This window comes from Parasteatoda tepidariorum, chromosome 11 (assembly GCF_982258835.1).
Source record: "Parasteatoda tepidariorum strain Cologne lab strain chromosome 11, Ptep-v5.0, whole genome shotgun sequence".
In the NCBI taxonomy this organism is placed as follows: domain Eukaryota; kingdom Metazoa; phylum Arthropoda; class Arachnida; order Araneae; family Theridiidae; genus Parasteatoda; species Parasteatoda tepidariorum.
In genome coordinates, this window is record NC_141765.1 from 31,483,134 (window position 1) to 31,627,312 (window position 144,179).

At 27.7% G+C, this 144,179-nt stretch overlaps 2 protein-coding genes across 3 annotated transcripts; one reads left to right on the forward strand and one right to left on the reverse strand.

Annotated features, from left to right (window-relative positions):
• Positions 1-16,143: 16,143 nt before the first annotated feature.
• LOC107448938 (uncharacterized) lies at positions 16,144-27,331 on the reverse strand (the record flags this gene model as incomplete). The annotated part of the gene is made up of 1 exon (XM_016064311.4): positions 16,144-27,331. A coding segment is annotated over one exon (1,239 nt), but the record flags the coding sequence as incomplete, so codon positions are not given.
• A 26,692-nt stretch (positions 27,332-54,023) lies between these two features.
• Positions 54,024-114,657, forward strand: LOC107448937 (U-scoloptoxin(19)-Tl1a). Of its 2 annotated transcripts, none has more exons than XM_016064309.5 (4): positions 54,024-54,170; positions 93,949-94,085; positions 107,057-107,200; positions 114,428-114,657. In XM_016064309.5, the coding sequence occupies exons 1-4, from the start codon at positions 54,151-54,153 to the stop codon at positions 114,556-114,558; spliced, it is 432 nt and encodes a 143-aa protein (XP_015919795.1). In that variant the 5' UTR covers positions 54,024-54,150; the 3' UTR covers positions 114,559-114,657. The 2 variants fall into 2 exon arrangements, with proteins under 2 accessions (XP_015919795.1, XP_015919796.1); XM_016064310.5 differs by lacking the exon at positions 54,024-54,170 and adding an exon at positions 75,765-76,004.
• The last annotated feature ends 29,522 nt before the right edge of the window (positions 114,658-144,179 follow it).

Below are 144,179 nucleotides of genomic sequence, written 5' to 3' on the forward strand. Positions count from 1 at the left end.
TAATAATGAAAAACTTTTATACATTTATAAACTCGAAACTGTTTCAGAATTATCAATATTTTCACGCATAAAAAATCTGATAGTTTGTTATTTTCACTGATAATTAATAAAGTTTTTATTTTAAATTGAGTATTTACTAGGTTAGAAAATCATGCATGTTTTTATATTCTGTATAATGAGTCTGTAGAATTAGATTTTATTTCAGATTTATATTAGCTTGCAGTCCCTATCCTAATATTTTTCACTTCTTTTTTCTAAAAGGTTTGAAAAATCTATCTTATATTTATGAAAAATTATCCTTCAAAGAAAAAAAAAAGTGAATAATCACGCTGTTAAAGTATCTGTTAATGAACTTTTTTTTTTGAAGAAAAATCTTCTTAAACAAACTTAAAAAGTGGAGGCTATGCAATATTTTTATTTTTATTATTTTGTGTTTACATTTTTAATTTTCTGTGTTGCCAACTCACATGAATAGCTTCAACAGCCTTTCCATTGCACTTAATTAATTTTGGTTCCTTAGCAAAAAAAATTGCGACAATAATAAATTTGACGAAAAGCTAGTTAAGAGTCAAAGTTCGTAAGTTGACGAAAAATGCCATGAGAATCGTAAAAATATTTCTGTGCCAAGCTCATAATAAAGCGAAATATTTTATTATATTTTATTTTTTTCCAATTTAGAGAGCTTTAAACAATAAATTAATGATGCTATTATTTCAAACCGTTTATTTTCTATCCAAACTAGACCCTTATGTGTTTAAATAAACTATTTTGTTATTAAACTTCAACTACAAACATGCGTTACTTCAGTTACATCAAGAAACGCCTAGTTAAACTTTGCTTCCATCTTACTATTGGAACGCTTTTGGAGCAATTGCTGTTGACGTCGTGCAGTGACGTAGGACAAGCCCTTGTGTATTAAAAAATTAACGGAGATAAACAAATAAATTTTACTATTAAATCTGGCAAAGAATTTTATCGGTGTCAGACAAATAAGAAGTGCCTAGAAATAAAGCTCTATACAGAATTGTTGCAAAATCATTCACATTATCAATCAAGTATTTTAAAATAGGTTATTTAAAACAATTAATGTCACTTGTTTTGAAAAAAAACTTAGAATTCCAATGTTTTGTTAATAGTGTATTTTAAAACAGTAAAATGAGTTAAATTTAATTACTTTTTGCTTCAATTTTTACTTCTAGATTACTTTTGTCTCCTAACAGTCATTAATATCTTTTAATTAAAGAGGTGTAAATAAGATTAGTCTTTTGAAAATTGAACCTCTCTTTAGGACCTTTCATGTTTTATTTTAAATGCTGGATCTTTCAAAGATAGTCCATAAAATGTTACTCCGAAGAACGTCCTGGTGTCGGTTTCCTTAATAAGTATTTCCGAAAAAAAAAATGGTATTTCTGTTTTTTTGTGTAGTTATATGAATTATATACTCAGTAGTATATAGTACCATAGTAGTATATAGTATATAGTACAACTCATATATGGTAGTATATATGGGTGATTCTCACGAAATATGACAATTCACAGTCCCTTGCTCCAAGATCTAATACTATAATACTAAAAGAACTTTTTTTTTTAAAAAAAATAATAAATTCCATTACTGTTAGCATTTTAAAATGACTCTGCACTAACATTGACTGTTTTGTATTGTCAAAAATTTAATTGAACTTCAAAATGTCATTTTCCTGGCATGTCTCAAACAATGTTTCCAATAATTCCCTTCAAAACTTCCCATAAATTTTTCAATACCTAATTTTTTTCATCTCAACCGGTGTAAGCATTTCTAGAATATACGCAGAGGGTATTATTTACAAAAACTTCGCTTAAAATAATTTTTTCTGTCAATAATTTGTTTGTCCCAAGAAAACCTGTAATTTTCCTGGCTACTTTTATTTAGTGATTTATAACCAAAATAGGTAAAGCCAGCAATCAATATCTTATGTTAATAGATTGATTAGATACCCTCCTATATGAACATGTCTTGTTGCATGAATAAAGAACCAATTTTCTGGTTCACAATCTATTTCAAACAATTTTTCGAAATGAGTAGGTTTTTGTGTTGTCATTTTCCTGGCTTCTTGAAATCGTTAATTACATAAGCTACATAGATTTATCTGAGTTATTTTAAGATATCCTGTTGTTTTTTGCAGAATGTAAACGTCTTAGGCCGAGGTATTAAATTGAAGTCAAGTTATATGCTATAAAATGGAGAATTTGTCATTATCCTGGCTGTCATTTTCCCGACTTATGAATTCCAGGACATTGAAGTGCTACCAGAAATTCTTTTTAACTGCTGATACTGAAAGGAGGAAAAGCAAATATTGACCTAATACCATGGTTATGTATGATAGTTATATAGTCGGATGTAATCAAGGTTATTTATTTATTTAATGATTGATCATTATATACAATTTTATTCTGTACATATCAGCAACAAAAAGAATTGATTCTTTCCACAGTGGATAAAAAGAATTAATTTAAGCAATTTATAGTCCATCTAACATTAAGGCTTAACTTGAGTTATTTACTATTAACTTGAAATGACTGTTTATTAAACTTCTAAGCTAATATGTCATTTTCCTGGCATTCAAGATTTGGTGAATTTCTATTTTATTTTTTTTCTCGAGCAAATGTCAACAAACTACACTGCTGTCTGTAATATATAAATAAATGTAACTAAAGAAGTATACAAAAAACATTTCAGATTATTTTGAATACTTTGAATATCAAACGTTTACATAACTACAACTCATATATGGGTGATTCTTTTTAAACATGACATTTCGGATCAAAAAACTTCTTCAAATTCAGTCTTCTTATTCTTTATCCGTCTTTCTTTTATTTTACACAAATTGACCTGTGCAACCACCATGTTAATACATTTCCCCTTTTTTATGCGTTTCTATACACCAACAGCAAGAAAAATTCTGTATTAATTAGATGAAATTTTGTACCCTAATTTTCACAGTAATATTTTTTAATGACAGCGGTTCTGTAAATATTACTGTAAAAATTATGGGCAAAAGATTTTTTTGTTTCTTAAATGGAAATTAAGGTAAAATGGATTTTACGGTAAAAAGTATTGATACTAGGAGTGTCAGTGCTATATACTGTAATGTTTTATAGTGCAGATGAAAATGTCACCCTCTTACCCAAAAAGAAGGATATGGTATATTTTTTGCTGTACAGTTTAAAACAAAAAAACTACGTGAATAAATCGCGATACAAGTTTAGAATTGGACATACTATTTTTCGTATCTTTTGTGGCTTATTAACATTGTTCTTTACTTTAAACATTGGAAAACATTGATTAATCATTTCCTTCAATTCTTTTAAACTGTTGTGTTAGATCAAAAATATAAACGCTAAAAAGCTACGTTTTTATTATTCTTCTCTATTGAACAATGAAAAATCTTTTGTGTAGCACAACTATGAATCCAATTTAACATATTTCCTCTTATTCTTACACTGTTAGAATTTTCACTTTAAAATTACGGAAAAATAACCGGCAGCAGTTTGTCCTTCCAATTAACCGTAAAGTTCACGGAAAAAAAACATTTCTTACCTTTACTGTTTTGAAACCGTTTACAACTAGTATGGTTGAGAATCCATGAGCACAAAACTATACTGGTTTTTTAACCATTTTCATCTAGCATGGTTTCAAAATCGTAATCTGGATATTGAAGCTAGATTTTTCATTTGGTAATGGGCATTGGGGTTAGGTTCTGGTTGAGTTGTGTTTAATCAAATGAACAGGGGAGTGTGGTTTGATTAGTTTATCTGGTTGTTCCATCTTATCGTAAGAGATAGGAAATATTAGATTTCTTTCTGTTAAGCAGCTTTTTGGTGCTGCCATCTATGCGTGAATGAGAGTATTGTATTCTAATACGAAGTAATTCTAATAATAATAATATTCCAGGGTCACAAATTGGGAGTTCAGGACACTGGAAGCGTTTCATGTGTTGAAGGGAAAATACCCCGTTCAGTCGGTCACGAGAGTGACTAATTAGCCCTCTACGCTATAATATTTACCCAGCTGCAAGGAACTAAGTAGCTTTATTATGTAAGCATAGTTGTTGCTATAAAATTCTCGTGGTTTAGCCGTATTGATTAGAAACACTTAATAAACGGTTTCTCTCCTAGTTAACAGTTTTAATATAATCTTATTTATGGTTATTTAACTATTTTATTTGAATATAGCAAAAAAAAACGCAATTAAGTAAATTGACATTTAACCATTTTTTTCCAAGAGATTTCTAACAGTGTACGTTATGGAGCTTAATGTGTAATATGGTTTTTATATAGTCATACGCTGCTCTTAAGTCAATAAAATTCGCAACAAATATTTCACTGTGATCCATGGTATCATTAATTTTCTTTCTAATTAGCAGCATAGTGTCTTCTGAAGCCAGCCGGTTCTTCGTAAAAATTATTCAGTTTAAAATTTTTTTCATTCAAAATTTTTTAATGGTCTTAAAGTGACTTAATTTTTTAATTTACGTTAGATTAAAATATTTGTGATATAATTTTAAATCCTTATATATAGGTTATATTCGATTCAAAAGTTAAATTCCAGTCCAGGTAAATAATTTCTATGCGATAATTGGGATTAAAGTTTAAGAAAAATAAATTATTTAATGCTTCAAATTTTTCCTATTTCATTACCGCACGTCCAAATCAGTGCCATAACGCAAAGCAAAAATACTAATCTAAGCATAATAAAGATAAAAAGAGTAGTTTTTCTTAAATTCGCATTTTTTTCCGTTTGACTAAACAATGAAAGGAAAACTTAATAAAGGATTTTTGAAGGAATGAAGAAATCTTCGTCTGTAAATGTCAGCTCTTAAAATGGATTACAGAAAATCCTTTGTTTTATAAGCAAACACTTCATAAACTGGAGAAGAACTTTTTTGATTTCCTGTGAATCGACAAATATAATCTCTTTTATGACGAAAATGAAGTTATAATTCACACATATTTAAGTGTTTTTTGTTTTATTTATTTATTTTTTTTTGTCTGGGAAAATTACTAACGATTATTTCTGGCATGGAATATAAATCACATTTCTTGCTTTTTTTTATTGATATTTAAAGGTAAAAAGTTATAATTAGAAAATTTAGAGTTTTTTCTAATCCAATACGAAAGATTTTGTTTGAAGAATATTTTAAATTGCAGTGTGAGTTTTAATAAAATAATGCGTTTTTTTTAAATTTTTAAATGGGGTACTTGAAACTTTAAACGAAATGTTTTTATTAAAATAATAGGATTAAAAGTTTAGAAATATGATCTTTATCTTCTCTAAATATTACATAATTTTTATGGAATAAGTGCATTCAAACCATGTTTTAATTGCAGGACGTACCTTAGCTCCAGACCCTGCACAGAGTTTGAGTAAAAGCAGAGATTCCTTCCTCGCTAATTTAATTAAAATCTAATTGCATGAGTGCCGTGATAATGTGTAAGTTTACGTTTTAACGAGAAAAATTCACTATTAGAGAAAAAAATCTCAGTGTTCGGTTTAAGGTTTATGCTAGTTTAATATATTCGAATTACAAACATTAAACTGTTATATTAAGTTTTCAACGGTGAAACTTAAGCTCATTTTCTTTCATAAAAAAACTTAATTTTTCATATTGTGAAGATAACTTCAAATTATATTTATTAATTTATTTTAGATACATTAAAAAACTAATTACATCGACTGTATTATGTAATCATATCACGTAAAAAATTTTATGAACAATCAACAGAATATTTATTATAAAATTTAAAAACTAGTATTATGATAAAATTTAATGAATCAATATTATTGATATAGAATGTCACTTCAATTCATAAATAAAAGATCCTAAACGACAACATTTGATGACTGTTTTTAGCCAAAGTTATCCGAATAAAAAGAAAAGTAATTTGTTTTATCAAAATTTTAATGATTTTCATGCTATGTCGGTTCCATTATTTATTTAATTTTTAAGAATTGAATTTATAAAAACTTGCACATAAATTTGTAAAATATTTTTTGGTTTTGTTTCGTTTTTCCTTCTTTGTTTTAATTTTTTTCCCTTTGGATAAAAATGAACGTACACTTCCAAAGAATTTTGTAGCGAGAATAAACAACATTAGGATACTATTTTTTTATTACTTAGAATAAATTCTTGTTTAATAGGCCAAAATAAATTAAAACTAGTATTTTTACATGAATAAATAAATAGATGTTCAAAAGAACAGTCATTTGAATGGACAGGTCCTTTCAAAAGAGAACAAATAACGTCAAAGTAATTGCTTCAAAGCTGAAATCTAATCTTACAAAACAAAAATTTGAGTTATGAGGAAAGAAAAACATCTTTAAATATGACTGTTTAACGACCGAAGTGTCATAAATCATTGTTGTTTCCCATACAGTTATGTTTTATGGTAAACAAATTGATGCAGTAAAAGGTTTTCCTTTTTAAGAGATTTTATTAACCTACGACTGAGGAACTATGAAACGGCATAATTTTCCTTGCCCTCAATTCTAACCCCTAAGGCAGGTGAAATTTACGTGTTTAAACATTTATTGATTCGAGTACTAAGTCAAATAAATGTCACAATCATTGCAAATAAATTTTTATTACTCGAATTCAGCGCAAACGATGTCGAAATGCAATATATTCCTTAAGTTAATAAAAAGAGAAAGTAAGTTCTTAGCAATGCTTTCTAGTTTCTGCCATTAGCGCAATAAACCAATAGTTAGTAGCCTGTATCCAATGAAAGTTGCGGTCGAAAGAAATTGGTCTTCTTGTCAATTCTTTTTTTCTCTTCTTTCAAACGCTAAGAGTAGCTGTTTTTCTACATTTAAACGACAAGTTATGATTGTGCATGTATTATTAAAGCCTTAAATCTCTTTGTATTTTTGTAAAGCTATTTTACTTTCAAAAGCTATTATTATTATTATTGTTTAATTTTTTGTTGATGAGTCAGATTTTGAAGTATATCTACAGTTGAAAATCTAAAAAAAAAAGAGAAAAAAATCTTAAAATTAGTTTACCGCAAGATCTAGCAGCAATTTGTTAACGTTGGCTATTGAAATTTTCATTGATTGGATTAAAAAAGGACTTTCCTTTTCCAAATAAGGTTAGGCTATACTTTGTGCCCCGCATGAAAAAAGCAAAATCAAAGTGAATAAAGCACAAAAAGAGTACAGAAAATGTCCATTTCTATTATGTTCTATTTTATTCACGTTTACGCTGTCGTTAAGTTATGATAAAGCTTGTGTTATTAGAGCCTTAGATCTTTTTGCGTTTTCGTAGAACTATTCAAGTTTTAAGATCTATTAATATTTTTTTCAAGTTTGTGTCAATGATTTGTTAATGGTTGCCGTTGAAATTTTTATTGATTGGATTAAAAAAGGACTTTCCCGTTCCAAATAAAGAAGGGTATACATATGAATAAAGCTAAAACAAAGTTGAATAAGGAACAAATAGTACAGAAAATTTGCCTTGCTCATGTTATGTCCTATTTTATTCACGTTCAAGTTGTTGTTATCGTTGTTCAATTTTATTCACGTTTAACTTCCGTACTTTTGGGGGAGGGGAAGGGAGTTATAAATAATATGGACAAATTTTAAAATTCGTTTTGAATATCTATTATATCGTTTCTCCGATAATATTCCACTTTTTAGTATATAAAAAAAGAGAACTTTTGCTTTTAATTGGAGAAATGTAAATTTTCCCTATAAGCAATTAAGAAAAGCCCCAACGTTTAATATTATTAATCATAATGGTAATAAGCAAATGTAATTTCCTTTTATGTCATTAACAAACCTTAAACTGGTTTCGCAAAAAAATATTTGTTTGTAAGCTAATGGGTGGATAAATAGCTTTGAAAATTATACTTCATAGAAAAGCGGCGTTTCTATGTTAATAATAAAGGACAGTTGGTCCAATTAAGTAAAAAGGGAGTTTAATTGAATTTTCTATTGTTATGTTAATTAAAAGCAATATCACGAGTGAAAGGCTCAACAAGAATCGAACTAATGGAATGAACAAAGATTTGAAAAGTAAATAAGCAGTTCGGTTTTAAATCTAGTTCAGTTAATTTTCAAAAAATTTTGCAAGAGAAAAAAAACATATTTCATACACATGCTTATAAGAAATGAGTTCTTGCATTATCTAAAATTGTTTTTTTTCCAAAAAATATGTTTTTTCTTATTTTTTTTAGTAAATTAGAAAAATATTTTTAGTTTTAACTCCTCTTTCTTTATTTTCTATAGTTTCTTCCTCTTTTTGTTTTTGTTAAATTTTAGTAACTGAAGTTTCTTCCTTATTTTTAGGGTTGAGCTGTGAAATTGTCTTTATTATAGTTTGAAATTTGATATTAATATTCAGTTTTTTAAATAATATTTTATTTGTTCATCGGTTATGGAAATAATATAAAAATATAGAAAAGTAGGAAGAAGAAAATAAATGCAAAAATTATTTTTTAAACATAAATCGCACAAACAGGTTTAATATATAAGTAATACACTCTCAGGAATAAAATTCTCATTTGTGACTATTCAGCAATCCTAGAGTAATATTTAGTTAATTTTGAGAATAATTACGTCATGAAATCACGTGATTTGGGACAAAACGGGAACTCTCAAATATATGACGAGATTGTTTCTTCAACTCGAGACCCCATCGTAGTGCATTGTGGGAGATTGTTAACTAGAATGACGAAACTAGGATGAAGACAAGACGATCGAAAACAATGATCGAAGGTAACGAAATGAGCCGACCGTTCTGTATGGTGGAAAAGGAGTAAGCTTTGTACCAGGAAGTCCCAGGTTCAAATCCCGTTTCTTGCATAGGTGTAATTTATCTCTCTGTTTTATTGGTCTTTCGTGCGCTATTAAGGTGAAATTGATCCAGCTCTATGATGCCCCATGATAAAGTGATTATTAAAAAAGTTAGATACATTAAATAATATGAGTTTTTTTTGGTTGAAAAAATAGAATGGTGAAATATTTTTTCAGTATTGACGAAATTCGTTGCCTCAAAGAAAATACGTCTCGTTGACGAAATATTCAATCGGAGCATATATCAGGAAACTGTTTCGTCAAAGACAAAGAAACTTTCGTGAAATTTGAAAATCCATTTTGCAGTGCACTTGTAAAAAACTAAAACAAATGCATCAATCGAACTGTATCTTAAATCAAAAAGTCTTAATTTATATTCTGGAAATTTGAATCTATATTCCAAACTCATTTTACTGAGTTTTCAATCCTAAATTTAATCCGTTTTTCCATATAAAATGCTCAAATGATAAAATATATTTTTTATTACTAAGCTTAATTTAAACTAGTATATATTTAAGTTTCTTATAAAATTCAATTATATATCATTTAGCAGTTTTTAGTATTTAATTTAGCATATTTTTGATGGTTTTTAAGGGTTGACAGAAATTTTTTTAAGAAAAAGTTTGAAGAGTCTTCAATAATGAAAGAATTTAATAATAAGTTACGATCACTTTTAAGAAAAACATTTCAAGATTTTGCCTCTTAATTCAGAGAGAGATTTATTTTATTTTCCTAAAACAGGAATTTATGGATACATATTAGGCAACAATCATTATTAAATTCTGAATCTTTTTCGATAGTTGAAGGATTATGTTTTACTGTTGAAGGTACGCAATCATTTCAAGTGTAACACATATGACGGTATGAGACAAATTAGTTTAAACCATAAAAGAGTGGAAATTTGCTACAATCTTTAACACAGTTTAAGTTACCATGCTTCTTATTGAACTCTAGTATAATGTAATCAAGATTAAAATGCTCGATAATCTGGTATAATTAGCATTACATTGAGGTTTTTACTTTATTTTATTTTTTAACCAGCGTTGAACAGCTGGCTGATTTTTAGTTTAATTGTTATATATATGTTCCACTCCGTAGCCTTGTATTTTGAACATAATCCTGGAGACAAGGGAATTTTTTTATCAAGCATTAGGACAAACTAGGACGTTATGGAGAACTTCCTGATAGAACTGACTCGCATTTGAGTTACATAAAAAAACCTCGAAAACTATCAACTGTTAGCCTGACGGCAAAGTCGTTCAATACTATGATCCGTCAACCACTGAGTATAATTTAAATCAGAGGCTGTAGCCTGTGCGAGTCGGGAGCAGAATTCGAATCGATCTACCATTGCTAAAATTTGTAACTGACTCACCTTATTGGGAGGCAAGCACTCTATCACCTGAGCCCCCACAGCTCATTATATTGAGGTTGTAACAAAATTTAACAATATAAAGGTTTATATGTTTGCAAAAGTGAAGAGATAGGGCTCCCTTTTTGGAACTCGAGATTCATAAGCATATTTTGAGCTCGAGATCATTTATGTTACGCAATGGCTAAAATGTGGTCAAAAAATGACCCAGTTTTTAGGGAGATGAATCCCATTTTTTTATCACCCTAAGGAAGAGCGTGAGAAATCAAGTTTTAAATGGAAAAAAGAGCTCAATTTGTTCCCGAAACAACTTTTAGGTATTAAATTCTGTGTCTGAATTCCGTATCTGAATCTGTAACTGCTGGGCTCAGATGATTTTATTCTACTCCTGCTTTCTGTGATTCGGAATAATAATGAGCTATATTTTTAATATTTGACATTAAATAAAAACTTTTCATTCACAAAGATGTCTCCCTATGAAAATTCTTTTTTTTAAAATTTCATAATGTAATTGTGTTAGTAAGAATGCAAACTTGTTCTTCTGACATTGAAAAAAATAGCAGTTTTTGTTAACTTTCAATAAAAATATAAGAGCTAAAGCCTATTCGATTAAAAACTTCCTTTTGCTTAAAAAATATGAAGATGATAAAGAAAATTGACATTGTCTTAAAGCCCTCAAAGATAGACGCTCATTCTCAAGACTTGCCAGACATGAACGAGGAAAATAAAAGCGATTTGGAACATAAGACGCTAATTTATCTAAAACCTATTTATCAAAGTTTATTTAACTGAATTTTTGTTATTAATTATGATATAAAATTAAATTTTATTTGTTTTTATAAAATAAACATTATGTGATCTAGAACATTGAATGTACTGAATGGAAACCTGAACTTTTATTCTAATCTTCAAGCCCAAATTCCTTTCTTTTTATTATAATATTTAATTATCTGTGACACATAAATAATTTTAAATTGCTTGTTTAAAAATTTTAAAAAAATATATACTTTTTACACGAAACCGTTGTAATTTTGCCAAAAAATTGTTTTACTTAAGTAAAATTATTTAGCTAGAGCAGTGTTTATGACTTTTGTGTCTAAATTTTTCGTAACGCTGTGTACCACTAATAAGAAAATGAATGCATTTTTTACTATAAAAATTGCAATAAAGTTACAAATCACAACTGGCTGTTGATATCACTCATTATTAACTGTTAACTCTGCAAAAAAATGGCCAATAGAAAACGCGTAATCATAAATTTTCATGGCTAGCTTTATTTTTAAATAAAAGTATTTTGAAATTTTCATTTGCTGCAAGATATTTCGAATAAGAACGCGTACCCCAGCTGAACAGTTCCCGTACCCCGTGAGGTACACGTACCACACTTTGGGAAACACTGAACTAGTGTATTAATTTAAACCAATCGAAAAGAAAACAATTATGTCTTTTGAATTATTCGTATAGCTCTTTGTTGCCGATGGGACACCTGTTCCTCTTTTACATATTTTGTTTCTGACACTAAAGTAACAAGCAAAAATATATTTTGTTATTTTAATTATAAAAAAAAAACAGTCTGCATCATAGCTACTGAAAAATATGTTAGGTTATTGGAATTATAGGGTAAACTAACCAGTGAAGGAACACTTAAGCCTCGCTTACCTTTTAAAAAATTATATTAATTTCGCAATTCGTAATTTTAGTTAAATGACAGTGTCAACATATTTGTTACTAATTGCAAATTATGTAAAAAAATTGCAGAGAACTTACATAATATTGTTTTAAAGTTTTGGAGGTTCAAATAACAAGTAGTAAGAAGACCAAGTGAAGGAACAGCTCTTACCAGTGAATGAACACCCAGTAAAGGAACACTTAATTTTGGTTATTTTTTAATGCTCTTTATGAATTTATAAGCCCTTCAAACATTTAAAAATAAGCTTATTCTTGAAATTATAACATATAAATACTTAGAAAATGTAAACTTTTTTTTGTAATCATGAATTGAAAATTAAAGTGTCAACATATTAACACATACTGTTCATTCACTGGGAAATTTATGCCCAGTAAAGGAACATGCCTGTTCCCTCACTGGTTAGAAGTCGTTTCTCGTATTTTTAACGTACTTTTGATGCGGAACATCACTAAAGGTACAAGAAAATTAAAGTTTATCTTTTATTTTCATTAACTTAGAAAAAAACCCAGTAAAGGAACACTTGTTCCTTCACTGGTTTTTCATCGTTTGGTGATCCAGTGAATAAACACCCCCTTATCTCAGTAGTTTATTATGCTATGATGCTTAAAAAAATAAACGTAACTTCAATAACTATATTTTGAATTCTCTTTTTCTCAGTGAGAAAAATAAAACTATTACATGCAATTAATTCCACTTCAAACATATAAATACAAACACTAACCTTATAATTTTTTCAAAGAAACAAGGTGTTGCAGAGATAATAACAAATTCAGAAACTTTTCCAGAGAAGTCAATTTGACCAGGTAATCCAAAACATTGCTAGATGACTTCCTATTGTTTGGCAGTAAGCTATTGTTACCAATCAATCTAAAGAAAAACTTTCAAATTCTTATTTTTAATAAATATAAATGAAATGTTCCTTCACTGGGTAGTGTTCCTTCACTGGTTGGTTTACTCTATTTGTACTAAAATATAAACTTCGAAAAAATTAGTTTGAAATTTTTTTTCCATTCATTTTCAAAAATATATCAATAATTTATTTCGTAAATTAAAGAAATTTCAATGATGAATAACTGTTTCTTTTAGATTTAAATAACTGCAAATAAATGCAAATTTGAATATTTTTCACTCATTCTGATCTAAATTAATTCAAAATAATGAAAAATGCATATTTTTTCATATAAAAAATAGAATTCATATAAAAAAATATTTTTTATATAAATTCCTCGTCAAAGGGATAATGCATTTTTTTTTATATATTCAAGTCAGACATAAGCCTCAATTTTTATCAGCATTATATGAGGATCATTAAGAAAAGAAATGAAATATCTTCAAAGTTTTCTATCTTTATTCAGCAGAAAACTAACTCTATCAAGAGAAACCATATCGAATCAAGGATTTAAAGGGAATTTTCAAAAACTGACTTTGTAAACATAATTTAAAATCTTGACACGTGTTCTATATAAGACAACTTTTCTTCGATGGTTATGTTTTTCAAGGAATTCAAGCGTGCATTTTTTTACTTAGAGGGCATTAATAAGATTTTAATTTTGTATTTATGACTTTATTTTTATTTCTATTATCCGTATTTTTTAAAGCCCTTAATTAATTTCACAAGAAATTTAATTAAATTAAAAGAAAAATTAATTCATTAAGAATTAATTTCTCAAATTGTATTCAAAATATTAGAACTGTGTTATTTTAATTCAAGACAGACACTAAAAAGGTTGTTAGAATAAAACTGATTCATTTAAATAAATTCATTACTAATATGTTAAATAAAAAGTGTATACATATGTATATGAATATTTCGTTCTCATTATTTTACATTTTTTGAGCTATAATTAAAAATTGGTATTAAATTATAAAGGCATTTACTAAGAAGGGGCTCTAAATTTTTCATTAAAAAAAACTCCTTTGCGTACTTTTTTTTATTGAAATTGTTTTTCCTATTCCTTTTTTAAAAATCTATTTGTTTTTTTTTCAAATTGAGTTTTTAAGTATTTATTTAGTGTTATATTGAAAAAATACAGCTTTAGCACACAGTGAGAAGCTGATTCTTTTTTTTCTATTTTAATAAATCTAATAGTAGTTTCTTTCATTTCTACGAAAATAATGAAATCCCATAGGTTTGCATCAGTCCAACTCCATTCAGTCCAACTACCAACTCCATTTAAGGTACATTATTTGAATCAGAGTTGAAAAATAAATTGCTTTTGACGCTAAGAACTATTTTAAAACAGCCATAGACCTTAAGTTGAAAAATTCCAGGCATTGTAGTTGCCAGTGCAGATGCCTTATGTCTTCTTAAATTTTGAAAATGCTTTGAGATTTCTTAATAGCTAAATGTCTTAATAAATGCACTTTCACATGAAGCTGTTTAATGAAGAGAATATGTTGTTTAATGAGAATATGCTTTCATATGTTGCTTAATGAAGAGAAAATTAAGAATAATAAATAAGAGATTTTTCTAAAAAAGTTTTTTTTCAAAGATATTTTAAAAAATTCATAAGCATCAAAAATGAGATAAAAATGAGATCACTAATGGTAAATATTGTTTTTGGAGAGTTCCACATACAATAATTTAGTAGTATTCTTTTAACAAAGCATAATGTTGAAAAATAAATTATTTTTAGATAACACAACCTTTTAAAAAATAAATGAAACAAATTTTTTTTATAATTCATTTATTACAAACTGGAATAAAGACAGCATATTGTAAACAAAATCTTTCTATAAAGAAGAGCAACATTCATGCACTGACTTTACAAAACAGCAGCGGCATATCAAAAACACAAAATACAGTAAAAATTCATGATTCACAATTCATGATTTCAGAATGTTCAAAATTATTCCATTATAATTATATATTTTTATATTATGTTATGTTGTATTATACTACTTGCAATAAATAGGATAAGCACGTGTTTAAAATAAATATAACCATATTTAAGAATTATACTGAAAAAAAAGTGCATTCTATATAATTTCAAAGCAATGTCAGTTTTGCTATTAGATTCTTTCAAATGCTGATTCTCCTTTCCTTCTTATTATTATGCTGTAGGACTTATTTTTAAAATTATTTTACATCTGTACGAATAAAGAGATTTTGAATGTGTGGATCTGAAGTTTGTTGGGTAAAGCGATTCTTTTTCCGACACAAAATTCAACACAAAGTTTCATATGGAACTGTCACTGCGCACCTCAAAACACACTTTTCGAATTTTGGAAAAGAATTTTTTTATATCGAATTCTGTCCCGCAGTGAACTGATCGTAAAAGCACGGTTACCAGTAGAACAACGAAGTCAAGCATCACTGGCTGCTGTCAGTGAGAGGGTGGATGACCACTTTGATCAGCCTACGTAGGGACCGAAGGTGGGCGGTATAGGTCCTTGTTAAACTGTGCCACAGTAAAGTATTCAACTACGCAAGCAGGCTGTCGGGCTACCAAAGAAGGCGATCCATCCCCTCCGCAGAGGATCAAAATTGCGAGGGCATGTCTTCGGATCCTCCTCAGGGATGTTTCCCAAACCGTCGCCAATTGTCCATTGTGCAGTTCTAGTGCGACGTTAATAAAGTATCTACCTACCTTATATCGAATTTAAAAAAATTATTCCCATACGTTTACCATTACCAAAAAATTTTTTGGGTATAAACACTATTTTCATTTTCTTAGTGATTTCTTAGTATTTTAATCAGTCGTATGATTTAACTAAAATTATCCCTTAAACCAAGATATGGCTAAAACCTAAGCTTTGTATGAATAGATGAGAAAAGTATGAATAGTAAATAATGATTGGTATAGGAAAACTTAAATGATACAACTCCTTCTGGAATAAGAGAAGGCTTTCACACACATCACTTTAGTAGTCTGAAATAACGAACATAAACTGCGAAGTGAGGATTAAAGATATCCCAACCTTGGGTCTACTAAATAGCGCAGTTGAGAAAAAATAACGCTCAGATCACTAAGGGATCGGATTTCTTGTTTATGGTTATCCGCGTAAAGTAACGAGTAAACTAATGAGATGACCTGAAAACATAAAAGAGAAGTACACATCAGGATATTAGTAAACGTTTCATAATATGATTGCGTTTTTATCGAATCAAAATGTTGTATTAAAATTACGTGATTCTTTTTATTTTATATATTTTTTTAAAGTTTGATTTTTCTGTCTCGTTTGGTCGTACCTTTAATTCTAACTACCATATTTTTTCATTCTTCTTCTTTTCTTTTTTTGTCTAGCGGCGAATCTGATATTAACTTTGTCCAATTTGCTCTTAGAATGCTTAAAGCTATATTCATTTCAATCAGTTCTAAGAAATAATTCAAAAGCGAGCCACCAGGCGTCGAGTGACAACGTGGAGTCGTGGTGCGCCGAGTTCAGGCACCATTCATCCCGCCTATTTTCTTTTTAAATTGGTAACTCCATATATTTGATTCACTGTATGAAATTACTGAATGAGGAGCTTTTATTTGTTGCGTATGACGAAACTATTTCACCCACAATGCTTTTACATGAAGATAAATAGTAATATTATCTATGAAATATTTTGAGTAATATAATCTGATACAGTTTTTCATATAAAATTTTTTTATAGCCAAACCTAGTAAGCTAAAATTTATAATTTTATATTCTATTGCATAAGTTTCAATAAACTTAATAGTCCTCATTGAATTGATACCAAATTTTCGGGAATATAAACGCATTCTGCATTAAAAAAGCTTGATTCGTTTTAATATCAAAGTCATCATCATCATCAGTAGCTCGACAGTCCTGGGTGGACCCTGGCTTTCTCAAGAAGACTGCACCAGTCCTTTCTTCTGAGTGCCAAGGCTTTCCAGTCTCTGACCTTGATTGTGGTAAAGTCCCTTTGGAGGCAATTCGCCCATCTCAGTCGGGGTCTCCCTCTCTTTCTAACTCCAGTTGCCCTTGCCAAAAAGATTCTTTTAGTTGTTCTGTCATCGTTCATTCTTACAATGTGTTCGGCCCATTTCATGCGCTGGATCTTATGGTACTTCAGAATGTCCGTTTCTCTGAATATCCTGTAGAGTTCAGAGTTAGTTCTCCTTCTCCACACTCCCTTGTCACACACACCACCAAAAATGGATCGGAGTATCTTCCTCTCGAAAGCAGCGATGGTCCTCTCATCAGCTTGGGACAAGGTCCAGGTTTCAGATGCGTAAGTGAGAACTGATCTTATTAGGCTTTTATATATTAGCAACTTGGTGTCTCTTTTAATGTTGTCAGATTTAAGGAATTTTCTTATGCCATAAAATTTCTTATGCCATAGGCCATAATTTGAACAGATTTTGAGAAAATAGTTCCTCTAGTGTTAATTCCTGAATCTCTTACTACTTTCTCAAGAGCAAGATTGAAAAGAAGGCATGCTAATGTGTCGCCCTGTCTTATGCCATTTTTTATTTCAACAGGTTCAGATAAGCTTCCCTGTATTTTGACTCTCAATTTGGTGTCATTTAATGTAAGGGATATTAGTTTCACAAGTTTTTCAGGAATGTTAAACTGTCTTAATATCAAAGTACTGTTTTAAATTTTGACAAAACATGTATAATTATGTCAGTCAATGAAATAACGATTGGAACATCTTCAGAAAATAAGTTTAACGAAAACCTTAATTTACTTTCGTACAAGAGATGTTTTTAATAGTCCTCTTATAGCCTAAAATAATAACATGTCTCTTTAGCAACAAAAATTCCTATTTAAAGCAAATAGCAAGTAACATTTAAGTAAAAATATAGTGCTTCCAGAAAATAATTTTTCACAGCGGCAATGAAATATTTCATTGCTTTTTAAGATGTATTAAAAGTGGAAAGAGATTTATAATTTATAGCAAAGCATGCTTGCGCAATATGTAGTTTACAAGAGATTAAACATTAAACAACTATTATCAAACCTTAACATTTTAAATAAGCAATTCTCATGTAAGAGAATAGTGCTATGTTTAACAATTGCTAGTTTAATTTTGAACCAATTATACATAGTGTGTTCAAAAAGTTTTTAGCTAGAAAAATATTTCAATAAATATAGAAATTATTGCCATCCCAGAAAAAATTAAATGTTTTAAATTACAAAACAGATGGTGGAACATTATATCATCATATCACCATTCACAAAATATATTTTCAAGTTTTTTAATAGTTGAACTTTACGAAAATTGTTAATTAGAGTAAATAAAATAGAAAATCGAAATTTTGCATACTTCATAAAATTCTTTTGAAACCCTACTTAATAAAAATGTTCTTTTACTGTCCTCAAATTTTTTTTGGGGGGAGAGGGTAAATACTGAGTCACTTTTTGTTTTCTTTTTGCCATGCAAAATTTACTTAGTTTTAAATAGTTGATATTTTAAAAACGTTTATGAAAAATACAAATAAATCGTCGTATAAATATACAAATTATAATAAATCTCAACATAACAAAAATGCTCTCTTACCATTGTCATTGTTTTTGGGGTTAAATATTGAGTCAGTTTCTTTTTCCACCACGCATACTTCTGTTGTCTCAAAGCCGTTGATATTTTGAAAATATTTATAGAAACACAAATAAATCGTTGTATTAAACATCCAAATTATAAAAAACCTTTGCGTAATGAAAATGCTATGTAACTGTTTTTACTGTTTTTTGGGGGTTAAGAACTCAGTCCCTATTTTAGAAACACAGAATTTATTTTTCGCTAAATAGCTAACATTTCTAAAATAATTATAAAAACTGATAAATAAATTCGATGACTCTAAGTTATAATAAAAATTCAGAGCGTTATAATCACGTTTTTCTTTTTATATTTTACAAGAGTTAATCGATTTAGATTTCTTATTTAGGTCCATTTTATAAACATTATAATGTTGAACCAAATGTTAAAAGATTTAAAATACTTTAATTTGATATGATGGTAATAATTTGTACATTTTCATACAAACTCTTTGCTAGCAAAAATCGTTTTTGATTATCCTATGTATCTTGAATTTTAATTTAGTTATTTATTTACACTTTGATATATTCATTTATAGCTCATTACACCAACTATTAGGAAACAATAGTTTACCATTTTATTGTTAAAAGCAGTTCACACCTACATATGATGGTGTAGAAAGCTACTTTTTCACTGGATTTTAATATTTCCATGTGGTACAATATGACAGTAATAGATTATGAACAATTAAATCACATTTAGGCAAAAGAAATTACCATCGATTACAACTCATAATTGTCTATATATTAAAGCATTTCAAATGAAAAAACACTCTTGTATACATTTTCCGATATCATAAAATATGAATTCGCCACTCTAAGCAAAATGATACATTGCATATGAAAAACATACATAACATTTAGTACTTCTTATACTAGTACTTCTTATACTATATTTTCTATAAATCCATTATATGTAGCAATTGGTAATTATTGGTATTAAGCTTAAAATAATGTAGTGAAATTTGGGGAAATGTAAAAATTTTTTTCTTTTAAAAAACTTGATTAAAAATTTTAAATTTTTTAATGTTATGTCTGTTTGTAAATAGATTCTTTTAAATTAAGATTATTGCACTTGTTGTCGTTTTGAAGTTAACAAAAATGGAGTTACTCCATTGTTCTTATTAGTGATAAATTATTAGTTTGTCAGTTGACTAGTTTGACAGACAAATTATTAATAATAGCAGTTAAAATGATATAATAAGAAATATGATTCATCATGGTTGTCCTTCCATTTTTTATTTCGCTGGATTGCAGCAATTAGACACTTTTCATAAAAAAAAGTCTTTATTCAGTCTTTATTAATTATAAATGCATTTATGCAAGTTTTCAAGCAATTATTATAATCAAAATTTTCTTATTGATACATTAAATAAGCCTTTTTACATTAAAAAAGTAAGAAATATTTTTTCCCTATTAGAAGAAAAATATCCTCAAAATAAAATAATTATTTCTTAAAAGTAATTAAAAATTATTAATTCTTTAATTATTTAAACATGTTTATTGAACTAAACTATTTTCTTGAACAATGTCATTGAATTTTAAAAATGAATATTTTAAATCCATATTATTAAGGAGATAATCTTGACATCTATTAAATTTATTTTACTTTTAATAAATTGTCTTAAAATATTTCTAATTAACTGCTTGCGATTGCTGAAGCTTTTTTAATTAGAAAAACTGCTTATGTAAATTCCTTATAATTTTTCTGATTGCATTTGAAAAAACAATTTGAGCTCTGAATTTTTTCAAAATTCTTTGGTATTGAACCAATAAGAAATACATAAGTTGAATACGATATTTCTTAATTAGTTAATTTTAGAGACTCAGTTTATCTCTTATATAATTCTCAAAGAATTCTAAACATATGACAACACTGAATTTCGTTCTTTCCAGAGCTATAATTAGCAACTGCTTTGTGGTATTAGAACTAATTTATTATTATCATTGAAAAAAATTAAGAGCTGAAATTTAATTAATTATCTAATTTAATTATTTATTAAATTTATTACTTAGTGTGTTGATTATTGAAACCCTTTAAAATGCTTTGTTCAATAATCAGAAAGATGTAGTTTATTATTATAGTATCTAAGATATTCGTCTTTTATTTTAACCAAGAGCAAATACTTTATATTTTTTATGTATAATATTTTTTATTCAGACTTTATGGAAGTATTATCCTTTGAAACTAAATTTCTGAAAATGTACCTGAACCACCCACTTATAAGAGAACAAAATAAACATCTTATTCTATTTATTCCTATGTATGCGTTTAACAGATTAAATAAAAAATAAAAAGAAGAATTTCTATTTATTTAAGAAAAAAAATGACATTTAACTGTTTTTCTTTCTAAACCTAGTCTAACAACTAAAAAGATTTATATTTTTATCTGTATTGATATTTGTATTGATACATAGTTTTATTATTTTTAAAAAGAAGAAAGCAGTAATTGGATGATATGATTTTTAATGTGTTTGAACATTATTCTTAAAATGGATTATTCGTGATGCAATTTATCTTGTATTTTGAAGCACCCTAATATAATAGTTTTTGAATACTTTCTGTTCGCAAGAATATGGATAAATTTACTTTGAAAATCCTCCAGGAAGGCACAATTTGTTCAATATTTGGTCCAACATTTCTTGGCTAGTTTTCTAAGTTATAAAACTTCAAGGCTACATATGAAGCAACTTGTACGTTACACACCGTTTGATATACATATTTTCTGGAAAGTGAAGGAATCTTTAAAACATTTTCTGTTTCACATATGATGTTAATTCACTTTTTAAAATTGAGTTGTTTGACTTGTATTCATGATATTTCATGTTTTTATCACAGATGAAATTTTTTGACATTTTCTGAATGAAGCTATCTAATTGCTTCTCGATTTATTGATAATTTATAACAAGAAAAAAGTACTTGATGACAAGAAAAAAGGTAGAAATACAAATTTCTCTAAAACTAAATTGAAAACATGTATTGTTGTCTTTTGAGACATTGAATAATATTGCCTGTTGTTAGATAATAAACAATGTATATAGAATCATACAATTCTCTATAGAAGAAATTTGCAATAGCTACAGATACTTAAAGCATGAAATACTTATACTTCTTTAGCTTTTAAAAAAATTTCGTACGTTTGTTTATAATAAAAAAATAATTTTTTTTTAAAATTTCTAATAAAAGGTTATTTTTAAAAGTTTTTACAATTGCAGTTAATAAATTTTATATGCTGACATTTATAAAGGATTTCTTAACATTATAAATCAATGTATCAGAAACTAAATTAGCAATGTATTTCCCATCGAAGAATATATTTGCAACATTTGCCATACATATACACACAGAAGTGCTCATAAAAGGAAAGATATACTCTGTACATTTTTTATTATAACGTAAATGATTCGTATGCGGATAACGAAGGGACTTTTCCACTTATACTAGATTATGAATTAAGGGAAAATCAATAAAATGAACTATTCTTTCTAATGTTTAAGAAATAGTTTAGGAAAACATTATCTTATAAACTTTTGTTTGTTTTATATATTTATGATTTTTTAAAATTTTGCATTTTTTCGAACATTATTAATGTTATGGTCTTCTGAGATTTATGTTACTTTTTTGTTAAAATATTATTTAGAATGAGTTTTAAGACATTTTTTTGGTGTTATATTTGTTTAAATAATTTGGACAAATTTCTACATTTCTTTTTAAATATATGTTTGCTTCATCTGATAAAAAAAGAAAATGTTTAATAAAAAGTTAAAATGCGCTCAATTTTTTAGGGTTAAAATACATTATAAAAATTTCGTCATACTATCAGTTAAATTCGTGCATTAAACAAAAGCATTTAGAATGCTAAAATATGTGTTTAAATGTTTCAAAACTTTTGAATGTAATCAAACATTGTTTAACTCAGTTTAGAATATAGATTTAAAATAATTTCATTCACGTTCTAGAAGTAAGTTGAATGTTTGTGTTATAGACATGTTTCTAGCATTATCATCTTTTACTCTGAATTAGCCAACTAAAAAATATGGAATTGAGGAGGGTCCGTTCAGTATGGCAGTTACTTATTCGTTATTCTAAGATAAATAAGCCAATTGCCTGATTTTATTTTTCGTCTAGCATATTCTTTTTACTGATAAGTCTATTTCTTTTACTGATAAATCTTTTTGTTTTATAAATGTTTGTTTAAACATATCTGACAGAAAAAAAATCCTCATTATTAAATTTCTATGAATGTTATCAATAGTTTTTGATCAAATTAATTTTTCATATAAATTTTTTTTTTATCTCGTTCAACTGTTACAAAAAATTTATTTAAAAACATTTTCTTTCCTTTTTCTTTTTACATTTTTTAAAATTATTACCTTTTTTTTAAATTTTTTTTTTGCTTAAGAATGTAACTTGCTATTTTAAAGGGAGCTTAATGAAGAACCCTGATTTGAATCCACTTTCGAATAATAAACATTTTATATTTGTGCATATTTATTTCACATCAAAGTTATTAAAATTTATCATGATTATTATTATGCAGAATAAAAGAGTTCTTATTTGATTGATTATTAACAAACGATAAGTAAGCTTTTGGAATTTTTATTTTATTTTGAATTGAATTTTTTGCATGTAGAATTAACGCGCTTTATAAGAAATCTAATCAGTCTCAGGATCATTTAAATTTTTTTTTAATAAATTATGCGGACAATCAGCTTAAAACTTTTTAAACCATAGATTAGCCAGAAACATATATTAATTTTCAGATATTTATTTTGGCATAAGAATACGGATAGAATTTTGTATTAAGCTTGAAGCAGACTGTATATTTAATTTCTTTAAATAGTCTAAGATATTACTGAGAATTTTGAAAAGTCTTCCATTTGCATTACTTGTTACAGTATTTACAATTATATTGTTTTTGATTATTTATAAAATATCTGGGGAAAGATTAGGAAATGTATGTTATTTAGAAATTTTCATATATGAAACAAAAATAATGAGCAATTTCCCATTATTTAAAGCAGGATAATAAGCATTTTTTAAAGTATTAGAACATAACAATTAGATTTATATGTTATTATTATTTGTCCACCTCAGCTTTACAGTGAACTGAGATTTTGGTTATGTCATTAATGCTTACAAACTTCACTTGTAAGCATTATACATTTAGCATTAGCATTTCACATATTAGCTGATATGAATAAATACTGGATTATTTGTTTGAAACAGTTTCATGAATTTTAAAATTTTAATTTTTTCCGCATTTTTTTAAAAATATTTTTCAAAGACTTCTCAAAGGCTAGCAATTTTCGAAATGTATTTTGGTTTCATTGTGACTTAGTTGGTTGCTAACAATTTAAAAGTTTTAATTTTTCCTCTTTTTTTTATTTCTTTCAAAGACTTTTTAAAAGCAATTAGTTTCTTAAATGCATTATAGTTGCATTATAATTTAATTACTGATTAAAAAATTTAAAATTTTAAATAAATGAACAAAAAAATGGCAACCTGTTTTAAGTATTAGTTTAAAATAATATACTACTTATTAAAACAGCTTATGATGCATGTGAAATATAATTGTCACGTCTAATATTTAGAATTTTTCATAAAATATTAATTTACTTTTCTCTTTTTTGAAATAAATATTATGTAATACCGTACTGTTTAATTGCAAGTAAACGATTTATAAGACAAGCCACAATGCAATGATTAGTTGTAAAATGTTTTTACTTTTTATTACAAACACAAAAAGCTGGAATGTTGGTATTAATTTAAAGAGATGTGAGTACATTTAATCTTAAAAATATCTGTTTTCAAATTTAATATCTGTTACTAATTTTTCGTCACCTGTAAGTAAAAGCTCTTTTGTTACTTATCTGGGTTGAATTGGTGGCTATTTAGGATTTGTCAAAAACGATCCTCATATAATTGCAATATTTATACATAAATAAAACTCTTTTTTGCGAAAATATTGCTCATTCAAACAAATCATTATATTTCTTTGGAAAACGTATGAACCATCTAGAATTCTAAGAAGACATATTCATGTTTTAGTTTCAACCAATTAAGTTTTGTTTTTCACAGTAAATTATTGATATTTACAACAATATTCAGCATTTCTAAAATTCACTTATTTTCTAAAAAAAGACTGAAAGTCATGTTACGTTGCGTTCTTAACAAAGCACTAATATCACAAAACATTCAAAGGTTTGACTGTAATGGTATTATGATATGAAGCTGATTTACATCGCAAATGATCGTAGATACAACTATTGATTTAGGACATAACGTTGTTATGTAAGATCAATGTATTTTTCAATGACTTGTTTAATTAACGTAATTGGTTTAGGAAATTCTAAAATGTTCAGCAAAGCTTTTTCAAACTAGAATTGCACTATAAGTTTAAATATTTGCAAGTCATAAATCAAATTTTGAAAACAAAATCACGAAGTGACAATTTTGAAATAAATCAGGTAAATCTGTGATGTTTTCAATTAAAAAATCCAGAAAATTTTAAATTTTAAATCATCATAAAAAAACTATTGTATTTTTAAAATGCACTTTAGCAAAGCTATTAAATAAATGCATTGAATTGAAATATTATCAGTTAGTGGGGAACTGTTAAAGTTTTAAAAAAAGCTACACACCAACCACAAAATACAGGAGTATTTTTTGTTGAAATGGAGCACAATACACACGATTCATTATGATCATTAAATGTTATAAACGAAGTTTCAGTAATAAAGATTAATTTAAACAACTAAAAAAAATTAAAATTTTAATTTTAAAGAATTTTATTTTAAATGTTTTGAAAAATTTTAAGCAAGTTTCATTTATTTAAAATTATTCATTTATATATGAGCACTCATACAATTAATTAGTATGTTATTTATACATTGAGAAACTGAAATTTTTTTTTTTAGATATAAGAGAATTCTCAGGTGTTTCTAACAAGATTTAGTGTAAGTAGAATATGGCCAACTACCTATTAAGGTAGGGAATCTCGTCTTCTGATATTACACGCTTGATTCCTTGATAACAGTAAAGTATAACTGACCAGATTCTATTTACATAGAGTCTATTTTAACTAACTACTACCACGTAAAAAGGAAGAGGATAAGCAGTTGTTCGTGAAAGATTGAACATAATCTTTCTTTTAACATGATATGTAAATATAATAACATACTATAAATAATTATCACACATTCACACTTAATACATATCAGTAAGAAAGTCTTTAGTGTTTCTGGTAAGTATGATAACTTGAATAATAATTCGGGCATGAACATACTTTCTTTAAACTTCCACCCTCACACCTAACAGTCTGGCAGCTTCTGGTGATGAAAATTCTTAAGTGCACTTTTCAAAAAAAGAAGGAGCATACTTAAGTAGTTTTTAAAAACTCCTCAGCTTACCAATCGTTGTATAAAATCTCTATCTGAAATAACTATTCTCTCAAACCTGTCTAGCGTCACTATACCTATGAAATGAACTAGCTCTATACCCTTTGAAATTCTTATAATGCCTTGTGCGAAGAGCTCTTGTAATAGTAGTTTTAACTTTTCAAAAATATATCTTTTTTTATCACCACTAATTATGCTGTTGTATATGAATAGTGCTGATGGATATATATAGGTAATAGATAGCTGTCTTCATGGCTAGTGGTATGTGAAGTAATAAATGTATACTTAGAGAAACTTATGGGTACTTTTAGAGATAGTGTATACTTCGAGGACTATCATGCATTACCACTGCCATCAACTTATTTGCTCTAGCACTTCTTTCACCTACCCGAGTTTCCATGCCTATATGGACCCTGACTGTACCTCTGGGCTTTTCTTGGAAGGTACTCTTGGTGAACTCTGGATGAGACTTACAGCAGAAGTACCTTGTCAAGTAAATAAATGCTTGCCCAAAAGAGCTGTTTGTGAATGCATACACTAACCCGCAAAAACAGCTGTAAGCTTGAGCTATCCCAAGTAACGTTTCTACCGTGTTTGCTGGATTTGAAAAATAATAGTATTTAGCATGCGAAACAGTTGATGGGCTTAAAGTGGACAATGTAGCATAGCGCGAGGTTTCTGAAACTGATGTTGAAACGGATATAGTAAATGGCATCCAAAAACACAGGAATAATAAATAAGCTAAGGCATTGCTTTTAAACAGTTGTCTATGCAAATTTTCTTCTCGACTTTCAAGACATTGGCGAGACTCCAATTCTTTCAATTGCCTCTTGTAGCGATGAACTGTCAAAGCAAAAGTAATAATAGTCAAAGAAATTGGTGCCAGAAAAATTAAAAATGTTAGGTTATATCCATATTGACGATTACAAATATCGTAATTATTGTCGTAAAATACAATGACCAAAATCCACATGGCAGAAGCAATCCATGAGAAAAATACTGCGGAAACAACAAATGTCACTCTGCAACAGCACGAGTATGTGTCGTTGTTCGAACTACGGTTACGTTTACGGTAAGCACGTAGTAAATTTTCTAACGCCATAAAAAAGTAATTGATAGTTGATGTAAAAAATGATAAAAGAGCACTGTACCATTGCCAATAACAGACAAACGGGTAGTGATGTGTGTTTGATAAGATGGCAATGCAAGAAGCGGGGAAACCCAAAGTTGTTATTAAAAGATTCGCTAGGGCTTGATTTGCTAGGAAAACGTTTCCATGGTGCCGTAACGTATCTTGTATAATTAAAGAACTTATTTGAAAAATGTTTACTGTAGTGCCGAGTACTGAAAGAACAGTGTAAAGGACTAAAGCCACAACATCATTGTTACTTTCATTTGAAGATGAGGGATACGATTGATATGAATTGTTGTAAGGAATACCTAGGACATGTCTACTACTATATATAACTGGAAATGAAGATGACGGAAGATGGGAAAACCAATCGTTGTTTTGGTCAGTGGAAGACTGTCCCTGGACGGCCTGAAAAATAAAATAAAGAATACATATTCACATAAAAATTAAGCTTTTGAAGCATCATTCTAGATGATGAGGAAATCAATAAAGTATATTATAATTTTCTCACTCATTTAACGTTTAAATTTATATAATTATAATCATTGTTTTAATTATCGTTCAAAAAGCAATCTTGATTATCAGATTAAAACATTCGACTTCCTTTCTCATTTCTGAAATTACATAGTAAAAGTAGTTTTTGCGATAAATTTAGTAAAATAAAAAAAAAGTTCATCCACTCTCGAAAAAATCAGTTCCTCCTTGAACAGTAATGTCGGTACTTTGAACCATATTATTATGTACATAATCTCAATATTACAAATTTAATATGTTTTAATTTGCTACACGATAATTTGGTTTAATTTGACGCTATATTACGGTGCCGAAGTTTTTCGGTATTTTGGTTTAAAACGGTTCAAGATTTCTAAAACATATGTTTTTTTGTATACCATTATTATAAATTTTACTCAATTTGTGTGATGGCATGCGTTTTTAAACTTTTTAAAAGATATTTTCATCAAATTAGATGAAGGTCGTTGCTTCTGAGAAAAAGTAAGCAATTTTTTTTTGCCTTAATGTTAATACTTGATATTTTATTCAACAAGTTCTCTGCAATGTCATATATAACGTAACTCAAGAACCTCTTTTTTTATTGATCGACTTCAAATATTTAATATGATAAAAATGAAAATTGAAATGCAGTATATCCAATTCATGAATTCATAGTTTTTCGCCGCCTGTGAAACATACTAAAATGCATTAGCATGATGTGATATGTCTTTTACGTGAAAGGAAAGTCATTTTATTTTAAAAAACAAATATTCAATTAACATGTAATTGTGATTTAGATTGTTTCCTTATTGAAACTCGTTTTAAGATAAGTTTTACAGTAACTCGTTTTAATTTTACTGTGATTATTAATTTCGGTGGATTTTAGATTCTACTTAAATAATTGCTTACGGTTTTCTCTTAAGTCTTTAACTAATTCCTTTTTTTTTCTTAAAAAAAAGTAATTTTTGATAGTTGTTATTATTCATTAAACAGAAAATAGAGTAATCAATGAAAAAATAGCTATTCAATTTTGTATATTTAAACATTTAAATCTCAGCTCCACAAATGGATCTGACAAGCTTGACTTATCTTGAAACTTATATATTTTTTTAAAAATAAGTAGAGAAAATTGTTTTATTCAACACATTTTTATAGCTGCTATTTTAAACACAACATAAACAAATGTAGTACAGTGAGTGAAATAAAAACATACCATCCTTAATAAGTTTTGATCTAATGATCGAATCTTAACCTTCTATGACTCAATCTTAATGGTTTGAGGGAGTGATTTCAAAATTGTTAACTAATTCGTGTCTGATGCTATTTTAAGTTACAAAATAAAACACAAAAATGCACTTTCTTTGAATGAACATGACTTTTTTTCGGAGGATTCGGATTTTTGGCTCCCAAAATATTGAGGGTAACCGCAATCTGGGAAATATTGGACCAATAATTTGATCAGAAAAATTTGGATCTTCCAATGTTAATTTTGCTTTTTGAGTATTTCGCCATATCTCGAGAACCTTTTAAGCGACGTGAAAAGTCTTGGTACGCAATTATAAAATTCGCTAATCTAAATATATTTTAAGCATAAAATAGCATTTAGTAAATATTTATTGTTTTTTATTATTGTATCTAATAGCAATCTAAGAAAATTTGAAATTAAATGGTAATTTTTTTTGCATCATTTTAAAGAATGTAATTTTACATGGCAAAATACAAGGTTTAAATGAAATAGGCGGAATAATTCCGGAGAAATCAAATTTTAAAAATAGGACTTTAAACCATAATATCGTTCACATTTGCAGAAACCTTAATACGGTGCCAGTTTAAAACATATTTTCAGAGCATTCGATCATTCTTATATTTGAAACAAATGATGCAAATTTGCATGATATAGCAAATTCGTATGGTTTTATTGTTCAAGGTGCCAATATTATGGTTCACTCTTGAGCTTATTTTTCTGAAAATGCTGTAAAAAGTAAGTATTTATGAGAGAAAAGCATCTCAAGGATTGCATTTTTTTTTGTGTTGAAACTAAAAGCTTTAGTTTCATTTCGCAATAGAGCTAACACATTCGTTATTTTTATCGATGTCTGAAAATTTTAATTACTTAAAAAAAGATTTAATGACTAAGTTCTTCCAAAACCACAGCAGTTCATGCGAAAAAATAAGTGCGAAATGTTATTTAAAGAATTCGAAAGCTTATCTCAGACTTCTAATTGGAAGACTTTTTTAGCATCGATTCCATTTGAAGTTTTTTCTTTCTTATTTCTATGAAATTCCAATGAACAAATCAGATAATGAATCGCATTTTTCTAGCTTAAATTCTAAGTTGTTGGAGATTTCATCGATCTTGCACTTATTAGGATGTTCTTTACACAGCTAAGATATGGGAAGAATAAAAACAACACAATTTTTGCAAAAGGCATAAAAAGTTTTATGTTTGTGTGATAAATTTATGTTAATAAGGAAAAAAAAATGTTTTTACTTCAGGTGGAATTAAATTTACAGGATCAATACTTGACATAAAATTCCTCGCAATTTTTTTTAAAAATTATTTTCCAGAAGATTTTTTTTATTTTAGATATTAAAAAGCTGGTAAACATATTAAGCACACATGCATAAGTTTATTAAACGTGATAATTGACGTGAATGTCTTCTTTTAGTTTTTTCTAAGGAAAATAAAAGTTTGATAATTCTAAATTTAGTGCAACATCGGTTTATTTTTTAATTATTAAGGTTTTCCATTTAAAGATTTTCTTGTTTCATATTTCTATGAAATTTTAGGGGAAAATTCCATTAACGTATTGCATTTTTCTAGATTAAACTCTAAGTTGTTGGCGATTTCATCAATCTTGCCCTATTTAAAATATTTCTAACTCTGCTAAAGGTATGAAAAGAATAAAAACCACACAAGTCTAATAAAAGGTATAAAAATTTTATGTTTGTGTGATAAATTTATTTCCATAAGGAAATATTGTTTTTATTTTAAGTGGAATTACTTTTATAGGTTCAGTACTTGACGCAAAATCTATCGCAATTTTTGTATATCTGAATATTTTTTTCAGAATGCATATGTTTTTTTAAATTTTGAATTAATGAGGATCTGATAAATTAATTAAGCAAGCATACATACGTTTGCTGAGCGTGATAATTGTATAGCAAATTCACAAACTATTTTACTCTTTATTTCTGATTTTGTTTATAAAACATTTTGATGGTTCCAAATTTATTTTATGCTCTATTTTAACTTTATTTTTAAATTATAATGGTCATTTAAAAATTTTATCTATGAAATTCTTATGAAAATTCCAGTAATGAATTGCATTTGTCTTGCTTAAACTCTAAGTTGTTGGAGATTTAATCGTTGATGTACTTATTTGGATATCTTTTACGAGTACCATATTAAAATATGGGAAAAATTAAATAAGACACATTTACTAAAATAGAAAATTTATAGATGTGTGACAAATTCATGCATGTAGTGAAAAGAAAGTTGCTTTTCTTTTTAATGGAATGAAATTTAAAAGATAAATGTTTAACGTAAATTTGTCAAAACTTGTTTTCTGAATTTTTTTTTAATTATTTTTTTGTTGTTGTAAATTTAGATGTTGAAGTATCAGATAAATGTATTTTACACGTATCCTTATGTTTACTGTGCCCATTAACTGTACAATCAATTCGCACATTCGCTTCTTTATTTCAAATTTTGCTTATCAGAAGAGTTTCATGTTTATATTTAATAAGAAGTTAGATAGATCTGAATTTATTTTATCTTCAGTACTGTTTGAGTTATAAAATCTGATATGAAGATCATTTTACCCAGATAATACCAATATTCCCTTTTTCTTAAAGAGTTCCCTTAATTTGTAACATAAATTACAGATTATAATTGCGCTAATAAAACATGCTTTATTTTTCTCTTGGATTGAAATAATATCAAATTGAATTTAAAAAGATAATTATTCAAGTTTCTGTCATCCTTAATATGATACAAAAATAATTAGAAGTAAACATTTTCTAGTTAAATGATAATTTGAATGAGGTACCTGAATATCTTATTTCAGACAATTTTGAATTGATCTTCAAATTTCGGAATTTTTAAAATAAAAGAACACTTTTTACATAATTTCAAAATCACTTGAATTTTTTTCTGTCTCCAATTGAGCCAATGGTTTTAATAGTTAAAAAAACTTCATTTATCACTAGGTTGACATTGCGTGACTTTTTTATTTCATTTTATAACGCAAAATAAAGTTTATCGTTCTTTTCTGCATCTTTAAAAGCAATATTTTAAATCCAGTCCGTCCCATCCACGTGATATTTTTTAACTTTTCAGCTCGTGTTAGTCTATTGAATAAACTACACATTAATTGATTTTAGTGTCAATTTAAGAAAAGAACAATTATTATATTTTGACCATTTATGCCAAATGCGTTGCATAGCTGCAAATAACTCAATAATTAATATTATAATTATTGTATATTTTATTCATTAAGTTAATTGCTTACAAGCATGATAGAGGGAACGAAATAAAAAACTTTGTTAAGTTATCTTTACCTTTAAAATATAACTTTAAAAAAGGAAGTTTTTTTACGAGTTTTGACCACTTCCTATATTCTGCACAGTTTGATTTTTTTTAAATCCTTTAATGTATCAATGACATTCATGCATTAATTCAAACTGAAAACCTCATAAAGTGGCTTCCGAGGGGCACACTAGTTGCTTAAAGTTAATAATTAACGTTGTGTAACAGAAATTAATAAAATAAACTGAATAGTAAGATTCTAAATAATGCTAGTTTTAGGTATAGCAAAAGAAAAAAAACAGTTTTACTCCAGTAAAAAGTTTTTCAAAAAAGATGGGGCCAAGCACTTTTTTTTAAGTATTGCCAAACATTAACGCCAATGGAATGACTTTTATTTAAATTTGTGGAGCATTCAAAACGAGTCGGAAGAGAGTATATATTAAAGTGAGAGTTAGAATGCGAACTACGCAAATTCCTTTGAAGCTATCTACCGAATGTCTTATCACCCAACGATGTCTAAACAAAGGATTCCACTTTCTCCGTCTTAAGTGAGGAAATGCTTTTAATTCTTTTCCCGAAATAAGTACGGATTGATGAGAAAGACATTCAGCTAAGATTGACAAGCTGACTCTTATTTTACAAAATGGCAATAAATAAAATATGCAATTATATTAGCATGTTGAGCGCAAAACTAAATTTTGAAAATTTGTCTCGTGGGTCATGTAATGATTTGACTTCTTGTACAATTACTTGTTTAAAAAAATATGCAAATGTTAAAGTAGTTAATGACATTACACAGCCTTGCAAAAATTAAATTATGAAAACAAAATAGTGAATGGGCACAGATGTCAACTTTTTTGAAGCAGTCATAAGTGTCTTCCATGGCAATCAACGAGTTAAACCATAACATTTACAAGATAATAATTTGGGAGATTCGCTCAGAAAATTCTTTGTAGTCTTATCACACAATGAAGATAGCCAGATTACGTCAACTAGATTACAACTATCTTCCCAGATTGCAACATCACACAGGATTTTAAAAACAAAGATATGGAAGAAAAATGGTGAATGAAAACAGACGTCTGCTTTCTCAAAGCAGTCATAAGTGTTTTCCATGGCAATCACCGAGTTAAACCATAGTATTTGCAAGATAATAATTCGGGAGATTCGCTCAGAAAATTCTTTGTAGTCTTATCACACAATGAAGATTGCCAGATTGCGTTAACTAGATTGCAACTATCATCCCAGATTGCAATATCATACAGAATTTTAAAAACTAAGATATGGAAGCAAAATGGTGAATGAAAACAGACGTCTGCTTTCTCAAAGCAGTCATAAGTGTCTTCCATGGTAATCAACGAGTTAAACCATAGCATTTACAAGATAATAATTAGGGAGATTCACTCAGAAAATTCTTTGTAGTCTTATCACACAATGAAGATTGCCAGATTGTGTCAACTAGATTACAACTATCTTCCCAGATTGCAACATCACACAGGATTTTAAAAACTAAGATATGGAAGCAAAATGTTGAATGAAAACAGACGTCTGCTTTCTCAAAGCAGTCATAAGTGTCTTCCAAGGAAATCAACGAGTTAAACCATAGCATTTACAAGAGAGTAATTTAACAGATTCGACCAGAAAATTCTTTGTATATCAGAAACAATTTGACATGATATAAAATGAAAGTAAGTTTTGAAAAATAATAATAAAATTTAGCTGATCGGGAAAAAAATAGTAAGTTTTACAGTGAAGGTTTAAACTTTAAGGTAATATCTTACAGCTTTAGTTTCTCGGAATTATTTTTTTAATGCTCATATTTGCTTTTTTAATTTAAGTACAAATTCGACAGTCTAAAGTTTTGTTATTTACGGACTTGAAATCTTTCTTTCTTAATTATTGAACTATAACAAATATTTCTATCCTTAGGATCGAAGCAAATGTGACATTTTATACTTGTCACGAAATGTATTACACTTGTCTCCTTTGGGAAAAGGGTTTATTTATTTTCCCTCAAAAGTTGAAGGTTACAAAGATAAATCAATGTTTATGAAAAATAAGAAGAAATGTACAGGAAAAAGACATATAGAAACATAATCATTTTATTGTGCTAAACCTTTTAATTCAAAATACTGCACTGAGAAAGAAAGTATGGTCAAAGCTACCAGAATATAGCTAACTTTACCATCTCCAATACCATAAAGCTCGGTATTTTCACCTAATTATTTTGGTAATTATTTTTGTAAAAGCAACATTAAAAAATAATTTTATAATATGTAATAAAATTTGGTAATTTCAGAATAATACCTAAGAGCATGGCACAAAAACCATTTATACCTTTAAGTTACTTTTCAGTCTTATTTCTTTTTATTAAATGTGTGGTAATAGGAACTATAATGTTGAAAACCAGAATTTCCCGTAAACCATATGAAAGGAAAAATTTCCCCATGAATGGTTTAAATACCATATATTTCGGTTCTTATTACACCAAACTTATGTGTTTTTTTTAAAACAAAACATGTCTTTGCTATACAGTATGGCAATTTTACTAGACTTTTTTTTTCTTTCTGCGTGATGATTTATTAAGATCGATTAGTTCTTAAGAACGACTATTTTTAATAACTAAGTTAATCTGATTTCTAATGTTTCTGATGTCTATTTTTAAATAATGGATTGTTATATCATTTCAATATATTTTTTTAAAAAAAACAATTGACGAATAATTTGCTATAGCTTATTAGATTTGGATGACGTTTAAATAATCTCAGTCTTAGAAAAGTGAAATTTAAAAACTATAAATAACTTAGTATTTTAAGATAATGATAAGATAATGATAGTTCATTCTAAGAGATTAGTTGTAATTAATGATATGAGGTTCATTATATTATTCCCTTATTGATTTTAATTTATGATTATATTAATATTATTTATAAAAGCCAATTATAAAATTTACCAATTAAATTAAAGCAAAAATATTTTGACATTTGCATTTGAATTAGCTATTAAATTGCCTTTAATTAAATCGGACAAATGAAACAAATAAATAATTATCCTTTATAATTTTCCTGAAAAATACATAATGTGATTTATGCTTAATACATTTTATTCAAAAAAATTAGATTTTTAATTTCTGTCCCTTATTATGCTAATTTGCATAGAATTTCTGATTTTAATCTCTTGTTCAATATTTTGATTTTAAAAAATGTTTTTTCGTGATTATGAATAAAATATTTTCGTGCTAGTTGTATGAAAATAAATGAAACTGCACTTTCGTGTAGACTAGTCCAACCTTCTCGCATAAATTATAGCAACCAAATTTAAATTTTCTTAATTTGACATAATTTTTAAAATTCTTTTTGCCTCCCAATATGCCTTGACTTTAATAACCTTGACTTTTTGAGTAAAAAACATGTTAATAACCTAGTTCAGTTTTGTAACACGTTCAAGTATTGCATGCGTGCACTCTGTTTAAGTACAAGCATATTCACTTACTGAATAGAAAATGGATATAAAATGATTTGAGATGCTGAAATCCTGTGAGTTTGGCGTATATTGCATGTCATTGAGAGGAGATCATTTAATACACGCAAATATCTAACAGGAAGGAACGATAATTTCCTATTCGTGGAATGAACTCCACATATTTCCTAAACTGAAATGATGCCAGATTAGAAACTTTCAACTTATGAAGCATGCATGTTTTCTTTTTTTCTTTTTTGCAAAATGAGAAATACTTGCATGAACTTTGATAAAGGTGATAAATTTACGGACGCCTTTTAAATCACGAACGAGCTTTAAGAGAAAGAATATGGAATTCTTTACGTTTGAAGGCGGATTAAAAGAAAATTATATTTTCTTAAATATTCTGTTTGTTTCCGTGTTTGTATTTGAAATATTTCAATTCCTGCTTCGCAGATTTTGTTAACAGTACCTAAATAAAATACTTTAAATTTTAATTCATGGAGGGATTCTAAGGGTTATTGTAGCAAGAATCAGAACATGTTGCATTAGGGAGATTTGCCCTTGCTTTATAAAATTGACAAATCTATTTATTTTTGTGATTTGTATTTTTTTTGTAAATATATTTTTAGTTCGCAAACGTTAGACGATTCAGACTGGGGACTTTATTTGACTTTATTAAAATTATGTGAAACTAGTGAATCAATATTTTGCTACAATGTTTTGCTGCAATGCAGGGTAATTGTAACAAGAATCAGATTATGTTGGATAAGCGGGATTTGCCTCTCTTTTACAAAATTGGAAAATAATTTTTTTTGCGATTTATATTTTTTTAGTAAATAGATTTTCCAGTCTCAAACATATAATCATTAGAAGATTCAGGCTGGGGACTTCCTTTGACTTTTAATAGAAACTAGGAAATAAATGATTTTGCTCAGTTAAAAAAAATTGACTATCTAAATATTTTTTGGTCAGAAAATGCATTCTCATGTGTATTATATTCTTCAGTATATGAAAAACTAATATAATATGCTGTATAGTGCGCAAAATAAGAAATATATAATTTTTAATCGTCGGATTTTCATGATCTAGGTCTCAATTTTAATGATTCGAGAGGTTAACCTGAAACATTCTAATTAATTAAGTTCAGACTATATTTTAAGTTACGAAATCAGGAGGAAAAACTTACTTTCCCCGAATAATCATAACACCTCAAAATATGGAGGGGCAAGAAATAAGACTTTTTTAAAATTCGATTTTCTAGGAATTATTCGATCGATTTCTTTCAAAGTCTGCATTTTGCCATGGAAAATTATATTCTTTAAAATGATGTAAGAAATTGTGTACCTAACAATTCAAAGTTTTTTCGACTAATATTAAATAAGATAATAAGAAAATAATAAATATTTTTTTAAAGTTATTTTTTTGCATGAAAGTATCTTTGGATGAATGGATTTTATAATTTTATGCAAAAATTTTTCAAATAATTTAAAAAATTAGATATGGTGAAATCCGCTAAAAGTAAAATTGTCATTAAAGGGTCCAAACTTTGGATCACTCTCCTGACTAAACTATTGGAGCCTTATTTCCCAGATTGCGACTACCCTCCATGTTTTAGGGGTCAGATATCCGAAATCCATTGAAGAGAAAGGTATGTTCATCCAGGGAAAGTACGTTTGTGTGTCCGTTTTCGTAATTTAAAATATCTTCTACCTTAAGAATTTAGCTTATTTGAGGTCACCCCCTTGAACCATTAAGATTGAGTCCAAGAAAGTGAAGATCCGATGATTAGATCGAAAGTTATTCAGGGTGGTCCATTCGTTTTATTTTGAGCATAATACATTTTCAGAAAAATTCAATCAACGGTGAACCATAATAACAGTTTCTGAAACAATAATACGGTTTTAAACGAAATAATATTTCTGTGCTACTTGAACCATATTATCTTTTATTCAAGTTTAAAAATGTTTAATTTTTACGATAATTTTCGTCAAAATGGCAGTTTTAGAAAGGTTGCTGATGAAAATTTGCAAAATGATTTAGCGTGTCCCATAAGTTCATAATGAACAGTGCTCAATGGAAAAAATCGGAAAAATTACAGTTAAATTTTATCTAGTGACGTGCTAGAACTCAGTTTTAATGTTTTAAAAGCGTTACTTCAAATATGCTAATTAATTAGTGTAGACAATATTCTAAGCTACGAAATAAGAAACAAAACTTATTTTCTCTGAATAAACAAACCCTTTTTACGACGTATTTCGATTTTTGACCCTCTGGTCAGAAGAGCGGTCGAAAGTTTGAATCCCTTAATGTTAATTTTACTTTTTGCATATTTTGCCTTATCTCGAAAGCTTTTTAAGAGAATGGTATAAATTTTGCACTCATTTATAAAATTCGTTTTTCAAAGATAATCCCTTGCAAAAAATTATTTAATTCTCATTTATAATTTTATTTACTGTTAGTCGAAGAAATTTTGAATTCTAAGGTATACCAATTATTACGTCATTTTAAAGAATGCAATTTTACTTGGTGAAATACAAAATTTGAACGAAATTGGTCGCATATTTCCTGAGAAATCAAATTGAAATATGAGATTTTTTTACAAGCATATATGTGTGAAATGGACTAGAAGTATTTTAGTAGTACTTTACTAAGTTTTATATATTAGACTAAGCAATAAAAATTACAGAAGCTGAAACTAAGACGTAATAAAAATATCCATAGTGCCATGTAATCAAGTTTCAGAAATACGATAATGTGATTCGAATTTGAACGAGAGTATAGTTAAACAAGGTCCAAACTTTTGTGAACAGGGATTTTATTGGTGAAACTACACGTAGGACTAAAAGTGAATTATGCAATTCAAGGCTGCATGACAGCACAGTAAATGATGTTGATTATATAGGCATAACAGTGGAACGTAAATACATTATATAACTCTGTCATTTACATTGACTTGAGAATGGAATATGAAAATTCAATAGGTATTAGTATTATGGGAGGAAGGCTGCTTTCTTTATATGGATTTGAATTAAGTATCCGCAGAGTTAAAAAAAGCTTATAAGTAAATAAAACAAATCTGACCAAATAAAACATTGTTCAAACTGTATTAATTATGTTATTTTTTTAAGACAATAATACAAAGTGCATTAAAGAAATTCTTTCAGCAATTGTTACTTTTAATACACGTAATACTTCTTTAAAATTTTATTGATTATTCTGCCTTTGCACTGAAAATTAAAAAATGGAATAGAAATTTCGGCAGTTGCGCAAAAAGTCTGATAAAAAACACGCGCAATTAATTAACAATTTTGTTAATGAAGTCTGCTCATTATTTGATAGAAAAATTGATTCGTTTCAAAAATATGAAAATTGGAAGTAGCAGTTGGCATGTTTCAGGCGCTCAAAAAAAAAGGATCCCATTTTCAAGACTTGCAAGACGTGAATGAGAAGATGCAAAAGATATTTGAAATATAAAACGTAAAGCTTGCCAACGAAAAATGGCAAAATAAGGATGAGAATCAAAACTAGAAAAACTACAGTAGCCGATAGAGATAAAAATAGATCAAAAACAGAACTACTTCAGCAACTTTATGTTTTAAATGTAAATTTTTTTTTGCTTCTTCTCATTCAAGTCTGGCAAGTCTTGAAAATGTGTGCCTGTTTGTGAATGCTTGAAACACGTTGATTGTTATTTCAAATTTGTATATTCTTTTACCGTATGAAGTTTATCATCAAGTACTATAATACCGCTTTAATTTCTTCGGATTATTCATTTAATGAATTCAGCGCATGTTCCAACTGAAAGGACTAAACTTTTGTGCCCTCCTGTTTGAAGTAAAAATGCCTTCGAGAATGCTATAAAAAAAGAATATTTATACATTTAGATTCTGTTTTTACAGAACAATATTACTCTACAACCTTTAATAAATTTTACCACCCTTTATTGCCTTTAATTTTATATAAATGCATATATTTTTATATTATGCATTGAACGAAAATAATTATGCACCGCAGTTAATGTGTATTTTTGTATAAAATTCTAAATTAAATTTCGATTCCTTTATAGTATCATTCCTTAAAAAACATCATGTAAACTTTATGTATAAATTAAAACTATTAAATATTTTTGAACATGAACCTATATATGATGTATCTACAATAAAAACTTCCAGCTAATTGGATTTGGATCAGAGCATTGTTCCGCGTACTGTTTTTGTATGAGAAGACTCTAAGTATTTGAAGCAATCGATGCTCAACTTCATATGCTTGTGATTTTGACAAGGGATCTCTTTTATCAAATATTGGGGAAAATTTACTTTCATGGAGGACTTTATTGATAAAACTTGAATAAATAAGAAAAAAAACACTTCTACATTTTGCTTGATGATAAGGGTACTTTACCACGAGCGATAATTTACGTCAGCCTTGTAATCGATGCGAGGCGGGAGAATTATATGAATTGACCAGACATCAGCGGATATCGAAACTTGGTTCGTCATATTGGGAGGCCATCTCGACTTTAGTAACAATAAATATTTGCTGAAAACATTTTTTGAACTGTTTAAGGCAGGATGTATTTTCTCAATGAAAAATGTTTATCAATATTGCTTTACGCAATGCAATGTTCGATGAGCAATGTTTGCTAATTCAGTGTGCGCTATTTTTCAATAAATAATACTTGACATATTTTCAAGTTAGGAAATATACGCTAAATAGCACTTTTAATTGAATAGAATAAATTAAACTTTAAAAAATCAAAAATCTTTTGTGAAGGAAATTGCAACGAAATTTATTTTATTTAAAGGCTTCACACAATATAATAACGTTTATACTTACAGACGGCAATCTCAGAAATTTTGATAAAATAGTAGCTTTGATTGGCCACAAAATTGATCATTTACACTCTCAGAAATAAAACTCTCACTTTTGATGATTCTGTGACGAGTAATTTCGTCACAAAATAACATGATCTGTGACGAAATGCGAACTCTCTAATCACTGGCAAAAATGCTTCTTCAACTCGAAACCTCATCCTAGCACATTGTGGAAGATAGTTAACCAGATTGATGAAACTAGTGCGAAATAGAGGATCAAAAATAAAGTGAAGAAAGTAGACTGAGCTGTATGGCGGTCAAGGAATTGGTCTCGTATAAGGAAGATCCCGGGATTGAAACCAGCTTCAGACCTGGATGCAATTTATTTCTCTGTTTTCTCTCTCCTTGTTGGTTGTTAGGGAGACATTGATGCACCTATATGGTGCCCATAATAAAGTGATTATTAGAAAAGTTAGATACTTTAGGTACTAAAATGCTTTTTTTTTTGGTAAAAATTAGAAAGATAAAAAATTTCTTTAAATTTGACGAAATTCGTTTCCTTGAAGAAGTGACGATTAGTCATCACATCAATTTGACGAAAAGTTCACTTAGAGATAAGGATAAAATATGATTCATGGAAAGAGTTGTTTAAAGTAGATGCAACTGAAAATTCAAATTATTTTGTTAGTGAATGATAAGTTTCATTATAAAACTGCCAATCTACTAATGGTTATGCTAAAGTAAGCTAAAAGAGTGTAAGTTAATTGTAAGAAACAAATTTAGATAAATATTTGATTATATCTAGTATTTATTTTTACAAAAAACACTGAAAAAAAAGTTATTTTTGTGTTAAAAATTTAAATGATTTCATTATTAGGTTAAAATTATTTGTTAGTGTATTGTCTGAGTCGAAAATGGACGTAATTTGATTAATATCAAATAAAACTTTGAATGTTGCAATATTAATTCTAAATCTGCCCTGCTATATAGATCTGAGACATGACACTACAGTAAAAATAACATGAAAAAACTTCAAGTGCTTACTAACAACTATTTAATAATAATCTTGTGTATTAAATGGCTCGGTTCCATAAAATCTGTAAATCAGAAATCCTCAGAAAAGCGTAACAGAAACGGATTGATCTGGAAATTAAAAAAAAAAAGACGTAAGTGGAAAGAGATTGGTCAAGTTCTACATAAACCTGAAAAATTTAAAGTAAAACAAGTTTTTGAATGGAGCCCTCAGGGCAATAGAAAAAGAGGAAGACCTGAAAATACTCGGCGCAGGATGATTGTAAACGAATAGGAGAGAGGCAAAATATTCTGGCAGCAACTAGAGTGAGACGGAAAGCTATGATAGAAGCTCTATGCTTCAATTCGGAGTGAAGAGGAATATGCATGTATGTGTGTATGTTTGAATGTTGTTATTGATAATTAAACAACTCAATTTACATTTTTCAGATTTTTTGAAGATTTTCAAATAATAGAAAATAAATTTTCCCTTTGAATTCCAACAATAAAAAAATTAATATCGTAAGTGTCATATTTTTGAGAATAAATGAGTTTTGTTTTATTTGTATTTGTAGAATGTAACTATTTTAATCGTAGAATTGTCATTTATTATAGCTTTTTCTGACTTTGATCTCAGAGATTGTTTTTGGTTTTTACTTTCTCTCTCTCATTTCTTTTTCACCTTCTAAAAGCTCTTAGCAAAGCTTTTGAGTCAACACTTTTATCCTTTACACAGAGTTTGGGATTACAGAAATTGATGTTACGGATTTTATAAGCAAAACCCAGAAGAAATGGATAAAAGTAAGAAAAAAGTAGCTGACAATGAACAAAATATAAGATTAAATCTGAGATATTGCTCTTAGTTTATACAAAATGCTTGACAAAAGAGTTCAAATTGACAATAAAAGGAAAGAGAGTAATGATTCCATTAAAAAAAAATCTGTAAGCAGAGGACCTTCTTCACCTTGAAATAACTATTTTTTCAAGTCACCAGTTCTTTAGGCATAAATGATAATTTTGTATTTTTTGATACCTGCAAAGATGTAAAAAATGTAATTGTTAAGAAAATGACGTATAAGACTTCTGCATTGTCCATAGTGTTAGAAATTTTCTAGCATAACGAACCTTGAAATTGCTGAAATTTTCTGGAACCTTAATATGGTACTAAACAAGCTTCATGGTTCTCTAACATGGACCGTATTACACTATTAGAAATTTCTCAGTAAAAATGATTAAATAGCAATTTATTTAATTGGTATTTTACTATTTTTCAATCGACACAATCAAATTACCATAAAATTAACCATGATTTTCAAACTGTTAAGCTGGAGATAAAAAGTTTATAGATTGTCTTTACCAAATATGATTTAACAAAAAGAGTTCTATCCGTGCCAACTAGGCTCGCCTTATAAAGCAATTTAGTTCTATGCAGCTTAGTACATACTGTAGCCAAGAGGATTATTCTGTCAATCTCATGACCGGCTGAACTGGGGTTTGAATACCAGCTTTCATACCACCATATTTCTTCCAACCCTTAAAATCCATGAAGAGTTTTTAATGATCTTCAGTAGGTGACCCAATACTATTAGGATACGAAGCTATCATTCACTCTTAAATGGTACAACACCCACAAAGGTCCAATGTCCGTTTGAGTTTAATTTTTTATATTTTAGAAATTATGCTAGTTGTAAATGATTGCAAAACCGAGTAGTTTCGTATTCACGGTTTCTTTACCCTACCAGTTGTAAGCGGTTTAAAAATCATCAATGTAAAAAAATAGTCCTGACCATAAACTTTATGTTAATTCTGAGGAAGAAACTGCTGCTGGTTATTTCCCCATAATTTCAGAACGAAAATTGTAACTGTGTATCATACATTAAATTTGATTCATACTTTTTAATTCATACTTCTAGTCATTTACAGCCACTTAATTATTTCTGTACATTATTTTTATATCTATAACTACCACCTTCCGAAATCTCAGATGGTGGATAAAGACTTTAGTGAGCTCTTCGTATAATATGTCTTTAATAAGAAAACGGTCTACCATCCAGTGATTATAAGAAAAATTAAAAGCATATATCCAGAAACATATAGTGAGTTCCAATACATATATTTCCTCGAATAAATAAATAAATAAAAAAGATGTTTTATTTTGGACCTTTTCCCATTTGTAGAAGTGTTATTTACATTTTGATTTGGAGTTTCTCTGCTTCAAGACAACAAGCTCTCTAATACGTATTTCTAGACACTATTTTTATAACTATAGCTACCGCCTCTCGAAATCTCAGAGAGTAGATACGGACTTTAGAAAACACTTTGCATGATATGCTAGGTCTTTTACCGAAATATAAAATCATCGAATGATAGGGAAAATTAAAAGCTTAGTTTCAATTATATATAGTGTAGTCCACTTCATATATTTTCTGCAATAAATAAATAAATAAACTAAATAACTAAAACGAAAAAACAACGATTACTTTAGATTTCAGCCTTTTTTTTCCATTTGTAGAAGAAAAGTTATTTACATTTTGAGGTGTAATTTCTTAGCTTCAAGACAACACGTTCACTAATTTTTAGAGATATGAAGAGATGTATAGTTATTAGATATGTCAGAGAAATGCTATATGTTAGAGAAAAAAAAACCTTTTGGAGGCACAAGCTTAAAAAATACATAATTTCAAAGAAAAAGTTCGATAACATTGTGTTGATCACTCATATATTTGAGCCAAGAGTTATATTTTTGAAAATTATCATTTGAACGCATTCTAATCATTACTACAAAAGGATTTAATATGCATCTGGAAAGGCACCCTAAATAAAAATGAAAGGTCCTCTTTTGACAAAAAGGAGATTTTGCTTCTCTATGTTAACCTACAGAGAGTAACGTGAAAGCAATTTTATTTTTATTAAGCAACTAAACAAACAAAAGGATTTAATATGCCTCTGGAAAGGCACCCTAAATAAAAAGGAAAAATAAAAGGTCCTCTTCTGACAAAAAAGAGATTTTGCTTCTCTATGTTAACCTACAAAGAGTAACGTGAAAGTAATTTTATTTTTATTAAGCAACTAAATAAGTTTTATGAATACTTTCTGTTTTATTTTATTTATAAAATGTGCTTTATTGAATCTAGTTCACAGATTTTAAATTTTAGGGTTGTACGAATTTTTAATCATAGGTTTGAATTTGGAAGCTTTTGTGATAACTTTGAAAAGTTTTGAAAATACTTACATTTTTAAAATTTAAAACTTCATAAATGGTTTGATATTACATATTTGAATGAAATGTCGAACTCAAAGAATACATAAAATTCTCCTAAAGTAGAATTATATGAACTATATTTATTATATGAACGAAACTTAGTAAATGATCTCAATTATTTTATAAGCGCAATTATTGCACGAACTTATGGAAGTAGAATCCCCTTTTTCTGTTTAAACAAAACCCTTAGTCTGTATAAAAAGTGTTTAAGTTGTTTAACTAATAATTATTGTTATTACTAATAGTTATTACTAATAATTATTGTTAAATATCTATTACTTCTAGGAGTGGTATTTAGCACTGCGAAGTTAGTATAAACCATTAATATGATTTTTTTATTTTAGAATACTTTTGAAATTTATATTTTGATATATATATGAAATATGTAGTTGAGAAAAATACAAGTTTTAAGATAAAAAAATAAAGTTTATATTAAAAAAAGAAAGTACTTAATTGCGAAATATTCCAGCATTGTCACCCGCTTTGAATAATTAATTTTGAATGCGAAACAACTATTTGATCTTATTATGGAAATCTGTTTTAATAAAGCATCGCAAAAATGTCAAAAGTATTTTAATAATGAAGTTCTAAACAATCTCTTTATTAATAAATAAGTGGAATAAAATAGTGATACCCAACAAAAATTGTAAAAGTAGAAATAATATATTTGAGCAAATAAAAGTTTTCGTTTAATATTGCAGACACAAACGATCTGCGTTCCCTATAAAATATACTACAAAATGAAAACATGTAGAGCGTGACGAAGGAAAATTTTATCTACATTTCATTCAATTTCAATTGGTTGCAATGCTTGCTTTTTGAATTTTTTGCCCGAAGGTCTAAAAGGGTGTTGATTTGATATTGTTCATCTTAAGCAGACTACTGTTGCTTTTGCCGAATCTTTATTTTTTTTAGAAAACCTGTAACGGTAGTTGTTATGATAACCTTGTCGTCATAGTAACTCTTTCAATCGACTTTCGATTTCCGCTTTTTTCTCAGAAATATATAGTACTATAGATAAAGAATAGCAAAAATAAAAAAAGGAATCAGTTGAAACCGGAACCCCCTGCAATATTTACAGCCTAAAATAAAGAATAATTTAATGACATGAATAATACAAATCTAACCAGCTCTTTCCAGACGAACATTTGCATTTATAATGTAACTAAGGACAACCGAGATAAACTTTAGTTTAGTTTTTAAAATTTTGACTAAACTATAGCACAAATTATCATTTTATTGAGCCCCATGCAAGAGTAACATGTACCCATCAATAAGTAAATAGTGGCAAAAGATTTATTTAAAATAAATTAACTATTTAGATTCAGAATTACTTTATTTGATTTTTCATAATAATTTTCCATGGAAGTAAACAAGCTTTTAGAGCTTTAGACGTAACTTTGATTAAACTATTAAAACAATTGAAAAGAAATCTACATGGCAATAATGAGAAGGATACAACAGTTTAATAAAGTCAAAATATTATCAGACGTAAAATTTTAAAAATTCTAAATGAACTGCGCAAAATTTCATAAATGTTTAATATAATCAGAACTATTCGAAATATTTATAAAATTTTCTAGTATAATCAAAATTAAAGAAAAGTTCATATATTGAATAATAATTCAGAAATATTATGATGAAATGACATGAATAAATATTCTTCTTACATTTATTAGATAAATACTTAATGTGGTTAAGACTACAAGGATATGGTAATATTTACTGTGTTTCTGACTCTATGGGAACACCAAAAAGCACGGTAAATTTTACCGAAGCACTTTGGAAATGACTTGACAATACAATTAGGTTTTATTACTATGTTGTTTAGTAGTAAATGTGGTAAGATTTGGTAATTTTACTGTGATATCTTAGAGTTTGGCATAATAATCATTTAGTCGGTAAAATTTATTTTCAGTTTTATATCTTTTCTAAACGTGTGGTAATAAAACTATAATTTGGTAATTTCCGAGAACCCGTTACCATACAAAATGAAAAATTACCAAATGAATGGTTTAAGTACCATATATTCTTGTAACATTATCAGAATTAAGTTTTTTTAAACAGGAAATGTCATTACCATTCAAATAAGAAGGCGTACTAGCCATTTAGTCGATTAAATTTATTTTCAGTTCTGTATTTTTGCTAAATGTGCAGTAATAAAAACTATAATTTTATAAACCAGAATTTCCGTGAAACCGTTATCATACGAACTGAAAAATTACCAAATGAATGGTTTAAATGCCATATATTTTGGTTATATTATCAGAATTGAGTTTTTTTTTTGCCAGAAATATCCTTACCATACAAGTACTGTAACTTTACCAGAATTATTCCTCTCGCCAGGTAAAACAAGTTTCAAAACTTCTAACAGTGTACATGTAGAAAAATTATTAACTAATAATTCATTATTATTATCTACCCTTACATTATTGAGGATTCTTATAGCATTAACTATTTGCTATTATATTTTATTTAATAATAATTTTACCATAGTTTGTGTCATAAGTGTTATCGTCTCCTAATCTTGTATTTTACATGCTGTTAGTAATAAAGATCTAAATCAGGTTCTTTTTCTTTTCTATAAAAATTCTATGGGAGAAAACGGTGTAATATTAAAGAGAGTACTATTAATAACTGTGCTGTTAACTACAATACTGCAGTTAACTCTTGTATTAAAATTATCGGTGACAAAAATACTTGAAAGTTTTCATAATTTAAAAAAAAACAATATTATTAGAGTGATGAAGACATTGTACTGATATCTATATTAGAACACGAAATACAATTTAGTTTCGTTTCCTACTTTCATTGAATTTTGAGTATTTTCTTAAAAAGTTTAAAATATGTGTCGGGTACCCCTTCATATCATTTCTTGGCTGAACAGTTTTTTGACTGTTCAGCCAAAAACAGTCGAAAAACTGTTCAGGTGATAAAACTATGCAAATTTTGAATTATAGCTCTTTGCTATGTAAAATTTGTTTTTGATCTTAAAAATTGAATCAGATATCATTTTCAAAAGAAATTCACACCTTTTATGTGTAAATTACACGTTTTGATGCTTTGGTTTTAGTAAACAGTAGTCTTCCTACAACAAAATCTATAGCGAAGTTTTTAATCGGATTGTTTGATAACATCTAAAATATTCCCCATATAACAAAGTGATCTCAGACAGTTTTTCAGACATTATTTTTAGATTTTAATTTTTTTAGGAATATTTCATATATTATTTTCGAAAAAAATTGTAATTTTCGTGCAACCAATTTTTTCTTACACGTATCAGTTTCTGAAGTCACTTGCATTCTTCATTCCAGTGTTACATAATACTTTATTTTTAATTAAATATCATAATGACACATTTTTAAGCTTATCAAACCACTAAAAATTTTGTAACATTTATTTAAATATAGAATACCTCTAACTTTCTTATAACGATGAACTGTCTAAAGCGAATTTTCAAACTGGATTTCAACCTGGTCAATTTCGTTATAGAGAGACTCCACTGTCTAAAGTCTCAAGCACACCATAATATTGAATTTTCAATTATTGAAAACTTATTATCAATATTTAATGAAATAATATCGAATAAGTATTCTTACTCACGTGATAAATGGCAGGTCTTCCAAGATAGCGATCAATCAATAATTTATGTGACGTATTTGAAAATATGATCTAGAGCCGAACCAAGTTAGCGAAGAGTTTGAGAAATATCTCTTTAACATATTTAAATAATATTTGAGACATTTATCGAAGGAAGAATTTTTTACATTTTACATTCAAAAATATCTTTACCCCTACCGAAGAAAGAAGCATGTGTTGGTGATTCTTTAAAAATGATTAAATTGAAGACTTTTTTGATGTTTATAAACTTGCTTATTTTGGAGATTTTTGCAAGGAAATGATTGAAATAAATACATTGAAAGGACATAATAAATCTGCATTTGGTTTACATTAAATAAGAGTTACATAATAAAATAACAGATATAATTTTCTCCGAAAAATTTCTTCGATCTCTTAAATATAAAAAATTTAAAAACTAAATTTCAATTCTGTTTTGTTTCCAGTCATAAATTCAAAAATAAATAAATGAAGTAGGTTAGTAAAAGTAGCAGACTATCAAAACTACAATTCAAAAAAATTCCGGATCAAATTACAGTAAAATGTACCGGCATCCTGGCTACCAGTGATTTTATAGTAAAATTCATTTCTACCACAAAATTCATTTTGAAAGCAAAATTCAATTTTACCATAAAATTTTTCGGAACAAAGCATCTAACATAAAGGAATTCTTACAGTAAGATATTTTCTAAAATCCCTGTAGTTAAATAATTATTAATGTAAAATATATTGGATAAAATTTTACAGCAAAAATGGATTTAGCTGTAAAATTAATTTAATGGAGGAAAGATGTACCAGTACTTTTTACTGTAAATTGGGTCTTGAATTTTTTTTCTGTGTATAGTAAATTAGGCACCAATAATGCACAATTTCCAAATCAAAGTTTTACTTTGAAAGCATTCGGTCAACCACTATTATATAATTTTAACAACATCGCCTTTCATTCTAAAATATGGAATGATTAGCAGAAGTGAGAAATCAAAAAGCAAGCAGAATGAAATTTTAAAGATAAGCATGTCAGCAAAAACAGCACTTCATCAGGGGACACACTGTCTGCTAACACACTGGAGCTTTTCTGCAGTCAGTGGTTAAACCAAAACCTAGTTGTGCCCCGAGGCCGCAAAATGGAAAAACTAAATAAGAAAATGCAATACCTCAAAAAATCAGATATTGAGATAAAGATGAAAATCCAATAATACACAAAAACACAAGTTAAAAGTACACGGAGAAAACATTCATAAGAACACGTCTACATGTAAGAAATATATAAAGAAAGTTAGAATTAGAATAAACAAATAAAATATAAATTGCCAGATCTTTAAAAATTTAAGTGAAATTAAAAAATATATATTGCTGACTCCTTTCGAAAAAGAACAAAGCATTCAATGATTAAAAGAATTATTCAATAAAGTGCTGCCATCTATATTCCTCAGGAACAAAAAATCCTTACTTTCGCAGTACAGGCCTACTTATGTGTACTTCAATATCAGCCGAATTTATTGAACTTTTTTAATTCACATTGAATAAAAAAATTGAAATCTGAATTAAAATTTAAACAAATCTGATTTGATTATTTTTGATTGTAATGATTTTGATTTAATTAAAGATATTTATTCTAAAGAACTCAATTTAATAAAGACTAATTCAGATGTTAAGGGCTCCAATTTTCCTGATCTTGAAATTAAACTTCATAACGATAAAATTTTGATTGGATTATACGATAAAAGAAGATAATTTAAGTTTAATGTTGTTAGTTTAACAAATTTCAATTTTCTACAAATACTTTAAAATTCTTAAAAATATTTTGATTGGTCAAATTCTTTGGTTTAAATTTATTTGAAATAATATAACAGATTTTCTTTCAGCTATTAAGAATTTCAAAATTACTTTAGATAATAATAATTTTCCTTTTAATAATTGTAATTATTTCTTTAATTCAATGCTTTTTAAAGAATTTCAATTAATTCAGCCGTTATTGAATCCCGTAATGTAAGTAGGCCTATGAGTTGAAATTAGGAATTTTCGTTTTTGAGCAATATATATGGCAGCACCTTATTGGATGTCTGATTTTGCTTTAAAGGGTGCAAAAACGCGAAATTTGTAATAAAATTTGCATTTTATCTATATAAAAGGATCCTACATTAATGCAGTTTTATTTTCGGTTGTCATCACTTTAACTACATAAAATGTTGTTAAGTTACGCATATCCTAATGATACTCGAATCATAATGACACAATTTGAAAACTTTCCAGCATTAAAAGATGCAAAAACTAATGAGTTCTTAGAAAAAAAAAGCGAAATCTACATTATAAATATATATAAACGATCCTATTTTAACGCAGTTTTATTTTCATTTGTCACTACCATCACTGCAAATAATGTTGTTAAGTTTTTCTGTGAAACGAATAAGGGGAATTCGATCGTGGCATCGCGTTGGAAATTCTTTTGAATCAGGCATTGATTCTGCGCTGAACACCTCAACCATAATGCAACAGAAAGCTCTTTCACCTTTGTTGAAGAGGCAACAAGTTTTTGATCAATAAGTTTGAATGTGTGAATAGGACTCCTTTTTTCCACACCACTCTCACAGCAAATTCATCATCTCTACATTCTTGGAGGCTATTCCAAATTCGATAAGAAATTTTCGCCTTAGTAATTGCTATTTTCATTGAGAAAACATATCGGTAGATATTATTTCTTGTTAAAATTTAACAGTAATATGTAATTTCTTTGAAATATATGAATTTTAAATAAAGTAACTTTTAGAAAGAATTAAGGTACAATATAGAAAAAAATGTATGATTTATATTATTTTTTTCACTTGAAGAAAAATATATATCGTTCTAATTAGGCTTAATATAAGTCTTTTTTTCCAAAGTTGATTGTTAGTTAATTAACTTTGCTTTTTTTTATATTTTTTGTATCTATTTTGTTTTTATAAATTTTAATATTTGCATCAATCTACTTAAATCAGCCTTATAATATATGGAAAATGCTTTCGAAACAACTTTTTTTCGTTTAAACCTTTTCAAAAAACATTAAGATATCAGATAAAAAAAAAATCTGATTTTTATTATTTCTTTTTACGCTTGAGAAAATAAATATTTTCGATTCAATTAGATTCATTGTGAGTTTTTTTTTAAAATTTTTTTTTTGCTTTCTCGAAAATGGAATGCTCATTATTTGACTTAACCCTTTCCCAGATTGTTTTATATTTGCTTTTTTAAAATTTTATAATTTGCATAAATCTATTTAAGTCAGCTCTATAATGTGCACGAATCATTGAAAAATGTTTACTAAAGAAAGATTTTTTCTTTTTTCTTTAGGCATTTTTAATATATATATATATTTATATATATATATATATATATATATATATATATATATATATATATATATATATATATATATATATATATATATATATATATATATATATATATATATATATATATATATATATATATATATTGCTATTTAAGGTTTTTTTGAACAATTTAAAATTGATGTTATGGATGTTACTTAAAAAAAAGGGAAATTAATAATTTATATTTGAAAAGTATTAAAAGTACAAAAATAACAAAATCAAATTTAAACAATGTTATCAGTTTTTTTTCTGGAAGTAAATAAAATATCTTTATAAATACATTATTTATTGTAAGAGAAATTACAAATGCTATTTCTAAATTCATTCTCCAAATATGAAAGCAAAACTACTCAATGTACACATTTGTTACTTCTCCATAAGTCAAAAATGTTTATTTTTAGTAACTACAGCGAGCAAAATTACTCCTGAAAAGAATACTTTCCCAAACAAACAATACATTTTATTTTCTTAAAAAACATGCTAGTATTGCCATTCAAATGATGGATAATAAGGATAAAAATATATAATGGTCTTTCTGTCCTGTTTTATGTACCTTAGAAAGAGAAATAAACATTGAGGCAATAAAGAAAATGGAAGACAACTGGATGTAAACGGACACTAAAATATTCTTCTCAAATCCTCTCTTCTTCACAGAACTTTTTGTCTATTTTGGGTAAGTTGAGCACTAAAAACGCTACTAGTAAGGAGAAGGCTGAATTATTTTTACAGAGTTTTTGAAGTACTTTAAAAATCATTTAGGTATAAAGGGCAAAATTAAAAGGAAGAAAATACCGTTTGAAGGAAATAAGGTTTAGTTTTATAGCACATACAAATTATTCTTAGACATGTCGTGAAATGATGGGCTTTGTTTTTTTGTAGTGGACTGTAGGGAAAATGCCAGGAACTGGTATTTGAAAATAGTGAATTGGCACTTTTGATTTTTCGCTAAAACCGGATATTACACCAAATTACCTAAAATAAAAATTAAAAAAAACTGAACGTCTCAATAATTTTTGACTTAATGATAAGCGCAATAAAACGCAATATTAACGGTTTGTAATGCTAAAATTTAGTATGTTTACGAAATTGTGCAAGCGAAAATTAAAGTTACTGTATCAAGCACAAAAATATACTTTTTCTTAATTGTGCTTTATATCGCACCCTTCTATTGACAAACTTCAGTTTTCTCAAAAAATGGATCGGGGTAGCAACAATCTGAGAAATAATGTCATAATAGTCTAGACAGATGAGAAGTTGAAAGCTTGATCTTCATAATGTTAATTTTACTTTTCGCACATAACAATTTCCCTATGTGCGAAATCACAATACACTGGGAAAAAAAGTATGATCAAAATTACCTGAATATGCCAATAATTAACGTATTTCTGACTTGATGGAAATACCAAAAAGCATGGTGGTTTTTACTGAAATGCTTTGGTAATAACTTTTGTTAAAATTAACAATCAAATATGATTTTTATTGCCATGCTCTTTGGTAGTAAACGTGATAAAATTTGGTAATTTTAACCAAATGTCGGTAATTTTAATAGTACAAGTAGATAACTCAAAAATGTTCAGTTTGATAACTTCTATTTTATTTAGTAAAAATTAACTTTGTATCTCGCTGGTTAATTGTTTTTTTTCCTACATAGACTATAATTTAACAAATACCAATAACTAAAACTATAGGAAATGTGCATTTTAATTGTAATGCTTTTGGAAAATAAGCCTGCAAAATACTTGTAGAGAAGGCTAGGGCCCACCTAGGGCTATAATACCACTGAAGAAGAATATATAAAAATAGGCAATATAGAGAATGTATTATTTCTATATACATAAATGATATAAGATACAAATGAAAATAATTAACATTTGAAAATATATAAGTTTTACATATTTTAATAAATTAGTTAATATACTATCGTCGATTTTATGAAATGTTTTTTTTCTTCTGTCTCTCGAATTTCACATAACTTTAAAGTTCACTCTTTGAAAAAATATTTGTGTAGCTGTAAGAATTACACTTTTGCATGATCGTTGAGTCCTGAATCATTGTAAAGCATTAAAAATCAATTTATTTAGATATTTCTCTTGGATAAAAGTATGAAGCTAAACAATTGAAGTAAGCAAATTTTAGGAGGTATTGTACAATGTTCTGCAAACCATAGCGTTCCAATAACCCCTAACATGACTAATTAGCATGCAGTAGTTTTCCGACGTTTTTTTAAATTTTTATTATCAGTTCGAAAATATTTTAAAGCTTTCTTTTTATTAAAATTTACATAAATTTAAAGAAAATGTAACGGAGATATAATTTTTTTTGTTGAAAATTCATTTAAAATGTAGGAATACATCATTAAACTAGCTGGAATATAACAAAGAAAACACATTACATTTTTTTTATTTATTTCCATAACAAACTAGTTTCAAATATAACAAAGAAAACAGGCATTTAGCATTCTTTGATGGATTCTCATGTCATTGTTTATTGTTTGCAGGTCATGGTCTTTAAAAAAAACATAAACGTTCACACATTTATGTTTTATCATTGTTCTGCTTCCTTTTTAAAAAATACATCCTCATGAAATAGTATTAGAGCAAAGTGTTTCAACCAAGCATGTTTGTATTTTTATTCTGAATACGCATCCTTATACATTTTTATTAAAACGGAGTCAAATGGGGTTGGAAGTTATTAAGTAAGTGAGCATCTAGATGTCTTTATTTTACTATTTTATTATTATATATGTATTTCTTTTCAAATTATAGAGCATTAAACAAAAATGTAACATTCATTAACAAATTAGCTCAAAAAATATTACCAAGCTTGCTATTATCGTTTTTTTTTATTGCAAAAATAAATAATGTCGAAAAATAATAACATTTAATTAAAAATTAAACTTTTTGCTAGTAAAAAATTTGTTAAAATGCAAAAGTTAGCTTAGTTTTTAAATTTGAATATTGTTTTTTTTTATTATAGCCAATCAGAGTTGAAAATTTCTCTATCATTTGAAGAAATATTGCAAAATCTTAAATTGTATTTGAAATACATTAATACAAAAAAAACAAGAAATGATAAATTCGTATAATTTTTCCAAAATTTAAAATGGTAATTACATAAAACTGCTGATTTTCTAGAAGTTAGTGAAATAAGCAAAATATACTGGGGAAAAGTATCAAAACTTATTTATTCTAAAGCTAAACTCAAATTTTAAACTAGGTTTCTGACGATAATGTCAAAAGAACTAATTTGAGCCAAAGCCCAGATAATTATTATTATAAATTTAAAATCACGAAAGTTTTTGAATTATTGGAATTTGAAATATTTTTTAAAAATTAATTATTTGTACAAAAATGACATTTCGTATAAACATAAACAATTACGAAAAGACTTATTGGTGGGAAAAATTGATAGAGCTTCCAGAATTTCAGTACCCTATTAAGCACGAAATCATTCGTTCTTGCATTAATCTATGAATGCGGAATTATAATAGTTTTATTTAAATTTTGTTATTGAGACTAGTAGAGATTTAGGTGATTTAATAAAAACGAAATATCTTCATTAATTTCCTTGATTAAAATAATTTTTTATAAATAGCAATGAGACTAGTCAAATCTACTAAACTAGCATTTGTTACTGCTGATCGACAAGTTATTTGGTATTTTTTGGAAGTTTTAAAAAATTTACAACATAGTGACAATTTATATAGGTTTGGGGGTAGTTGTCACTCTTTACGGGAGTGTTGACATTTACATAAGTCGTGAATTTTAAACTTGGAACTGGACTAAAGAGAGTGTGAAATTATGATAGCATAAATACATAATTTGTCAATATTAGTATTATGTAATAATTGGAAATTCAGTAACATTGTAAAATTTTTATAATTAACAATTAATAAATTAATATTTATTATTATTTTAATTCTTAATAATGAAAACAATATATGAGGAATGCTGACGTTTACATAGGTCTTTAACTTAAAATTTGGAATGGGACTGAACAGAATATAAAATTATGATTGCATAAATATATATTTTTAATACTATTTAAAAACTATAAACAGTACGTAATTCAGTAATATTATATTATTTTTATTATTCATAATCAATAAATTAATAATATTTATTAATATATAAATTTTTAATAATAAAAACAATGTATAGGGAATTCTGACTTTTACATAGGCGTTTGATTTTAAATTTCGAAAAGTACTAAACAGAGTATAAAATTATGATAGTATAAATGTATAATTTTTTAATATTAAAGTATTGAAACAATTATTAAATTAATAATATTTAATTTTTAATCATTAACAATACATGAATTAAATAATATTTATTAATTTATTAATATTGTTATACTAATAATAGCTATTTTTTAGAAAAATTTTAATGCTCAAAAAATTAAAAAATATCATCTTTTGAAAAATTGCATTGGTTGTGGTGATATCCTCGCGTACGGGATTGACCTGGTGCAATGTTTTAAAGGGTGCTATTGCTTGTAAAAAACGTTAAATAGTATTTATGGTTATTAATAAGCATGGCAAATTAATATATTCAATATATTCAATATGTTGTTCTAGTGATCGCGATACTTATATATTTTAGATCAATGAGATTTATTTTCGTGCATTTTTTAAAGACTATACTGAAAAAGAGAAGCTAATATTGTTCAATTTATATTATTTAATCAATATTTAGAAGGAAAGGAAATTAATTAAACACAAAACAATTTACCAGAGAAACAAGTATTTTTGGGGAAAAGTTTTATATTGCATTCAAAATTTAAAACAAACCACAATGGCTGAATGTAAACAAGAGCCCGATAGAGTTTTATTTTTATAACCTTGTGCTAAAATGTTTACTGTAATCAATTCAAGGTAACAACAGAACTATGAAACAGAAACTATGAACTAAACAAACTATAAAAGCAAACTGAAACTAGAAACTATGTCTGACAATTTAAAAGGACGAATAATATTGCCGAAATAAACAAAATTAGAAAAGATTAATAAAACAGCTCCAATCACGGAATCTGTAAAAAAAACTTGAAAACCGAAAAAAAAAAACTGAATCCTTTTCTTATTATCTGCGAATTTAACTTTATTTCATTATGTCGCTTATGTGGTTCCTATAAATATTACACCGACTTCTTTCAACAGACATGCAGTTAACGTTTTATAGTTAAACCAAGGCTGTGACAATCCTGATATCGGTTTAATTATAAGAAGGTAAATAAATTTGTGTGAAATACCAATTTATAAGCTTTTTCTCTATAATATTTTTTCATGAATCGATTTCACAGTTTTCCTTATTGAGCCAGAGAAAACAAATGGTAATGGGAGTTTAACCAGGAAATATTAAGGAAAATTGAAGCTAAATTTAAACACCTGAGCTAGACAAACATTTGCTTTTTATTATTCGGTTATATTTGCAACTCAATTTTGTTAAAAGAAAGTACTAGAGGAGGAAAATAACCAGATATCTTTTCGAAATTTGACTGTGATGAATAATTAGTAGTTCGGTGTTAAAGTTAGGGAATTATAGGCAACGGAAATAAATATTATAATTTATCCATGTTTTTTTTTTTTTTTTTTTTTGAAAAGAAGAGCAAACTTGCAAATGTAATTAGATTTATTATGATTACTTAGTCAAAAATAATGAAAAATGATAAAATTATTTTATTTTATAACTGGAATTAAACAACTGCGCCAATTTTTGGTTTACGGCAATCATTGCTCAAATCCATAACCTAATCATTTCAAACCCAACCCATAAGACACGGGAACTCATGGATCAAGCATTAGGACAGATTTCGTGGATGTCTTTTCGATGAAAATAACTTACATTTTCGCAACATGGAAAGGAAAAACGAAGGAAATCTCTCATGGGTATCCCGTAGAAAAGGGAATTTTAACCCATGATTAGTCTACTTTTGAGGATGTTATACGTCAACACTGTGACTGGTACGAACTGGGATCAGAATTCGTAACAAGCATCGCTGGAATTCGAACTTGGTTCACCTCATTGAGAGGTGAGCGCTGCTTCTTCTGAGCCAATGCGACTTTGTCGCAGGTTGAATCCAGCATCATTCTGTAATGTTTCAGATTATTTAGAAATAAAGTTGTACTTACTAATTTACCTAAGAATTTATAAGCACATTGTATTGTGCCTACTTCCCTTTAGGCTAATTAATAAACATACAATTCATTGTTCAATTTGCCTAATTTATTTAAAGTCATTTGCTCCTAAACCAAGATGCCAGAACTTCAGTGAACCTAGAATGTTAATGAAAGCTTATTACAAAGAGCCACGTGAATAATAAGCTTATTCAAAAGAAATCGAGTGAAAAGAATAAGTTAACCTAAAAACTAGTTCTAGGAAAATAGGATTTGAATTATTTCTGTCTTTGAAATAAAGATTTAAATTATTTGCTGTCTTTCATCTCCATAAAATGTATTATTGGAAAACAATAATATCTATAAAAATAGAAAGGATTTTAGCATTAATGATCAAATTATTGTTATAAAATAACAGTTATGAGAATTTCATATTCCCAAGATTTATACCCAGCAAAAAATAAAGAAGCCTGCATTTAAAATAACTTTTAGTCTTCTAATTATGCTTTCCCACACTAAGTTATATTCAGGTTTTCCCCTATGAATGATAATTTTAGCGTTAAGTTATACTCAAGTGCTGTCACTAATACAACCTTAAAATTAATCCAGTTACGAGAATTTCCAGTCATTTACCTGAAAATAATTGCTCTCATCTAAATCTATTTAACGCAATTTAAAAAATGAGTTTGTCCTATACCAATAAATTTAAGTTAAAACAAATAGCATAAATGATACTTTTTTTGTAATTTAAAATCCGCTAATCATCTTATTTAAAATCTACACTGAAAAAAAGTATAATCAAAACTTCCAGAATAAGGTAAAATTTATCGTATTTCTGGCTCTATGAGAAAGCAAAAATGCTCGAGAATTTTTACCGAACCGAAATGGTAATTATTTTGGTAAAATTAACAATTAAATATTGTTTTATAATATGTGTTAAAATTTGGTAAATGTGGTAAACTTGATAATTTTATCATGACACCTTAGAGCACGGCATAAAAATATTTGTCCTGTATAATTTACTTTTCCCTTTGTATTTTTTACTAAATACTCGTATGTGGTAATATGAACTATAATTTTGAAAATCAGAATTTCTGATAAGCCGTTGCCATGTGGACAGAAAAATTACCTAATGAATAGAATACCGTATACTATGGTTTTATTACTAGAATTATTTTTTCCCCAGATATATAATTCCTGTACAATACGATAGTTTTGCTAGAACTGTTTTCTCCGTGTATAATAATTCACATTTATTAAACCTTTTTTACCATAAAATCTAAAACCTGAACATAAATCTTCAAAACTTCTGGAATATACAGTTTGTAATGAGGACTTGTTTTTTTACAACGCAATAAGTTTTTAAAAATTATAATTTTTTCAATTAGTTTTTGAGTTTTAGGATAAAATTGCATTAAAAGTGATTTAATAATTCAACTTGATTTTCAAGTGAAGGGACTCAATCCATCCTGATTAAAATTGGAAGTGATTGATAGTGTAGCAATATTGAACTGAAAAAAATTTGCCACGAGCCAAAATTTTCCAATCAGGCTAAAGCTTAAATCTTTTGCACTAGCAAATTAATCGAATTTTTTGCAGAACATTTTTCACACAAAGTATACACTTTTTTTCACACATACGTTTTTTTTAAAAAAGGAAATAAGAGTTTTGTTTTAATTTCTTAGAATGAATTGATTAAAAATTTTATGCTAAACAGAAGTAGTGTTTGATATTTATTTTTCAAAAAAAAATTAGGATAGTTTCACCATGATATGAAAATTCTATCGAGCAGATTTTTTTCTTTATTTATTGACTGCAAAAAGGTTTATTCAAATCGAGTAAGAACTTGAACTCTTTTAATAATTTCAATATAGCTACGTTTTATGCTATGTATTGCGAATAAAAAAGATTATAATTTTCCGTGGAAATGCTTTTATTGATTTAAAAAACAAATGAAAACCTAAAAAAAAGGGCTCTGTTTTCGAATTTTATTTTTAATATTTCTCCTTCTATGTCATTTTAAACTATTTAAATATTAATAGGGTAGTATATCAAAACAACAAAAAAATATCACTCTGACTTACTAGTTCTGATGACTCAATTTCCACGAACAGAATGATAATCTTAATGATTTAAAAAGTCGATTTTAAATATTGCTATTTACTTAACACTTACTATTAAGTTACGGAATCAGCAGCAAAAACATACTTTAACTGAAAAAACATGCCCCTTTTCTGACTAATGTGAAGTAAAATGATAAATATTTGCAAAAAACAAAATCGTTTTTACATGGGTTTATTTATGGATCAACGAATTTTATGATTGAACCCTCCCCCCCCCCTCATAAAAAAAGAAACTAAGTACGTCAAATCGAAAATAACATGAAAAGACTCAAACTTATTATAACTTTTCTAAAAATTATTTGAAGCACATTTTTCAGATTGCAGTTACCCGCCATATTTTAATCGTTAAAAAACTAAATCTGTCAAAAAAAAAGTATGTTTTTGTTTTCAGAAAGGTACGCTTAAGTGATTTATTCTGTAACTTTAATAATTTTTTGCACTAATTGATTTGCAAATTTCAAGTCAACCTATTTAGCTATTAACTAGTGAAAATCAGATTATTAAAGCAAAGGTAATTTAGGGTTATCTTTCTTTTTTACTGTATACAAAAGTTAAATTGATAGCCCAAATAAGGTGAATTTTATTTTTACTTAATAAATTCTCCCAATCCCAACATTTCGTGATAAAAACAAAACAATCCACATCATTAAAACCCTTTGTATTGTAAACATTATTAGTTAATGCGCAATATTTGTAAATACTAGAGAATTAATTAATCATTAATGTTTGTAATCTATTTTTAAGTCTGGCTTATTTTTCTTTTATGGAAAATAATTGACAGAATTACTTTTAAGAACGTAATAAGTTGTTTGCTAGATAAAAGCTGCAGGACACCCACTTCTTTAAGAATAATCTTTCTGTGATGGGATATCATTCTTTATTTTCATACCAATTTTATTGCTCTGGAGAATGGTTTAATGTCTCGTAACTTTTATGCTTTGAAATAAAATTGACTTAAGCGAAATATTGAGACACATGTAGAATGCACTTTATGATTAGTTAATTCTCTTTGTGTCATTATTTTACTGAAATATTGAATGTTTTTACCGAAATTTTTTTTAAAATAAGAAGTTGTAAAATGTACCTTATTTGACATTTCATTATTATTTAAGTTTCTTAAATACATATTTTGATTTGTGTTGCAAAGAAATTTTACATCAGTATCTACTGGGAATTATTTATCAGGAGACTTATGTAAGAGAGTTAAGAAAAAGGTTTTGCTGAAAAAGAGAAAAATATTCACAGGTGACTTTACAAAAGTAAAACGCTTTAAATTACATCCCGGCTCTTGGACATTGACCTTTTTCCAACTGTGAGAGCACTGAGGATATTATATTAAAGCAGAATTCTACTCATAAGGACAAGGTCACAGAAGGTACAAACCACTAGAGTACCCACCTTTTAGCACAGGGAATTTAGCCACGGCCAAAGCCGAGGTAGACGAAGCCTCTAACCACCATTGCCATTGGCAAGCTACAAGCCTATGAGCATGATTTAATCATTTGATTTTACATCAAACTGTTTCTTAGTATTATCTACAGGTAGGTGCTAAAACATCTACACATAACAATATCAAATGGAAATCGTAGTACTTTTCCCAAAAAACGATAGGAGGAATTTGAAAATATGAACTGCTAGAAGTTTCTGGGAAAAAATAGTTAAATAAATATTTATTTAGTTATTTTACAATATTCAGACAAAACAGTGAAATTACCACAAATAAGATGGTATACAAACAGTTAACTGTGAGAAAACCCTTTTATTAACTGCTTTCACTTAATACGATTAAACAACTAGAATTTCATCGCATCAATTAGGCCCTCCAAATGTAACCACTTAGTTCCTTGCAATCGCGCACATATTATTGTCGAGAGGGCTAATCTGTCAGTCTCATGACTGACAGAACAGGGGTTCGAGTCCCTGTGCTGACACTACAATATATTTTCCATTTCCATCAACGCATGAAAAGTTTCCAGTGCCATACACTCTCCAATTTGTGTTCTGCAAGCCCCAGTCGCACGCTCAATCGTTTCGGTTTTGAAACCATGCTAGTTGTAAATGGTTAATATACAGAATAGTTTTGTATTCATGGTCTTTTAGCCATTCTAGTTGTACGTGGTTTCAAAACAGTAAAGGTAAAGAATGTTCTTTGCCGTAAACTTTACTGTTAATCGGATAGACAGATTGCTGCCTGTTATTTTACCATATTTTTGGAATGAAAATTCTACCTGTGTGCCTTTTTGTTACATTGCTCTTCACTTCATATATTTTTTGCTTGCCAAAAGTATATTTTTTTTCAAAAGTATTTACTATAAAATTTACTTTTTTCATATTAAACTTTTCTGAGCATAGAAAAAAATATAGTTTTGTATTTTTTATCGTTTTATTGAATCAAAATTAGATTTTTAATGAAATGCTTATCTCTCCTCATGTGATACTCAGTGACAAAAATATGAATTTTTTTAAAATTATATTTTTTGCCGCATGATTGATCTATCTTTAATACCATTTAAACGAATCAACTGATTTTCACGCATCAACTTTCAATCTTTGTTGCGGAAAAGCTTATTTTAAATATAATAATAAATTAGTGATAACTATTAATTTAACAGCCTGGTGTGAATAATAGAAAGTAATAATATGACATTACGTGAATTGGCTTATCATGTGATGTGCCATTTTGAAAACTAGTTTTACACGAGCATGCTACTGTCACCTCTAAGAGTTGAACATTTCTCGGAATCTTCTTGAAAAGAAGTTCAGTAAGCACACTGAGAAAATAAGTATGGTCAAATATACGAGAATATTGTAAAATTAACCGCGTTTTTGGCTCCATGAGAACGCTAAAAACCCAGAAATTTTTACCAAAGAGCTTTGCTAATGATTTTGGTAAAATTGAAAGTGATTGGAAAGTGATTGGAAAGTAAATTTGGAAAAATTGTTCAATAATGTGTGATAAAATTTGGTAAATGTGGTAAAATTTGGTAATTTTATCATAACCTTTATTCGGTTAAAATAGCTTATCAGTTTTATTTAAGTTTTTCTTGTGGTAGAAAGAATTATAATTTTGAAAACCAGAATTTTCGCTAATACATTACCATATGATCGGAAAAATTACCAAGTGAATGGTTTAAATATGGTATACATTGATTTTTATTAGATTAATTATGGTTTTTTTCACCAGAAACACTACTTTGCATTACCGTAAATTTGCCAGAATTTTTTCAACCGAGCAACATCGTAATGCAGAATATTTTTACGAACTCAATAAAATTTAATTTTACATACTACGAAACTATCAATAATTAATTGAGACAATACATAATTCGTCTTTCCTTTTTTTATCATGATCGCGCTTTGTTTTCTATTCTGATTTTATTTTTACCAAACTTTGTGTTTTACTTTTTTTATTTTAAAATTATTTCTGGAGTTTTAATGTATACATTTTTCTTCTAAAAAAATGGAGAGCTATTTGAAAATAAGTCAGAAAATATAAATTGCTAGTCATCGAAATAATGATCAAAATGTAACCCTTTGATAGGTTTTTTTTTATTTCGCTGTTTTTAGAAACATCCCCTAAATTTAAAATGCAAACCTAAAAATTTCAAATATACCATGATAAATATTTCTTATTTTACAATAACTTCATGATTTAAGCTTTCAGTAGTTTTTTTGTTATCATTCGCTTAAGTTGAAATTATTGAAAAATATTTGAAATGTTAAGTTTAAAATTTTTAAATCGCTTTAACGTATTATACCATAATCCATAATTTTTAAAAGAACAGTAAGAAGTTTACGAAAAATAAAATTACTTATGCAAACTTTGCACATGAAAACAGAAGAAAATTAATCACATTTTCTGTAATAAGAGTTAAGCTTCTAACGTTTCTTATAACTGTTTTACGTCACGGAAGTTGTTGAAAGATTACTTTTGAAACGAGCTTTGCCACATGAGTTCGGAAGTTACTTTGGAAACTGATTTATTCTACCGACAATCACTTCTTTGACAGATTACTTTTCCTGCGTCGTGTTGACAAAAAATATCTGAAAAATCTGTAAAATTAATTTATTTTGCTTAAAAGTAAATTTGTAGGTAAAAATATTTTTTTTTAAATGGAAGACGAGTCTCTTTTCTTAGAAAAATAAACTCTTGTTCTTTCTTAAAAAAAAATAGCAAAAATAGTTTGTTTTTTTAATATTCTCTAGTTTTGAGAAAACTGTTTGTTTGTAAATAAAACGAAAGTTATGTTTAAAACATTAAATGAACCACTTAAAGAAACATAAAGTGCTTAAAATATAAAAAGTATATTTTTTTCTTAAAAAAAAAAGATAATTTTCTTTTCTCCTGAAATAAACTCCTATTCTTTCTTGAAAAGTAGCAAAACAATTTTTTTTTTAGTATTCATTGGTTTTGTGAAAGCAGTATATTTGTAAATAAAGAAAAGTTTTGTTTAAAACTTAAAATGAACTTATCAAAGAAACATAATGTTTTTAATTCATAGTACATTCAAAATACTGGCATTAAATTTTTGTGATTTATTGAAAAAAAGTTTCCTAAGTATTCAGTTAAATCATCATAGAATTGAAGTATAAAATACTGATTGAGTTTCAACCTTTATTCACTTATCATCACTGGTCAAACTATCACAAGTCATTGCAATACAATTTTCAAATTAAATTGTTAAGTTTCATTACGAATTTTAAATAACAAAATTTTACAACAATAGCTAATTAATGGAAAGAAATATTTATTCTTTTTCACCCATATTAAATGAATATATACAATTCTTATTATTAATTTGGGGATTGAAAATATTATACTTCAATTTAAAATATATATATAAGTTAGAAGAGGGAAAAAAAGTTAGAAGTATGAGTAATATTAAGATAGAAATATAAGTAATAAAACGAATGCTTAAGGCGACCGACAAGAAAAATGTGCTTAATTAAGTTCTATAGAAATCATTATTCAATTTGAAAGTATAATTAAAATTGTTAAAAAAGAAAATTTTTAAACAAATTTTTAAAATCTGGAATACGCAGCACTGAATTTGCAAATAAGGATAAAACAAGAAATTATAACGAGTACAAGGGAATTCTATTTCACAAACATGATTTAAAAAATTATTTATATCGTATATAATCTTAATTATTTACTACTAACTTACTACTACTTTGAAAAAAAAGGGTTTTACTAAAAATTGAACAAAAATGTGTCAAAATTAATAACTCAGAAACAAATATAAATCGAATTTGTAAACCTCATGTATTTAAAATTATAAAACACCATATACTCATTTTAGAGCAAAATGCCTAGTCTAAAAGCAAATTTCGATAAAGAAATCTTTGTTGGCTACCGACAGAATTCAAACCAAGGAGCTCCGGGTTTGTAGTAGGATGTTCAAACCACATAACTATAAAACCCAATCTAGGGAGAGTTAAGAAGCTTTATATATTCCATTCGCTCAAAATTTTTTAAGTTGTAAGGTAATAAGCAAAATATAATTAAGCTATTGGGACCATATTTTCAAATTTACAACCCTTTGTAACATTAAAATACGAAATTAGTATGTCATGGTGTGCAATTTTGGTAATTATATAAAGCTTCCTGACTCTCTGGGCTGTGTAACTATGGTGCTTAGAGCATCCGACTATGAACCCGGAAGTTCATGATTTGAATCTTGTCGGCAGGCAACGTACATAAATCTCTCCCCCTCTCTGTCTCCTTCCTCGTCACTTTTCAAACTTTGTTTTTTGCTCAAAATTGAGTATATACTGTTTCAATTTTGAAAACATGGGGTTTTAAAATTCGACAATTATTTATTCTGGAGATATTTCGACACATTTTTACTCAATTTCAAGAAACCCTTTTTTTACAGTGTATTAACAGTTCTAGTTATTATTAAGTATTGTTAATTCATTCTTGACTACAGTGTTCCTCACTGTCCGAACTTCCATTTTAAAATTACTGTAAAATTACCGGCAGTAGTCTGTCTATCCAATTAACTGCATAGTTTAGGATTTGGAAATTTCTTTTTTACCTTTAAGGTTGCAAAATCATTTACAATTAGTATGGTTAAGAACTGTGAATGCAAAACTATACGTTTTGTAACTATTTATGGATTAAACAAGGACTAAGTGGTTTTATAAAGAAGGATAGTTGACGCGGATAAAATTCTGGTTTCGTAACTATATCAAGTAAAAGCAGTCAATATAAATGATTCTTCTCACTGCTGAATAACATGGTCATTTTATTGCTTTGGTTGAATATGAGAAAATAACAATGAAATAAATTAAATAAATATCATGATTTGTTTAGTGCTAACCATTTTTTCCCAGAAATTACTAATAGTGTGAAATGTATAGAATTCTTCAAACTATTAAATAACATAAATTGGGCATTTTATTATGTTTCAAATAAAATCCTTATTGAAAAACATTTTGGAAACAGAGAGAGTACCATATTTTATTCGTGCTTACAAAGATATTTCATTAAATAAACTTAGTAACACATTGAACAGTTTACTTGCCAATATTTTTAAAACATTAAGTAGTTTTTTAATCTAAGTCCCTGCTTCAAAGAAAAAAAATCACGCCTATTTATGTGATATAAGAGGCAATTTTTTCATTAAAAAAGAGACAATAATGCGGAAATAAGTGAATGAACCTATTCTGAAACATATTTCTACGATACAGCTACGTAACCTAAATTCCTTAAAACAGAAACCTTAATTTGGGAATAATAAAATAAATTCTCTTTTATTATCCTTATATATTTAGTTTTAAACCTCAGATAGAAATTATTTTATTTATTGATGTAATACATAATAATGACTGAAAAAGAGCATCTAAACAAGTTTGGCAGTTGAAAAAAAAACATCGAAAGAAATTCGCCAGCAGATAATTAAGTATTTATACTTCAATTATATTCAAGATCACTTCATTATAACCATTATTATTATCATTATTATTAGTTCATCATTTATGATAAAATTATAACTATTTTAAATTTATTTTAGTGACAGTCGGCAACGGCTGAAAATAACATTGCTCTAGAAAAGTTTGCCATCTGAAAATAAATCCACGTGTTACTACTTAGAAATATTTTTGTGCTGATTATTTTTATTTATAGTGATTTTTATGTAAATATCAGATGAAGAAAATTTATTTTTCAGGAGTTAATTTGATGTAATACCATAAATCAAACATATAATTTGATTTATGTCATAAGGAATTGTTGGAAGAAAAATTATTTTTACTGAAAGAAAACTAATAAGCCAAGGGAAAAAACCGTTTTTATTACATGCATACTTAAAAAATATCCTTCTAATTCTTTTTTTCTTTCTTCAAAACACTAATTGTTGGCGATTTTTTTTCTAGCACACATAAAAATATGTGTTTATGGACACAGCTCGAGCAGCGGGTTTAAGAGAAATGACAGAGCTCAAAATGCATGTTTAAGAAAATTGACGCAACTCAAAATACGTGTTTAAGAAAATGGACCCAGCTCAAAATGCGTATTTAATAAAATAGATTCAGCTCAACATGCGTGTTTAAAAAAATAGAAATAGCTCAAACAGCCAGTTTAAGAAAATTTAAGGAGCTCAAACAGCATGTTTAACTGTATGTTTAAGAAAATGAGCACTGCTCAGAATACGTGTTTAAGAAAATGAACACTGCTTCAAAAGCGTGCTTAAGAATATTTCAAAAAATACACCCTTTCAATATTCTACCCAAATTTAACAACCAAATGAAGAATCTCTACCTTACTTTTCCGTACGTTTGAAAAAATAAATTATAATGATTACGGAAGAAAGCCCCGGACTTGAAGGTCGGAGTGGTAGGGAATATTACAGATGCAACTTTTCAGGAGAGCTTTTCGCCTTTAGATCAATGAACAATATAGTGGTTTTTAAAAATTCAAATTCTTACCACCTACTGTAATAACTTGATATCACTATTATAAAGTTATGGGACCTGTTACAATCTTCCGGTAATAACTATTGACTTTAAAAATCTCTGATTTAAGCAAAAAGCGAAATCACTTAATGCAGTGGTTCTCAACCTTTCAGTATTCGTGGCCCAGTTTTCAATCATAATTTTCATCGCGCCCCCCACTTACAGTAAAATATATACAACAATAATGTATATTGAGTATTTTGAATTCTGTCTTTAAAATATTTTTAACTAACTGCCAAAACAAAAGTAAAGTAAAAGCCAGCAGCAATTGAGATTGTAGAAACTATGTTTGGGGTTAATTTTTCAAAAGAATTACAGTCCTCTTTCAAATGATACTGTTGCTCGTCGAATTGGTGATACAGTTGGAAATGTAGTGTCAGCTTTTCTCGATGTTGCGTGACAAAATGTTTTCAATACAGTTTGATGAAGCATAATAAAGATGCTCATTTAATTGCCTATGTTTGATCTTGTGATAATATGTCAGTAGTAAAACTACTTTTCTGCAAATCAACAGAACTTAGAACAACAGCGCTAGCATTATGCTATTTCAAATGAAGTTATGAATGAGACACACATAGAATGCAAAAATTGCATCGGAATATGCACCGATGGTGCTCGTTCAATATCCGGAAGGTTCGAAAGTAACAAGCACTTGTAAAAAATCTCTCAATGCGTCTGGGCACATTGCATGATCCACAGAGAAGCTTTGGCTTCGAAAGAAATGCGCCCTGGTTTAAATATTGTGTTAACTACGGTTGTAACGATTGCAAATTATATAAAAATGAGAACCCTGAGATAAAGAAACTTTTCCGCTCTTTGGGCCCAAGGAAGTCACTAAAAATTATTAATTTCTTTTTTAAATTTAGTATGTTTTGATCAAGTAAGGTGGTTAAGCCAAACGTGGTCAGTGCTCCTAACGTAGCCCTACCCCCAAAGTAAAATTAAATTTATAATTTATTTTGAATCATAAGACGTCCCTGCTGCATTGTAAATCTTGAATCTGAGGTGCACGAGGCTGAATTGGAAGATATTTCCTTGAATGGCCTCCATTGTATGAGGTGATTTAATTTTTTGCAGTTGTCGTTCTAATTTCCGGGGAAGATATTGTAATTTATATGTGTTTAAATTCTTAGAACTTTGAAAGCTTATTTCTTTATCTTTAACCACATTACTTTAATTCTAATTAATCTATCAGATTAATAGTTTTAAGTCGTGCAAATGGTGATCATATGCATGTTCCCAAGGTGGCGCGACCCCGGTGCCACCTTGGGGACACATGGGCCACCTTCGGAAATAAACGTGAAATCTATAAAAGAGATCATTATAAATCATTACGTAGCATGTTATTTCTCAAAGAGGAAGGATTGAATTGAATGCCAATTGATTTATTTCATTTTAAGCAAATGTGGAACTTTGGTATTTTTTAAACTTTTATAATATTTTGACGTTCTTTGCACTTTAGTAGAGTTTGCGATATTTTGTTACAAGTTTTTTGTATTGTTTGCATTTTAAAGTAATTTTTCCGGTATTTTTTTTCCTGGTAGTTATGAGTGTTTTTGTGATCGATTCTGGTATTTTCTTGTAATTTTGGGTATTTTATACTAGTTATGGGTTAGGTTAGTTAACTCTAGTATGGTTATTTAACTCTTGATAGTTAATCCTTTTGGAAAAATTAACTCAGTAACAAAAATTAAAAGAATCGCTAGTGACTTCACACAAGAATTATCAATGTAAAATCAATAGACAAATTATACACTTTGAGAACAAATATCTTTTTTAAAATCGGGAAGCTTTAGTTCCTACTAGTAAGACACTTAAAGTGCCTTTTTAAAAGACGTTTTCCAGTCCAAATGTTTTTTCTAAGGATAATTTGAGTAAGTGAACAAGTGATTTCAATATATGGCTCACCTTTGGAACCTGTGGGAAACCTTAGGCGCAGAAGCTACAATTTTGAAATTGTACTATAAAATAAAGGAAATTTTATTTTACAATTAAAAGTATACGTGATATATATTAGAGATAGGTGTAAGATGTTACAAAAAAATTTTCAGCCACACAGACTTAACCAGAAAATTAGGAAAAATCCTCAAAGCAAAACCATTTTTGGCTCCCTACCTTAAGTTTTGATTCAATAGGTTGCTTCACTTTAATAAGTTATTATATATGTCGAAATGTATTTTGTTTTCTATGTGTATGTGCGTTTTCCTTTCATGTAGTTAATCAATTTTTTTAAATAATATTTTCTCTTGAATATTCTCGCGCCACCCCTCTAGTGTGCTCGCGCCCCCCTAGGGGGGCGCGCCCCACAGGTTGAGAATCACTGACTTAATGAATTTTTTTTCCCAATCCCATTATGAAAAATCCAATTAGGAATTTATTTGGAATTCTTAATTATTTCTTTAAGTCTTAATTATTTCTTTAATTCAAACCTGCTTTTACAAAGTTATATATTTGTATATCGCAATTCAACTCCGAAAAGAAAGTTAGGTTAGAACTACCCGAATGTGGTAAAATTTGCTGTGTTCGTGGCGCTATGGGAACACCAAAACGCTCTGTTTTTTTTTCTTATCAAAGCACTTTGATGATGATTTTGATAGTTCACAATAAAATATTGTTTTATTATATGTGTAAAAATTTGGTAAATGTGGTAAAATTAGGCAAATTGGATGAAATAATCATAATACGTTAGATCATAGTATAGAAATGATTTATTCGGTTAAATTTACTTTTCAATTTTGTATTTTTCACTAAATGTGTGGTAATAAGAGCTATAATTTTGAAAACCAGAATATTCGATAAACCGTTACCATATAAACAGAAAGATTTCCAAATGAATGGTTTGAATACTGCATATTTTAGCTTATTTATCAGAACCATGGGATTCTTTTTACCAGAAATGTTATTACCAGAGAGTACGATAATTTCGCCAGATTTGTTTTTCTCCGAGAAAGAACAACTACTTATTGAGCTACTTTATGATCTAAAATACTGTTTATTTAAATGAAATATGTGCTTACCACTGTTTTAAAATAAAAATTTATAATTTTTTTTTGAGATTCTCGATGCACAATTTAGTCGAAATTTATGATGCACCATACAATTTTATTTTTATACCACTTTTACAGACGAATAAATGAAAATCAATTGCTTATTGATATCCGTCATAGGTTCAAAAAATTTAGAAAAATCATTTAACGGATTGAAAAAAAAAATACGTGCATTAAATAAACTTGACATTCATTTAATTTTGAAGTTAAAGAATAACTAACAGTGTAATTCCTTTAAGTGACCCAGAATTGAGTGGGTCCTATGAACCAAAGTTATCTAAATATAATTTTGTTTTATAAATCTTATTCCTCTTAGTAATGTATTAAAGTAAAGGTAAATATTTACAAATATTATTTTGAAGCTTTATTCAGGAACAAATAGCGTTTTTAATGTAAATGTCACCCAAATGACCCAGTGATTATTTTTTTTATTTATTTTGCTTGTTTTCCGGTTTCTCTTTTCATTTTGCCTTTAATTTATCTTCCTTAAAAATATGTATTATTGCCTTTTTTTTTCATTTCAAGTTTTACGCACTATGTTCGCATTTGGCTACAGGGTATTATACCGAAAGAGTTTGATTTTGCGTTAAATGTTATAAAACGCGAAAAAATACGCTGTAACATAGCTTATCTTTCTAAGATTGATTATATATAATAGAATTCAAACTGCATATTTTATTAAAAAATACTTTTGAATAATGAGAAATGAATATGAAAATGTGTTTATTAATGATTTTATTAATGATTTGCAAATGAGTTTATTATAAACATATTTTAGAAAATTGCACCATTACATCATAAAATTACTTTAATGAGGTAAGCTATGCGTGCTCATTTTGGAATAAAAACCAGTTTAAAAAACTAAAGATAAAATAATGCCGTCCAACTAAAATAACACAATATGAAATTTAGCTGGAAAAAATGAATATTAACATGAAAGATATTTTGCTTAGTATTAAGTAGTTAAACAATAGGATTAAAGTTAGTCAAATAAAATCATAAATACTCTCTCTTTGAAACTTATAAAAGTCATTTTTCATGGCGAATATCTCCTTTTCGCCTCTACTTCAGAAAAAAATTCTCAGAAAGCTTGGAAAATAAAATAAAAATAGTGATTATACATAAAAGTGGGTATCAATACCTAAGAAACCTTTCATTTGCTTATCTATATTTAGTAACCTTTTATTTTCAAAACTAATAGGATTCTCAAACGTATAGAAAAAAAAATTCTATGACGAGAGTTTTATTTATATCATCTAGAAAATCACAATATTTAAAGGATAACCTATTCATTTTTTCATGTCTATTATTAATTCTTTAGAAACCTTTGATTACTATGAATATATCCAGCTGATATGTAAATGAAATACTGATGTTTTTTAAGAGGTTCGACCTAGTTTTTTTGAATCTTGACACACAAGTACCAAAAAGTTCATTAAAAATAATAGATAAAAAAATAATGCAAATTTTTATGGGTTGTAAAATCGTGACTTATTTCATTGCGATATTTTCACTGATGAATATTAATGATATAACATTTATCTTCATATATCCATTGTTGTAGTTATTGCACTTTCACCTTAAATATATTCAAATGATTCGATCTTCCTAAATATTTTCAGATTATCAATTATTTAGTCTAAATTAAAAAATATTTAAGAGGTTTATGATATATATTAAAAATAAAATTAATATTTCAGAAAAATATTAGACTTTGAATTTTTTTAATTCAGATTCCTTAATGTTGAAGAATAATAAAATATTTTAAATAAAAAACATTGCAAATGAACTTTAACATTTCGTACATTTTACTTATTTAGAATTGTTTGAAGCCCAAATATCTTAATATTCTTATTTTATTTAAGAATAAACTCATAAAAAAAATGAGTAAAACAACAATTTCTCTTTTATTAGAGGATCCTTTTTCAAGATTAGTTTCCTCATTTTAAATAGGCCAAAATAAGATATATTAAGTCGTCTTCCATTTTGCAAAATTTCCTCAAAATTTTTGATAGTCTTGCAAAGGTTGAAATTCATTTAAAAATATATTTTTTTTATAAAAGCAGTTTATAAAAGCAGTGATTTTTTATACTTTAAATATATAAGTAAAGGTTGTCACAACCTTAATAGTGCAATTTCGAAATCAAGTTCTTATTATCAGTGCCAAATTTTTCTGTCAAAAAAGGATTCTAAGGATTTTTTAATTTCTTACTTTGATGAAAATATTGCACAATATTTTAAAAAAAAGTTACCCTACTCTTAATCCTAAACGCACTACATGTGTATGTAAATATTAATGTATTTCATGGATATTAATTTATTCTATAATTAGTAATAACATCTAGAAAAGCTTTTAACTAAAAATAATTATACACTGTTAAAAATTTCTCAGAAGAAATGGTTAAATAATAATTTATTTAATTGTTATTTTACCATATTCAAACAGAGCAATCAAAGAACCATAAATGAAATGGTATTCAAACTGTTAACTGCGAAAAACACCGTTTATTAGCTACTTTCACCTAATACAGTTTAGACTTACCTAATGAAGCCATTTAGCCCCTTGCATATGAGAACATATTGTAGGCGAAAGGGCGAATCTGATAATCACATGATCAACCGAATGAGGGTTCGGGTCCCAACGTTGACATGTCAATATTTCCTCCATCTCCTTCGACACATGAAGAGTTTCCAGTGTCCTGCACTCCCCAATTTGAGACCCTGGGCTCTTAGATTACGGTACTCTCGTCCACGCATAGATGGCAGCACTATAAAGCTGCTAAACTATCTCCAATGTGCAGTTGAATTTCTTTTTTACCGCTTTGAAGTAATGCTAGTTGTAACTGGTTAAAAAGCCATATAGTTTTGTATTCATGTTTTCTGTAACCATACTAGTTGTTAACGGTTTCAAAACCGTAAAGGTAAAAAGTGATCCTTACCGTGAACTTCATAGTTAATTGGATGGATGGACTGATGCCGGCTATTTTAACATAATTTGAGAATGAAAATCCTAACAGTGTCGAATAAATTAATATCTATGCATCTATAGATATCTATTATCTAGTTATTCTTAATTTAAAGTTTTTTTTATATCTAGTAATAAGCATTTTTATGTTTTAATCAACGATTACATCGAAATATTCATCGGTTTGACGTTTTGTTCTGACATTGCTTCATTTGATTACCTCTTTTTATACAGCATTGATTACTGATATAAACTCAACGACAAGTTTATAGGTCATTTGTGGAACTTAAATAAGATTTTTTAACAGTATGAGACTAGATGGTTCAGCATATACAATTGGGAGCGCTTTTTCAACTGCATCCCACAAATTTAAAAGAATCGGGTTAAAATGTGGAGATTGTGGGGGCCAGCATCGAAAAGAAAAACATCTAGTGAAATTTTAACAATCTTAGAAATACGGAGGAAATCATTATTGTGTTAAAATGGCCCCTCAATATTTGGATAGATCATCAGTGCTAGTAAATTTACTCATTCAACAACGATGTTTAAGTGTGATTTCTTACTCAGAGTACTGAAAATTCAAAATGTGTCAACAATGCGTCAACGAGTGTCAACAATGTGACGCAATATCTTATTTCCGTGCTACTGTAAGGTAATCATAATAAATTGGCTACTTGATGTATTTTCACATAATTTAAAACTGCTTAATTTTCCTTGACAAAGTACCAAACTTAAGCAAAATCAGTTTGGCAAAAAAAAACTAATATTTTTAAATTTTCATTACTCAAGAACTGATTATCTTAAGTTCTGATTCTGTTACTATCTCGGATTTTTTCATTTGAAATTGAATAATTTACAATATTAAATAATTGTACATAATGTTTTTGCTCATATTTGCATAAATATTCTTAAGAATTATATTTTACTTGAAATTATTTTGAATAAACGGTTTTTATACTTGATTGCAAAATTTGTTTATTTAATATAGCAGCTTCATAGTTCTAGTAAAATCCCCAGATAATTGCTTTAAAAACTTTAAATTAATTAATAATATTGCAGAAAATTTTTACATTTCACTTCAAATGAAATCTAAAATAATAATTCAAATCACAAGTGGTCAGAAAATATCCATATTACTTATGCTGATATAAATATGCAATTATATAATTCCTTCTACTTCATATTAAAGGAAATGATGGATTAAATTAATAAACAATGACTCATTTTAACGCATGAATAAATTTAATAATTATGCAGAAAATATAAAATTTTCTTTTTAAAAAAAATCTAGAATAATAATTCGCATCAAAAATAACCAGGAATAATTTATATCGATAATTCATGAGAATGCAAATTTGCAATCAAATAATTATATTACATCTACATAATAAACAATGACGTATTTTAATGAACGAATAATTTGAATAGTTTTGCAGAAAATATACAATTCTCGTTCAAAAAGAAATCTAGAATAATAATTCTCAACAAAAAATGACCAGAAATAATTCATATTGATAATTCATGCACAAAAATATGCAATCAAACACTTCTTTCTCGTTGTAACTAAAACAACGATTTGCATTTATAGGAAATGACGCATTTTAACACACGCACCTGCATAAGTTAAAAAATTTCACAGAAAATATAAATATCTCCCTTTAACGGAAATCTAGAACAATAATTCAAGTCATTTAAAAATAATCTATAGTAATAAATTATGCTTATACAAATATCCAATCAAATGATTCTCTTTCCCTCGCAGAAACGGAGCGGTTTAATTTAATGAACAAAGACATATTTTAACGCATTAAAAATTAGAAAAATTTTAAAGAAATAAAAATTCACTTTCTAAATGATATCTAGTATAATAACCGAAACCAGTCAAAAAAAATTTATTGTGATAACTTACAGAAAAATATTCAATCAAATAATTCTCGTTCACTCGCAGTTACTGAAATTACGATTCAAATTAATAAACAAAAGGCATTTTAACGCATGAATAAATTAGATATACATTTATCTTTGAAGGTGGCACATGATTGTTTCTGATTTCTCTCTTTAAGTCAAAGGTCATCTCTTCAAAGTGGAACACAGTCGAGTTAAGGTCCGGTTTCCTGTAGTTTCACAATTCGAAGCCATCACGAATTACTCTCATTCAAGCAAGAGACTTGTTTTAAACAAATTACGAGATTTGGCGAAATCAAAATCGGTTCAGCCAAATGTCATTTAATTTGTGAAATAACGCTTTTCGCCTTTTACTAGATTGTTAAATTCTTTAAAGACCTAAGAGAGAGAAAGTAATTCCTTTCAAATATCAAAGGTAAGAGTTTATTTCAATTGTTTTAAATGCAAATGATTTTCTTGGATAGGAGACATTATTGAAGGCATTTTAATAGCTACTGAGTAATTAAACACTTTCAATTTAGGCGATTTGGTAATTTTTTTAGATTAATTTTTATAGATTCTATAGTTTTGCATCAAAAAATAATTCAATTTTAATTATTTTCAGTTTCATTATACATTAGTTTTAGTCTGCATTCAAGGATTTTGAGAAAACATTAATTATTATTTTTGATATTCAACGTTAATTCCTTCTAAATATAGTTATTAAAAATTAGTTAATAATAGTAAATTTAAAGCGTTACTAATGAATGTAAGTTGAGATATTTCAAAATTTATAACAAGAGACAATTTCATTAGTTATAAGTATAAGCATAATTGTTTAACTTACGAATATTTTATTACTCCTTTGGGAATTTAATTACAGGTCTATTTTTCTAGCTGGAAAGTATATGTAAATTAATTACGAATGTAAATAATCGAATATTTTGACTCACAATACTGAATTTTTTTAAAAGTTAAATCTTAAAATAATTATATATAGTTATGTTATATCGTATATTTCATAAAGATATGCGTGAACAAAGAAATCTAACTTTTGAAACAATATGTGATCGTATATATGTTATGTGAGGATATAAATTTTTGATTCATTGTCTAATATTGAGTAAGGAAATACTAAATATGGAGCAAATTATTACCAAATATGGAGCAAAGAATTTTAATTTTTATTTATAAGCTTTTTTCCAATGAAAATTAATTTTGATAGGAAATATTGTAAAGGGTAATTAGGTATACTGTTCAAACAAACCATATTTACTTTCTAAATTCGTTAAGATGATAAATCTTCTTAATTTTTTTATTCTCTTATAATATTTGAGATTGTAAGCTTTAGGAATTTGATGTCGCGACCTAGGCACATACGCCATACGAAGCTTAAAATTTATAAAGGCGTTTTTAGCTTTTGTTAATAAGTAGCTCTTTCTTTAATACTACACAGTGGAAAAAAATTTGGTGAAGTTACCGTACTGTATGGAAAAGGTACTTCTGTTAAGAAAAAATATACTTCTGATATTTAAAAGCAAAATATATGATATTTAACCCAATCGATTAATCAGTTTTTCGATGATATGAAGCAGTGTACCGGAAATTCTAGTTTTTAAAATTACAGTTCTTACTACGACACATTTAGTTAAAAATATACAACTAAAAAGTAAATTTAATGGAATAAATCCTTTTTATGGCATGCTATTAGGTATCAAGATAAAATTACCAAATTAAGCATCGTTATTATTCAATTATTTTCTTCGTTGTTATAAAAATGAGTTTTGGAGAAATAAATAAATGATTGCGCTAAATATATTGGTATATAATTGCTCAAACTAAAGCACTGACAAATGATATCGGGAACAATATCTTTCTTCCGTTGTTATAACAATGAATTTTAGAGAAATAAATGCAAGTTTATAATAATGAATACATAAAGCGAATATTTTGTTGTCCTTAATAAATATAAGTGTTCTTGGGATACTTTGTAAAAGCATTTTGTAGAAAACTAAAAGTTAAGAAAATATTTCTAAATTATAACTTACTTTAAATACGCTGGTATTTGTTTTGGTAGCTATCTTTCCTTATTCTTTTTAATAGAATTTACCTTGTTACATAAAATTAAGGAATGAACTGCTTTCGTAGTTTTTAAGAATTTATGACATGACTCTTACATCTGTTTTCGACGGATAACTTATTTTCTTTTTCAGCTGTAGCATCACTAAATTCCAATTTATTGTTACATATTTCTTTCTAAAAATTCGTATTTAATGAGTACAAGTAACGTAACCATTTAATCGTAAAATTCAAGTCGACAATTTACAAAATTAAAAATTTTTGTTCATGTTTAAACAGGTTTATTTTAATAAAAGGAAATTAATTCAGTGATGTAGTCGTTGCCTTGCTTACCTAAAATAAATGACTAGTTTAAATGATAGACATTGATTTGTTTTATTTGATAAGATTTATTTACAATCTAAGTTTAAAATTTAGACTAAAAATTTGTCGGCCCATTTCTAAAATTAAATAAAGCAAAATTCTAAATCAACAAAAATATATGCACGCTTTCATAGCATATAACTGAATTTTCCCTATTTTTTAAATATTTAAATTTTGATTGTTCTTTAATTAAGATTATTAAGATTACTAACTAGTTTTTAATAATTTGACTAATAACTGAATACTTAGTTTATATTTTGAATCAAGAATTTCCGACATAAGCAAAAGTCTATGCACGCTATTACAACTGATTACTAAACTTTTAATAATAGTTTTCAGTACGTTATGAATTTTTAAAAATGAATTCCCACAATTAACAGTTTTATTACGATCTTATTTATGGTTGTTTGACTGTTTTGTTTCAATATGGTAAAATAACAATAAAAACATTTATTTAACCATTTTTTCCAAGAAATATCCAACAGTGTATAATTGACAATTATACTAGGTATTTCCCACAATTAACAGTTTTATTACGATCTTATTTGTGGTTGTTGGACTGTTTTGTTTCAATATGGTAAAATAGCAATAAAAACATTTATTTAACCATTTTTCCAAGAAATATCCAACAGTGTATAACTGACAATTATACTAGGTATTTCCCACAATTAACAGTTTTATTACGATCTTATTTATGGTTGTTTGACTGTTTTGTTTCAATATGGTAAAATAACAATAAAAACATTTATTTAACCATTTTTTCCAAGAAATATCCAACAGTGTATAACTGACAATTATACTAGGTTAACTATTAAGTAATTACGAATTAAGTAATAACGAAAATATATTGCATTAATGATTTATATGCGGGGTTAAATTTAAATCTTCAATTTCATGATAAAAACTAATGACGATATGAAATGTGACTTTAGAACTAAAAGCAGATAGTTTAATACTATGTAACTCTGTAATCATTTGCGTTGGCTATTCTACAAATTTCCTCATATTAAATAAATACTGCTTTTAAAAGCTAAAATTCTGTAACACTTCACCAAGAAGAAAAATAAAAATGAATTTTAAATTATTGAATAATCTCTAATAAATAGTTTAGCGCAACAACTTGATATAGACTATATTGCTATAATATATACAACAGTATATACTTTAAACTTTAATGAAATCGAACACAACTTGAAAATCAAAATTTGACACTATAAAAACATTTTCATCAAAACACTAAATCAGATTGGAATTCTTGTCTTATTAAAACTATTTGATGTAGACGCGACCCACTATGTTCTCTATTTATAGCAAAGTTTGTAAGATAAAGTATTTTGCTTTTGCTTTCTTTGAAAAAAAATAAGTTTAAGTTTGATAAAAATATTCCGTACAAAGAAAATTAGTTCATAGTAATTACAAGACTTGTCAGATAGCAAGGTTAATTTGCGTAAAAATAGAATATTTTTATAAATTGGTTAGCCTCTCCATTATTCGAAATACTTTTTTGTTATGCTTTTTTACACTCTTTTTAATCATCTTAAATTTTAAAGAAAACGATACTTGCAGTTTATGGTTCCAGCGTTTGCTATATTATATATTTTAAATTTTTTTTAATTTCATTGCGTTTACAGATTTTAAAATTATGATTTACAGCAAAGATATAATTATATATATATATATATATCCAAACAGAAGATCGGGTTGCAAGTAGGATTGTGGTAGAAACCACTCTCTGAACTGCAATAAAAAATGATATGGCCAAAACAACATAAAAAATTGGACAAAGCACAATAGCCTCTGGTCCGACCAACAAAAGTTTGAAATTTTTGGTTTCAATCGGAACTCTTGGGGAATGAACTGGACAATGATGCCCATAAGCAGATGCCACGAAACTCAGAAGACCTATAGAAGGCTCTTCAAAGTTGCTTCAAAATTGACCAAATGGAGTTTTTACAAAGGATAAGGGATGGCTCCTTGATGAAATTAAACTTTCTCGATAATTCTGTATTGCTGCTGAATTGTTGTTGATCTTGCATTTTATAGAAAATATTAATTTTTTTTCCGCATAAATTAACAATGTTGTTTATTTTGAAACTAAAATTAATAAGTCTAATTTTGGATTGTAAAACCATCACGACCATATTCGTTTTCGTGCCGGATCATCAAGAACACATGTTGCCTACTTGCATTCAACATCGTCATACAGGTCCATCATCCATCATCGTATTGTTTTTATAAGTCAATCAACTCTTGTTTGCATTCATGCCATTTTGAGTTCCAACGATTAAATTACAGACGTGTTTAGACTTATGGCTTTGCCCTAGTTTTGAAGTCTTTTTAATTCTATTTTTAGCATGATGGTGCAGACTCCATGCTGCGCATACAGTCTAAACCTTCTTTGATGCAAAACATCTTTAACAGTCTCTATGGCCACTATGTTCTCATGACTTTTGAGCTATTGAAAAAGTGTAGTTAATGGTTTTTGAGTGTCTGGCACGCCTCCACTCACCAAATATTACTATCAACGAACTACAGAATAGTTTTGAAGCTGTATTGACTGAAATCCCGGCAAATGTAATGCAATCTCGGTTTGATCCTTTGTCCATGCAGATTAATGTAGTTATTTTGCCCAGGGGTGGCAAATTTTGTTACTGATTTATTTTTCTGCAAATTTAATCATTTGCGCTTTCCAATAAAAGGTACTTGTCCAATTAGTACCCATATTCTTTTGAAATATGAAACAGTTTTCTTTTAAAATGGGAAACAATTCCAAGCCACTTATTCTATCCATATTCTTTTAAAATATGAAACAGTTTTCTTTTAAAACAGGAAACAATTCCAAGCCACTTATTGCATTATTTTGCTCAGTTCCAGAATAAAAGATACCAAGCCCATAGGTCAAACATTCCCATATAGCCTTATACGCAGTATTAAATTACTTATCTTTATCCAAATCCTTAATAAAAAACTTTTTTTCTTGAAAATAGTGATACAATTTTCATAATACAAAGTCTTTAGTAAACCTGATTAAGAATTCCGGATTTGATCTAGTCATGACTTCTATTGAATAAATTGGTAAAAATTAACTAAAATGGAGGGGTTTTTAAGATATTATTATCCTAGATATACTTTATGATCCTTTTTTCTAAAATATCTTATTATTTTACACTCTTAAAAATTGAAGCTGGAACTATTCTTAATTGTTTGTGAAGAGAGAAATTTAATTGATTTATTTTAAGAAATAAGTATAGGAAAATTCAGGATCTGAAAAACTAAATTCTATCCATCTCTGCCATTAATTTCAATAAAAGAATAATTCCCTCAAGTACTTCGGAAAAGATTTTCCGCTTTGAAGAGAAAGTATAATAACGAGATCAGAGTGTGAAGATGATCCATTCAAGCAAAATTTTCAGAATCACACTTTCCACTATACGCAATGCAACTATTTCGGAAATTTGCTTCCATCTTTCGGCGAAGAAATGATTCTAAAAATAAAAACGTTTTATTTTCTTCATGGTAAGTAGCAAATCTCTTTTTATCGTCTTTCACGTTCCATCCAACCTTTGATAAATCCAGAATAAAGTAAAATAAAAAGATTATTTTTCCTTTTGTTACGAAACAATTCTCTTTTCGATCTCACTAAAGACAGCTGAAAATAACTTTCCGAATCCATTAATGATTTCCTACCTTTCTATAGAAAAGGAAAGTCTGAATGACAGCTTTCAAGTTTGCACATTGGGGTATTGATCAAAAATGCATATTTTCCTCTCCTGTTTCTAATTGGAATATTGTCCCAACCATATTATAAAACAGTTATTTCTCTTATTCCTTTTACTGCTTCCTATTCTTTTTACTGATATCAAAAAAAGAAGGTAAAATAATCGAAATATTTCAGTTTTTCAGTTGGTTTTCCATAGGACCATTTTTTCGAGTAATGTTAGGTTAAAGCATTTCTAGGATTGAGATTCATTAATAAAGAAATTTATATAATGTATCACCTAAAATTAATTTGATTTTAGCTCCACTTTTTAGTAGGAAGGTGAGATGGGATTTTTCAAAATTTTACCTATAGCAGAAAAATTTGATAAACTTGAATTTATGTGCTTGTAAATCACCGAATATATAAATTCTGTGTTTATAAATACAAATAAGTTATAAATGATGAAATGAACGAAAGCATAAGAGAAAATAGCTCCCCTTCATCAGCCTCCCTTCTTCGCCACACGTAACCTTTAATGTTATCCACATTAATTTTAAAAAAATGCTCTCTTTATTGCTTTTTTTAAAATTTATATGTTGAAGCTAGCAACAGTTGGCCACCCAAATCATAGGTGGAAAAATAGCCTCTTATCGACTTTTAAAAATTGATGAATTTGATGGGAAATATACTTCCCTTTCCATTATAAATGGCTAAAGAAGACTTTAAGATTCTTCTTCAGGAATTCTTTTCTTATATGGTGTAGTGATTTTCTGTAAATATGCTTTTTTTGGTTTCAAATTAAAGAAAAGATATTTTTTCATATTGGAATAAGGCTAAACAACGTCAACAAGGCACAAATAAAATTAAAAAACTAGCCACCTACTATAGTTTTGGTTCTATAACTAAGAACTTTCCTCAGTGTCAAAACCCAGAATGAGAGAAGAACAATTACAATCAAGTTGGATAGAGGAGAAGAAAGTAGTATAATCAATAATTAAACAAACAAAGAAAGAAAGCCCTCCAATTCTTCTTCATCAAAACTTAAACGAATATCCAATGAAGATAAGGTACATTATGTGCTATCAATGAATTTAACAAAACAGCGTGAATAAAGCGCAAATATGAGTACAAAAAAAAGCATACTATAGTTTCGGTTCTGCGAACAAATATTTTCCTTCGTTTCGAAACACAGATCGGCCCAAAGAAAGCACGTTGTAATAAAGAAAAAAGGAGTTTGACCAGTGGGGAAAGAGGAACAAGCTTGAGCAAGGAAGAAAACAAAAAGTATGAAGATAAGAAACAGGTGTGATGGCGTAAGGAGAGAAACCAGATAATCAGGATCAAAAATAAAACAAATTTCCTAAGACTGGAAAGGAATGATGTAGTAGAAAAATCATCAAATTATGAAATTTTCGAAATATGAAATGATTCTCAGAAATAAAGGTCAGTGACTGAAGTGCAATGGTGAATGATTCGTAACAGTTTATTCACAACTGTTGAGTTTCTCCCATCTCTTGTCAGCGATTATAAAAATGAGGCAAAATGTCACAAATGTATGAAGAAAAACAGCAGAGTTTTGAAAATAAAACGTGATTAAAATTGCATAATTAATTAGTAATAATAAAAAGTATATTTTGGAGATTTCTTACTTTTTTTAAATTCTTACATGTTAATCTGCTTCTTGTAAATACTAAAAAGTCATAATTTTAAATTTCAGAAATTTTAGTGTTGATTCCTTTGAATTTTAATAATTTGCAAAGTTCACTCACACTTCTTCAAAATTCTTAACTACAAGCTAAAGTGTGAGTAATGTTAAATTTTTTCGCTCTTTGTGTTTAATATATTCGAAGTAATTTGCTTGAAATTAAAAATTTATTAATAATCGGTATTATTGGTAGATTATTAGTTTTTCCGCTTAAATTACATCAACAAAATCGATTGCAACATCGAATATATAAATTAAAAATATGCTTATGAAATAAATATTATAATAAATTTGGTCTAGCAATACTAAATAAGTATAATTATTTGTTTTTACTACTATTTTGCATTATTTTATTACGTGTCTTATTGTGAGAATTAAAAAACAAAATTTCCCAGTTTTACCCGGGGAAAAAAATTCTGTTAAAATTATTCTGCTATATGGAAATGAAATTTGAGGTAAAAAAGAAAATAAACCTAATTCTGATATTAAAAACCAAAATATACGGTATTTAAACCATTTATTTGGTAATTTTCAGCTCATAAAGTAGCAGTCAATTGGAAATTATGGTTTTCAAATTATACGTCATATTGCCACACATTTAGTAAAAAATACTAGACTGAAAAGTAAATTTAACCAAATGAATGGTTTCTATGCCATGATCAAGTCATCACAATGAAATCACCAAATTTTACTTTCACCAAATTTTATCAGATATTATTAAATCATATTTTATTGCTAATTTTACAAAAATCATTACCGAAGTGCTTCGGTAAAGTACTTCTTTGTGTCCCCATAGAGCCAGAAACATTGTAAGCTCTACCACATTCTGGTAATTTTGACCAGACTTTTTTCTCATTACAAATTAAGTCTTACAACTTGATGAATTTTCAACAAAATTTAAAACAAATATAAGTAAGAGCTCTACTGAGATTTTTCATGTAAAGTAAAAACTTACAAGTTTTGGTTTTAAAAATTTGACATAAATTTATTAAAAATAAGGAATAATAAAAAATATGTTTTTTTTTAAAAAAAATTAAGTAATGCAAAGCAAATAATTTTCAAATATTTTTGTGAAAGGGTTTCAGAGCTTGTAAGAAAAATGCTTAGATTATAATTTTCTCTATATGAAAAGGTTTTTTGGTCCATCAAATAAACAATCTTCTTTATGAATGTGAATGTTGTTTGAAAAGCAAGTACATGAAATTTTAACTGGTATTGTATATTTATTTACAAATAATTGTAAGAACCTTAATTTAAAAATATTTTTATGCTAATATATCAATCAATATGTGTGCATATTACTTAAGGATAATAATAAATTATTTTTCAGAAAGCTATAAACTTTTTTTTTGTTGAAAAAATACAAAAATATAATATCTAAGTATATTAAGACTCTCAACAAAAGAATAAATTAAAATGCTTTAAATGATCATCAATCTATCATCTCGCTTCGCATCTATTGTCTAATCACGTGTAGTTTCAAGGCGCGTGACTTCAATTTATTTTTTACAAGTATTTTATATTTTTCTCATTTAAATTTTAAAGGGATGCTATTTGTATTCAGTAATTGAGTTTAGTCATTATTATCGATTTTACTTCGGAATCCTTGCATTTTATAATTGGTATTTTTCAAATAAATGAAAAATGGTAGCAACTTTCATTTATGATAGTCCAAGCCTATTTTATCTTTAAGCACTTATAGTCGATTTTCCCATTGATTAACAGAAAATAAAAAAGCAGAATATTTCAAAAAGATGTCATTTTCATTTGCCTAAAATATGCAAACATAGAAATATATCAAATATAAATATTGGAAACCTAACAAAATATTCATTATCTTAACAGATATACAGTTTTAAATATTGATTGTTGATTGTAATTTTTTTTCTTTTGTTAAGAGTTGGCGAAGCTTAATTTTTTACTAAAAGTAAACATAAAAATAGGTGTAAATATTCATATACTGCTGTCATTTTCAATTAATAGATATTTGATAGTATGATAATCTATCGAGATTAAAATAAAATCATTGATACAATATTATTTTTTTCGAAAGTATATAATTTAATTATACTTTTAAAAATTAAATAAATCCCATGGTAGTAACTTCTTTCAAACCTTTTAGTTCTAATAGTCAGAAAATCAATTGATTAATAAATAAAGCTAGAGGAAAAATGTCCGGGCAAAATTATTATTTTCGATAATTAAGTTTATATTTGGTCGCTTTAGTATTTTAATCATCTTACCGTTAACCTCGGATCTTTACTATTTTAAATTGTTGGTTTTCTTGTAATAAAAACCGGTTTCCAATATTATTAATTGAAAAAAGTTTCATAATTAAGGAAATTCTGTAATGTTACCCAAGGTCCTACAACTTGAAATAAAGAGCGATAAACAATAAAAAGTTTTTGCGATTAACTATTTTTAATGCAATCCGATATGGTAAATTTCTTCTTCATTGGAAATATAAATTATAATGAAGGAAAATTGACTTTACTTGTTAAGGTTTGTTTGAACTAAAGTTCTTTTAGTTTTTTCTATAGAAATTAATGTTTTCTCACAAAGATTTTAATGCTGAATTTATTATTGTTTCTCTCGCAAGTATGGAAGATTATTTTTAAATAATAATAATATCTAATTTTTGTCCACTTATTGACAAACTGAAATTTCTCACGTTTGGATATTATTTTTTGTTTAAAAAAAACTTTAACTTGTATATCTTGGATTTTTGTGGAATCCTGGAGATTTTAATTATTTTTAATATTTTTAAATATTTTTTTACAATAAATTACGTAAAGTAAATGGAAAAAAAGGGAAGAAATCCTGAATTATAGATTTCATCGGATTTTCACGTACTAGGACTCAAAGTTAATGGTTTACAAGATAACCTCCAATATGCTAATTAATTAGTGCAGACAATTGGTGCATTGCTAATTATTAGTGCATTGCTTTTTTTAACTTATGAAATAAGACACAAAAACGAATTTTTTCTGTGCTGCATACGATTTAATGGCAGATTTTGATATCCTACCCTCAAAATATAGAGGGTCACAGTTCCATGAAAAAAAAGAGAGCTATCCTTAGTTTGGACCCTTTAATGTTGCGCTTACTTTTTGTGCATTTCACCATGTCTCGAGATTCTTATTTTATGCAAATCAAAGAAGTTTTGCTCACAATTATAAACTTCGCTTATAAATTTAGTTTATTATTAAATTCCTTCATTAAGAGGGAATAAGGAATCCAAATCCATAAAAAAATGTGTGCTCAGAAAAGTTTTTCTGCCTGATTTCGTAACCTAAAATATCGTCTACACCAATTATTTACCAGAAGTCACCCCATCTAACCATTAAGATTGAGTCCTAATACGTGAAAATTCGATATGTAGATCAAAAGTTACTGAAAGTGTTTTGTTTATTTATTTACTTTTTTTTGCGTACTGTACAGATTTTAGATGCTTAAAAGCATACAATTTTACTATCTATATTAAATTGTTTTCCCAAGAATAACTCATTACATAGAAACAAATAACGCTGAAAATAAGTCTACTGGCTTTTTGCTTGTCATTTTTAAAAAAAAATAAATTTCAACGCTATATCGATTTCCTGAGATGTTCATATTATATTAAAACGACACTGGATAGCGTGATCTCATGCCATTGCCTTGGATCTAAAATTTGCTCAATAATTCAATAGTCAAAAGAGTAACTATTATGATCAATATACAACAAAAACACGTAAAATGTCTGTTCTCATGATTGGATATGACTCATAAATATATATTATTGCCCCTTTCCTGTTGCATGTTAAAGTGTTAAGTAAAATTACCATAAAAAATCGATTACACTGAAGAAAATATAAGTAGAAATTTCTTATTGTCTAAGTTTGAACAACATGAGTAGAGTCATGGAATAATAAAGTGGATAAACCAAATTAAAATGTTTTGATTAGAGAAGCAGCATAAAAGTTATAGGGCAAAATTAAGGGTAAACATGGGCAAAAGCACTGTAAAATATTCCGGATAAAATTACAGGATAAAGTACCGGTGCTCATCCATAAAATCAATTTTACCGTAAAATTCACTTTTACCGAAAATTTTAAACCGTAATTTTTGCAGTGATATTTATTTCATTAGAATGAACAAGTGATTTTACGATAATTATTAGTGTAAGAAATTACGGCATATCAGAATTTTTGTTTCGTAACATGTTCCCGTAAATATGGATTTTACCGAAAAAAGTACCGGGTCCCTTAGTGCTTGTATTTTTTTTTCACCGTAATTTGATGTTAAATTTTTCAGGGCAAGAGGAACTAAATATAGTAAACGGCCAGTCGTCATCCGATTGTTACTTTTTCTTCAAAAATACAAAACATGTGCATTTTATAGATAATTTTTCATAGATAATTTTTTTAAAAAATAAATATGAAATTATTATGGATATTTTATAACATTCAAAAACTAAAATTTCACACTAGTTTCTTAAAATTTTTATTCAATTTCGAACCTTGTAATTTTTACCGCGTGTTGAGAAATGTTTCAAAAGAAATGCCTTACATTTTTAATATCAGCATTGCTTTTTTTAAACAGTCTAAAATTTCCGATTTGGAAATGAGGCAGTCACATTTTTTAAAAAAGGTTATTTTTAAAAATGCTACAACTGGCAGCTAGCCAGTATCAAAATTTTCTAATTTTGCCCTATGATAAAATGTGTATGAAAATTTGCACTTACTTTATTTAACATATATTTGCTTTTGAAACAATAGAAACACTCCAAAATGCGAATGTAAAGAACAGTATTAATATTGCTATTTTAACTATAAATATTGAAAATCAATATCAAATTAAAGTAGGGTAAGATATCAGCCTTGATACCATCATACAACTTGTATTGCCATTTTGAAGCTTCTAAATAAATTTTTTCTAGCAGAGATTCCAACAAACAAAAGAGACTTAATAACATTATCTTTTATTATTTGAAATCAATTAAATAGCCAAATAAAAATGTAAGATCATGGTACAATGTATTCGTTCATCACAAGAGATTTGCAGACAGAAGAAAGTGATGTTTGCATAAAAATAAAAAGAAGCTGAAATTCAAATAAAGCAAAAAATAGAATTATGATACTATCAATACATATGAACTATAAAACTTTTGAGTTTAGGATTGAGACTTATACGGAATGAGGCATGCATCTTGCGACAAATGCCTATTGTTGCTAGTCGCCACTGTTTTCCGCATAGATTTATTGCTCTTAACAATACTTAATGACAATAATATATTTATATACCTATAAAAATTTTATATTTCAACATAATAAATACTTTGTTAGAATTAGTAATGTAATTATTAACATACAGAAGGTCATTAAATTATATGACGCAGTTATTAAATAGTATAAAGATTGTTAGGTAATATTATAAACTAATACGAAAACTCTCTAATTTTAGGTGCATTCATGTTTTTTTTAGACGACATAAAGAAAAATTTTTGAAAGTGATTATTTTAGTTAGTAATATCACATTTTAAAAGGTCAAAATTAACTGTTAACAATTTCATTTCGCTCACCTTCAATAAATAATTATTCTTGAGGGTAATTTTTGCTTATTACCAGGAAATTAAAATTTCCTTAGAATTTAATTTCGGAATGCATAATTTGAGTTATGAAGGAAACAGACAATTTTAAAGCTACGATCTTTTACAATTTATGAAGCACAATTATCCAGTTTCATAATCTTAGTTTATTTTGCTTACTATAACTATTTCATTCAGTACGAGAGAGTTTTATAGGTTGGTACTAGCGTGTTACAAGTAACGAAACTACTTTAATAAATACTTTTGCCTTAGTTTCTAGTGTGATGGGTTTCTTTTCGAAAAAAAGTAGTTTAGTGAGTAATGCGATACAAAAAGGAAAAAAATAGGAAAAAAATCAGTTTGTAGTGATTCGATGCAACAATTTTTACATTACAACATTATCTTAATAATAGAACAAGGTGCGAAATACAACTAATTTTTCGAATCTAATTGGTGCAAACCTTACGCGAGTCCATCAACGGACACAATGAAAATGTTCCCAATGTACTTAATTTCGGTTTTTCTCAGTGAACTTAAACTTTAAACATTCATTAAAATCATAAATGTTTGATAATTGTCTATCATTTCGAGAAATAAATATTCGCTATAAAGAAAGGAATAAAAATGCAGGCTGAACGAAAATATTTTTCTTGCAATATTCTCCATTTTTGTCAATTTTGAACATGAGAGTAAATTGAATTCCACAACGAAGTGCTCTCCTAAAAGTAGTTAAGTAGTAATATATTTCGAAAAGCAGTTTGCAATCACTATATTAAGAAATAGTTGCAGTAATAGTACATTTCTAATAAAGAAGTTGTAGTACTAACTTCTAAAATTATAGATTTTACTGACCACTGGTTGTGCCTCGGACAAATCTAATTATTTACGCCACAGGAAATTTTACATTCAGTATGAGTAGTTGATACCCGCAACAAAAGATATTGTCTGCTATGTGGTGACCAATTTAGGTGTTACAAGAATGTGTAGAAGAACATTTTTTAATTTTATATTTACTGAATAGTTTTTCAATCCATTTTATTAGAAAATGAAAAGCGACAATCTTTGCATTTGAAAACATAACTTAGGAAGATACGTAACAAATTATCATTTTTAGATAAAATATCTTTTTTTTTTTGAAGAAAACTATTTTTGTTAGGCCTAATAAAATCAAAAAGGGTATGCTTCTTGTACCGAAGACCCATTCCGAGTATGCGCAACAGGTCCAGTGAGCAAAAATCTATTTCTCTGTGGGCTATGCCGTTCACAATGCGTAACAGTTTTTATGTTCCTAGAAAAGCTATATATTTTTTTAAATACTTCAATTAATTTTTTTATTTCTTTTTGGTATTGCGTTTACGATTACCTTGATTTTTTCAAGCTTTTGCAAGCTTGCAAGCAAAATGAAAAGTAAGTTTTGATTGTATAAATATCCAGATTCAATCAACTAACAAACTTAAAAGAAATAATGGAAAATAATTGTTATCCAGGAAGTAACATCCAATATTTCAAGGTACAACCTATGGTAGTCTTAGGTACAACACTAAATTGTATCTTGGACCTACTTTTCTCACTTAGAAAAGATTTACGAAATGTATAACAAAATCCATTCATAAAAAAATTACATTAATAGACAAAAGCATTTATACACATTAATAAACAAGCGTATTTATACTACATTGAGAAACAAAAAATTATACTGCATTAATAGATAAACGCATTACCATGAAATTTCGAAATCATATTAATTATTTTCTTGGACTAAAATATTAATAGAATAATAATAAGTTAATAGTTAATAAAATTAGTAATTAATAAATTTACTAATTACTCAAATTAATAATAATTTAATAAATTGTATAAAAATAATAAATAATAATGTCATTTTTTAAAATTATGATAATTATAATTATAAATATTAAAATAATATTTAATTAATTAATAATTTAGTATTAGCTAATTAAATAATAACAAAAATTAACTATTATATTTTGCATAAAAAATAATGATTTAAAATTAGTTCAAGATCTTACATTCCTCCCTAATTATTAAAATATTAATTATTTAAATCATTATTTATTATTAAAATAACGACCTATGCTTAATCCGATGGATTATTTATAAACGAGTTAAGGAAGTACATTTGCGTCTTAGTTGCAAAGAACGAACTAACTCATTAAAAAAAAGACTGATAAAATTGTAGCATTATTTCCTTAAACTCTTTTCGACAATCATTAATATAAAGCACGAAATAAGTCAAAGAATGTATCATTTGTAAATAAAATCTATAAATCAATTGCCTGACAACACAAATAAAATTGGTCCTATGAAAAGGTAGAAAACCATTTTCAAACAATCAAAGCTAAGCAGTGTACCAGTCTTTGATGAAAAATATTGCAGGCTTGATCCAGATAGATAGCATGATGGTTGTAACTGGGAAAATTAATTTTAAATGTTCCGCAACAATAAAATTGGATTCTTTAAAAATTTATTGCATCAGAGTGCTTCAAAATCTGACTTGTCCAAAACGCTCGTATATCTCAGTTAAAAGCTAATAAATAAAAAAATTGTTAAATATTGAACCTAAATACTGTTTCCAAAAATTTTTTTAGTCTTATACGAGACACTGCATTAATATTTTTCTTCAATTCATTGATAAATTTTGTATTAAGTCTATAGTAATAGCATTTTATGAAACAGATAAAAAGAAATAAAGTAAACAATATGGCAATTACAAAAAGGTAGTTGATTTTATAATCATATTTAAATTCTTGTTATTATCCATGTCTCAATTTACAATTCCAAAACTATTATTTAAAAAAAGTATTTACTTCACGCTTTCCTAAAACGATAGGGAATATTTAGATAAATTATGATATCATTTAAAATTGTTTTTTGTATTTTAATTTAACTTGATTACTTAAAAAAATATAGGCTCTAGTATCACAGAAGTTAAATTTAAAACTGTTTCCGATGTATATCGTGCTTTAATTCGCATTATTTGTAGTATATTCTGCCCAGACAATTCTTGTACACCTATCTGAAATATTTTTAACTGTAAAAGAATCCTGGATAATATATTGCTGGAATGAATGATTTTCGTAAAAAGTTAATCGCTCAGAAGAATTTGCATTTTGAAGAGTACTATCATCGTGTTGGAATATGGAGTCTACTTCACTCCAATGCCAGAAGATATTAGAAAACATGGTTCTATTAATTTTTGATATTCTAAAGATGCATTGAATTTAAAGATAAACTAATTTTAAATCACCACATTCTTCTCAAAAGAAGCCTAAACTGTCAAAGAACAACCTTCCTGTCAGGATACGGTGAAAGAAGTCAATTATTTACAATATATCTCAGTAATGGTAATCAGTACAAAATTAAACAGCTTTACATAAAATATGTTCGAGAATTTATTCAAGAGAATTAATTAACACCATCTGTTTTAAAGAAAAGGATAAAAACCAATAGATCAATGGACTGATTTTAATCCAAAATATTAGAATCAACATAAGTTTGAATTTATATATTTAACAATTTTAATTGCACTATATAAATAATTATTTGATCTTTTTTTAAATTTTACGTATGTCATAATTTAACCGAGTAAATTTACTAAGTATCAGAAATAATGAGAATTGTAACGACCATATTCTCTCGTGTTCAATCCAAAATAACAAATTTTTAAATAAAAGTAAAATATGTAGCAAAATATACAAAACAAGCAAAACATTTTGTTGATTGAAAATTTACTTACACAAAGAGCCTTGCACAAATAAATCTAAACTAATTATGCTTGTTTTTAAAACAAAAGTTAATAGTAATTGGAATAAGTTATTCAAATTGGAAGAAATGGAGGCATTATACAAAATTATTAAATATTCATGACAAATTATTTATTGTTGAAACACTATGCAGTGATCATTCAATTAATAATTAATAAAATAAATTTATCTATTCTTATTCGGCAACAGGTATACAAATCAAAAATAAGTTGATGATGTTTTCATAAATTTAATTATCCGCAATGACTTTTCGATAAATTCATCACACTGTTATTATACGTTATTATCTAAATCTGTTGAATTTAAATTTTAATAATGAAAATAATAGTATAAAAATGGTGTTTTATTTCAATCCAGTTTTTTAGACTTTAAAACAATATACCATAACAATATTATGCAAAAGTTATATGTAGATAATACTAAATTAAATTGTATTGAAAATCTTAAAAACGAAAAACCAAATTGAAAAAGTAAAGATACAAACTGTACTGAATATAGTATTTTCAACTGCAATTTTTATGCCTATATTATTTTTTATAGTCTTTTAAACGAGTTTTTTCAATTTTATGCATTTATTTACATTTTCCGTAATTTTATACATATTGTATTTTAGTAATAAAATTTTAATGATTTTTAATTTATTTTAAAAATTTTTCTTCAATCAAAATAAGACATAAATTTTTAAGTTTTTTTTATTTGATTCATAAATATGACAAAAAAATCTAAAGGTCCTTTCGGCTATTTATTGCTTAAAAATTTGATGTATTCATAGTTTTGATTTAAATGGAAATATAAATATCTCTACTACAATGTAAAAGTTGATAAAAATTATCACTGCTTCGAAAACCGACATAAATATATCATATATTTCTTAAGCATCAAAAGCCTACCTGTTGATGCTAGAATATAACATAAGAGAAATTAATAGATAACATTCAGAAACAAAGTAAGCAAAAGAAAAAAAATGAGAGACTCGCCTTATCCTTTCCTGATAACTTACTTACCTATCAACATTTCAACGTGTGGCAAAATTCCCGATCAACATCGAATAAGACTGTAAAAAAATGAAACATTTCTTACCTTCAGATTATCGGATAAGGCGAGTCACGGATTTATCCTAAAAACAGAAACAAAAAATGAGATAAAAAGTTACGTAATAAATGGCATTCTGTTGTGTTGCAGACCTGGACAACATCGTGTGCTGGTGTCATCGAGAAGCTGGTTGCATGCAGCAATGATGTGTGAGCGAAGTGTGGGGCCCTGCAGCTCTGCCGTCTTCTCTGTTGTGCTTCTCATGCTCTGGGTAACCATGGTTACAGGTAGGGATGTCATCCTCTTTCCACCTTCCTCCGATTCCAACTTCCCTCAGAACTCTGCCTGATAACTCTGCACATTCTTTATACGCTATATAAATAATGGAATAACAATCAGAAGAAGGATAAGAAAGTCCTCTTATCTTCTGCACCGGCGATTATTTTCTAAAAGAAAAAAAAAATTGGGGATTTGTGTGAATCCCATATGCGTTTCCCTTAAAGCTCTTAATGGGAGGAACATGAAGGAAGTTGATTCCAAAGTAGCACTTAAGACCTGTGGCCATGCTATGAATAAGTAATGAGGAGCTTTAATGCTTCCAAATTTTTCTTAGATTGAGACAGTGTAGATTTACATTTGGGATCAGATGGTTTGAAATCCTTTCGACTTTTATGAGGTGTCAAAAGGGTATATTCGAAATTGTTATTATCATGCTTAATTTGAAGGGCGAAATATTTTTACTTCATTTTGTTAAGCAGTGCTTCATGCACAACTTGTTGATACCAACATATCAACAAGTTATATGTGAATTTTATTATTATATTCTATTTATTTTTTGTTATCTTCAAATAATATTTTAAGTTTAGGACAGTTATCTACTTTACATGCTCCCAAGGTTCTATTTTAGTTTTTATCCTAGTTTAATTTTCTAAGTGAATAATGAGCAAAGGTTTTCTCAGTCGTGCTAATTGAAATGTGTTCTGTTAAAAACATCGAATCAAAATCCATTTTTATGTATAATAAATTTTTACTGGAGCATGTTACGGAAAAAAACATCTGATAAACCGTACTTTTTACAGTAATAATTGCAGCAAAATTACTGAATCATTTTAATAATATAAATGTCACTGTAAAAATTAGCATATAATATTTTACAGTAAAAAGGATTTCACTGATGATACACTCCAAGTGCCGGTACTTCATACCGGAATTTGATCCGGAAATTTTACAGTGTGAGCATAAAAAAACAAAAGTTTGTGGCCAATTTTTGAGACACAACTAAGGGGGAAAGGTGATTATTTAAAGTATTAATAAACTTTAAAGAAAATATGCTAGGTAGATATAAATCCGTAGTGGAATGAAACACGATTATTATTTCGTTTTGCTCATTGATAATAGTTGTGGAAAAAAATTAAAATATGAACATAGAAACTGAAAGTTAGGGACAAATGTATTTTTTCAAGTTTGAAGAAAAAGGTGACTATATACAGACAATATTCTGATGTATATTTTTTTATTTATGATGTAAATGAGATTAAGCTAAAGTCAGTAGGACTAATAATTTGGTAAAAAATTGTGAATAAAGTTATTACATAACGTTCTAGTATACTGTGAGAATTTTTATTCCAAAATTATGATAAAATAAACGGCAGCAGTCTGCTCAACCAATTAACTGTAAAGTTTTCGGTATGAAGAACATTTTTAACTTTACGGTTATGAAACCGTTTACAGCTTGTGTGATTAAAAAAAAAGCATGGGCATAGAACTATATGGTTTCGTAACCATTTACAACTAGCATAGTCTCAATACCGTCAAAAAGAAATTTAACTTAACATCTGAGATAGTTTAGCAGCTTTATGGTGCTGCCATCTACGCGTGAATGATGTGTAGGTAATAGACATTGGAGAGAGCAGAACACAAATTGGATTGCGCAAGACACTGAAAACTCTTCATGAGTTGAAGCGAATTGAGGAAATATTGTGGTGTCAACGCTGGGACTTGAACCCCTGTTCTGTCATTCATGAAACTTACAAATTAGCCCTCGCGGTTACAGTATGTACATAGCTGCAAGGAACTATGTGGCTTCATTAGGTTGACTTAGTTGGTGCGATAGTTCTGATTGTTTAACCGTATTAGGTGAAAGCAGTTAATAAATGGTTTTCTCACAGTTAACAGTTTGAATACAATCTTATTTATGGTATGCTGTGTTGTTTAAATATGGAAAAATAACAATTAAATAAATTGTTACTTAAAGATTTTTTTCGAGAAATTTCTTACAGTGCACTTTGGGTGTACCATCCATAAAATCCATATCACCGTAAAATCCATTTTTACGGTACCGTAATTTTTACAGCAATATTTATTTAATTAGAGTAATTCAGTGATTTTACGGCAATTATTACTGTAAAAAGTATGATATATTGTATTTTTTGTTCCGCAACATGTTCCGGTAAAAATAGATTGTGCGGTAAAAAGTACCGGTACTCATTTTACCGTAGTTTGGCTCCAAAATTTTTACTGTAAATAATGTTTTAAAATACTATAAGCTTACAAGACTCGGAAGGGAGAATATAAATACTCTGTGATGCACTACGTACACGTTACGCACCACATGAGTCCAAAGTTTTGGTGATTATATGTACATAGTTCTAGAAGGATGAAATTCAGCTATTGAGAGTTGAAGGATTAAATAAGCAGATGGATTTAGAATTAGTAACTCCTGATATGCTTTTAGGGAATAACATAAAACAGTATTTGTAACTCGTCACTCCATGGTTTCTATGGTTGAGTCACCTTATTCATAGCAATACAATGTAGTTGGTTGGAGAATGCTGGTAATCGGTATGAATTACGATCGAAATTAATGAAATAAATTAAATTAAATCATTGATAATGTTGCTAAACTCATATAAATATATATATATTATTAGTAAAATTTGGAGCACCATTAGCGCCTCACTGTTACATATAATTTGTTTACATTGAGAAACTCGGAGTAAAGTACAAAGTTCATATTTTCTTGTGCACCAAATTCGAAGGAACACGTTTGAATTTTAAATCTTAATTAAGTAGACTAAACTGTCATCAATTAGAATCTACTGCTAATAAATACAAAATAATAAAGGTGGCTGAATGAAGAAACCGACACAATGATAGTAATTTCTTTTAAGATATCAACAGCTCTTATAATAGTTAACAGTTTATTTTCTTAAATATGCTATAATAGAACAAGTATCGACATGGCTCTTCTAAGCTTGTCTTCCCGTTCTATTAAGTTCCTTTTTCTCTAAATACAAATGAAAAAGTGCTTTGTTAATTATTAATCACAATTATCTAGGGATAGTATTTACCACTTAAATTTCCGAATAAACAATTATTGGAAGAAGGAAACACCCATCATTGTATACAAAAGAAGTTTTTTCACCCTTTCAAAGCATATTGCTTAAATCTCTAACTAATAAAACTTGTTCATGAAAATGCATTGTTGTTTTATGAACTGTTTATGAATAAATAAGAAAAAATAGTTCCAGGCTTTTAACTCTAATGTTTTATTTGCTTTTTATAATGCAATTGTGTTAGCTAGTTAAATAGTTAATTAGAAAAAAAAATCATATAATTGTTTCGTGATATCAATACTTAATAATTAAATTTGAAAAGTCTTTTGTTATATGTTCACTTAAAGATTAAATTTAAAAAGAAATATTTCTCCTGTAGCGATCATTTTAAGCCTATATTGTGCACAGAGAAAAATGTTTTGTATAACTATCAAAATGTATGGTAATGACATTTCTAGTAAAAAAAATACATACATAATTCTGGTTAATAAAATTAACATGTACGTTATTTGAACCATTCATTTGGTAATGGTTTCGTAATTCTGACCATAATTCCTAAGCCATAATTCTGGTAATAATAACCAAAATATATGGTATTTAAAGCATTCATTTAATTTTTACGTTCATATTGTAACGGTTTACCGAAAATTTTGGTTTTTAAAATTCTAGTTCTTTTTAAAACACATTTACAAAAAAATGCAAAATTGAAAAGTAAATCTAACCAAATAAATGCTTTTTATGCCATGCTCTAAGCTACCATGGCAAAATTAACAAAGTTTACTTCATTTATCAAATTTCATCACATAATATAAAATCACACTTTATTGCTAATTTTACAAAAATCACTACCAAAGTGCTGCGAAAAAAATTACCAAGATTTTTGGTGTTCCCATAGAGCCAGAAGCACGGTAAATTTTACCATAATCTTGTAGTTTGACCATACATTTCTTCTCAGTAGGGCTAATTAGTTTCCTAAATGGCTGCAAACATTGGCTATTGTCCTGAAAGCATACGAACTCTAGTTTCATTATGGCTCTTTTAATGAAATTCAACTAGTCAAACTTAATTTCAGATATTTAGTTAAAGAATTGGTTTGAAGGTGAACATTAAGGTAGTGATTACTTTAACATTGCGTCTTAATTAATTTAAATCGTGAAATTTCTGATAAAATTAATTTTCCTTGAAGTTTTTTTCATTAATCATGAAATTATGGCCAGGTTTTCAGGCATTTCACTTTTCTGTTTTTACTTTTACGCAGTTCACGTGTTCAAAATCTCAACAGAATCGTTATTACTAGTAATTATTGATTCCAAATAGACATTTTGTTACAATTACATAATTTTCTTCCTTAAGATTTAAAGTTTGTACACTATAAAATTAATGGTTTTGGTCTGTTGATGGTTAGATACATTTAGATAGAAACAAATCATTCTTTAAAAGCGTTGATTCAAACAACGATGAAACGTTCGAAAAACAGCATTAAAAGTAAAAATAATGTACTCCCAGAATAGATTTTTGCTTTAGTATCAGCTAATCATAGAAGTTAGGGAGGTTAAGATTCACCATTTTCGAGACCAACGACATTATGCAAACAATGTTGTCAGTACAAGGCGAAAAAAATCTGAGTACTCTAATATTAGTACGCCATGGGTCAGCATTCTCAATCGGTTACCTTTATTTCGCAGATGAGCTGGTGGTACTCATAGATCTGAAACTGAGTGTCCTTCAAGTCGTAGGTGATAGAACTTTCGTATTTCATGATGAGAGTTAAGTGGCTTTACCGCGGAACTTAATTAGACACGAAATAATAAATAAATTGAAGTGAGAGCTTTTGTTCAAGACCTACTATATAAATAGGGTTCATCGACAATTATGGAATACTATATTTTTGAGTTTTTCCCCTGTGCTGAGAGCAATTAAGTATTGTCAAAAATACCAAAATATGATTAAATTTACCGTGTTTCCATGTTTATGGGAACACCAAAAAGCTCGATAATTTTTATTGAAGCACTTTGGTAATGATTTTGGTTAAATTAACCATAATATATAGAGATACAATATATAATAAAATTTAGCAAATGAGGCAAATTTTCGTAATTTCATCAGCATTCATTATAAAAACCATTTCATCGATTAAATTTATTTTTAAGTTTTGTACTTTTTACTGAAGTGTTAGATAATTTTTGTTCCAATACCCACCAGATTGACACTCGTCATTCAAGTATCAGAAGGGCAGATTTCTTGGCCCCTCTTTCTGGGGCACCATATTAGATGGGCTAACGTTGCTTCCACAGTAAGGACAGATAGTACAGAGAATGAAAGACCATGTTTTATCTGGGATTCGAGCCAGGACTTTCTGATGATGTTTGATAATAAGAATAATAATTTTGAAAACCAGAATTTATGGCAAATCCTTACCATATGATTAAAAAAATTGACGAATGAATGTTTTATGAGTACCATATATTTTGGTTTTGTTAAGAAAATTATTTGTTTTTTTCCCGAAGCGTCATTAAAATACATTACGGTAATTTTAACAGAACTTTTTTCTCCGTGTGTAAGCATCAAAAATTAAAAATTATGAGCTATATTTTTGGGCCAGATGTTTTTAAAAATTGAAAGATTGCGTATGTAGGGCATAAACATAAAATGCGAAATTAAAAATTATTAATATGAAAAAACATTAGTTATGTGTATAGAATTAGTCCTCATTCTTTCGGTTAAGTTAAAAAAAGACAAATATGAATAAAGCAGATATTTTTCAAAAAGAAAAAGTAGAATTCCAAGATCTTAGAGTTTCAATAAAGCTAATTAGTAAACTCATTATACAGTGTTGACATAACGGAAATATTCCAGGTAAAAAGATATCTATTCAAATTGCTTTTAACATTTAACAGGTAAAAAAGAGAGAAAGTTCTAAAATTGCAAAAGTCCCAAAATTATATTCAAATAGGAAATTTGAGCATATTTTTTTAAAAATATACCGAAATGTTGTCGATATAAATTAATTTCCTACGAAATCATTGAGCTAAATATAAACTTAAAGCCAAAACAGTTAATGAGTTTGGGGGAAATACAAATTGATTTCACTGGAAATCATTCAAGCAAATTTTTATTTGAGTTGCAAACACAAACAGTTTGCTCTTGAATTAAATGTTTCAAGGAAAGTTATGTTTTTTAACGTGAAAAGAGATTTACAATATCTAAGGGAAACGTTTACTAAAAATATTAATTATAATCTATAAAAATATTAATTAATTAATTATAATCAAAAAAAATACATAAAAATATTAATTATAATCTAAAGTTATATGAACGCAATCTTTTTTTATTTATTAGCCTCTTCCTTCTCGCTCCCATCAAAACGACGGGGTGATGCTTCACCCTCTATTTTTGTGCTCATGATATTTCTGGCCTAGAATGTTCAAAATTGACGCGCCAAAAATATTAAACCAATGTATTTCTTATATCCGGAATCATGTTTATTTTTTAAACTAGATACCAGATGGCTGTATCAGACTATTTGTAATGTGTTTAGGGATAGTTACCAAATTTTGAACTAGATGTCAGCACTCATCAAAAATGTATATTTGCGATTAAACTGAAAATTTAAAATGAATACATATATTATGCATACACTTAGCTTTATATAATTTTCTTGAATAAAGAAATAGCCCTCTTATGGCAGTTTTCTTCAAAATTATGTAGACATAAAGGAGTTAAGTAATCAAATTATTTTTTGAGTACTTTTTGTTTTATTTTACTGACTGAAATGAGTTCTATGGATCTAACAGAACATCGCCATGATCATAGGCACGACAGCCCGACGCTTGCCACAACCTTTTCCAGAATCTATCTCCTTGCAGTTCTCTTCGTATCTGGATCTTATCAGTTCAATAGCATAGTTGCTTTGAATTCCGCTTTAATGGAGTTCAGCCACTGAAGTTTTGGGCAGCGTCTTGCTCTACTACAAATAAGAACCTAATAACCATATTTTAAATTTAATTTTTGCAAGCATTTCACTTTGACGCTAGATCTTACCAGTTCTAAACAGTTAAAAATGTTTTGAAATCCACGTTGATAGAGTTCAGCCAACGAAGTTTTGGACGGAATCTAGCTCTACTACTAATGTGAAGTTAACTACCACATTTTAAACTTAAATGTTGCAAGCATTTCATTTTATCGCCAGATCTTACCAGTTCATTGCCCCAATTGTTTTAAAATCCACGCTAATCGAGTCCAGCCAACGAAGTTTTGGACGGCATCTAGCTTTACTACAGATAGGAACCTAATTTCTCCATTTTAGAATTAAATGTTGTAAATATTTTACTTTATCCCCAGTTCTTACCAGTTCAATTTCCTGTTTGTAATGAAATCCTCATTAATGAAGTCCAGTCAATAAAGTTGTGGACGGAATCTAACTCTACGACCAATATGAATGACTACATTATAAATTTTTATGCTGGAAGCATTTCCTTTTATCTCCAGATATCACCAGTTCAATTCCATGATTGTTTTAAAATCCGCGTTGATGAAGTCCAGCCATTGAAGTTTCGGCTCAATGAAGACTAGCTCTACTACCAACATTACTACATTTTAAATTTAAAAATTGTTGGAATTTTTAAAACCTTTCATAGTATCTGAGGGATCAACGTTGTACCAACTTTTTTGAGAGTTTAGTGGTTTTAAAAATATTTGTCACTGTTCTTTGAAGAGTCGAAAAAATATTTCAATAAAAATATAGTTGAAACTTTAAGTAGGTGCTTATATAAGTCGAAATTAAAAATGGAGTGCACTGCATCGAAAAACCTTGGAGCCACCATTTTACATAACTGAGAAAACCTTATATAATATATTCTATCACATTCTTTTAATAGAATGAAAACATCCACTAACTAGTAAAACTGTTCCTTGTTATTCACAGAAAATAATCAGTCCTTCGTAATCCAAAATAATGATGGGGATAATTCAATATATACTATAAATCGTGGTTATTTGTATACACCACAAATAGTGCTTCCTATTATGAGAGGTATGTTTAAATCAGATCCAAGCAGCTCTTCTTGTATTCATTAAATCAATGATTCAGGCATGAAAGATCTAAATATTAGTAAGAGTTATTTAAACTTGCATAAAGGCTTTTCTCTTTAACATTATCATCATAAAGGAATAACTTAGAAATTATTTACAAAACTCATTTTATGTTGGGTAGAATTCTGGTATCTTGTGGAGGTAAGTCAATGCAGCCCATAATTAATTTTAAAGAAGGAGCAAAACGAAAACCAAATTTCAATAAAGCAATACTTTAAAATTACTGACTACTGCACTGTTAGAATTTTCATTCTGAAATTACGGTGAACTAACCGACAGCAGTCTGTTCATCCTATTAACCATAAAGTTTTAGGTTAGGAACATTTTTTTTACCTTTACGGTTTTGAATCGTTTAAAACTGGTATGGATAAAAGACCGTGAATACAAAACTATACGGTTTTGTAATCATTTGCAAATAGCACGGTTTCTAAAATGAAACTTAAACGGATATTGGAGCTTTGTGGGTGCTGCGCTATTTTGAGTGAAAGATAGTTTCGTATTCTAATAGTCCGAAGTCACCGACTGAAGAGGGCAGGATATTGAAAAATCTTCCTATATTGAAAGAATGAAAGAAATATTGTAGTATCAACGCTGCGATTCGAACCCCTGTTCAGTCGGTCATTAGATTGACCGATTATTCCTCTCAGCTACTGTAAGTACCAGGGAACAAAATGGTTCTATAGGGTGGGCCTAGTTGGCACGGATAGAGTTTCGGTTGTTTAACCGCATTAGGAAAAAACAATCAATAAACGTTTTTTTCACACTTAACAGTAGGAACACCATCTTGACTCTTTAGGTTGAATATGGTAAAATAACGACAAGAAAAACTAATATTTTTTCATTTTTACCGAGAAATTTCTAACAGTTTGATTACTTTTTTGCATAAAAAGTAACACCTTCCTCGTGGTGAAAATTGTTCATTGCACATTTTAACGCCGTTTTTAGTTCTTTTTATTCAGAATTTGATGAAGTCACTTTCTTATAAAAGAATTTCTCAAACTTTAAATTTTAATTTTAAAACCGAAAATTTTTGAATTTCGAAAAAGTTCTGACTTAAAGTATTCTTGAAGAAGAAATCAAACAAAAATAGTTTTTGGAAATCTATTTAGTAGTTTATGAAAATAAACAAAACACCGTTCAATTTAGCATATTCCAGATAAGGACAGCAAACACCATTTAAATCCACTTATTGGAATATAGTTTTGATACTTACGTCATTAATGCATAGGATTTAAGAATATCTTCCTGTATCTTTTACACTGAGCGGCCATATTATTAAGACTACCACATATTTTCATATAAGTGAGATACTGCTCTCCATCACCGCTAGAGGGTTGTTATAGTGCTTATACGCTTTAGGATCCTTATTTCGGGGGAATACTAGTCCGACTAAAAGATTGTGCCTAAACTTAAATACAACTGATGACTTTTTTAAAATAGGGAGGTATGCTTGAAAAATCTCGCAATTTTTACATACCCTGCAGGGGCATGTTAGCCTATAGATTACTTGAATCACATGAAGCTTCGACATACCCGAACATCTTTTTCAATTGTATATTAATTAAAATATATACATGCATAATCTGTCGAAAAAAATAGGTATTAACAATCATATATTTACATCACTATTGAATTTACGTCAGTACTTTTAATTTAAGTATAAATCAGAAATACTTAGCATTATTTACGAAGAAGTGATTTTCTTAGAATTATTAAGTATTATCGGCAAGTATATGCATTCAACATGTTACTTTGTTTTATTACATATGTTACAACATGTTACAACATGGTTCAAAAGAGTGTTGAATGCTTTCACATTAATTAATTTTCTTATGTGCAGTTAATGGTGTTAACTTTCTTTTAATAAAAATAAGAATTATTAGTTGAATCGAAAGAATAAGCTAAGTTTGTTTAATAAATTCTTATTTATGTCAATAATATTTGGGTCTTATCAAATATAATCGATTTTCTTCTCTGCTTCATTTATTCGTCTCATTCGGTATCTCAGTGATTTTCGTCAAACGTTGAGGAAGTTTAATCGGTATTTTACTGTCGCTGTTGGAATATCGAGTTACCCAGCTGGGCAAGAAAAGGGTATAAAATACATGCCAGGTCAGAATTTTTACATACCTGGGCATGTTGAACAATGTAATTTTAGTTCCATGCCTTTTTATTTACAACTGCGCCAGAAAAGTGCACAATGCCGAAATTTTAAGGGATTGCTTCGAAAAAATTAGTTGGGTTGGCCGCCACAATCCACAGATCTCAATCCCATTGAGCATTATAAGATGAAGTTAAAAGATCCACTCGCCGTCTAGATCTACTATCATTCAATCTCACACTATTGGGAACTTACCACAAACGACGACCTATCAGCAACTCGTTAAAAAGAATCAAGGCTGTGTTGAAAGAAAAGTGTGGTCAAATGAAACATAGAGGAGGTTGTTATAAGTCGCCCCTCAGTGCATTATCTTCCATCAATTGAATTAAAAAAATTATTCTATTTGAAGATTTATCAAATTTTAAATCTTTTTCATTCCGATATTAGAATTGCATTTTAAAAAAATTCTTTAAAAATAGTATTTACATAGATTTGCCAATTCAACTTAGAATATGATTAAAAAGCGATAAAAACTGAATTGAGTTTACATGGAATATGAATATCATCTGTACTTGTTACAAGTCGATGAAATATATTCGCAATCAATTTTATTTTAAAGATTAAATTCCAAGTTTAGAGATATGAAAACGACTTTATTCCCTTATGAATATACAGAAACAATATTCTGAATCGAGGCATTTTTGTTTCAGAAAAAGAATGGAAAAGAAGATTGGAGACTAAATTGGAAAAAAAAAGTTGAGAATTGTCTTTAAAAACTCTTAGGCCATTCTTTTAGTTTTATACCTTCTACCTGCTTCGTCTAAAAGATTTTTTTTTTCTTCTTTTTTGCATTACTCCTGTTGGGCTTCTCAGGCTGGTTGCTATGGTGATAGAGTTGGCTTATGAATATGAATTCTTCCGTCACTTGAACAGCTTCTGTCAGTGGAAGAGAAATGATCTCTATCTATTTTTGTAATTAATAAAGCCAGTTCATGAGTTTAGTTGTTGAATTGCTTAAGTGTTTTCCATGTCCACTTATCATCTATATTTATTTCTGTTTTTTTATATTACTTTCTTCTCTTTCATATATGCTCTAAAAGAAAATTAAGATTTTCATCACTTTGTTTTAATTTTCTTATCTTTAAGATTTTTTTCTGGAAATATTTTGCATTTTTTGTTAGGAGACTGAAATTTCATTTAATTACTGTAAAAAAATATAGAATGACATGTATTGATAAAAAGTTTAAGGATTTAGCTGACACAAAATTTCAAGAGAAATTCTTTAAAGAAAATATATTTTCACTGAGATAAAAACTCAGATTTTGTTCCATTTGATTATAATTTATCAAAAAAGTTAGCATGATTTTTTGATGAAGATATGAATTATTTACTGTATTTACAGAAAACTGTTCAAGAAGAGATAAGGAAAGAAAACTTCAATAATGAAATAACTTTTTAAGCTCATATTTTAAAATGTTTTCAAAAGTCATAAATGTATATTATAATATATGCAAGTGTTCTTTTTTTACTTTGAAATATCATACGCATGTTGAGTTACAATTATTAAAATTAGACTTAGATACTTGGTGACATAAAAATTACTAATAATTTGCTACAATACCCTCGGTTACTTGACGTATTGCTTTGATTATCATTCTCTTTATCTCTTTTATAACACATGCTTTTTTCTTTTAAACGGGTGTGAAGTTAAAAAAAAGTACCCGCAATTTAGACTACTACTTCGAGCTTTCTTATACAGAAAAAAATATTTTCTCAAAATGTGTAAAAAAAAAAGCTAAAAAAAAATATAGTCGAATTCGACAAACCTATGTATTCAAAGGGCAACATATACTCATTTTTGAGCAAAATACATTTTAATTTATCATTATAACCGACGTTGAGCAGCCGACCCAATTTTTTTTAGTTTACGACTACTAATGTTCAACTCCGGAGCCTTGTCATTTTGAACCCAATCCAGAAGACAAGAGAACTCTTGGATCAAGTATTGGGAGAAATTAGCCTTTGTGGAAGATTTTTTGATGGAACTAACCAGCATTTACGTTAAATGGAGATGAAAATCACGAAAACCTCCCATGGTTAGCCTTACGGAAAGAGAGCTCTAACTCATGATCCATCTACAACTGAGGATATTTTCTGTCAAAACTGTGGTCGGTGCAAGCTGGATGGGGAATTCGTATCAACCAGCCATCGCTGGGATTCGAACCTGGTTCACCCCATTGGAAAGCGTACATTCTATTCCAAAATACATTATCTCAAAACTGATTTGGAGTGAGAAATATTTGTTGGCTGCCGGAAGGATTCGAACCAAGAACTTCTGAGATCATAGTGGGATGCTCTACCCACCAAGCTTTCTAACGAGTTAGAAAACTTGGTGGATACGATTTAAGTAAATGGATACGAGATCTATTGCTTGAATTTAGGAACACATTGTTCTAGATTGAACATTTAATTTCTCAATTTTTAGCAAAATCTTTACCCAATTAACTATTAAACTCAAACAGAAAGAAGATACTTGCATAATCGTAAATTCATAACTATCGACTAAACCGAATTCACGGGTTTCTTCAAAATTCACTCTATAAGTCAGTTAACTGTACAAAAAAGAACTTTCATTTTTGAATGTAGGTAAATGTTCTGCACGCTTCGATGTATTAGAAATGTAATGTTGAATTATATAAAGCCTAATTCAGTCACTCTCTTTTGTTTTCAGGTCAAATTCTACGAAATGAAGTTCCCTGTTTGTCTGAAGGAGGAGTTTGCGCCGAAGGTTCATCCTGTCCAGAAATTAAAAGATATAATAAAACTGGATTATGTCCTGAACAAGAGCCAGAAGGAGGAGTTTGTTGCAGTGAAAGTAAGAAATTAAACAACTATTTTTCCTGAAATAATTTTACAATAATGAATTATTACTTGAGGCGTTTCTGCTCAGAAATATAAATAGGTTACAAAATTCGAAAAAAAATTGGTAAATAAAAGATCTAGAATATCGATAATGTCTTGTTCATATAGAATTTAAATACTTCCGCTTCTTTCATATAAATTTTCAATGTTTTGTATACGTGATTTTCGCACAGCATTTTGCTCATTTATGTTTATATTAGGATAATCGCTGGGAGAACTGCAGCTTCAAAGAGAAAATTTGTGGAGAAACAGGAAATTCCAAAAACATAATTCTGTAAAAGGAGTTTCTCAAAATTGAACAAAAATTCGTCGAAATAGCTCCGAAGGAAATAATTACTGATTTAATTAACCCCTTGTATTCTAAATTGAAACAGTATATACTTATTGTAAGCAAAATGCACATTTTTAAAAGTGAAGTGTAGGGAGCAATTTGCGAGTGAGGCGTTCGTTAGCTATTGTCAGGCGTCGAACCAAGGATCTCTGGGTTTGTTGTAGGATGCTTTAACCACCAAAATTTGGAAATTTTATATATTCCATTCGCTAGAAACATTTTAAAAATACAGCGAAATAAGCAAAAAATAAAATTAAAATTTCCGCTCTCCTGTCTGAGAAATTGCGATCATATTTTCTAAATTATAACCTTTTGTATCATTGAAATTAGAAGTTAACACAAGGTGAACAGCTATGGCGGTTAGATTATCCTGCTACGAACCCAGAGGTCCTTGGTTCGAATCCAGGCGGATGCCAAAAAGTATCGCTTTCACACAGTTCTTCCTCATTAAAATTTATGGGACTGTGCATTTTTCTCAAAAATGAGTATATTCTGTTTTAGTTTTAAATCCATTGGATTTCTAAGTTCGATTATTATTTGTTTCGGAGCTAATTTGACGCATTTTTGTTAAATTTTGGGAAACTTTTTTAAAAAATATATAGTGGTAAATAATCTGATTTTCTCCTCTAAATAAATAAATACAATGAATTATACAAAAATTTGAAATATATAGTCGTGGCAATAATTGTGTTTACGCTGATGCATGTTTGTGAACAATAAGAAGAGCTTAAAACATTATAAAATGCAACAAATGAATACCCACTTAACAAATCAACTAACTACGTAAATGAATATAATAATAATCTGAATAAATGAATACATTTATAGAAATTTATAATTTATCATTTACTGGCTATAAATGTTTTCCATTTAATGGTGTTATTACCTATTATTTGCCAAAATTTATTTTTAATGTATAAAGTCAAGAAATCCTGAAGTGCTTCTAAATAAAAATTGTAAAAATTCCATAAGCTATTTGGCAAAAAAGAAAATGCATAAAAAAGCTTTTCTTTAAGAAATTAAAATGGCACAATGATTAGGTAGTAATTTAGATATTTAACATGAACTGGTTTGCCAAACAGATACTAAAATTTTACATTGCACTTCTTTACAACGGAAATTCTTTCTTGCCAATTTTATCGAGGTGTGCTTACTAAAACCATCGTAAAAATTCGCCGATTAACTAAATTAATTGCCTTTTATTAAACAGGCATAATAAAAAGTCACAGTCATTTGCAATTAGCTTAATCTGATTTTGTTATTATTATCACGGTAGAAGAAATACTTGGCAACAGTCATATAAAGTACAACCTTAAATTAAGCAGCTCATTTAAGAAGACTTAATGCTTGCAAATGAGATTTTATTAAGAAGTTTTGGGTTAAAATGGACAAAGTATTGCAACTACAACAATAAAAAAAGGTGACCCTTTTTTAATTCATTATTCCACACGTTTTCTAATTATTTAACGGGAGCTAACTGTATTTATTTGAAGTATCAAATTACACAAAAGTTTTTTTAGGATCTTAATTTATTACTGAGTTTGTTAAAAAACAAAATAATTAAACAAGCTGTCCTAAAACGGACAGATCTTTTTCAATTAGGAAAAAAGTTAAGGTTACAAAAATAATTCTTGCTGCAAATTTATATGAATACGCATAAGTTTTTTTCTCAAAGATTTTATTGTTTTATTTTAAAATTTCTTCCACAGATGGCAGATGAAAAGTGGAAGCCCCTGCTACCACTTTTTTACAGTGTTAGTATAATTAGTCAGTACACCCGTCCATTAGTCAGTACACCCGTCAGTATAATTAGTGACATCTAACTTAATACATTTTTCTTGAATATTCGATGAAGATAAATTTTTCTTTGAACTCTACTTAAAAATGTTTCTTACAAAATCTTTGTTCCTTTCTTACTCAAAGATTTAATAAAAAAACGATATGAGACACTTGGGGATGGTTCAGGAGAGAATTTCTTGGTGAAAAACATTATAATTTCCAAATAAAGCAAATTGTTTCTGTTTATTACTCTGTTATCTAGGGAGAACTAATATGTAACCATATGAAAGGAATACTAAGGAGAAGTTAGGTAAAAAACAACGATGATTAAAAAAAAGGGGACTTTGCACTGTATTTCTTCAAGTGCTTCATTTATTTTAAACTTTTCATGTATTCTATGTTATATTAAGTTCTGGTACATTTATTTGAAGGTTGAACAACTTTTACCAATAGTGTACCAAAAACTGCGAAACTGATTGACTAATACAAATATGATGAATTTATTACAGTGGTTAATTTTCATCTAATTATCGCACAATAATCGTATTATTTGCCATCTATGTTACAAATTAGTTACTAGACGCCATATCACTCCTTGACATTTTCAGGTTTAGTACACTTTATTTTAAATATAAAATATTAAACACGTAAATTAGATTGCAAATAATTCAATGTCGCCATCACCAAAAAAGACTGCCTTATTTCAAATTTTATACGATTAACTACTTTGTTTTGAAAGTATGCTTAGAATTTATTTTTTAATTAGGAAAAAAGTGTGTGAAATTCATTACATGTAATAAGTTCTGTTTATCAAGTTACTTAATAAATCAATCAAATTATTATATTCAATAAGTATATTATAAACCAATAAGTTTAATCTGTTAATTAACTTAATGGTTGATCGTTATTTAATTGTTATATTAAATTCGAATTTCGCATTAAAAGATTTTTTTTGATTAAAAAAAATCTTGTTAAGTTCAAATATTTGATTTTTGAAAAATGTTTATTTTTGCTTCAATATAGAGAAAGAGCAGGTTCTTCACACAAATATCATTTTTGGGCTTTAAACATTTATTGACAGAATAAAACGAAAACTCATTAAGATTTTGAGTACATTCGTCAATTTCATTGGCATTTTTAGATACATTTCAATTTTTAATGCTTACGGTGGAGCATTGTTTAATGAAATAATTTTATATCGTTATAATACTGGTATTTTATTCTTGAACACGTATAATTAACTCATAATGCTATTTATTTGAAATGTGTCATACATTTTGAATGATATAACAATTCTTCAATCTCTCGATATATAGAAATTAACCTTGATATTTTATGACAAATTGAATCCTTGTTTTATTAATCAGTCGTTGATGGCTTCCAAACTGCCAAATCAGCAGATGACAAGTAAAATTTAGAAATCTATTAAACTAGATTTCTGTTCAATAAATTGTGTTCTCTGTATGACAGACAGTTTGTGTTAAATATTAATACATGATTTTAAATGATTCCTCTTAAATTAATATGGCATTGAGAGAGATTTTGCGTGTTATTAGTGTTTAGAATATATATATATATATATATATATATATATATATATATATATATATATATATATATATATATATATATATATATATATATATATATATATATATATATATATATATATATATATATATATATATATATATATATTATATATACGTAAAAAGTGAAATCAAGATTAAGGGGCCCAAACATTTACCCACTCTCCTAAATTTGAGAGGAAAAGTAGGTTTTTATGTGTGATTCATAAATTCCTTAATAGTTAGAGTTAATTACTTAGCATATTTGAATTCATTTTTTAAACAATTGAGATCGGTCCTTAGTTTGTGGAAATCCGATCAGTATAACACCCCCAGATGGCAGACAGCCTTACGGCAAATGTTATATTTTCATTTTCATTTGGTTGGCATGGAATGGTTGACTAATTAATCCTCTTTTAAACTTAGTAGAAATATTAGTATAACAAGCTTGTTTTTTTAGAGAATGAAAAAAAAACTCATATTTTTGCTTTTACAGTTAACCTTGGTTTAGCTTTTTTATTCTTTCCAATTCTCGCCTTGCCCAGGCTTTCCGGGGTAATATTTTGTTTGAATCGAAAACTTAATGATCAGACTAACCTTCACTTTTAAAGTGTTAAACAGTGTATATGAAAGCCTGCGTAAGTAAACCTTGTTTCAGCGATATTCCTAATATCTAAAATAAACCTAGAGAAGGTGAATTTATTCTCGGTTTCAGAACACTTTCTACTATTGATTTGTGAATGATAATTCTCTCTCAATCTCAAAGGGTTTTTCTGTTTTTTTTTATAAAGATTCAATCTCTACATAAAAGGATTGTTTATGTGAGCTTAATGCGAACCTACTTAAATTAGCATAATTAAATTTAACATTTTTTAAAGTTTGCCTGGTTTATTTGCTAATCATTTATAAACCTTGTTGAGCTTCGTGAAAAAGGTTGCTGCCACCATTAAAGTCAACCTTACACAGCTATCTGGGATAATTATTCGAAGTGATACTTTTATTCTTTTTCTCACTGCTCATATCAATTTATTGATAATTTTGCAATGACGAGTATGTCTTATATTTTAATTTAAGATAATAATATATAATAATATATAATAATATTAAATTCTCTTCTAGATAAATATAGAAGAGTAGAAGAATTATATTAAATTAATTCAATCCTAATAAATTATATCTAATAGGACAACTTACTTTCATACAGAATGTTACATTACATATTGATTTCAAATAATTTTCGCTAGGCAAAACGATATTATTTAATAATCATTTTTTACTTTTTTTAAATCCCAACACAATTAAGCATGTTACCATTGATATATTTCATAACAATTAAGGATAATTTAACTTGTTATAAAGTCAATATTTGAGCTTATTTGTCGAAGTTTTAACGAGAATCAAGTTCAACCAGCATGAAAGATGTTACTTGGCGAAACCCAAGTTGTTAATCGTTTTGATAATAGCTCTTCATCCTCTTCTTGAAAATTTATTAGATGACGTTTCGTGCTTTCCAAAATTAATGCCTTCTTAAGGAGCTGGAGGGAAAATAATCTCCACGCTTTATAAGTGTCTGGTACACTTTGCAAAACAACCTCTTGAAACTCTACTGGGAGAAAGAGATTTAAAGAAAATATAAACTTAAGATAGATTAGTTCCTATTCCAAGTTGAATACACACGAAGCTAAATAATCTCTGTAACTCTGAATAAATTCAAGACCAGTGTAAATAATTTTAGTACACGAAGTCTAAATGAATTCAGCAGGTGCAAATAAATACATTTTTTAAAGGCATGAAAAAGCCATAATTAAACTATATTAATGAATTATATAAAAGAATTAAATAAATAAATGAATCTGAATATATTTTATGATATGTCAATTATCTCTTCTCCTTATTAAAGTATAAAAACTTAGAGTGCGTGGAAAAGTAAACGAATCACTCTGAATAACTTTTGATCTAATTATCGGATTTTATGTATTAATACTTAATCTTAATGTTTCGAGGGGGTCACCTCAAATAAGACAATTAATTAGTGCAGACAATATTTTAATTAACAAAATCAGATCCAAAAAATCCCACATTCTCTGCATAAACCTATTCTTTTTTGGCAGATTTAGATTACTTACCTTCAAATATAAGGGGTTGCCGCAATCTGGAAAATATGGTCCCAAATAATTCTCTCAGGAGATCGGACCAAAGTATGGGCCCCTAAGCCCTTTGACACAGATGCACTGGTGTCTCTATAATATATTTTTCTGACACTCTAATTACAAGTAAAAATTTATTTTGGAATTTCTTAATTACAAGAAAAACAGTCTAATTAGTTACTAAAATATTTGTTAAATTATCGGAACTACATTTATACTAAATATAAAATTCAAAAATAGCAGTTTAAAAATTGTAAATTTGAGTCAGGCAAAAGTGATCGTAATCGTGCACTTTGCTCGATCAAAAACAGGTCATGGCGTTTTTTTTCTTCTTTATTTTCATTTCATTTTAGCAAAAAAGATTATATGATATTTTGGCTAAGAAATCTGAGACAGTTAATTTGTAAGTTTAAATTTGTTGGGATAAAATTTATAAGCCGTTGGGAAGAAATTTAATAAACTAAACTGATTTACAATAATTTTTTTATTCAAATGAATGGAGACTATTGAAGGAAATGCTTACTGAGATTTTCAACACTTGATGGTACTGAGAAAAGCTTAATTTTCATATTATAATTATCAGGCTATGTTCATCGGGAACAGTGACTTATTTATTTGTGTGTTTGAGTTGACATGGAATATATATGGTGATTCTGTTGAAAGTAGGGAACATTATATGGATTGATAAGCAATTCTTGGCCGAACTTGTCATCTTAGTTCGGTAAAGATGCTTTCGTATTATGGACCAGCTGCTCACGTGCAGTTTAATCGATATTGTTCTTTGTTTAAATAAGCTTCTTTATGTTTTCTAATAATTATTGTTTAAAATTTCATTCATATAGGCACAGAAACAGCCGTCTTCCATATTTAGCTATCAACTTCGTGACCCAAATTGGCTACGCAATTTTAGACAGTAATTATTAGAAAACATACAATTAGCACAAAATAACAATAATTTAAATACGTAAAAGTATCAGTTAAAACGTACACGAGCAGCTTGTTCACAATATGATGTACCCCTAACGGCGTATGATGATATTTCCATCCATGAGTTGCAATTCAATCTTTATGATGTGCTCTATATGTCCTCCAAGTTTGTAATCATTGTACTAAGTGAATCACCCTATCTAAGCGTTTGCTTGAAAACACACATATTTTCAACTAACATCATGTTAAGCTTAAAATCGTAAGTATATTTTTTTCTTGTGACAGACAAATAATATTAGGTTAGCATTTTTCTGATGCTGTTATGAATTATAACCAAACATGTTCTTCTACTGCGTTAATTAATTGTGCTATGTAAACCTGTTGCAATATTTATAATGAAACAAAATGTCATGTTCTTGTTTTTTTAGTACCAAGAGGTGTAACTGAATGTCGAGAACATGGGGGTCGTTGTGGACAAGCAGAAGAGTGTCGCAATGTACAACATTTTGGTCAACTCGATTGTCAAGAAGGCAGCCATTGTTGTCTTTTAATATATTGATTACAAATCTGTAAAAATTACATCTGCATACAGACTGAATATACATATATCATATTTGTATTATAAAATCTAATAATAATAAAACTTTTACAAAATTGCTATTTCGTAAAATTTATCTCAAAATTTAAAGAAAATTAACACCAGTGCAATATGTAGTACATTATTATTTTAATTAAGCCGACCTGGTGGTCGAGTGGTTAACGTGCCTGACTGTGGAGCAGCTGGTCGCGGGTTCGAATCCTGATCAGGGCATGTATGTTTCTTTCTCTCTGTGTTCTATGTCCTTTCTCCTTTGTGTGTGAATGTGACCGGCCCTATAAACGGGTTTGTGGTTGTGTGATGTAGGCGACGCTTCTCCACCGCCGTGGCTTCGCCACAGGTGCCAACTGGGTAACGAGAAGAGAGTAGCAGTTCTGGCATTCCTGTGGCCAATGGGACAACCCCCAAGTGCCCGCCATTAAAAAAAAGTTATTTTAATTAGCCTTACCCTTTTTAAAATATACTCTTAATAAATCGGCAAGAGAAATTCAAATTATAATAATAGTTATATTAAAAGGAAATAAAAAATAGTTGCGTTTAGACTAAAAAATAGTTTCATTTATATATAATATTAATTAATCTCAAATTATAAAAATATATTTATTCCATCTAATAACTCAGTTAGCGTTTTTTAAATACATTGAGTGCATGTTGCATTTTCCTAAACATAATCATTGATTTTTTTTAAATGGTTAAATGAATATACATGATATTTAATTGCGAAAAAATATATAATACTAATATATATGTGAGGCATAATAAAATGAAATTCCGAAAAAACTATGACTTATTCTTGATAAAATTCAATGTTTTCCTCTAAGAATAGCTCTACTAAAAAAACAAATGCCTATGACATTTCAAACTACTTAAACATATCCAAAATTCTATTTAGATTTAAAAATAGGTTTCGTTTTAAGTTGCATACTTTTTGTTCTATTTCAAATCATTATTTCTTGTATTGATCTATACCTTACATACTCAAAAAAAATTTGAACAATGAAATATGACAGTATTGCATCATTAATCGATGAATGAGTAGGATAAAAGCAAAATATTTTCCAGAAGAAGACTAGGATAAAACAAATGATAGTTCTTTCCTCATCGTCAGAATCACGCACATATATAATTCAGAAAAAGATTTCGTGCTTACTGGTAATTGAGACCTACTACTGTGCCAGTTATGGACGATAATTCTTTTTTTAGATTACAGTAATTTACCTTATTTGATTAAAAAAGTTCATTACTATCGTATAATTAAAGATATGATATTAATATACATAAAATCTTTTCACGCTTATTCACCCAACATGTGAAAAAACCACCACAGATTTTTGAAAAACCATAACTTACGAATTATTGTAATTCAAAATTGCTCAAAGTATCCTCTCCAAAAACTTGGTTCACCATTTAGCTGTAATTTAAGTAACTTAAACCATAAAGTTATGAAAAGTTAGTACAAACTTTATCAAAAATATTTCATTAATATGCTGAGAGATGATATAAACTTTAGAAAGCTTAAAAACCTTTACTTTTGTTATTGTACTTTCTATTTTAATGTATTTTTTCATAACCTTAGATAGGTAGCACAGAAATGCAAATTGAATATGGTTATAAAAGAAAAAATAAGCATTTGATTTGCTAGTTCTTATATCTCTCTCTATAACTATTTAACAACAAATATTACTTTTATTACGATAATTACGATTATTTTATAACGATTTCTTAACCAACTACATTGCAAAGAATTGCGGATTAGATTACGGTAAAAAGTACCAGCACTCAGGGTGCCGGTACATTTTAGCGTAACGTCTATTATTTCCGAAACATATTACAGAATAAAAAATCTGGTGTACTGTAATTTTTACAGTAATATTACAGTAATAATTACCTTATCATCATTGAATCACTCTAGTTAAACAAATATAACTGTAAAAATTGCAGTACAATATTTTACTGAAAAAATGGATTTTACGTTTAAATAGATTTTAGCATAATGCCCTCAAAGAGCCGGTACTTCATATCGCAATTTTATCCGGAATTTTTTTCAGTATAAGTGTTTCGAACACATCCTTCTACATATAATTTTTCCTGCAAAAAAAACTGTTTCTTCCTTTGCTATTTAATAAGAAAATTGTGTTTCGAAGAGAAATTATTACACAAACTCTCTGAAATCTTAATCACTATATCTGTCTCAAATGTTTGCCATATCAAAAGTGTCATAAAATTGTTAAAATTAAGAATCAACTATAATTTTCTTCAGAATTTTTTTTAATCTATCATAAATAAGATATTTCAGTAAATAACAATTTACCGAAGAATTATTAAGAAATAAAATTAAACGATTTGGTGCGCATTTTAATTTCTTACTATTTTCTATTTAAAAGATTCGCTTCTATACTGTTAGAAGTTTAAAAATGGTTAAATACTAACTTATTTAATTGTTATTTTACTATATTTAAACAAAACAGTGAAATAACAATAAATAAGACGGTATTCAAGCTGCTAACTGTGAGAAAAACAGTTTATTAACTTCTTTCAGCTAATAAGGTTAAACAACTACAATTTTATCTCACCAACCAGACCCACCTAATGAAGTCACTTAGCTCCTTGCAGTTAGGTACATATTATAGCCTAGAAGGCTGTCAATATAATGACTGACAAAACGAGAGTTCAAGTCCCATTCTTGACACCGCAATATTTTCTCTATTCCCTTCAACACATGAAGAGTTTGCATTGTCCTGCACTTCCCAATTTGCGAACCTGGACTATATTAGAATACAAGACTCTCCCCATGCATAAATGGCAGCACCATACAGCTCCTTAACGCAAAATGGTGCAGTATTTTCCATCTCTTATGATAGGTAAAACAACCAGATAAGCTGATTAAACTACAATTTTTTACGGTTTTGAAACCATACTAGTTGTAAATGGTTAAGAAACCACATAGTTTTGCATTTATGGCTTTTTAACCATACTAGTTGTAAGCGGTTTCAAAACCGTAAAGGTAAAAAAATTTCTTCATCGTGAACTTTACTTTTAATTGAATGGACAGACTGCTGCCTGTTATTTTACTGCAATTTTAGAATGACAATTCTGAAAGGGTAATCTGAAGTTTAGAAGTTTAGTTTCATTCAATTAATTTTATATGATGTTTTCATGATACACATAAAGACCATTTTTCATGAAAATAATATTGAGTTAAAATAACATTAATAATTTATGATGTTAATGCTTAATTTTGCTTCCTTGTCTTTCTTTTTTACTGATTTTGTTATTTATTAATGGAATCATAAGTTTATAAACAGTTAAGCCAAGTCACGACACTATATCAAACTCGCATTCAAAAACAAATTTAAATGTAATTTCACCATTCATTTTCCCTGGCTAGTAGTAAATGACATATTTCAAGAAGCATTCATAACTTTTGTTTCAGCCTATCCTTTAAAATGTGTCTTAGTTGACACAATCTAAAAAAAAAGTTATGTTTATAGCAAATTATTTATACTTCTTTTCATTTGAAATGAGTAAGCAGTAGAACATTTTATAAAACTGGTAAAATTACAGCTAGTTTTGGTTTAAATCGAATCAACAATGTCACGAAATAAAAAACAAAACATTACATGTCTTCTAGCGTCAAAATGACAAAACACCGAGATCCCTTCACGCACTGTTATCAGTGTTTGCATGTTCTGCATTTGAAGTACAATCTATAAATATGTCATTATGGTTGATCACTCGTTTTTTCTCTACTTTTAGTCTAATTTCAAGCACGCATACACGCAAGCATACTTTTTGGAGCTACGTGCTTGCTCTTTAACGACATTAGTTTCAAAAAGTCTAAAGTAAAGTCTTATAATCTGGGTTAAAAAATTAACGATAAAGGTATTTTTTCATTTTATTGTCATTTTTTCCTTTATTGGTATGGAATCATGATTGTAGTAAAGGTGTAAATTCCAAGTACTGTAGAGAAAGAGGGATTACTGCAGAGATATTTCAAACAAAAGTTACTTGATTTTATCATGGAGAATTTTTAAAGTTGAACAAAAAAAAGTATGGCCACATTTATTATAACAAAATAAAAATAAAGCAACATCTCTTTACCGAAACAGCTCCATATTTTACGACAGTTTTTAACAACTTTTAACAGTCAAACTGAGGGGAAATCAAACATCCAAAAGCCCCTCAGTCCTAACGCCAAACATTTTAAATTACCAGTGAATGAATATAGTGTTTAATGGACACTTAGGAATGTAGGAAGAGATCCAAAGTTGGCGATTTATCAATAGATAATTTAGCCAAAAAGAAAGCCTACCCAGTATTATTAATATTAAATTTTAAATAATATGGCTGCAGCTTAATCAGTGAAAGTATCTCTAGAATTTTATATAACTCTGTAACCGAAAAAGTTTCACGGGTAAAAAAAGTTGCTTACAAATAAAGTTGCTTGCAGAAAAATAGAGGTTAAAAATATATTTTGTAATTTGATTTAGTCGTGATAGTGAAATAATGAGTTATACACTTGTATTAAATTAAAAAATTAATACATTAATTCTTGTTACATTAATTCTTTAGACAAAAATCAAAGTATTTATTTTCGTTTTTTATTGAATGTTATAAAAATTAATCAATTGGTATAATTTTATTATTAGAGAATTATTAAAGCATTAAATTTATGAAATTAAAGAAATTTTGAAACCACGGAAATATATAATGCCTGTAATATGTAATACATTGCAATGTTCTATTACAATAAATAATAATTATAATAGGGCATTTTTCTTAATTTTTGTGGTATTCTTCAACTAGGATTATGCATTATCTTTTGGAATTTTTTTTTCTTTTTTTAGTCATTTTTTTATCAATTCTGATTGTTATTTTGTTAGAAACATTTTTCACGCGAATTATTTCTTTTTCTTTACAGTTTGCATGTTATGTATTGAACTTTATATCGCGAATATGTTCCAATAACAAGTGTTGATATTGATCCGAAATTTTCAAGATTTGAAAATTTGCTTTTGGACAAAAGACATTTGTCTGATTTTAAGAATATCAAAAAATAACTGATAATGCATTACAATTTTCATGTTCTTGAAGATTGTTCACTGTTGGAATGCTCATTTTAAAATTATGGTAAAATAACAGGCAACAGTCTGCCGATCCAATTAACCTTAAAGTTTAAGATAAGGAACTTTTTTATCTTTATGGTTTTAAAATTGTTTAAAAAATGAATCGTCAAAAAAAATGAATACAAAATTATGCGTTTTTTTAGCCATTTACAACTAGCAGAGTTTCAAAACCTTGAAAAGGAAACTTAACTGGATATTGGAGCTAGGCTTCGCATTTGGAATGGACATTGGAGAGTATAGGATACAAACTGAGGAGAACCGGGCACTGGAAACTCTTAATGTGTTGAACGGAATCGAGGAAACAATGAGGTGTCAAATAAGGTACTCGAATGTCTGCTCTGTCGGTCATGAAACTAACAGATTAGCCTTCTCGGCTACAATATGTGCCCAGCTGATTGGTGTGATAAAATTCCGTTTGTTTAACCATATCAGGTGACAGCAGTTAAAAAACAGCTTTTCTCACAGTTACTAGTCTGATTACTATTTCATTTAAGGTAATTTGACTGTTTTATTGAAATATGGTAAAATACCAATTAAATAAATTGTTATTTAATAATTTTTTTCGAGAAATTTCAGACAATGCAACTAAATATGCATAAAATCTTATTTATTTTAATTTAATTTATTCAGTAATTACATATTTATTTTAATTACTACTTATTTTCTTATTAAATTTATAAATACAGGTTATGATTTATAATTTCTTTTAATAAAGCATGGCTTCGAAAATTTTAAAGGGCAATAATTTTCATTTGAAGGTCTTCTTTTATTATTTCTCTTTTTTTATATTTTAAAGTCATTTTTTTAAGAAATTTTAGGTCATTAATGTACTAGCCCTGTTTATAAGTGTGAAAATTAATTGAAAACACAAAAGAAGATCCTAATAAATATAAAGTTTAATTTTCTTTCAAGCTCAAGAAAAGAATAAAACAAAATTAAATTTTAAATCAGTTATTAAGAACAAAAGAAAAAAATTGACTGGTAAAAATATGTAATCCATTGTTTTTCAAGCAAAAAATTAGAATACTGCATTTTAAAAAAAATATATGTTTTCTTAATTTATCGAACAGTTATTTTTTTAACTAAAATAAAACTTCTTTTTTAATAACAAAACATCAGTTAAAGAGAGCATAAATTATTTTCGAAATATAAGCGAATTGATTAAAAACGAGTGTTCATTTTCTTGACTGAAAAATGAAACTTGTACGGAAGCTTTGAAATTTTGCACATTACTTTTTAATAGATTTTTTTTTACATTTCTTTATGTTTTCCTTCGGAAGCCAAAACTAATTTTTGAAGAAAATCTTAGAAACCCAAACTTTTTATACTTTTTCTTGCGTAAAATTCCTTTAATACAGATTTAGAAATACACTTTTGGTTAAAAAATGTAATTTAATGTGATTATTTTGACATAATAATAAATATGGAAATCCTTTTTAATTTGATTATGTCTTAATGATTTTATTAAGCTCTTAAGTGTCTTTCAATTTGTTAAAGTACTGCTTTTTTTTGACAAATTGGATATTTTGCCCTAGTAGCAAAGCAGTTTTAGTTTTTATTTGTTTTTGAAGTTAATAGTATAATTTTGATTTTACACATGTTTAAAATGTACTGCTCTAAATATAAATTTTATGTAAAGCCAATAATTGCAATTATGCGTTATTTGAAACTTTTGGATATGCATATTAAATTCTTTTTTTTTTACCAGTTTTATTTTTAAATTATTATTTCCATATTTCAGACCCTTTTTTCTTTTTATTTCAATTTAAAACGATAATCAAAACTCAAAATTTTGTACTCTGAACAATAGGTTAATGAATTGAAATCAATGCTTACTTAAAGAATTCAATTCTTTTTCAACCAAAAAAAAAAAGGGGGAAAAAATAATCAGTACTAATAAAAAACAACAGGCTTAGTATCAATAGTTAAATTGTTTAAGGAAAATTAGCTCAAAGCCGAATTTGATTTGTTTTCGTTTCGTTTTGCACAATTTTAAACTTGGTTTGACAATATTAGTCTGTAAGCAAACTTCTATAATTGCTTTATTGATGTATTTATAGTTTAAGTTGATATATTATTTTCATCCATATGCACGGCAAAATAAAATCTATCAACGGGAATGAGATTAATTTTTTTATAGAATATTTTTGATGACGATACGGTGTAAAACGCATTATCGATGATGCATTATTTTTTTTCTTATTTTAAGAGTTCATATTTTAATCCCAACTTAATTTTTTTTAAAAATAGATAATACTATATATTTATTGCGTACAACCTGTAGTTAAGTTGCTGTCAAGAGTAACTAAAGCAAATTAATAAACATTCAATTTAAAAAACATCCATTATTTTATAAATAAAATGAACAAAAAATCCTAAAAACTAAAATGGTCAAAAACAGCAACTATCATAAGGATAAATATTTAAGTTTGTTGCTAAAAGATAAACAAAATTAAAGTAAAAAGAAAAACTTAACAATTTATAATTTATTTATATGCATGTTCTGTTAAATGCGTTATCGATATATATTTTTAAATCCTTGCAAAAAATTACACAAATTACGAGTTGCAAAGTGATTATTATACGACTAAAATATCTAAAAGCTATCGAAAACTGGCAAATTAAAACTACAGTAACATGAGAAAAAATCACACTCCAATAAATTGGAAAACCCGATAAATTTATGCAAGTGCATCATTGCTTTTGAACTATTCCTTGTTTTTTCAATCAATCAAACCCGTGTTGATATTTTCAATCCCGCCACAACATTTTTTTTTCTTGTTTTACAATTAATTTTCCACTTAATATATATAATATTTTTGTGAGGGATTTGAAAAAAAAATAAAGAGAGCGGTCATTACTGTTTAAAAAGTAAGTTTTTCAAACTATGAAGCCGGAAACACGATGGTAATTATAATTAATATTATAATAACAATAATGCTTCCTTTTCTACTATAGATAGAATGTCCTTTTTATTTTTTATTTATTTATATATATATATATATATATATATATATATATATATATATATATATATACATATATATTACTTGGTCAAAAATATTTAAGTTAAAAACACTCATTTTAAATAATAAATGAGGTGATATTAAGGTCATGTTAGTTGTCTTTAAGAAAAACTTCTATTTATATGTTTGTTTTTGTTGCTCTGTGCCAAATTTACTTGTGTTTATTTATACAATATTTATTCTAATAAATTCCCATGTTTAAGGTCCTATGTGGAAATTTTAATTTATTAAATACCATTTGTCCCTCCAACTGCTTTACATAAAAAAATTTATTCAATTTTAATCAGGACATTATCTGGATAAATTCCTAGATAGTTGTTTACAAGAAAAATTTTCTATTTATTAACTTAATTTTGTTGCCTGCATTAGTATGTGCCCTTTAAATTGTGTTCATCTATACTATATAAATTCTAATAAAATCAAGATGTTTAAAGATATTTGTGGAGATTTAAATTTATAAAATGTCCATTGTCCATCAAACCACTTTATAGAATCTTTTTATTGTATTTTTTAGGACATTTTCTGGATGAATGCAAGAGTCATTAGTACAGTAATGACTTTCAGTAACTAAATTTTTAATGTCAATGTTTCTAATTTTCTACACGCACATATTTTGCATCCCAAGTAATGAACTCAAGGAAATGCAAAATATATGTATTATTTATTACATATGTACGCGTATTTATATTGCATGCAATCGCTCCAAAAAGAACATTAATTTCATAGACCAAAATAAGCTCTGAAATACTTACCAACTCCACTTGTAAAACTCTTTTAATTATGAATAAATAACCATGTTTTGTTTGAAAAAAAGCAGACTCATGCGAGAGACTGTAACCTCTTTCATCTTTGAGAAATTATTTGATATATACGTAATTAAACTTATTTATTTTATTAGACTTTATTAAAATTAATTTTTGAAAAAATTCTATTTATTGCAATTTTCTTTTTTAACGGTACTCTGAGACTCATAGTTTCGGTTCCTTAGAAAGATTCGAATGAAATCTAAACTAAATTCTATGCAGATTAAACGTCAATAGGTATTTATCCGAAAAAATAATTTGGTATTTTGAAAACAAGTGACGCTGTACTAAAGTTAAAATAAAGATAACAGTTCAAATGTCAAAGAATAGCATTATATTTTATTTATTTACCAATCTGTATGTTTTGTAAGCATATCTTGTATGTGAATAAAAAGCTAACAGCACATGGCTGACTGCAACAAATCAATAGAAAAGAGAAAAACATGGTGGCCGATTTTCTTTCAAGTTCCCTTGCACTGCTCTTACTTGTGGGATCCTAGGTAAAAAGTAACAACCAACAGTTAAAAATCAAAAGATTATAAATTTGATGACTATTTTGGCCATCGTATCATGTTAATGGGAACATTACACTTCAGCGCCCTCTATTTATAACATTTCATTCAAGCTTTTTTGAAAAGAAACCGGGGCAACAATATCAACTTATTAGACGTAGAATCGTAGTTACAGTATAAAAAAGGATTGCTCAAAATTGAGCAAAAATGTGTCAAAATAGATCCAAGCAAAAATAATTGCCGAAATTGAAAACCCCGTGTATTCAAAATTGAAACAGCTTATACCTATTTTCGAGCAAAATGCAGCCTCAAAAGTGATTTGGAGCGAGGAATGTGTGAGAGAGATGTCTGCTGGCAGCCGTGAGGATTTGAACCAATAACCTTCGGGTTTATTATAGGGTAGTTGCACAGCCCCGCCGAAACGACATTATTTTCCGATTTCCCTAATATAATGGCCGTCGCGATGACACATAGTGAGATACGTTCTATTCATTTAAAAAAAATTTGGTATAGCAAAATAAGCAAATAAGGAAATTAAAATTACCGATCTCTTGACTAAGCTATTGAGGCCATATTTTACCAACTGCAACCCTTTGTATCATTGAAAAAATTAGCACGTCATGATGTGGCAGTGCAGTGGCTACTATATAAAGATCCCTAACTCGTTCTATGTAGGTTGTACAGGTACTATAATATAATTATATTGCTATATATTGCTCGTCCTATATAGGTTGTGGTTAGAGTATCCTACTACGAACCCGGAGGTCATTAGTTCAAATCCTGCCGACAATCAACTAAAATATCTCTAACACATTCCTCCCTTCACATTACTTTGAGACCATGCATTTTGCTCTAAAATAAGTATAAGCTTTTTAAATTTTGAATACAGCGAGTTTTCAAATTTGACTGTTAGTCTCTTTAGAACTATTTTGACTATTTTTGCTCAATTTTGAGAAATCCCTTTTTTTACACTGAGTACCATCAGTTTAATTTTAAACGCCTTGTGTTTAGGATCGTGTAGCAAGCAAATAAAAATTTATGGATTTAGGTAATTTTTGGATTTAGAAGCGAATTTCTACTCTAGTTAAACGTTTTTTTCCCCTGATGAACGCTTACAACTATAAAAATTCTACTTAATTCGTGACATTTGATCGAACTTATTCAATTTTAATTTTATTTGTAAACTTTTTGTTTCAATTTATACATAAAAGAGAGCCAAGAATAGTCAACTTGAAATGATAATGAAACTTCTCTTGTGGCTAAGAGTTTTATTTCGAGCACATGACTTTTATAGCAATAACAGTTTTACTTGTTTTGTAATTAATAAATTCATATTGTAATAAGGCAATTCTTAAGTCACGTGTGGGACAGTTAAATAACATCCCTTTTTATACAGCTTCTTACATAAATATGAATAAAACTATTTTTATGTGTTCAATTTGATATTCTTCATTCTAGGCATAGACATATCAATACAGAAAAAGATTTCGAAAGAAAAAAATCATAATTAATTAACATGTATAAACATGTTCTGGATCTGGAATATGCCCTAAACTGGAATAGTTCAGTTATAGAATTTTTCTCATAGTGAAAAGTAGACATGGAGTTAATATGAAGATCATGAATATTTCTGTTGATCACTTAAAATGTTTCTTCAAATTTTGGCCGATAGACAAAACTTAATATACTGAGAAAAAATTTATGATATAAACTACCAGAATATGGTGAATTTTACGGTGTTTCTGGCATTATGGGAGCACGAATAAGCTGAGTCATTTTTACGGATGCACTTTTGCACTGATTTTGATAAAATTAACAATAAAATATGATTTTATAATCTATGACCTCACATATTTTCCTTCAAAAGTTTATTGGTTTTAATTTAAAATGTTTAAATCCTACGTTTGATGATGAAACCAAACTATTCTGTTTAAATTAGTTTAAGAGATTGAAATATAGAATTGAATGATACAGATAATTGATAGATAGATATATAGAAATATAGATAGAGATAGAAATTGTTTCAAACTAAAAATTGTGCTTCAAATTTTTAAGATATACCCATAGTTGTGAGAACCCCAAATTTTTAAAAAGCATTTGTTTAGTCCAAACCATGCTACATAAAGAACCATGATACGTCATCCCTACTAAGAGCTTATCAGTGTGGTTGAACTCTCATCCATACTGAGGAAGTGAAGTGAAGCGCTCATCTCATAGCATTATAGTAAGAGAAGTCATCAACCCTAAAAATGGGGTGTAGAGCTCATTTTTTCCCTACTCATGCATTTATTAAAAAATGCATAAGTGAAAAGTAAATTTTACCGAATAAATGGTTTTTATGCCATGCTTTAAAGTATCATGATAAAATTGCCAAATTTTAGTACATTATAATAAAACCACATTATAATGGAAATATTAATAATGTTCTATAATAATGTGCTGTGGTTTTATATTAATGTGGGAAAACATTATTTTACCACATTATTACAAAACAACATTTTATTATTAATTTTACAAAAATCATTTCTAAAGCCTTTAGAGAAAACTTACTGAGCTCCTTGGCTTTCCCATAAAGCTAAAAACACGGTAAATTTTACCATATTCTGATAGTTTTAACAATACTCTTTTTCTCGGTGTGTTTCTCAGTATCAATTTTTCTCCTTGGAAAAAGAAAAACCCACACTATGAGTGTCTTAAACTCGAAGCAAAGAATTAAATGTGTTATTTTGCTGAAAATAATAGCAGACAAATATTTTATAGCCTCTTAGATTTTCATTCTGAATAAAAGTTATTAAAATCAGTGAATAATTTTTAATTTTTGAATATTTTTATGTTTCCAAGCATGCAGTGTTAGATTAATTTTTCAGATACTAAACAATTAGATCTCAAAAAGCTTTCAATAAACTCTTTCTCTTTTTTGTATTGGTATTTCGTGTCATTTTCTTAGTTATCATAGACACGAGCTAATGCTTAATCTTACAGACATGAATAATTGCTAGAAATTCATTAGATTGATTAAAAAATTCCATTAAAATACATGGGTGATTCTCACGAAATATGACAATTTACAGTCTCTTGCTCCAAGATATAATACTATTCTACTAAAAGAACTTTTTTTTTAAATTTTTAATAAATAGCATTGCTGTTAGCATTTTAAAATGACTTTGCATTAGCATTGACTGTTTTGTATATTTAAAAAATTCAATTGACTTTCAAAATGTCATTTTCCTAGTATGTCACAAACAATATTTCCTGTAATAACTTGCTTCAAAACTTCCCATAAATTTTTCAATATCTAATTTTTTTTATCTCAACCGTTGTAAGCATTTCTAGAATATACGCAGAGGGTATTATTTACGAAAAATTTGTAGAAAATAATTTTTTCTGTCTAAAAGTTGTTTGTCACATGAAAATCAGTCATTTTGTTGGCTACTTTTATTTAGTAATTTATAACCAAATTAGATAGCGCCAGCCATCAATATCTTATGTTATTAGATTGATTAGGATACCATCCGATTTGAATATGTCTTATTGCATGAATAAAGAACCAACTTTCTGGTTCAAATTCTATTTCAAACAATTTTTCAATGCGAGTAGGTTTTTATGTTGTCTTTTTCCTGTGTTCTTGAAATCATTAATAGCATGAATTACATAGATTTATCTGAGTTATTTCAAGAAATCCTGTTATTTTCTGCCGAATGTAAACGTCTTTGGCCAAAATCTTAAATTAAAGTAAAGTTATATGCTTTAAAATGGCAAATTTGTTATTATCCTGGCTGTCATTTTCCTGGCTTATTAATCACAGGACATTGACGTGTTACCAGAAAATTTTATAAACAGTATACTGTAAAGAGGGAAAGCAAATATTAACCTAATATCAAGCTTATACAAGATTGTATTATGCTTGAATGTAATATGCTGGAATATAATCTGAATGTAATCAAAGTTATTTATTTATTTAATGATTGATTACTATATACAATTCTCTTCTGTACGTATTAACACTTTTGATTCTTTCTACAGTAGATGAAAGAATTAATTTATGTAATTCATGGTCAATCTAACATAAAGGCTTCAGTTGAGTTACTTACTATTAGCTTAAAATCACTGTTTTTTAAACTTCTAAGCTAATATATCATTTTCCTGAAACTCAAAATTTCGTGAATTTCTACTATATTTTTTTTTCTTGGGAAAATGTCAATAAACTATATTGCTGTCTGTAAGATATTAATAAATGTAACTAAATAAATACACAAAAAAATGTTTTTGATTATTTTGAAAACTTCAAGTTTGAAGAAATTTTTTGATCCAGATTGTCATGTTTCCAAAGAATCACCCACATATTATTCACAAAAATTTATAAACATATTATACACTGAAAAACTTTATTTATTTTGATTGCAAAACTTTATAACAACCTAAGTACTAGTTATAAAAAAAATGGAGATTTGAATGTCTTTGAAAATTTAAACAAGATTTCAAAACTTTTAACAATACTAAACGAAATAAGTGCTTCTCAATTATATTATAGTACAAAAATTTATTTCTAGACAAACGTGAGAGGGTTCCAGCACCCAGAGTCAATTGAATACAGACGTTATCGATTTTTTTTCTATTTCCCACAACTGAACTAAACTTCTCTAGTCGACCTCCATCAGAAATGCGCCATCTACCGTTAAAAACTTTAAATAGCTACAGGTGGGTCTTTAACCTATGCTATTAGATTTGATAAAAAGCGGTTAAAGACTTTAAGAAAAATATTCCTAAAAAAATTCTTCCTTTTGTGGCAAATTACTTTTACCAAAATTGCATAAACTTACAGTGATTAAAATAAAGTAACAATATAACACAGAAAATTAAAATTAAAAAAAAAATATTTTACTCTTTAAGATTTTACTATTAGTGAAAATATAGTTACCTTATTATTATTGAAAATATGGTTATTATTGAATAATAATAATAAAAAAATAATTTTTCACCAATAAAGAAAACTTATCGCACTTCTCTAATAAATCTTTGATATTTCATTTTTTAGACTTGGCTACTATTAAAAATGAAATAATGTTTTCTGCGTCGTTCTTTAATTATATTATAAAATTGTTGAATAATAATATTTTTTATGCGCCATTTTAGCATAAAGATATTGAGTTTTTTTCTTTTACTGTAATACTAAATTTTATTTGATTTTTATTAGTATTTACTTTTATGCTAAGGTTTTATGTAAAACAATGTTCACTAAAATATGCAATTAAAGAAAGGAATGCAAAACAACTACACTTTTTAAATTGTGGTGTAATATATCTTCAAATCTGGAGTTCAATAACCTAAAATATTGTGCTAAGTTACACTTACTGTAATTATAAATTTTAGAGTGAATACTTGAAATAGTGGCAGCTACTTTACACCAAGTAATATAAATAAAACATTTTTGGTGAACTATTCCTCGCTTTTTATTTACAGAGAACAAAAATTCTGGTAAAATTATCATACCGTAAAGTAATGTTATTTAGGTAAAAAAATATAATTCCGGATGATAAGACAAAAATATATGGTATTTAAACCATTGATTTGATAATTTTTCCATTCATGTGGCAACGGTGGTATATCGGAAATTCTGGTTTTCAAAATTAGAGTTTTCAAAATTAGAATTCTTATTCCTACGTATTTAGTAAAAAATACTTAACTGAAGAGTAAATTTAAACGAATAAATGACTTTTATGCCATGCTCTATATCTCGATAAAATCACCAAATTTCACATTTAATAAATTTTAGCACATATTACATAACCATGTTTTATTGTTAATTTTACCAAAATCACTACTAAAGCGTAACTAAAAATTGCCGAGCTTTTTGATATCCCCATAGAACCAGAAACACGATAAATTTTTCATCATATATTGATAATTTTGACCATTTTTTTTTACCAGTGTATCCATTTTTAGTAAGAAAGAAATAGAAAAAGAAACCCTACCCTTGTTACGCTTGGAATATGTTGTATTAGGTGATAAATAGCATGTTCAGACACATTTGTTTTGGATATATAAGTTAGTTTATGTCTTTTCCGTTCCTTCTTCATGACAGATTACTATCAAAACACTGAAAGACAAAATGCATTATGATTATAAATTATACTCCGCATCCTTTCTGAAATATTTATCACATACTCATAGCACAATAGCTGATGATTGTTAAAAAAAACTCTCTAATTTTTTTTATTAATATCAGAAAAATCATTTAGATTGTTTTAATTTTTTTATAGCACATATTATCTAACCATGTTTTATTATAAATTTTTACAAATTATTACCGAATTTCTACTTTCGAAAATTACCAGGTTTTTGACATTCCCATAGAGTCAGAAACACGGCCAATTTTATCATATTCTGATAGTTATGACCCTATTTTTTCTCATCAGTGTGTTGTGGAAAACATGGATCCAAAAATTACTTATTAAAAATTACTACCAAATTATTCAATTTAAATTTTAACTATACAAAATTTCATTAAGAAGTGACTTTCACTTCATAATGAAATTTTCACACAGTTCACTTTGAGTGCACCGTCCGTGAAGGCCATTTTACTGTAAAATCCAGTAATATTTATTTTATTAGAGTGAAGCAGTGATTTTACGAGAATTATTACTGCAAAAATTACCGTATATCAGGATTTCTGTTCCGTAACATGTTCCGTTAAATATATATCTAACTGTAAAATGTACCGGCACCTGAGTGCCAGTACTTTTCACAGTAATTTAATCCTTAACTTATACAGTGTAGCTTTAATATGGTTTCTATAACTATGAGTATTTTTCTTTTAACTTTCTCAGTTGCAGTGGATAGACGACGAAATCTAAAGTAACTTGAGAGTTTTATTAAGTTGAAGCATGAACGTACGGCCTCCATTTTTCTGACCAAAGTGATTTATTTTACACTTTGAAAAAGTATTACACAAAAATTGTGCTCATTGTCATTATTCAAATAAAGATTAAATGCGAATTTAAAAAAATACTAGTTTACGCATACATTATGATTCCAAATTGTAATAAATAAGTAATTAATAAAATTCTAGTAAATAAAAGGGCTGATATTTCCTTCCCAGAATAAGGAACACATGGCGACTTTCCACTCTAAGAGGCCAAAAATATCAACATAAACTTGTGATAATATTGAGAAATTGAATAATGGAAACTGGAAGTAGAGTACCAGTTTTTTTTACCGTAATTTTTTACAGTACAATAGTATTGGAAACTATATCTGTGGAACACAATTTGTGTTAAAATATCAAAAATTTCGAGTTTTTTTCAATTGAATATTTTTCAATTTTGATGTACTAATCTGTTTATAGCTATAAAAATATTTGCGAAGCTATTGTGGTGATTGGAGAAGCAAAACGAGCACGGCACGGAGCGTTTTCATATAAAACATGAAGTTTATAAGGCATTGTAGCTGTTTAATATGCGTGATTGTTAATATCAATATATTTTTTACTAATTTTCTGTGCTACTGTTATATATGCGATGTAATTTACGAGAATTTATTTTTGTACTTAGTTCATTCGGCAACAATTCTTGTAGCTCGTCTCAGTAATTTAATTTTTTTTAAAATTAACCCAGTTATTTCTACACTGCTATTTAAGCGAAGGAAAATGAAATATGTAAATAAATTCTTTGATCAATAGAATAAATACTTTCCCAATTATTTTTAAACTATTTCAACTAAAAACAAAATCACTCCATAACGTATTACTAAAAAAACATGAAGAAGTAAGAAATATGTTTTCAAAATGCTGAAAGCAGTTTATCTTTTTGAAATGATTTAAAAATATCACCAAATATCACACTAAGCAATTTTATTTAAAATGTTGGTTACCTTGTTCTCTTATTACTTTTTTTAAAAATTTATAGATTTTGTAACTGTCTTATCATTTGATAATTTTTAAAAAATAATTCTTTCATGAATAAGAAATAAAAATAGTTTATTTTTATGCTGTTGCTAAGATTTATTTCATTGTCAAAATGGTGAATGTGACATGCAACATTAAAAAATAACATTAAGAAACATTAATAGTAGAACTTTATTTTCAGGCTTTATGTAAAGCCCTTTCCAAAGGGAAACGAAATTTAATGTAAATAAAACAGAACAAACAGATTTTTTTTTTACATAATTAAGTTAAAATTATAAAAATAAGCATTCTCAACATTAAGTTAAAAGATTTATTAACTTAATGTTAAGAATGCATTAATATTAAGTTGAAAGAAAGAACTGAAATCTAACTGACATTAAATTGAAAGTAAAATACTGGTTTTTCAATAAAAAAAAATGTGATACGAAACAAAATTTTTAATCCTATTCCAATGTAAAATTAAAAATACAAATGTAATTCAGAAATAGGAATTTTCGTAATAGTTTTTAACTGCAATTTAAATTTATATTTTATTCTCATTTATTTGGTTTTTGGTTTATAAATTTTATTTTTATAGAAATAAAATTCCTTGAGAGAATTAAAATGAAATAATTTATCTGACCACCACATAATAAAAAAAAAATTAAAATAACTTCAAGTAAGTAAATATATGCTATAAAATAAGTGTTAAATTAATTTTTCCGTACAAACTACAAAGGAATGATAAAAAAAATATGAAGGCATAAATTAAACTCGTAATTAAAAGCAAAACATTTGATTAAGTATTCATAATAGAAACAGTATTGCTAATCAAAATGAAACAGCATAAAAAAAAACTATTCTTCCTTAAAGCAATAAAAAATTTTCTCCCGAAAAGCTTCTTTCGAGCTCTCGAAACGTTAATCGGCATAATTTATTTGTCCTTAATGACACAATTAATGCAACGCAATTCAATTAGGGAAAATTTGTTAAAGGGAGTTTTCTCATGGGACAATAGAAAGCCAACGACGCGAAAACAGAGACAGGAAAACTAGTAAAAAAAAGTCATCGATATAATAGACATGACCTATCGATGTTCCAGGAATGACAAAAACAGAAAAAGTTGTGAGAATAGATGTGAACCAATAATAGAGATCCTTTACGCTTTGTTCATTTTATGTGCATGGAAGTTTTTTTTTTTCTTTTCATTTTCTTCTTAGTTTCTAAACATATGTGACCTTTGGTCTTTTGTGATGCTGTGTATAGAAGTTTTTTTCAATAAAAACAGCGTTTAAAATTACAAATGGTAAAAATTTTGCTAAAAGCAAAAATACGTTTTGATTTCATAATGGTGCAGTTTCATCAGTAGGATAAAATATGGGAATTGTTAAAGCAGAGATGATCAAAATCTGACAGATGTTACGTCATACCAAAGAGATAAATATACAGTTTAAAAAGTCAACAAATAAAAAAAATAATGATTTTGAAATATGAGATAAATATCGCTCATCAGTAAGGTCATTAATAACCTTACTGGTTTTATTTTTGATGATGTAGTAACTTACCCAGATCTTGAATTTTTAATTTCTTTACTCTTCTATATTTATCTCTACGGTATGACGTAATCTTTGTCGAGTTTTAATCATCTCTGTTTTCATAATTCCTGCATTTTATCCTACAGATGAAGGTGTAGCATTGTGACACAAAAACGCTTATACGCTTTTAATAAAATTTTTACTGTTTGTAATTTCGAACGTTTTGATTGAAATTTTTTTTCATCCCAAAAAAATAACTATAGTAATTTTTACTTGAAGTACATTAACATAAAAACGTCAAATACCATATTAAATTTCCATTGCAACACGCTTTTCACCGTTGTGCCATGATATTGGTACCTTAAACAATGAAACAGTGCGAAATAATGTGTTAAATTTTACCGTGTATCCTTTTACGTTGACCTATACCAGCGCGTATTCTTATGTAAGGAGAACGATTGTATGGTTTAAACTGGCGCCACATGCAGGTTGAAAGCAAACTTGAATGACGTTATGGTTCGAAGTGCTCAAAAATTTTTACGAGTGCAGAATCCCGCAATTAGCCGATGATCGCGAGACCAGAGATAGGTCAGAACATTGAAAAAAATCAGATGACTGAGCGAATTTTACATTCTACAGTTTGAAAACACATTTAATTACTTTTTCTTTACTGATCTTTTTTACATACAAAAAGAGTCGATTGTAAGGGTTCCAGGGCCTAACCCTAAATATGCAAATTAAACTGTGCAGTCGATGTTTTAAACCACTAAGTCAAACAGAAAAACGTACTTTCTCTTAATAAACATATCTTTTTCTCGGCGGATTCGAGTTCTTGATTCTCAAAATATAGCGGTAACTGCAAACTGGAAAAGATGGTCCCCATAATTCAGACAGGACAGCGGTTGCAAGATTGGACCCAAGATTGATATTAATTTTACTTTTGGATTATGCCGTTTTGTCTCAATGAAGTCATACTTTGAAAGTTTCATTTCTCAAGAACTATTCGACTGTTTCCCTACGAATTTAGCATTTTTTCGCTGGAAATTATGTAGATTAAATTGGTATAAAAAGTTTTTTTTAAAGTTTTACATCTTACAATTCAATTTTTTTTACTATTGGTAAATCTAATAATAAAAAATAATGTTTAATTATTGACACGGAATTATCTGTAGATAAATAAGTTTTACAATGTGTGCCAAACTCTTAATTTCAGAGTAAAAAACTAGTTAATATGTCGATATGCCCAAGAAAAGAAATTAACATTAAGAAGTACAAACTTTCGACCATTATCTTGCTTAAAATAACACCATACCACGGGAGAAACTTTTTGTAACAAATTCTTCTTCATAACTTATTTAAAATTTTAAATATAGAAAAAATGAGTTCAGGCAAATCTAGAGTAAGTCATTAAGTATTCAAATACTTAAGAGAAAGGAAAAAAAAAATTATGAGAGGTATAAATCATGAGAAGTTCTTCCAATAATATATATTTCAATTTTTTTTTCAGCAAATGAAACTTAATGGCTTATTTTAGGTTTCCTGAACTCACTTTTTTTTAAACAAATTTAAACTAATGGAGGTGAAAATTTCTTCCATGGTTTACCAGCGTTTCATTCAACCCCCAAAATTGTGTTCAAATCACAACCACAAAATTGTGTTCCCCCACACTTTTTTTTTTTTAGTATCCACTCTTCTGTTTTCGGCATTTCTATATTTACAAATACGCATTTTTTGTAGTTTAAAGGTTATTAGATGTTAGTTTATAGCTTACATAGTAATGAAAAATGATTAGAAGATCAAGAAAAAAGTTAGAAAATGCTTACACCCATTTGAAAAGAGGTTATCAAACTGCGACTTGGGTAATCTGAAAATATTTTCATTGGCTAAAAATGTTCTACTTTTAAAATAACCGACTCCTCCAAAATATGGTAAAATTTACCGTACTTTCTTACCAAATTTAATATCAAACAGCTTGATTTATAAACCATGTTTTATTTGTAATTTTACCAAAAGTTATTACTAAAGCGCTACGGGAAATATTACCGTGCTTTTTGATGTTTCTGTAGAGCAAGAAAGTACGGTAAATTTTACCATATTTTGATAGTTTCGACCATACTTTTAATTCAGTATAGTAAGTAAGGAAACGACATTTAGAATGACAAAGCTTAGAAATTCTTGAAAGTGTTATATCGAAAATTTTGAATCTATGAATTTATTGACTGGCAAAGTCATGATTATACTTCAAAATAGAATGAAAACATTTAAAATTGGGAAGTAGAAAAGTCTCAAAAATTTATACTTAAAATTTTTGCATTTCTAGTTCTGTTGACAGGCAAATTTATGATCACTTCGCAGCAATGTCAGAAGAATACATTTCGAAATTAAATATTTTTCATCTAAGGTTTTAAATGCACGATTTGGTTGACCGACAAAGTTTCGATTACATTACTAAGTAAGATAATTCAATTTAAAAAGGGTAAGTTTTAAAACAGACTTTTAATTAATATTAAAACATTTGAATTTCTCAAAATTGATTATTGAATGCATTTTTAATGTTCCCTTGACATTTGTGCTCAAGTGTATTTCAAATGTAATAAATTTAAATTTTGATTTATTCTCTAGAAAACAGAGCTATATTTAAAGTTAAACATACTTTTATGAAAATCAATGAGTTGAACTGTCAATATTAGCATTATTTCTTTGCGTCTAACTCTGGTGTAATTATTGGGAAAGCTTCTTTCCTTAATTTTAATCAATTTTCAAAGCACTAACATTAATTTATGTTGAAGTACCATTATAATTATTTGCATTATTAATTAGATGCTTAGCTTCTATAATATGATGACATAATTTTAAGGGGTTGAATTAATCAAAATCATATGCGGGTAATCACTGAGTTTATTTTTCCTTTAATCACTCTGACTATGCATCTTAATTTCTTTTAAAGGTCAAACGTTGTTGAAGTTGAAAGCGGGAAAGAGTTTCTAATGTTAAGATAGGAGAAATAAATTAAAGATAGTTCATATTGTCTTGAAGATATTTATTGCGGAATGAATTACTTCATTTAAAATGCAGTTAAATGCATCTTTTGTGAAATCATTTTATTTTGACAGTTGTGAACAAACTTATTTCACTCAGAAGAAGATTGTACAAAACAAATAGAAAATTAAAATTCATTCGTAATATTTTTAGACATATATTGCAGAATGAATCAATTCATAAATATTTCATTCTAACTACTGCAAAAGGCATCTTTTTCAAAATTTTATATTTTGGCAGCTGTGAACAACTAATTTGAGCCGTAAAAAGATTGTACAAAAAGATAAGGAAATTAAAAATCATTTATAATGTTTTTTAGACACATATTGTGAAATGAATTAATTTATAAATATTCCATTCAAAATACTGCAAAAAGCATCTTTCGTAAAAGCATTTCATTTTGGCAGCTGAGAAAAGCTAACTTCCAGGTAAGATAGGAATAGGAGTTGGAAATTAAAAAGAAAAAACACTTATTAAAACCACTAAATTAAAACTAATTTAAACAGTTTTAAATAGTAAGATTTTTACGTACAAAAAGGTGCATATTTTCCCATTTTGCAACTTAAAATCAGATTTTTGCTTTTCAAAAATGACAATAAGAAGAAAGGAAATTTTTTTTCTTCTATATTTATTATGTATATTATAAACGGCGTATAAGGATTTTTTCATCATTTTCTTAATTTTTTTCCTTCATCATCATTGCAATAGTATAATTTCGTTGCATTGAAGCAGGCGTGGTCAATCTTTTTGGGAAAAGTTTAAAGGGTAAAAAAAAAGAATCTGTCTTATAGAAAAATCACTTCCAAAATTTCCACTATAAAAAATATAAAAAATGAAATTTATATATAGGATTTTTACACAACTAGCATTTTTTTCTGATTTTCTCAAAGTGGAGATTCAAAAATAAGATAATAAATGAAATATAATTATAAACTTTCGCTTTACTTTAAACTTGACTTTTGTTTTCAAATAAACGTGTTTAAAATTCAGTAAATAACGTTAAGTGCAAAATAAAACAAATAGCTTGAAACACTTTATTCTAAATAATCATTAAAAAGCCTGTGCATAAATTAATGTTGCCTTTGAATTTTTAGTTAAATATTTTGCTTGAGGAGTTTTACCAATAATATTTATTTTTATTACAACAACAATAAAATTTTTTCATATACATATTTTTTAATTTTTCACTAGATCTTCGCATTCAACTGTTTAATCAATCAAGAAAATCACATGCAATAAAGACAATTAATACTTTGCACTTTTGCTTGAGTGCGCAAATGTAATGCCATAAAATAATTTCTGTATAACATTGCTACACTCTCCCTCTCTTTCCCCTCCCTCCCTTCTCTTTTTATGAAAAAAAAATTAATTCATGAAAATTGTTTGAAACATCCTTTTCGAAATAAATTAATAATTTTGTCAATTTTATATTATAAATCTATTATTAAATTTTTATAAAATCCTCAAGAAAGTTAAATTACAAATTGGATAACTCAATCGTGGCTCAATTGTCATCTATAAATTCTTATATGTAACCGAACTGTAATTCAGTGGTGATTTATAGATTCGTATTTAAATGCAGGTTGAAAAAAGTTTCAATAACTTATTAAACTCATTAAAAAGATAACTTATAAAAAAACCTAAATCATTAGCTACGCTTCTTATCAGACATTATCTTAAAAACACTACATGAATATTACTCTTCTTTAACAAAATGATTTATTTCAGAAAAAATTATCTTTTATCCTTTTAAAATTAATTTAATTTCTTATTTTTTAAAAGAATTTTCAGAATGAGGTAGTCACTTACTTAATTTAACCTTTTTCACGTAAAAATCAAGCAAGAGTGATTTAAAGCGATTGATTTTTGATTATCTGAATACTGGTGAAGTAAAAAAAGCCATACCTTTAAAACGCTTCTAAAAAGAAAAGAAAAAAAAATGAAAGAATTTTTTTTCTTTTTTCATTACATATTCGTTATGAATCCTAAACTGAGCGAAAAACTTAAAATTCAATTGCTAAGGGAAAGGTCGCGTAGAAAAAAAGAAAATAAATAAATGAGAAAAAGAAAAAGCGAGGAAAAAAAAAGATTTCTGAAAAATTCTATTCCATAGATCTTCTTTTATCAGTCTTTAGGAAGAATAAAAATGGATTTTTAAACACCTACGATAAATTGAAATTCCTCCTATATCAAAAAAGCTTGGCGCTGAATAGTTTGAAAAGAAGATATGTTTATTGTGATTATATATTTTAAGGGATTTTAAGTAATATAAAGTGAATAACAAATCACAATATTATTGCAATTTGAATAAAGGACTTACGACTAAATAAATTTTTTTTAGTTAAATTTGATACACTAAAACAATGAGTTATATAAGTGCTTTTAAAAAAAAAACTGTTAAAGGAAAAATCTTTGAAATGTCTGACTGAACTGAGCTAACTGAGCTGTTAAAATTTTTCCATTCGTTCATGGATTTTTGCTTTGGAGTGAACCTAAGATAACCCAAATATTTTCAAAACCCTTCTCACAAATTTGCTTTCAAATTTCAATGAGTGTTATTTTTTAAATGTTAAATCCTATATTTGATGATGAAACCAAACTATTTTGTTTAAATTAGATGTAGAGAAAGAAATATATTCAATTAGGAAAAAAGTATGTATAGAAATATATCGAAACTATCAGAATATGGTCAAATGTACAGGGTTTTTGTCTCTATGGAGCACCAAAAAGTTTGGTAATTTTTACCGAAGTGCTATGGTAATGAATTTGGTAAAATTAACTATAAAGTATAGTTTTATAATTTGTGATAAGCTTGAGAAATGTGGGTAATTTTATCATGATACTTTAGATCATGGTATAAAAACCATTTATTCGGGTGAATTTTTTTTTGAGTTTTGTATTTTTCACTAAAAGTGTGGTTATAAGAACTATAATTTTTAAAATCAAAATTAACCATATGATTGTGAATTACCAATATGAGTCAAAATTACTATGTGATCCAGATTTTAACATATTGTTACCATATGAACTAAAAAATTACTAAATGAATAGTTTAAATACTGTATATTTTGGCCTTATTAGTTTATTCAATTATGATTTTTTTCTTAAACAGAATTTTCATTATCATACAGTAAGGTAATTTACAAGAATTTTTTTTCTTTAGAATACTACTGATTTCTTCCTTTCGATTAAATCATTATCCAATAGAATGCTTATGACATTAATAACTTAAATAGATTTCTGAAAAGTTCCATTCTATACCTCTTTTTTTAAAAACATTTTTGGAAGAATTAAATTTATTTTTAAACACCTAATTCCTCTATATCATAAAACTTGGAACTGAATAGTTAGAAAAAAAAAGATATATTTATTTCCATTATTTATTTATAGAGATCTTTAGCAATATAAATTGAATAAGAAATCATAATATTATTGCATTTTGAATAAAATACATATGGCTATAAGAAGTTTACTATAATTGCTATTTTTTCTTGCAATATTGCCTCAACAGAATATATTATTGTATCTCTTTTTAGTAAAGGTGCGCTATATTTGGGATTTATTTATGAATTTAGTAACACTTGCTAAAAAAATTAAATCCCTAAGATATTTTTATTTGTGTCGAAAATTAATATTAAACTAAGAAAAAGTAATTTCTTTTTCATAATTTGACAATACATTATCGATAATCTAAGACAAACTAGTTTCAAAGGAAGTAAAATCAATAAAATTTGCTTGTCAAGCCCAAGTCCAATAACTTACTTTGACTATGATTATTATTGCAGAAATAAACTTTTTATAATGATTATAATATTAATTTCTGTTCTGAGGATTAAATTTTGGAGAAGTATTATTCTTTTTTTCTACTGGAAAATTTACTTATATTGCTTGATAGCATAAGTAAAGGATGTGTTGTGCCATCACTCTTAATTTACATTCAAAAAAGCTCGTCAAAAATTAAATCCTGAAAAATATTTTCATTGTGGTAGCAAATTAAAATTTTAATAAGAAAAAGTAAAAATGTTTTTATAATCTGACAAATCATTATCGACCATAACAAGCAAAACTGGCTTCCAAAGGGGGAATTAAAATTATTAAAATCAGTTAGTCATATTAAACTGAAAGCCAACCTCATTAGCTTCTTTCGGGTTTCGTAATTACTAGATAAAGCTTTCATTTTCATCAGATAAACAAATTTATTTTACTGATTTCAATATAAATTTTGACTTTGATGATTAAATTTTGATCTATTAATAATGTATTGTTTCGTTCAAGACTATATCACTTGATAATCGAAATAAAGAGTGTTTTGTTTAATATCTTTCCTTATTATACATTTAATAATATTCCGAAAAAATTAATTCCTAAAATCCTTTTAGTATTGTCGCAAATTAGTACTTAATTAAGATAGAGTAAATATGTTTAAAAAATCTAACGCATCATTATCAAAAACAATCTCAGCTGGTCTCATGGGCGAAATTGAGATCAATATAATTAGTTTATTTGTCGCCTGAAATTTGAAGATAACTCTAATGAACTTCCTGTGATTAAAATAAATAATAGATTAAAAAAAACATTCAATTTCATTCTCGAAATACACTGATTTTTGATGATTTTGATACCATCTTTGCTGTGAGGGACCTGGATACTGATTCCATCAAATTTTTAATTCATTTTTTCTTTACATATTTCATTTTTGACTTTGACTTGATTCTATTCACGCCAGGTGGTACATAAAGCCACAAATTCGGCGTTCTATCCCTGTCGATCAAAAGTTGCTTCCTTTGTACTGCCCCAACTGGACCATCCCAGGATGTTTCTTTCCTTTATTTTTATTTACCGGTAGGTTAGTTTTAGCTGACCTCTTTCCTGTTTTCCATCCGGTAACCATGTCAAAGCTGTTCTAGTTGGGTATTTTGGCGACATTTTTGGTGTGTGTCCCATTAAGGACCATCTTCTTTAAATGTTGAGTTTAGTTTTTGTTTTATAATAGAGTTCGCTGTTTGTGATTTTAATTAGTCAGTTTATCTTTAAAATACGTATGTGGAATTTACTTTCGAGCGAGGTTGTTTTCTTGTTTCTTTCCGAGTTTGCTTGAATCATTGACACATATGAGCATATATTTAACTGTAACATTAAAAATTTGTAACTTGAGTTTAGTATTTAAGCTGAGTGATTTCCAAAATCTTTGTAGATTTTCTGAAAGTATATTGTGCTTTCTTAATTCTTATTGGGCTGTTTATTCAATTTTATTTCCAGTTATAAAGATATCATCGTGTTTACTATTATTAATTTTTAATATTTTGGTCTTCTTCTCACTAATTTGTAATCCCACCTATTTCGCACTTCTTCTATTTTATTTGTTTTAGTCTTCATGTCATCCAGTTAGAATATCGTCTGCGTAATAAAGGTCCTCTAGATTTTCATTGAAATTTTATAGTATTTCAGTTCTTTGGTCTTGCAGTGTGGACTGCTTTATCCTATTCCTGTTTTTTGGTCTTTTAGTTTGGACCACATTATACAGTCAATGACTTTATTAAATAACATTCCAGACACTAAGCAGCCATGTTTGTCTCTAGTTCTGATGTTAATACTTCGTGTAGCTTTATCATTAACAAAAATTTTCCTATTACTATTTTCATATAGGCCTTAAATTATATTTATTATTTTTATGGGAAACCCGTATATCTTGAGTATTTTCTGGAGACATTCTCGATTAATGCAATCAAAAGCCCTAGCAAAATCTATGGAATAGAGTTATAAAGTTGAATTAAATACATTGCTCGATTATTTTTTTTTTCTAATATTTGGCTATTCTTTATTCTATTTATAAGAATTCATGTAATGATTTTAGAGGGTACAGATAGGAAACGTATTTTTCTCCAATTATTGCAGTAGGTGAGGTCCCCCTTTTAAGAAACCTTAATAATTTGTGCTTCTTTCCAAGAAGTTCAGGTAAAGCAGTTTTTGTGTGGTGTCTTCAGCTGTTTCCGTTTTATTTTTAAAAAATTCCAATTTGAATTGTCATTTCCGCTTGATTTCTCGTTCCTTTTCTTTTCTATTACTTTTATGATTTATTGAAGTGTAATTCCATAAGTGTTTATATCGAGTTCTGTCATCTACCTTCATTAAAAGTAGATGCTATAGCTTGGCTAATTGAGTTCTGTTTCACATTCAACAATTTTTCAAAGTACGCCTTCCATTTATTTATGAATTATTAAACTTTTCCATTTTCTCGTTGACGCCACGATAAGTTTCTAGGAGATTTCTACTCAGTTGTTCTACTATTTTATGAAGTTTTCAAGCGTTAACCAACATAACAGCTCCTTGAGCTCTTGAAGTAGCTTCTTTTGCCTTTCCGAGTGTTTTGCCATGTTATGCAATTTCCCAGCATATCGGTAGAAATTCATTTCATAACCTCTCTGATTTGCTGTTATTTGTCTTTATTTTGAGTTTCTTTCTTACTTCTATATGTCTTAAGATGTCTATGATTATCCATTTCTAGTCTGTTTTCTTGCTCTTCTCCTAGTGTATTTTTTAAGCAAAAGATACTTTTAAACATACAAATATATCAAGTTCTATATCTTCGATTTAATGCTTGATTTTTACAGACTTTATAAAATTGAAAATGGTTCTTAGTTATCTATGTTATTTCGATAATCATTTGACTTTCCTTTCATCATCATTTTTAAAAAACATGCTGAACACTTTTTTTGTGTGTGCAATTTAACTAAAAAGAGCAAACACAGAGGCGAATATGTTCGACCCCCAATTTTAAATTTATGTTTCTCTGATATTTTTTTTAATTTGTGCTTTAATAAACTACATAAATGAGATTTAAAATGTAAAACTAACTCCCTGTATCCCTATTTTCAATTAAGGTATTGAAAATTACAGTACTTTCAACAGCATTGTTAAAAAGTCATGATTAATTTTAAAATAAAAACATATTTTAGTGGCTAATATTTTATTCTTTTTTTAAAAAATCTCACTAAACTTTAATTTAAACGAGTTCTAAAAAACTCTGTTTTATGGCTTTTAATTTTTAGTTCGGTGTTTCTTTTAGTTTTCAGTTAAAAAATATAATATTATCCATAGTTTAAATTATTAATTGTTCTAAACATTGAATTATTTTTATAGTATAAGGTGAATTATTTAAAAAGTAATGTATTAATTTAAAGTTGTATCAACAACGCAAGAAAATTTAACATAAATCTTACACGAAACTTGATAAATTAATGATTCAGTTTCCAAGTTGTTTTAAAAGAAAGTATGAATAATTCTTTTCTCCTTTTTAAGGAAATAGATGGCAGCACAGATGTATTAAATTCAAATATTTTCTTCAACTATTGTCTAAACGTGGAAGAAAAATTCGTGCTGAAAGTAAAATACGTGAATAAACAAAAAAGTATTTGGTTATTAATTTAAGTTAATAAATCCTTTATAATTTATTGAATAAGTGAAGTATCAAATTTGAAAAAATTTATTTCGATTATTAAATATGCTTTTGAAATTAAACTGAATAATTTAATTTGATGAAACTAAATTATCATGGTTCTGATTGAATATTCTTTTAAGAATTTAATTATAAAATATTTAAAATATATACTGGTGGAAGAATGAGTTGATGAAACTTACAAATATTTTTATGATAATATT

Excerpts from the sequence above, each read along its gene's own strand:
- LOC107448937 (XM_016064309.5), top strand. The coding sequence starts at position 54,151 with ATGGGGTTGGAAGTTATTAA. Across the intron at positions 54,171-93,948 it reads ATGGGGTTGGAAGTTATTAA|ACCTGGACAACATCGTGTGC; the intron begins GTAAGTGAGCAT and ends GTTGTGTTGCAG. Across the intron at positions 107,201-114,427 it reads AGGAGTTTGTTGCAGTGAAA|TACCAAGAGGTGTAACTGAA; the intron begins GTAAGAAATTAA and ends TTGTTTTTTTAG.